This window comes from Zeugodacus cucurbitae, chromosome 4 (genome assembly GCF_028554725.1).
Source record: "Zeugodacus cucurbitae isolate PBARC_wt_2022May chromosome 4, idZeuCucr1.2, whole genome shotgun sequence".
NCBI lineage: Eukaryota > Metazoa > Arthropoda > Insecta > Diptera > Tephritidae > Zeugodacus > Zeugodacus cucurbitae.
This window is the reverse complement of record NC_071669.1, coordinates 62,160,287-62,304,465: the sequence shown is the minus strand read 5'-3', so window position 1 is coordinate 62,304,465 and position 144,179 is coordinate 62,160,287. Positions and strand designations below refer to the sequence as shown.

At 34.8% G+C, this 144,179-nt stretch overlaps 13 protein-coding genes and 1 long non-coding RNA gene across 22 annotated transcripts; 6 read left to right on the top strand and 8 right to left on the bottom strand.

The window, feature by feature from the left end:
- Positions 1 to 33,742: 33,742 nt before the first annotated feature.
- On the top strand, positions 33,743 to 36,056 carry LOC105212510 (transmembrane protein 182). Its single transcript, XM_011184518.3, has one exon. The coding sequence runs from the start codon at positions 33,848 to 33,850 to the stop codon at positions 34,598 to 34,600; it is 753 nt and encodes a 250-aa protein (XP_011182820.1). The 5' UTR covers positions 33,743 to 33,847; the 3' UTR covers positions 34,601 to 36,056.
- A 499-nt stretch (positions 36,057 to 36,555) lies between these two features.
- On the top strand, positions 36,556 to 37,941 carry LOC105212509 (vacuolar protein sorting-associated protein VTA1 homolog). The gene is made up of 3 exons (XM_011184517.3): positions 36,556 to 36,809; positions 36,888 to 37,038; positions 37,115 to 37,941. Exons 1-3 carry the CDS (start codon positions 36,638 to 36,640, stop codon positions 37,740 to 37,742), a joined length of 951 nt encoding a protein of 316 aa, XP_011182819.1. The 5' UTR covers positions 36,556 to 36,637; the 3' UTR covers positions 37,743 to 37,941.
- Positions 37,942 to 38,111: 170 nt separating this feature from the next.
- LOC105212508 (novel acetylcholine receptor chaperone) lies at positions 38,112 to 42,199 on the bottom strand. The gene is made up of 4 exons (XM_011184516.3): positions 41,348 to 42,199; positions 38,998 to 39,136; positions 38,781 to 38,932; positions 38,112 to 38,717 (listed from the first exon to the last, which is right to left on the bottom strand). The coding sequence occupies exons 1-4, from the start codon at positions 41,465 to 41,467 to the stop codon at positions 38,649 to 38,651; spliced, it is 480 nt and encodes a 159-aa protein (XP_011182818.1). The 5' UTR covers positions 41,468 to 42,199; the 3' UTR covers positions 38,112 to 38,648.
- A 395-nt stretch (positions 42,200 to 42,594) lies between these two features.
- Positions 42,595 to 44,144, top strand: LOC105212506 (uncharacterized). Its single transcript, XM_011184513.3, has one exon. The coding sequence runs from the start codon at positions 42,700 to 42,702 to the stop codon at positions 44,035 to 44,037; it is 1,338 nt and encodes a 445-aa protein (XP_011182815.1). The 5' UTR covers positions 42,595 to 42,699; the 3' UTR covers positions 44,038 to 44,144.
- Positions 44,026 to 44,682, bottom strand: LOC105212507 (transmembrane protein 60). The gene has a single exon (XM_011184515.3). The coding sequence runs from the start codon at positions 44,526 to 44,528 to the stop codon at positions 44,136 to 44,138; it is 393 nt and encodes a 130-aa protein (XP_011182817.1). The 5' UTR covers positions 44,529 to 44,682; the 3' UTR covers positions 44,026 to 44,135.
- A 173-nt stretch (positions 44,683 to 44,855) lies between these two features.
- LOC105212505 (coatomer subunit alpha) lies at positions 44,856 to 49,290 on the top strand. Its single transcript, XM_054229531.1, has 4 exons — positions 44,856 to 44,953; positions 45,023 to 46,139; positions 46,208 to 47,313; positions 47,375 to 49,290. The coding sequence occupies exons 2-4, from the start codon at positions 45,194 to 45,196 to the stop codon at positions 49,022 to 49,024; spliced, it is 3,702 nt and encodes a 1,233-aa protein (XP_054085506.1). The 5' UTR covers positions 44,856 to 44,953; positions 45,023 to 45,193; the 3' UTR covers positions 49,025 to 49,290.
- A 297-nt stretch (positions 49,291 to 49,587) lies between these two features.
- Positions 49,588 to 50,795, bottom strand: LOC105212504 (protein big brother). The gene is made up of 2 exons (XM_011184511.3): positions 50,535 to 50,795; positions 49,588 to 50,471 (listed from the first exon to the last, which is right to left on the bottom strand). Exons 1-2 carry the CDS (start codon positions 50,597 to 50,599, stop codon positions 49,895 to 49,897), a joined length of 642 nt encoding a protein of 213 aa, XP_011182813.1. The 5' UTR covers positions 50,600 to 50,795; the 3' UTR covers positions 49,588 to 49,894.
- A 259-nt stretch (positions 50,796 to 51,054) lies between these two features.
- On the top strand, positions 51,055 to 54,822 carry LOC105212503 (uncharacterized protein F23B12.7). The gene is made up of 6 exons (XM_011184510.3): positions 51,055 to 51,659; positions 51,727 to 51,841; positions 51,906 to 52,259; positions 52,319 to 53,551; positions 53,612 to 54,451; positions 54,516 to 54,822. Exons 1-6 carry the CDS (start codon positions 51,189 to 51,191, stop codon positions 54,737 to 54,739), a joined length of 3,237 nt encoding a protein of 1,078 aa, XP_011182812.1. The 5' UTR covers positions 51,055 to 51,188; the 3' UTR covers positions 54,740 to 54,822.
- Positions 54,515 to 89,796, bottom strand: LOC105212502 (chromosomal serine/threonine-protein kinase JIL-1). 4 transcript variants are annotated; one of them, XM_029040328.2, is made up of 11 exons: positions 89,476 to 89,796; positions 88,806 to 89,005; positions 86,652 to 88,151; positions 75,963 to 76,031; positions 75,264 to 75,397; positions 65,267 to 65,351; positions 64,918 to 65,190; positions 64,615 to 64,854; positions 64,191 to 64,492; positions 63,675 to 64,120; positions 54,515 to 63,576 (listed from the first exon to the last, which is right to left on the bottom strand). In XM_029040328.2, the coding sequence occupies exons 3-11, from the start codon at positions 87,607 to 87,609 to the stop codon at positions 61,413 to 61,415; spliced, it is 4,671 nt and encodes a 1,556-aa protein (XP_028896161.1). In that variant the 5' UTR covers positions 87,610 to 88,151; positions 88,806 to 89,005; positions 89,476 to 89,796; the 3' UTR covers positions 54,515 to 61,412. The 4 variants fall into 4 exon arrangements, with proteins under 4 accessions (XP_028896161.1, XP_028896160.1, XP_054085505.1 ...); XM_029040327.2 differs by having other exon boundaries at positions 89,482 to 89,796; XM_054229530.1 differs by lacking the exon at positions 88,806 to 89,005 and having other exon boundaries at positions 86,652 to 87,826; positions 89,482 to 89,796.
- A 423-nt stretch (positions 89,797 to 90,219) lies between these two features.
- LOC114803509 (iodotyrosine deiodinase) lies at positions 90,220 to 91,555 on the bottom strand. The gene is made up of 2 exons (XM_029040330.2): positions 91,078 to 91,555; positions 90,220 to 91,013 (listed from the first exon to the last, which is right to left on the bottom strand). Exons 1-2 carry the CDS (start codon positions 91,262 to 91,264, stop codon positions 90,274 to 90,276), a joined length of 927 nt encoding a protein of 308 aa, XP_028896163.1. The 5' UTR covers positions 91,265 to 91,555; the 3' UTR covers positions 90,220 to 90,273.
- Positions 91,556 to 91,671: 116 nt separating this feature from the next.
- On the bottom strand, positions 91,672 to 92,540 carry LOC105212499 (transposable element Hobo transposase). Its single transcript, XM_029040331.2, has 2 exons — positions 92,193 to 92,540; positions 91,672 to 92,129 (listed from the first exon to the last, which is right to left on the bottom strand). Exons 1-2 carry the CDS (start codon positions 92,538 to 92,540, stop codon positions 91,890 to 91,892), a joined length of 588 nt encoding a protein of 195 aa, XP_028896164.1. The 3' UTR covers positions 91,672 to 91,889.
- On the top strand, positions 92,423 to 96,364 carry LOC105212501 (uncharacterized). Of its 6 annotated transcripts, XR_008470996.1 has the most exons (4): positions 92,423 to 92,564; positions 92,635 to 93,381; positions 94,685 to 95,163; positions 95,817 to 96,364. It is a non-coding gene; the product is annotated as an uncharacterized LOC105212501 (long non-coding RNA). The 6 variants fall into 6 exon arrangements; XR_851730.3 differs by lacking the exons at positions 92,423 to 92,564; positions 92,635 to 93,381 and adding an exon at positions 93,792 to 93,927; XR_008470998.1 differs by lacking the exons at positions 92,423 to 92,564; positions 92,635 to 93,381 and adding an exon at positions 93,806 to 93,927 and having other exon boundaries at positions 94,631 to 95,163.
- On the bottom strand, positions 94,976 to 96,021 carry LOC105212500 (CCAAT/enhancer-binding protein gamma). The gene is made up of 2 exons (XM_011184507.3): positions 95,734 to 96,021; positions 94,976 to 95,664 (listed from the first exon to the last, which is right to left on the bottom strand). The coding sequence occupies exons 1-2, from the start codon at positions 96,019 to 96,021 to the stop codon at positions 95,425 to 95,427; spliced, it is 528 nt and encodes a 175-aa protein (XP_011182809.2). The 3' UTR covers positions 94,976 to 95,424.
- A 27,837-nt stretch (positions 96,365 to 124,201) lies between the features above and the next one.
- LOC105212497 (juvenile hormone esterase) lies at positions 124,202 to 126,367 on the bottom strand. The gene is made up of 6 exons (XM_011184505.3): positions 125,438 to 126,367; positions 125,166 to 125,379; positions 124,927 to 125,108; positions 124,727 to 124,865; positions 124,536 to 124,668; positions 124,202 to 124,476 (listed from the first exon to the last, which is right to left on the bottom strand). Exons 1-6 carry the CDS (start codon positions 126,320 to 126,322, stop codon positions 124,275 to 124,277), a joined length of 1,755 nt encoding a protein of 584 aa, XP_011182807.1. The 5' UTR covers positions 126,323 to 126,367; the 3' UTR covers positions 124,202 to 124,274.
- Between the last annotated feature and the right edge of the window lie 17,812 nt (positions 126,368 to 144,179).

The following is a 144,179-nucleotide window of genomic DNA, read 5'->3' as shown; positions in this document are numbered from 1 at the left end:
TAGTTTGGATATTGCGTTCAGCAGTTATAGACGTGGAAACATGGAGTTCAACGCCTCAATTCGCGTTATTTAAAAGTTTTCCATCGTTAAAGGCAAATCTGCTAGAGAAACGTTCCGTGAGATTAATGGTTTTTTGGGGGATGATACTCTATCACTTCGAACTGCGGAGGAATGGTTTCAATGATTTAAAGCTGGTGAAAACGACACCATGGATAAGCCAGCCGGCGGAAGACCTATGACGACGAATATCGATCAAATCATGGAAAACATCGAGTTAGACCGGCATATGGCATCTCATGACATCGCCTAGGAGATGGGAGTTAGTCACCAAACCATTTTAAGCCATCTGAGGAAGGCTGGATACACAGAAAAGCTTGATGTTTGGGTGCCGCATGTTTTGACGCAAAAACAACCTTTTGGACCGAATCAACGCCTGCTATATCCTGCTGAAACGGAACGAACTCGACCCATTTTTGAAGCGGATGGTGACTGGCCACAAAAAATTTATCACATACGACAATATAAAGTGAAAACGGCCGTGGTCGAAGGCCGGTGAATCGTCCCAAACAGTGGCCAAGCCGCGATTGACGGCCAGGAAAGTTTTGCTGTAGGTTTGGTGAGATTGGAAGGGAATCTACTGCGAACAACTGGACCGCTTAAAGCAGGCGATCGACAAGAAGCGTCCAGAATTGGCCAACAGGAAGGGTGAAGTGTTCCACCAGCAAAACGCCACACCACACACTTCGTTGATGACTCGTCAGAAGCTACGAGAGCTCGGATGGGAGGTTTTATCGCATCCACCATATAGCCCGGACATAGCGCCAAGTAATTACCACCTGTTTCTGTCCATGGCGAACGCCCTTGGTGTTGTAAAGTTTAACTCAAAAGAGGCTTGTTAAAAGTGCCTGTCTGAGTTCTTCGCAAAAGTTGCCTTCTAGATGGAAACATATTATCGAACGAAACGAATTTGAACTAAATCCGATCACCGTAACACTTTTTATAAAGCATTGAATAAAGAGCAAAAAAGTGGAGGGGAGATATTTGCCAAGGGAAAAAATTCACCAAAATAAAACCCACGTTTCGACATATTTAATAAACAAACACTCATTTCCCTCAATTCCAAGTAAAACAGTTCAATGTGCCGACATGTCATTCGATGTCATTGCTCGTTAAATTTCAAATTTTTCCAGACTCATTAAATGCTATCATATATTACCTAATAAAAATCGATTTCCCTGCTAACCCACACAATTCATTCGAGACAGATGCATATGGAGCCAAATAATAAATTAAGCGCACACTTTTCAATATTAACGAAAATTTAAACTTAAAGTCATTCATAAATTCGTTTAAACGATTCATTAAACCGCCAGCGGCTACACGCTTTTAAAGTCATTCAAAAGTTGTGCATAAAAAAGCAATCACCCTGCTTGCCCTCAACTGTATCGATTTTTACTACAATTGCGTTTTAATTCTCTCTTTTCCGATTTTAATCAACTTGATTGCGGGTGCAAAAAAGTTACGCAGCTTTGCACAACATTTCAAGTACTTGCTTTCGTTCCTCTCCCTTTTGTGTATGTACATTGCCATGCATTGCCTTCAACAATGCCTCACCTCGCTTTTATGACAATTTGGCTTATCATGCCTGCTGTTATTGTAATGTTTTTGTGTTGTTGGCCTCACACAATGACATTTCAAAGCGTCAGCCCAGTCAGCTTGCTTACTTTTCACTTTCAGTTGGTTTTACTTTCAATCGAAACTCATCTCGAAAATTACACAAACTGCCGCAAAAAAAAAGAGTAGGAAAAAGCTCAAGCTCGCTGAAACTTATTTAACCGCAAATTGGTGTCAAAGTGCCTAATTAAGCTGCAATTAATGAGTGTAATTTAATTATTATTTTCTTTTATTTCTTTTAACAGTATTGTAATATTAATTTTTTGTTTGTAACAACGCAATGGCAGGGCACATACATAGGTATACACACACACATTTCTAAATTTTTTTGTAATTTTCGTAATTATTTCTTTATAGGGAGCTGTCATTGAATTCATTTTTAAGGATGGGTACCATTGTTACCAATGTGCGTCTTTCAAGGGCATGCCACCAACGCAGCAGACGATTTTGGGCTTGTTTAGTGTTGTGACTTGCAGTGATAACTACATACAATATGCATACCTTGTATATTTGGCAGTCAGCTGTATGCATAACTTAAGTGAATTTTGTTGTTTTGCTAATTTTTCATTCATTTATCTAAGACAAATAAATATTTGTCTAAGTCTAATTTGGCTTATATGCATAAATCAATGTGAAGTTTTGCAAAACTTTAATAAACTATGCGATAAGAACACGAAAATACAATTTATATTTTTCGGTGCTGAAAATTAATCAACTCTTTTCCGCCTTTCACTTGGCAACACAATGCATAAATAGCTCGATACTAGCATAACTGACTGTTATAGTTTATTTAATACAAATTCAAACATATCGCCTTATGTATATATAACAATATATGTATATACAATAAGTAGAACATTCTCTATTAAATTTTGAAGTTTTCATTTTTGTTCTCACTATTAATGTCATAATTCTTCGAAACTATTTATTTTTTTCGTTTTAGATCTAGAATACAGACTACATACTACGTTCCGTACGTACGTATATGATATATATATGTACATAGACCGCCTTTCACCTGTCTCTGTTTAATTTAGTGCTGTCTTCTAATTTAAATACATATATTTTACATAACGGTGATACCACTATAAAATCTAAATGTCAGCAAACATATTCATAACATTATAGTCAAATATATGTAGTTTTTTCTATAAACTCATTTGTATTAAAATATATAAATTAAAAAGCTTTAAAGGTTATTAGAGACGAAAGAAACGATTAAGCGATACACATAGTACCAAGATGTAAGAGAAATTTGCTTAGTTTATGATTTCGTAGGGAACATGAGTATACACTGAAGAGGATCGGTACCAAATGTTAGTCTCGGTTAGGTCAAGCGGTAGATCTCCACAACGGAAGTCTCATTTAGAAAGCTTCGACTGTCCTTTGTGGCACCCAAATACTCCTAACGGATCGCCAAAACCCTCTTGATTCGACAAAACGCTTAGACTCTATTACAAAGTTCTTAAGTTCAATAATGTCGAATTCAGTCACTTCACTGAGTTCGCCGAAGGTGTGCCTACCGAGTAGGGATGCAAACGATGTATCGATGTTTTTAAAACATCGATGTTTTCGTCAAAAACCATCGATGTTAGCCATCGATGTCTCGACTCTAAAAACATCGATGCATCGATGTCACTTTCAACGATGTTTTATGTCGATGGTTTATATAAAAATTTGACTTCACACCTTCACACTTTTTCGGGTATTAACTCGAAACCCTCTATTTGGATACACTTTATTACATTGGAATTCGATTTTTTTTAAATACGGAGATTATGATTTATTTATACAATTTAATTCTGGCGTAGGCTACTGCGTTAGATCAGAGATTCAAATTACTGCATTTTAAAGATGCTATGGCTAAAAGAAATACTTTTTTTTTTGTTTCATAAAAAATTCAAAGAATCGCGCTGATACAACAGAATCTTCGGATGAGTGTGAAACAGAATACTCGTTTGATATTTGGAACCAGAATAAACATTTGGTCCACCAAAAGGTGAAATGTAAGCTGTCAAATTTATCTACAATTACAGGGACGGAAGGTTGAAGAGAAATTGTATCTCGGTTGTTACCCCTACCAATCAGAGGCCAGTAGAGTTTGGGTTGACATGATTACTGTGTTTCCGGAGTTGTATAAATAGGCTTATTAATATCTACACATTGTGGGCACTTCAGTGCTGAGTAAACGACTGTTTTCCTAGGGCAACTATCACGCAGAAGTAAAATCGAAAATAAATGACAGTGAAAAAACTTTCCATGTCGTTGTTTTGAAATTCTATTATTTATTGAGAAAAAACTTTAACAGACATATAATGCTAAGTGAAATAAAATGTATCAACTTAAGACGTACTACATTTCATTTATTTATGCTTCTGCTTCTGTATCCCTTAGCTTTTCACACTAAATTCAAAATAAGTTAAAAAAGTTCAAAAATACATCGATGTTTCGATTTATCGATGTTTTAATGGCCGATGTTTTTGATTTCGATGGGTTTTGAAGTAACATCGATACATCGAACCATCGATGTTTCATTTCACGATGTTTGCATCCCTACTACCGAGGTGTTTAACCTTAGTTTGGCGAATGCTGGACATTGAACGCTGAAGTGGATGATTCCTCTTCGACCTTCTCCAAGCAGCTTTCGGTATTAAAATCATGATATAATTATTATTTACCCAAGGATAGGTCCAAAAATCTCTGTGTTTGATTCCCTAATGGGAAGTTAAAGCATAAAGGCCTCATTGTAGAAGTTGAAGTCCTATGTACTATGAGCCCAATGAAGGAACCTCACTTAGTTTTAAAACCTATTTGCTCTCAATCGCTTCCAAACTATTTGAACAAATAAATCGAAAATGTGTTCAGAAATAACACTGACGGAGGCTTCTTATAAATCCAAAGTACATACCCATCATTACTATTTAATAGATTTATTAACAATCCTTCAAATCCGTATCTTACAAAATCGATCAATATCAACGTTTGAACAGGTTTTTCTTCTATCAACGTGAAGGTTCTTCCATGAATTCCATCAACTAAATAGAAAATTGTAATAATAATTGTAACTTGCATAGATTCCAAAAAAGTAAAGTTGAATAATTCAAATTAACCTTTATATGATTTCAATTCCATTCCAATATTTTATAAGTTTTGAAACAAGATCCCTTTAAGCAAAATAGCTCTATATTTTGAAGAAATAATCGCTAAATCTACCAAACATAATTAAAGTTATTAATAATTAATACATAATAATACATTATTTATTCTCCGCTTGGATCACAAAGTGATTCATTGAGTTTAGATATGTCTCATCCGATTGTGGTCCAAACATTTAAGATATATTATAAAATATTTTAAGATATGAATGATATCACAGCATCGTGGTTGTAACCTGTTTCGTGGAGTTGGGAGTGTAATGTAACCGAAATCGATCTAACCCTACCAGCATTAATCGAAAAGAATAAAAATAATTTATGATAACTTTCGAAATAAAATATTTATTGAGGTTATATTAGGCAATCTATTAGTGTGCTCATTTGTAAAATTGAAATATGAGCCAATGTAAATATAATATATGCGCTTAAACTTTACGCGACTTTATTCTTAATTTTTACTTTGTGGGAGTTACCCAGAGGCAGGCACGCAAATAAACGAATTGTTCTACCTTATTTTGAATTGTTTCACTCATTCGACCACCGAAGAGTCGTGACTTTATCAGCCGTTTGACATTTGACACAATGATAAATGCGAGTGAGTTATGGATTGTAACGGTTAACCTTAACGAAAACAAATTGGTAATACAATACGCTTAAGAAGATGAGCAACACTTACATACATATGCAAATAATTCATGAAATAAAATTTAAAAAATTGCAATAAAAATAAAATTTATTAAAAAAAGGGTTGTACTTTTGGTGAACGCATATTTTTCAAGCAACCAGACTCATTAATTTCATTATTTACAACTGTTATTAGCAATCAATTATAAACAAAAATGTGTGAATTTAAACAACAAAAAACAAAACACAAATTGCAAGAAAGAATTTCATTAAATATTTCCAATGAAATAATCACAAGCCAAATTTGGTGAATGACACACACAGAGAGAAGCCGCGTTGTAATGTCAATGACACAAACGCCACAGAACAAATTATAAACACATGCTGGTGCTTTTTTCACTCCAATATATATATGAGTATATATATAAAAAGATTTTTCATTAAAATGTGCACATTGAACTGACTTGCACAGTGTTGCTTCAGCATTTTTAGTTTCAAACAGAAAAAGTAAATTAAAATAAAAGTTTTTCATTTCAGTAAGCCAATAATTATGTATGTACGTATGTATAAATATCTATAAATGTCTTCAACAAAGCTGTTAGCTATTGACAGTTTTCAGATACAAGAGTTGCTCCTACCTACATTTAATCAAATATGCAGGCATAAATGGCATTTACTGCACAACTTGTCAGTGCAGCAGCTACAAAATGTCAAAGTTCTTGCTTAAAGTCAATATTTGTTGAAATCTATATGTATACTTACATCCTCTTGTGTAATGCATTCATTAAGTAAATAGCAAATATTATATTCGAAATAATTAAAAGCATTTTGTGTTATTAAGTCATGCTAAAATAGAAATTTCACAATAAAATATAATTTTGGAAAAATATTTTATATATTAAATGGAGCTAGAATTTACAAGAATTTGTTTTAGAATCAATTGACAATATTTTCCTTAACAGATTTATAAAACTTAAATTTGCGCCAAAATATATGCAATGAATAAGAATGCACTCAAATGGTTGCCTACATTTGGGGGTTCAGAATAAAAAAATTACCAGTCAAAGTAAAATGAACAAATCGGTAAATATTAAGCATGAAATATATGAGATTTTTTCAGATCTCGTTCATTCAATTGATTTTTTTTCCATTTCTCAACACTTCTCAGGAAGAATGTTTCTTTTTGGTAGAAAATTATGATTTTCTGAAATCGATTTTTCTACAAATACTGATATTAATGCCTACGTATAACAATTTGTATCTAATTCTTTTTATTTTTTAAAAGAATTATCTAAAAAAGTGTGATTTAGAATCATATGTCAATATTTTACTTAACAGATTTATTAAATTAACATTTGCGCCAAAATATATGCAATGAATAAGAATGCACTCAAACATTTGCCTACATTTTGTGGTGCAGAATAAAAAAAAAATACTAGTCAAAATAAAATGAGCAAATCAATAAATAGAAAACAGGAACAGTATGAGGTTTTCTCGGATCTCACTCATGCAATTGACTAATTTTCCATTTCTTCTCTAGACGAACGTTTCCTCAACGGTCTTTGGCTTTAAATTTTCGATTGAAAAAATATACTTTCATACAGAGAATTTTTATGAGCGCATTTATACGAAACTGAGTATGCTGGCATCATTGGATAATGAAAGAAATATCATGCCAATACATATCTAACTTTTATGGAAATATAAAGTTTAAAATTAGTTTATGGATTTAATATTTCATATGTATATAAAATATATTTATATTAGATATACATATATACAAAAACTATATATATAACCAATGAATAAGCGCGCTACTGTAGGTCAACAGTTCACAAACTTATGATTGCACAGTAGCTTGTGATCCAACTATAGAGTAATAGCCAAACACACAGCTCATCTACATATTATATTAAATTTGATGCTATAAAACAACAACTAACAGCAGCTACGCTAATATTTACTTACGCTTACAAGCGCACTTGCAAATATATATATAAAATGTACAAGTATACTTATAAAATATGCACAACAATTTATTGCATTACTTAATATTGTACGGAGCTTCTGAAATGCCAACAACTTTGCTACAATTTGTATTTGTTGTACATAAATTAAATTGACAAGCATTACTGAAATGCTGCCGGAATAGCTGAATGACGGCCTGTGTAGCCCAAGCCTGACAACATTGAACGGGCGACTTAGCTGAGTGACAGAGTGACGTGCAACATAATGCAAATGAACACACACACACGCACACACCCAAGTGGATGGGTGTAAATATGTATGGAGGTGGTTGAATGGTTGATGCCCAATTGTGCGTTAAAGCGGTTTCATCATAAGCGTAATCGGAAAATCTGAAATTTACATCTCCAACCGCGATTGTAATTTAATTTATGAAAATTCGTTGTTAGCATAAAAGCGCACTTAATACTGGATTAGAGTGTCAAAGTGTTTTGGATATTGTTTGGAGTTGTTATAGGCGGTCATTTGCATATTATTATACATTTAATAATAATCTTTAAATAAAATCGATTATAACAGGTGTGCATATTCGAGTTATTGTTATCTATTATTGTGTTATTAGCCAATAACTCACATGTCTTTATAAAATTGGCTTTAAGATGGCGCTTACACGATTACTAAATATTTGGACGCACATAAGGTCGTGTAAAAATTCGTCCATATTCATGCTATTCCACCGAAATGTGTTGGAGACTTTTCTTCGATCAAAAGTGAATAAAATATATCAGTAGCTTGCACAATCCAGCTATTATTCATATACCCGCTAGGTGATCTATATTAACCCCATTCTCTTATAAGTGGGTACGAAACGAATATTACATATTATAATTATGGTGGTGATTGACTCAATTAAGAAGCTATTTGGACCCACAAAAATATTATCATCATTATCATTTGGCTCTACAGCTCTCTGTGCGCTTTGGCCTGCTGAACGATACGCCTCCAAGCTACTCTGTCTTTTGCGGCATCTCTCCAGTTTTCCAGTCGGAGTTTCGTCCTTTCAAATATATTATAAATAAATTTTTTTCTTCAACCGTTTATTTATAAATATAATGGTTCAATTTAACTACAATAAATTTTATTTTCAAATATTATATAAGAAATAATGAACTCATACAATTAAAAATATTTAATAAAAACTCTTAAAAATTGAATGAATACTACATAGTAACTTACATTGGTATCAACGCAATTGCCTCACACAACATACAACGATCTATATATACATCTACCATCGGACCCATATGAGTCATGTTGCATTTCAATTAATTTTATCTGCGCGCAAAATCCCATTCCATTTATACTCAGTTGCATTTCAGAGAGCAAATATGTACTCAGAAAGCGATATGAAAGTGAAACGGGAATTGCCCTTGAAATTATTATATATTGCCACATGCAACACAGTACCAGCTACGTTGAGCGGCACAGTAAACTTAATCAACGTCATTTACTGATACAACATTTTCACCGCTTCGTAACACTTTTACAGATAGCTGCGTGATTCAGCATCTTCTTGGTTGTTTTTAACTTGTCGGTTTTTTTCTCGCTGTTCTTTTCGGTTTCGATGGTTTTTAGCAATTAAGCCGATGTCCTTTAGCAGTGCAATCAACTGAACATAAATCTTCCGTTGATTTCTGGCAACTTGCAGCATGCCTGGCGACTCATCACCTCTTTTGGTGAATGTGTGGAACAATTTAAATATTTTTTATTTATTTTTTTTCATATTTTGCATCACACGTAAGTGCATTCATGCGATGTTGCATTTCCGCTGCTCATTTCACAATATTGGCACTGCATGCGTTTTATACTTTGTATATGCAATTAACGCACATTGAGCTCTTAGTCGCATGCCTGCATTCAGTGGTTCATTTTGAATTCATTTACTGTTACTCTTTACATGTATTTTTTATGTTTTTATATGCGCAATCGAGTGCACTAAGCCAAAAGGTCAACCTCAATTTATGACAAAGCCATGTCAGTGGAAGAATTATTGTAACTGATAGCAAGCTAAGCCGATCAAATGGATTAAAGTCAGCACTTATTGCTTTAAAGCTTTGAGACAGTTAATAATAATAATAGATAAAAGTATATTTTTTAGAGAAGGTCCGTTCGAATTTATAGAAATTTTGATTCAATTTAGTTGGGGAGACTGTTTATTTTAGATTTTTCATGAAAATATTATCTGAAGGTACTACTTCTATGTATGTAGAGTTTTAAACGATTTCTTTTGTGTCACCTGTTGAGAGTCACGTAATAACATCCTGCTGTGTTCACATTGCCATCCACGCCCATATTATTCAATTAGATGCAATATTTATTGATTATGGCTATTCACGGAAGATGATTGATCGATTGGATCAAGTTGACCTCATCCTAAATCTATCATCCATAAATCATCGTTCAAAAAACCTTGAAGATTATTTACCTCCTCCATGAAGCTTTTTGTACTTATTAGCTTTACTAAATGAATCAATAAATAAGTAAATTGATTTGATTCATTCTTTCAAGAGGTTTTGACAATTATTCGACTATTCGAGATTTTTTGGAATTTTATAAGAATCTTTAGTTTGGCTATTGTAATAATATGAGCTCTACCTTTATCTATCCAGAAATATTTTTAAAAACTAGGAACCAGTCTTAGGACATTTGTAACCGTTATCTTTATTGGGTTATATGAGATAATATTAATATATGGGCATGATAAAGGCTCGTTTTGGCTACTTTCAACCGATGGTTAAATGAAAGTTGGAACATTTTCCTAAGAGCGGGAGGTTCCATTAAAGATCTGCAAGGCATTGTGGTCAAGTGATAAAACTAAGAATATAACCTCACCCCTACTTTCAAATATATTTCGAAATTGCTGAGACTGAGGATGAATACGTCCAATAGAGATAAGTTATAATTGCCCACGTAGATATAATGGTCTTCGGTTCGCATTTTGGCCAAAAGTGTTCTGGATACCAGGGTGATAGTAGAGTGCGTTGCCAGGAGCAAGTGGCTTCTACTAGGTGCCAGTCTATAAAGGCGTTGAAGGCAACGATATTGTGAACGAGATTGTTAAGAGTGGTGTACAACAGTCATCCGGAAACGTTACGACATTGAACATTGGCAAGCCCATTGCACTGTCTTTACGATGATCAGGACAGGAGCATGACAAAGAAAATCATAACACGTTGGAAAAATATACCTACCAATCTAACCTAACCTAACCTAATGGTCTTTATCGTTTCAGATGTTTCAGTTATTGACCAAGTGGGACTTTTAGCCCTTTACTATTTTTTTATAAAAAATGTGTGATTGCCCCAAGAGTTCAATTTCGTACCTCTGAAATACTAAACTTCTAAAAAATTGTAGAAAAATATTTTCTAGAACTCGTGGCACATTTCATACAAAAATAATTTTAAAAGCAAGTTCCTGGCAACATTCTAGTATTTTTTTTCCTAGCCAACAACTAAATGTATACATATAACGGGTGATTTTTTTGAGGTTAGGATTTTCATGCATTAGTATTTGACAGATCACGTGGGATTTCAGACATGGTGTCAAAGAGAAAGATGCTCAGTATGCTTTGACATTTCATCATGAATAGACTTACTAACGAGCAACGCTTGCAAATCATTGAATTTTATTACCAAAATCAGTGTTCGGTTCGAAATGTGTTTCGCGCTTTACGTCCGATTTATGGTCTACATAATCGACCAAGTGAGCAAACAATTAATGCGATTGTGACCAAGTTTCGCACTCAGTTTACTTTATTGGACATTAAACCAACCACACGAATGCGTACAGTGCGTACAGAAGAGAATATTGCGTCTGTTTCTGAGAGTGTGGCTGAAGACCGTGAAATGTCGATTCGTCGCCGTTCGCAGCAATTGGGTTTGTGTTATTCGACCACATGGAAGATTTTACGCAAAGATCTTGGTGTAAAACCGTATAAAATACAGCTCGTGCAAGAACTGAAGCCGAACGATCTGCCACAACGTCGAATTTTCAGTGAATGGGCCCTAGAAAAGTTGGCAGAAAATCCGCTTTTTTATCGACAAATTTTGTTCAGCGATGAGGCTCATTTCTGGTTGAATGGCTACGTAAATAAGCAAAATTGCCGCATTTGGGGTGAAGAGCAACCTGAAGCCGTTCAAGAACTGCCCATGCATCCCGAAAAATGCACTGTTTGGTGTGGTTTGTACGCTGGTGGAATCATTGGACCGTATTTTTTCAAAGATGCTGTTGGACGCAACGTTACGGTGAATGGCGATCGCTATCGTTCGATGCTAACAAACTTTTTGTTGCCAAAAATGGAAGAACTGAACTTAGTTGACATGTGGTTTCAACAAGATGGCGCTACATGCCACACAGCTCGCGATTCTATGGCCATTTTGAGGGAAAACTTCGGAGAACAATTCATCTCAAGAAATGGACCCGTAAGTTGGCCACCAAGATCATGCGATTTAACGCCTTTAGACTATTTTTTGTGGGGCTACGTCAAGTCTAAAGTCTACAGAAATAAGCCAGCAACTATTCCAGCTTTGGAAGACAACATTTCCGAAGAAATTCGGGCTATTCCGGCCGAAATGCTCGAAAAAGTTGCCCAAAATTGGACTTTCCGAATGGACCACCTAAGACGCAGCCGCGGTCAACATTTAAATGAAATTATCTTCAAAAAGTAAATGTCATGAACCAATCTAACGTTTCAAATAAAGAACCGATGAGATTTTGCAAATTTTATGCGTTTTTTTTTTTTAAAGTTAAAAAGTTATCAAGCTCTTAAAAAATCACCCTTTACATATAAAAGAATTTATAAAAAAACTCAAATGAAACAGTTTCATGTTTATTTTTAAATTAAAATTTTATTACGAAATCCTCGAATTAGTCGCGGCTATTAGTCAAAATGCGGATGAGCTTATAGAAAGTGAAATTAATTATGTCTTCAATCCATTAACTGTGCAATTATTTAAACTATCAAATGCTACTTAATATGTAAATTAATATAACCAAATCGCTACCAAAGAACAACTCACCATGTTCGATAAATAAGAAATTATTAATCAAACAAGAAAGTTGCCACCGGCACTGAACTTGATATTCGCACCTCAGAGCGTGATGGAATTTTGCATATAATTTATTAATAATAAACAACACAGTTATGGCTACAGGGTGTTTAAAAAATATTTTTATGAATTTTCTCATTATTCTTGGTTTTTTTCGCTCTCTTAAAAATATTTTACAATAATACTTAACTTTAGTCGCACCCTATAGCCTTAATATGTAAATATGTCTCAGTGATTCTAAGTCTTAATATCTCTGTGTATTTTAAATAACACATTAATTACGGTAGTAAATCAAAATGTTCTTGTACAGCTTATTTTCATATTTTGGTTCATAATCTTGGAATTTGCGTCGTTATGAGAACAATTTATAGCAAAAACAAAATTTACCCAACTTTGTGCTTTTTGATCCGCTTTAAGGCACTGTGATGTCATGAATTAAAAAAGCATTAAATTGTAGTTAAATTTTGTAATGATTACATACATAAAGCATTACAGAAAATATTAAATATTTTTTTCTTTATATTTCTTAAGCCTAAGCGTTTTTCCAATTAGCTTAACGAGAGCTAAAGTGCTTCAAATTGCTTACAAGTGTTGTGTATTACAATGTCTTTTATATAATAATTACATAGTTTTCTGTCTTAGTTTACTGTTAACTAGCAACAACACATTGCAATTCATTAAATATTTGATAAGAATTAAAAATGTAAATAATAATTGTGGGTGTGGTGCACAAAGCTTCTTAAATGTTTACGATCAGATTTACGGTTTTGTAAAATTTAATAGCTATTCGCTACCGGAAATCTAATTTTAATTTACTACGAATACATAAGCTTTATGTCTATAGTAAATTTTAATATATAAAATCCCAAAATTACCAACAGTGATTTCCAATAATAAAACAGTTTTTATTTAATGACGACTACGGCAGTACCATAGAGCCGGAATCAATTGGGTATTTCTATGCAGTAATAAAATGTTTTACTAGTATAAATAAAAATAGCTGGAATTTGCATTTTATAAGCTACTTACTAAAGTTCATATGTTCTGGCCTATGTAAAAACAAAAATAGTTGGAAAAATATTTTTTAAATAAATATTTTGATAGACAATTTTAAGCTATTAACCCTTAAAAGGGTTGCTTTGACCCTTAAGGGATTAGGGGTAGTCATAATTTTCAAGAAATCATCGACAAATCGAGTGCGCTCGGGCACTCCAACACACTAGTGTGAAACTTTAAATGCGTTTTTCTCAAAACTATGCTTTTTGAACTGGTGACAATTCAATTGTAACTCAAAAAGGCTCAGTAGATTTTAATGAAATTTCTACAGCTTTTAGAATACATAATTATACTGGGCCGGATCGAAGTTTTTTTTCAAAAATTTATATTTTTTAAAACCAATCAACTGTTACTTTACACTTTTAGAAGAAAAATATTTCCTCTGAATTAAATTAAGATAACTGAGAGATTTACCGAAATTTTCGGTGAAAAATTACCATGGGGCACTGAGTTCTTCATTTTCGATATCCGGGGAATTGAAAAGTTATAGTCCGATTTCGACCATTTTTTCACAAGTGATGCCACAGATCATATATAGTATTTGTGTAAAGTTTTATTTCGCTATCTTCATTGGTTCCTTATGTATATGTTATAAAGTGAAGGAATAAGATGAAATTCAAAAATGAGTTATATGGGAAGTTGTCGTGGTTGTGAACCGATTTCGTCCATTTCACACGTGTCATCAGGGTGTCAAGAAAATATTATATACCGAATATCATTGAAATCTGTCGAGTAGTTCCTGAGAAATGGTTTTTGACACATAAGTAGGCGATGCCACGCCCATTTACCATTTTGTAAAAAAATCTCAGTGCAGCTTCCTTCTGCTATTATTTCTGTGAAATTTAGTGTATCTGACGTTACGTTTCGTTAGTGAGTTAACCCACTTTTAGTAATTTTTAACCTAACCTATGTATGGGAGGTGGGTGTGGTTATTATCCGATTTCAACTATTTTCATGGTGTGTGGTGGGGTACGTAGAAGAACCGACTGCAGAAAGTTTGGTTTATATAGTTTTATTGGTTTTCGAGATATATACAAATAACCGGAATACGTATTCCAAGTTTCGTTAAGATATCTCAACTTTTACTCAAGTTATAGTTATAGTTATAGTTTTATGACTTACAAACAACCGTTATGTGAACAAAACTATAATACTCTCTTAGCAACTTTTGTTGCGAGAGTATAAAAAGCTTCGATCGCTCGCAGGATTATCTCTTTATAAAACTAACTTTTCTTATCCGATTGATTTTAGATGAATCTACAAAGACCTTTTTTGGAACAGGGTCAACACAAACACCTATATCTTTGGAAAAGTTTGGAATTTTTTTTTTTAATTTTCGTGACCCTTTAATTCAAGAAAGCTGTAAAATATGTTCTAAAAAATATTATTTTTATATACTTTAAATTTGATTTCCTCAGAAAAAAAAAATTCACAAAAGAAAAAATGTCATTAAAGATTAAAAACAGTGGTCTATGCGAAAGTCAATCAGAAATACTATTATAAAAGATATCAAAATTTGTAACGCTAAGGTCATAGTTCAAAACAGCGTTCTGGTCTTAAAAGTGCGTGTATTTTCAAAGGAAAATGATATGAGAAACAAAATTAAAAAAAATGTGATTTCAAAACTCGTCAAGAGACCAAATTGGAGATGACCTTTTATTTGCTGGAGAAGTTTATTTAATACTAGAACAAAAAATACGATCTACTCAATATTAGAGATCATCGTCTACTAACGTATTTTCGATTAATCTGGCTAGAAATTATAGAAACAACATATTATAATAATAAATAATCATCCATAAATTAACCCTTAGTAGCACTATACGGGATGCGTAGCTTCCTTTTAGCTTCATTGACAGTTCATTCTTTCAAATTAAGAAAAATGTCAAATCTATATGAAAAACAAGTATACGTTACATATGGCCACTTTATAAGTATAAAAAAATTTAAAAATTGCACTTCAATAAAATTCATTAAAAAACTGCTAATTGTTACCGAAATGCTTACTAAACGATCAAGTAACGACATATTTTTAAATATTTGCGAATATTCCAAAAAACATTTGCCGTAAAGCAACAATTTCATTTAGCAATAGTACGTTAAAAGCATTCATAATAATTCCACAGACTTACTCATACTAGGTTGTCATCATCTGCAAATATACAGTTAGAAAACAACAACAATAACAACAAAACATGTAAATTCTTTAATAACAAAAAAATATGAATAAATGAAGGCTTAATTACCATTGAAGACAAAATAAAAAAAGGCCGAAAACAATGCAAAACATACATATTTACATATAAGAGTAACAACAAAAATCCAATAACAAAAGACTTAAGCAACGAACTGCAATTACTCAGCCGACTTAACTTTGAGGCGCCAAATAAAGTCATACATTCATTTCATTTCGCGCTCATCGTTTACACTACAACTTCCTCACAACTGGTTGACGAGCACTAAATAAGTATGTGCGTTGAGTTGTTTGAAGAAAAATGATATTTCTAATGCTTGCTGAAGTCTTCTGTACCTACAGAATATATCACATAAATATTTAAATATTTAAGAATTGAAGACAAAAATTAACAATTTTTATAGCTGATCTTATCAAAGAACAAAAGAGTTAGCAGCTGCGCACCCCTTGCACGGCAAAGATACCGCGCCACGTCAACTGCGACGGCGGCCAACTAAGCCACAGTGACGTCAGCAGCTACATAAACTAACTAACAACAGCCGCAGAATTCTTTGAACGGGTTTGATTAGAACTCGAAGATAGTTCAAATGTTAAAATGTTTCGAAATTTTGTTCAGTTGCTATTTTATGTTAATAGTTACTGGACTGTTGCTTGCTGCTGTGCTGTGGTTTATGTGACAACCGCAGCGGCGGCAACAAGTTTTCTTCATATTTTGGGTTTTTTCTTTCGATCATAAAGTCTAGCGCTTTTGCTTTTCATCCCAATCAAATGCTATAAATGAGTTGAGCTGGCACTTTTGCTTTTTCTGCTTCAAAGTGGTGACAAGCGAAAGCAAAAGAATCATTTTTGCAAATTATGCATGAAGAGTGGTTAAATATATAGCAATCCAAAGAGGTTTATCGGCACTTAACATATCTGATTTTTTATTGCTTTGTAAAAGTCGTTAACAGTGGTTTTCTGAGCTACATAAGAAGTAGCTGGCAACAGTGTAAACATGTACAAAATTAGTCAGAATTGAATTGCAAATTTCGCTTTTATCGCCAGTTTAAGGTGAGACGTGTAGTAGGGGAAATAAAATTGAGAGTTATATAATACACGTAAGTAATAAAAAATTGATGTCAAAGTGAAACAGAGAATATCAGGTTAGTGATAACGAAGAAATGAGTTTGAAAATTCAATGTCAATGCATCATAAAACTCCTTGGGGGAAAAACCAACGACAAAAGAACAACAACACATGTAACACCCAACATTTCAGCCTGTTTTCATTGTTATATTACTAATATCCATGCAACAATGAGGTTTTCATTTCAATTAAAATTCAATTCACCTTTTGTATAAAGCTATCTCCAACGATTCCTTAGAAAGCGTGAACTATTTTCTATTCTATATAATTTCTTCATGCGTCTAAAATATAAAGTCATGTTCACACAGTTCAATTAGCTGAGGCAATTAAGATGTTAATTGTTGTAGTAACAGATTTGACCGATTTTTATAAAATTTATAGAATATGGCGGTAAGTGGATTACTTGAAAAATACTCTTCATTTAAAGAAAGATCAGCTATAACAAAAAAATTATGAAAACTTGTTACGAAAACCTATATATATTACTATTGTCCAGTTTCGATATTTTCTGTGGTTTTTGGTACATTTAGGCTGTGGTATAAATATTATTCTTTGAAGAAATTGTTATCTTGAACATACAATTACGTTTTCCAAAAAAAAAATCATTCGTCTATATTAATGTTATCATTCCCATTCCCATTCGATATTATGCACTTCACAGCGCTTCTTCCAATCGTCGAAACACTTCTCAAACTCGATTTTTTAGCTTTGGCTCTTTCAACGATCTCTGTGCTTGTAAAACGACGGCTCTTTACGGTAAAGTAACACGGAGCCATCTCTGGGGAATCTGGAGGCTGGGCATCGTTATAGTAATGTTTTTGACAATTGGACTCTCCAAATCCCGGAAATTTGAAATTGTAAAAATTCTCGTTATTTTTTAATACAGCTCGTATAATGATCGAAAAGTTTTGATAAAATGTGCTCTATCCTTTCATTAAACACACTGTATCTGGTCCCATAAATACTTTATTCTTAATTGAACACTAATTAAGCAATTAATTAACTGATATATTGTAAATGATTTATCCCAAATGACAAATATGCTTTCACAATTTTCACACCATCGGTCAAGTCATCAAACCAATCAAATTATTTTTAACATATATTGGTCGACTTAAGGGGTCACATGGGTTTCGTGGAATCAAAAAATCGATTTTTTGTTTTTGGGCTTATTAATTTCTTCAGCATCTCAAGTATTGTCCTAAAATTTCCTTTGGAAGGTGTGCGCTCGAAGTCAGGTATTATTGTTACACAAAACTTTAAACGCGTAACCGTGTTTTCAACTCGGTTTCTCGAAAACTATTCAACCAATAATGATGAAATTTGGAATAGGTGTTCGAGCTTGAATGAAGGATTTTATTAAAAAAAAAAAACAAGCAAATTTGACCGAAATTTTAATTAAAAAAAAAGGACAAAATTCCAATTTTCACTTTTTTTCAAGCACGAGATTATGGTCTTACCTAAAACACTTATTTTTGTTTTTTCATTCATCGATGATCCTGTCAGGAGTTATGCTGACACACAAAACCCATGTAACCCCTTAAGAAACCCATACTTTTCCCCGAATTTCACATAAATAAACGCCTCAAAATAAGAGAACTTTTACTATCATCTGTCAACCTTGCATTGCTATGATGAATCAGTTTGTTTGCATTTGCTGTGTGGAAAACCCACCAAAAACAAGTTCCAGATGTAATCCAAATCTACAATGTGTAAGTATACTTTCGAATACATACATAATAAGTGCATAAGTATAGTAGAAAGACGACATTCCATTTTCGAATTTGGATGGCTCATATTTCATATAATGTGATTGCTCGATTAATCGAACTAATTATGAGATAAATTTGGAAAGAACAGAAAGTGAATTTATATTAGCTAAAATTTAAAACAGAAGTATATTTATTCACGTCTTATATCTTAAATTAAGTGTATAATCTTGAGGATAGAAATCGGAGAAGAAAGTAAAGAAGTGTAAGATATAGAGAAATTTACATAAAAGGAACATTTAAGACCTTTTCCCATGTTAAGAGCTGAGTCCAGGGTTGGGAAACAAAATCACAAGTGGTTTTTATTTATATTATTTTCGTACTTAAGATACAACGTTCTCGGATTCTAAAGAAAGAATATTGGATTCTTAACATTATGTCAAAAAATTTCACAATCTCGATAATTCCTTAGACACAAAATACGATTTCAAGTCTAACTACTTTTACTGATCTCTAATAATACACCCTTTATAAAAACTACCAATCCATTCCTTAGCACCATGTATGCTTGTTCTAGACAACCTCAACACTAAATCTCAGTTTTGCCAGATTTTTTTTATTCTACTTCCACTTTTGGCTTCCGATCATTTCCGTTTGTATGACAAACCAACAAAAGGCATTAATACTAATTTCTTAATACACAGAATATAAAAAACATAGTTAGCAATAAATTAATGAAAAACACCAAATAGGTAATTTCACAAACACTCGTACATACCAACAAATACAACATGAAATACACATTTTGAGATTGACCAATTTGGAAGTAATTTTCAATGCCAAGTTTTATGTAAATAAAAATACCAATGCGATGATTCATTAGGCTTATTTCATTAAATACCTAATAACATTATTTATTATTAATATTATTTATGAGGTGAGACTATGAAACTTGTTTCCGAAAAAAGTTTGTTAAAAAAGTGTTTTTATGGCTGTGTGGTATATAAAGTTGCAATCTCCTTTTAGCATGACGCCAAAAAAGGAGACGAGTAGTCTAATGATGAGATAAAATGCATACTTATACATATTCATAAATATTAAATTAAACTGTTTTATAGAAATAAATATATAAATGTGATATTTTAAATGCTAAAATTATATTTACTTTAAAACTATTTTATTCATATTAAATGTGCTTATTATTTATAATTTCAATGCAAATATATGCAAATAAAAATTTATTATTGCAACTGTTGGTAGTAAATACCAAAGCAGCTAATTTATCAAATTTACTTAAAGTTGCATCGCATATACTATATACTATATATACATATAGACACATGCTCAATCAACGTTTCTGCACTTTGCTTAATGAAATTTTTTTTTAAACAAAAATGAATAATGTCGGTATTTAGATAGTTAAATACCCAAAATTTAATTCTTATCGGTACAGGAAATCAACCGGTCAGACTATTTATTGACCAGGTATTTAGTTGGCAAAAAGCTTTGAGAAGTTGACATTGAACAATTCTGCTGGCTAACGCATTAAAAAAGCTTAGAGAAGCGCCGGCCACTTTATTGCTTTTTTAGTGTTTTACTAATTTTTTATACCCATAAGCAATATATTGATTAGCTAACGGTAGTTTAAAATTGTTGAATGGAATACGCCTACATTGAGTTGATTAAATGATTTCTGATTTTACTTTTATGGAACCGCAAATGATGTAGGGTTTTAAGTAGTTTTCGAATCAAGCGGAGTAAAGGTTCAGGAACATACGTTTTTTTCTAATAGTTCCTCGGTCGATGAGGTTTATCCGTCGAGTATATTTAGCAGAAGAAAATGTTTTTCACCAAAAAATCTCTCATCCATTAAAAGAACATTTTATACTTCATTTCAGATTATGTATTTCAAAACACACACCACATAAGATAACAAGTTCGGGAAAACATGAACCACTCTATGAATATCTCGAGCCATTAGTGGTTTCTTAAAAAAGTGAAGCAGGAGTTCTGAAGTTCGAGAAATATCAGAAGAGAAATGGGATAGCTATAGTTCCATGAACAAAATAAAGAATCTTACAAATAAATAATTAAATTTTTTATGACATAATAATATTATCTGTTGTGTATAGGGTATATCTCGCATAATTCTCGTTTCCATTCGAACGTCAAATTTCCTTACTCATTCACTGCAAATTTACATTTTTTTTAGCTCTTCATTCTCCGATGGTGTGAAGATAAACAGACTTATTATATTCAATTCATCATTAATTAGTTTTGGGTGCCGCCAACGTTTTCATGACAAAAGCTACAAATAATTTAACGAATAATCTTCGGTAGCTACACACTTGAGCAAAATGGGCTTAAACTGGTATAGACAATGATACGGAACATTTCGCATAATATGTTTGAGATAAGCGATTGAGTATTGTATAAAATGAAAAAATTGAACATGAGCACACAACGACTTAGGCTAATAAGAATCTCTAGCATATCCTTTATCATTAATATATCATAACGTAAGATTACTTCTTCTATGTTGCCTGAGGTCGAATGCAAGGAATGGAATGAATAATTAAGAATATCCTTAATTCAATTTTTTTTTTAATTATTTCGTAAGTCCCTCTGCTACCCCCTTAGTTGGTCTTAAACATATTTTAGTAAACTTATTCCTATAACATACATAGAGCTTTCGAGTTCTTAGGAAAAATTATACTTCCTCGTTCAATGACTTAATTATAATCATTCTGTTGACCATGTCAGCTACGCGGTACAAAGAATCTCAATTTGAAATTGTGTACTATTTGTTATCTCATAATGAAGAACAACGACCCCAACTGTTAGTTAGAAAAAGCTTTGATCTGATTTGGTCAACTACATCGGTAAAGAAGTTATTGACACCCTCTTAGCTAGTAAGATGAGCTAATATTATATACAACAACATGTGCATAGATCTATACAAAATTTTTTCGTTTTTTCCTTTAATGCGAATATCGCCACGTTTCATGTATAAACTCGATGGCTATCAGCAAATATACGTTTCAAGTTTTGTACGAAATTTATCAAAACATTTTTATAGTTATATGTATATTGTTAATTATGTTTAGACACAATTTTATGTGAGCCATTTATATGCTAACACCAAATTATGTATGTGCATAATTCAATTTAATATATTAGCTACAAAGCAGTTATGCGTTAGAAACAAAAATCAAGTTTTTAGAAATTTGAATTAAATATCTAAATGGATAATATAGAAATTTTAAGTATATTTCTGCCAGTAGTCACGTTTTTTTTAATTCTTATGATTTTCAGTACTTTTATTTTTAATTTTTTATCAAAAGATAATTTTAGAGAGATACTTTCTCTCTGCTTTCCGTCTGCTCTCACTTCCCGTCGACTGACTTTTTCGAGGTTGAAAACCAGAGAAGCCTTACGAGGCTAAATTTAGACAATTTGTCATAATAGAGTCCGGTACCCATCACCATTCCTTTCAGTTCTCACAATTTTGGGCCAAGTTTGCCGACCTAGTGACTGTTTCGACTGCTACTTGGTCTCTAATGTGAGCCAGAACTGATCAGTGGCCAATGTTAGAATTGTAATGCATTTAAACTTAACGCTGGATTGCTTAGTGGGAACCCCCATTCTCAATTTCAAATTTTGACGATTTTCAATGGGCTGGTAAATGAACATAAATTATTTTTTAGGGTTGTAACTTTGAAACATTTATTTAAAGACTTATAAAAGAAAGAGTACATGTTTGGCTCTAGTATGAACTAGGATTATTAATTTCGCAGAAAAATTAACAAAATGGCGGACTTTTGAAAATTTTTGTTTGAAAATCGCATTTTTTCAGCCACAAATCAAGTTGAAAAGTAACCGATTTGATTTATCCTAGTTGATACCATAGCTATATATGAATGAAATTATGTATTAAAATTTGAAACTGATTGGATTAATAGGTTTTGAGTAACCTCATGCGCCAGTCGTAAAAACACTGTTTCGAGAAAAACGCGTTTAAAGCTTTGAGAAGCTCTTTCTGTTTCAGGCAGGTAGTAAGAAATATGCCGAAGGCGAACCCATGAAGGGACAGGGGCACTAATTTTCACTTGAAACTTTAAAGTAATATTCTTAAAGGTTCTAGGTTCGAATTAAATAAAAAAAATCGATATTATAATATTCAATAATATGATTTTAAATACTTAAATAGATAAATAGATAGTAAAAGGAAGAAACCGAAATAGATTATATAAATAAAACATGAACAAACTTTTGTGCGGATGAAAAGAGTTGAGTTTGAGTTAAAAATATGTGGGATGTTTTCAAGGATGCACTAAAAAAGAAATAGATTAATATGAACTCTACATGAGGTGACAGATTGTTTGGAACATGAATATACAATTTCCAAAACTTTTGCGGAAAAAAGTCGTATTTGTTGACAGAAGAACCCAGCAGGAAACTTGATCTACCACCATGACTTTACAGTACAAATATGTGTTCTAGAAGTAGTCTTATTCTATATATATTATAAATATATAGTACATATGTATGTGGAAGCTACTAAAAATTTCGTTTTTTATATGTGTACACATTATTTCATCGTTTTCTATTTGTGTAAATATTTAGAACGATCTCAATTTCTTTATAGCCTATTCTTAAAATTAAGTCATAGACTTCGCATTCGTAATATTGTATTAAGTTATATTATGAGGGCCTTCCGATAAGTGTGTAGCTTTACTGCTTTCAACCTATTATTTGACGATACTATCCTACTCCAGAGCTCCAGAAATAATTGAAACACTCGCAAACCTGCTCAGAAGAAAATTAAAAGTGACGCTTAGGCTGGAAAGGTGATAATCGTTTTCTGCGATTTATATATAAGGTGTAATCTACACTGACTACTTGGAAAAGGCAACGTTCCTATCATACTCACCACGACCAAATTGAATCGAGAGAAAACCCACCTCGGATTACTAGTTTACATACCTCCAGACACATTTTTTTAATGGTTTAATGAAATTGGCTTAAGTGAACTAAAAGCAGACTGAGTTGAGAAATAAAACGTCATTTATCCAAAATGTTCGTTTTTCTTTGATAGTAAGTAGCTAAGTACACATCTGTCCGCCCTCGTGTAACCATTGCTACACTTTCATTGCTTCGATGATGTGATTTTAATAGCTTTCAGTGGGAGTCGGCTTGGCGGCTTTGCGGTTTGTTTGCCATTGACTAATATTGCCGCATACCTTTTTTGAGTCGTTGTCAATCGGACTAACTTTTTATACATATGTAGCAGCGCACAACTTGTGGGTATTTTTTTCAGAAATGCTATGGTTGTTGTGTATTTATTTTCATTTTATTGTATTAAAACGAGGCGTTGATAGACAAAATGATATTTGTTGAGATTTTGTTTTATTTTTTCGTGCAGAGACCACAAATTTGTTGACAATAGAAAAAAAGGTGTTAGGTGACTATAAAAAATATAAAAATGTGAATACATATACATTTGGGTAATTTAAATCCTTTCCATGCATAAAGCACACAAAATTAAATTTTTAATGCGATAATCTGAAAGCAAAGAGTTTATTTGCATTCAAACTGAATTTAATAAGAAGTTAATAAAATAGAATAAAACGATTTGTTAAATTAAAAAAATATATATACGAGTATCTAAAAAATCTGCACCAATGAAAATGAACTCACTAAACAACAATCGGTGTTATGGCAACGAAAGTGAAGTTATTCAGCTTCAAAAGTCCAATAAATTCCTACTTTTGTGTTAAGAAATTAAGAAAAAAGCGGTTGTCTTTAGAAAAAATGTTGTTTTCTAAACTTTTAGTTTCATTTTGATGTGATGATGACAGCATCTTTCGATTTTTTTTTTTGTTCGCTAGTTTTGTTTTTTGTCTGTCAAACGTCCAATATAATTGGTTAAAATTTACAATTAGTTTAGAACAGGTTGATGAAACAAGCAGAAAAATCAATAAAAATTATAAATATACATATTTATGCATAGAATAAATGCAAAACCAATCGATGAATCCCAATAAACTGAAATAGTAGCTTTGAATTTCGCTTTGGAGATTTGTTGTACAAATTTATGCAAATGAAATCGAAGTTTTTCTTAAATTTTCTATACACAACCACTAGTTGTGCGAGCATAATTATTTTTAGTTAATGAAACATGCAAATCTGTTTTGAATAGACGACGTGAAATCTTTTTAGTTTTTTTTTTTGGCAAATATGTATGCAGCATGTCTTAACTTTTGATTACATAAACCACATCCCAACGAAGGAAATCATTAGAGACAATAAGTTCTTAATTAAATACCAATTTTTAGCGTGATTTATTATGAAAATACTCATTTAGTAGCGTATATACATGTATATATGTTTACACATTTATTCATATATTTTGATAAAGCTTGTCAAGTCTTTAACGTTAACCACTTATTTTTATCAGTTACTCAAAACACCGTTTCTAATTCTGTGTTAGAACATTTAGTTCCTGCTTAAATTGACTATTATGATACCCTGAACAGGGTATATTAAATTTGTCACGAAGTTTGTAACACCCAGAAGGAAGCGTCGGAGGCCCTATAAAGTATATATATAAATGATCAGTATGTTGAACTGAGTCGATTTAGCCATGTCCGTCTGTCTGTCCGTCTGTATATATACGAACTAGTCCTTCAGTTTTTAAGATATCGTTTTGAAATTTTGCAGATGTTATTTTCTCTTCAAGAAGCTGCTCATTTGTCGGGACCCTCGATATCGGACCACTATATCATATAGCTGCCATAGAAACTGAACGATCGAAATCAAGGGCTTGTATGGAAAACTTCCGCATATCTTCACGAAATTTGGTGTGAGTTATTGCTCATAGAAATAATTTAGTCTCCGAAAAAATTGTTCAGATCGGTTCACTATAGCATATAGCTGTCATACAAACCGAACGATTGGAATCAATGGCTTGTATAGAAAATTTTCGCATTTGACGTGGTATCTTCACGAAATTTTACATGGATTACTGCTTAAGGTAATAATATAATCTCCGAAGAAATTGTTCAGATCGGATATCTATATAACCTTAATATTTCTAGCAACCAACCCGGCTAAAAAAAATTAGTAAAATGTTTTCTTTTTTTTCTTACTTACTTTTTCTTACGTCTTTAGATTTGCTTAAACACATAGTTACTAAAAGAAATGCACTTGTGAAGGGTATATTAGCTTCGGTACAGCCGAAGTTAACGTTTTTTCTTGTTATATATTAAAGTTTTTCTCTTCAACTTCAGATTCAATACAATAATGCCTACGCTTCCAACCGATCAAACATAGTACTTCTAATACCCATCTTTTAGTATAGTTCAAAGCTTCCCTACACTCAAGATTTTCTGCTGCTCTGGAAATAGAAAAAGTCTTCTGATCGAATTTAAGCATCATGGTATATAGAAACCTGCTCTGAGTGTAAAGCTGATATTGACGTACGCCGATGATACTGATATTATTGGCCTTAATAACCGCGCCGTTAGTTCTTCTTTTTCCAGACTAGATAAGGAAGCGAAACGAATGGTTCTGGTGGTGAAAGAGGACAATACGAAATATCACCGACCTTCAAACAAACAGGCAGCGCATCCGCGTCTTGTCTCCCATGTCACTGTTGACAGTCGTAACTTTGAATGTCAATGTCAGCCTTGAAATCCAACGCAGGATCACTTTTGCCTACGGGTGCTACTTTGGAACGAGTAGGCAATTGAAAAGTAAAATCCTCCCTCGACAAACTAAAACCAAACTCTACAGGTCGCTTACTATTCCTGTCCTGGTTTATGGTGCAGAAGCGTGGAAAATGTCGACGAGAGACAGGTTTGGCGAAAGATTTATGGTTCTTGGCAACTACGAATATTACAGACGATGAAACAAAGACCTGTACGATTTATACGACGACATTGACATAGTTCAGCGAATAAAAAGACAACGGCTACACTGGTTAGATCATGTTGTTCGAATGGATGAAAGTACTCTAGTTTTGAAAGTGTTCGATGTAGACTCCACTGATGGATGCAGAAGAAGATAAAGCCTTACACTATTTTCGACTATTCTAGAGCGATACAAAGGATAACATTTTTCTCAACATTTTCTTAACATTTCTCTCATTTTAGGTTTACTTTATTGAAAAAAGAATTCAAAGGCTCTATAAACCTAATAAAGAATTTGTCTGAACGACAACATTTAGATAAGGAAATCAAACAGTTTGACCATTAAATATTTTTTTCATTCAAAGAAAGAAATTTCAGTACACAGAGACTGATCGGTTATTGATTTTATATCCGGCTTCAGACAAAAAAAAATTCTATAATTTGAGTTTGTGGAAGCTAACCAAATATATAACATAGCTAAACTTATGTGACTTTTTGCTTTTTACCACAAACCACATTTAAATAGAACCATTTATATGCACCGTAATTGAGCGGAATACATAAATTTATATTTTGGCAAAAAAACTTCATTTTTAAGCAAAACGGAAATGTATGAGAAATGTCTCACATTCATATGAGTCACCACAATGAGCTGAGAGATTGACTCTTTCGACTTCTTACCACAAAAGTATTTTTATATCTAAATACATTTTCATATACTCGTACATGACAGCGAGTATTGCCATTGCTGCTTTGCATACATACTTTGGCTTTCATTTTTTATATCTCACTTTATTTTATAACAATTTATTTTGTGGCAACGAAATGCCAAACGCTATAGATTTCACATTATGATAATTTCCTGTCTTCAATACTGTGGCACTCTCGCAGAGTAATTGGCTGGCGCAGATGAAATCAGCTGCATAACGAGCGTTCGTCCAGTCATTTGTCATTGCTTTGCTACAAATATTGTGGGTTCATGATCAGATTGAGAAATGAGCTTTACTTAGAATGTGCTACGTGGAGGATTTTTCCTGAAATTATTCTCAAATTCACATTTGCAATCGCTGATTTCATTTGGCTTTCATTTAAAAAAAATATATGAATTTTTAATCTATGACTAAATTAGAAAAAAATACTGAAACATAATTATTTCAGAATTTAATTGTAGATAATTTGCAATCATTCAAATAAAATAGGCGTGATGATATTCAAAATATTTGTAAATCTTTGTATACATAAATAATTACCATTTTCAACGCAAAAATTACAGCAATTTACTTATGCATTAAGCTTAATAGTTCGTTTGTATGTCAATAGCTTAATTAAAATGTTTAAAACTAATGAATGAACCCACAAAGACAATTTACAAGAAATATCACACTAGCAACTTGCACAAAAAGTTGCAATTATATAGACTATTAGCTGACTCATACATATACCGCGACCGTCGTACTTGTAGGTTGGGCACGAAATCGCAGCTCAATGGGTGGGCTAATTTATCCCACAAATATATACCGAAACACTAAACAACCAAAAAGTATAGTCAAAATTATACTAAAAACTCAAGGAGTGGTTTGATAAAAGACCGAAATATGTGTTGTCATCTAACAAGAGCATTGGTTCGCAAAACTCAGTCGACAGTCATAACTTCGTGATTAAACATGGTTATATATATTTTCACAATCGATTAACACCGTAGATACTCTCGCTACATACGTTCTAGCTAGAAAGGTATGCGATAAAACATCCGCTAACACACTCAATGAGTGCTTATTTTATTTTAATTTTCATTCGAAATAAAAAATAAATATATTGAAAATTGAATATTGTTTTGATAAAAGACCGAAAAACAACTTTGCTGCCGTTTTCCAATAGATGCCTCAAGGCTCAAGCACTGGTCGATTAAATCCATTAAATCGTTTTTTATCGATCTTGGACATTTATGTCAACATTAACCCTACAAAATATTTGTAGAGATCTGTTTGAAAATAATGGTCAAAAGTAGTAGCGAGCGACGGCCAATATTTTGAATAACATTTTTGTAACCGTTTTTATACAAAAAACGGCGGAAGCAAAGTTGTATATGTTCTAGTGAGAAATGTATGCGATTAAACATCCGCTAAAACAGTTCTTGAGATCTTCGAGAGAAAATCTTTGTGTATGACATAGCGACTACGGGACTACGTCGACTTGGATGTAAATAATAGCTGTTACGGTTTATGATAGCAAGGAAAACGATGGCTTCTTTGTTTTGAAAGATCTCTCCTCAAAGCACTTAAGTTCACTCAATGGTTCCAATTGATGTTAATTTTCAAACAAAGGATCATAAAGCCAATATATGCTTTTTATACTCTCGCAACAAAAGTTGCTAAAGAGAGTATTATAGTTTTGTTCACCTAACGGTTGTTTGTAACACCTAAAACTAAAAGAGTTAGATATAGAGTCATATATACCAAAGTGATCAGGATGACGAGTAGATTTGAAACCCGGATGTCTGTCCGTCCGTCCGTCTGTCCGTCTGTGCAAGCTGTAACTTGAGTAAAAATTAAGATATCTTGACCGAACTTGGCACAAATATTCCTTGGCACCATAAGAAGATCAAGTTCGAAAATGGGCAGAATCGGACCATTGGCACGCCCACAAAATGGCGAAAACCAAAAACACATAAAGTGTCATAACTAAGCCATAAATCAAGATATAAAAGTAAAATTTGGAATAAAGGATCGCACTAGGAGGGTGCATATGTGGATGTATTTTTTTTTTGGGGAAATGGGCGTGGCCCCGTCCACAAATGGGTTATTTGTATTTAACTCGCAAACTAATAAAGCTTTATAAACCAAACTTTCTGCAGTCGGTTCTCTTACATACCACACCACTAACGAGAAACGCCAGAAACACTAAATTTTGTAGAAGAAATAGCAGAAGTTAGCTGTGCTCAGATTTTTTTACAAAATGGAAAATGGACGTGGCATCGCCCACTTATGGGTCAAAAACCATATCTCAGGGACTACTCGACCGATTCGAATGAAATTCGGTATATAATATTTTCTTGACACCCTGATAACACGGACAAAATGGGCTAAATCGGTTCACAACCACTACTACTTTCCTTATAACTCAATTTTGAAATCCATCTTATTCCTTCACTTTATAATGTAAACATAAGGAACCAATGAAGATAACGGAATAAAACTTTACACAATTAGTGCATATCATCTCTGGCTTCATTTGTGAAAAAATTGTCGAAAACGGACCATAACTTTTCAAGGCCCCAGATATCGAACATGTTGAACTCAGCGCCTAAGGATAAATTTTAATCGAAAATATGGGTAAATCTCTCAGATATCTCAATTTAATTCAGAGGAAATTGTTTTCTTCTAATAGTGTGTCTCTGTTCCAAAAATTATTAAAATTGGGTCATAACATTTCCATATACCTCATTGTAGGTTTTTCAAAAGTATCTTCTCCTAGCTCCCATATACCTAATTATAGGCTTTTCAAAAATGAGCTTTATTCCGCATATACGTATTGGTTAAATTTCTTCAATAAATTGCGAGAGTATTTTATACTCGGTTGCACCCGAACTTAGCCTTTCCTTACTTGTTACTATTGAGAATATATTTTAGACATTAAATCCTTTAACTTTCAATTAGAGTTGGTTAAAGTTTTTAAAATTCTTCAGAGAATTGTCTTAAAGCAGACTACGCATGAGCTCGTCAAACGCTGGTCAACTATCAGCACTTGTGCAGTGGCGAGGTCCTTTTGGCCCTCTGTGTGAGGTCCTTTCTCTGGGCAAGGTCCATCTCAGCGTGATCATTGGTGTGCTTACTGGACATTGTCCAATGGGTACCCATGCGTTGAGGCTTGGGATCGTGGCAGATGTAAGTTGCCAAAGCTGTATGGAGGAAGGTGAGGTGGAATCAACTAAACATATAGTTCTCCATTATCCAGCTTTTGCCAGACTGAGGTTGAAACAACTCGGAAGACCATTTTTCGGCGATCCTAGCGAATTGGCTAGAATCGACATCAGCCATCTAAAGAAATTTGTAACAGATTCCAAGCGTTTTGCTGAATCTTAAGTGTCCTTGATCCACAGGGAGTTCTACTGGTATCACAATGGACCGTGCTATGCTGTCTATGTGAGATCTTCTGTTTATAACTCAAAACTATTCAACCGATTAACTTGAAAATTAAAATACAACTTCCTAAATAAATTTTTCACAGAGTGACGTGAGATTTTTTCGATTGAATAATTTTACTTTTTCATATGGTATTTTCCAAATGCGTAAAAATTTGTTTAAAAAAAAGACAACATCACTCTGTTCAAAATTTCTCACCTTTTGAGAAAAATATTTTTTTACTTTGATTTGAAATGACAATCATGTACACCATCAAGGAGTGCTCCCGAAAAACTGACTCACGCCGATCCCTGCCATTTTTAACTAAACCAATTTTTTTTGAATATTCATAAAGCTTAAGATATGTATAAAATTGGCAATAAATGGCCTCAAATAGTTTTGTTAAAAAAAAATTCATAAAAACAACCATCCGATATTCATGCGTTCAGGGTGGCGTAACCCCTTATGCTGATGATCGTAAAATTTGTTTCACAGAAAGGGCGTTACCCCTTGAAGTTGGCTGCTAAAGAAAGATTTTGCATTATAGAAATATGTTTTAAGACAAAAGTTCGAAATATTTTACTTCCAAAACACAAGTTCAACTGCTTTTGATTGTTTCTTAAATCTAAAATTTATTAGTTACATAAATCTTATAACAACAAATAATTATTTCTCGGCAATGTCATAAGAAAGGTCATTGACAACATAAAAAACTTGCGAAGGCTGCTGTTTACTACCAATATAATTAGCAAAAAGATGTTATTTTTAGTAAAATTTTGTTATAAATTTAAGGTAAATTCCAGCATAATTAATGGATAAAGCATTGATTATATTATCACCACTTTAAACCTGTTATGTTATGCTCTGCTTACATACCAAATACAAATATAAATGTAGTTCTAAGTATGTAAATTCATATTAATAGAGTAAAATGTTCAGTTTGCGCACGTACACACATATTTTCGCCGATAGGATAAAAGGAAGCACAATCAAAAATATCGAAATCTCAAGGTCAATAGAATAGCAGGTTCAACGCCCAGACGTTTAAGGGGTATTTGCAGTTCACCAATGCCACTCGACTTTGATTTGTTTGCTTTCTTTTTCTAATTTTTTGTTTGTGGTTTTAGATAACTTTTCAACTTTTTCCTTACACTTCTTTCGTGTGTTGTCTATTTTTGGTACAATTTTAGTTACCAATAAAAGTGGTCTGAAAACTTTTAAAAATTCCATTTGAATTCAAATGAAATAGAAATTTACATAGCGACAAGTTTCGAGCCTATTGATTTGCACAAGAGATGAAAGCGAATGAACAATACCAACAAACACTGACGTATGTACATATATTAATATGTATATACATATATAGAATATGGTTAGTATAGATTTAAATAAAGTAAAAATTAAAACACAAATGAATTTAATTTCGAATGCAGAAAAAAGACGTCAGATAGCGTCATAAAATTTGTCAATTTATTTGAGGTCATACGGCACACGTGTATTCGCAATTCGATTTTCGAAACTGAAAATTGAAATTTTGCATTTATCCTGTATTTTTAAAGAGACCAAAGTCCCGTACTTTTCATATAATTAAGCAATTATATTTTCTAAATAAATAAGTTTAATAAATAATTAGTATATAATAATCCACATATCCCAAAGTGTCTATGGACCGGATCCAGAAATCAAATCTCTATACATATGTATGTATGTTTAGTATAATAAAATAATTTATTGCTTCACAAAACGGACAAATTGAATCTGTGCCATTAATCAAAGTCAACTTAGTATTCTAATTGGTTGTATTTGTTGACTAATATCTGCATGAAATATTGAAAGCAACAGGTGCAAAGAACATAAATTTGAAAATTGTCTTGAGTCCGAAAAAGGTGTGTTGTACGCCCAGAATAAAGCTTAACGAATTGCAAACAAGCAAGCCACCCGCAGCAGCATCTTATTAAAACAGACAGCATGGTATTAAAGGAGCGGTAGCAGTATGAGCCAATTCAGACATATTACGTTTAGGCAGTCAGAAACAAGATCATCATCACTATAGCTGCTGCGTCAATGATCAGTATGCTAGGCATGAAACTCACTAAACACGTCAGTTTTTTTGTCTTTTCAATTTGTACATTTTAAATAATAAATAGACACAATTTGTATATTTGCCTTTGCATGTATGTATGTATGTATTTAGTAGCTCAAGGAAGTATAATAAAATCGAGCAATGAATAAACTTAGCACGCTTCACGACAAATCCATAATTAATAGATATTATTTGGCTTCAAAACCTGAAATGAAATAAGATGAATTATGAATTTGTTCAATATTTTAATTCTGTATCAACATAAATGACTTATTAGCGAGATATCCGTGTCAATTTTAACACACTAACAAGATCGAAAGCTATGGGGGCGTTCTCTACAATAACGCGATCGACATTGACGACAACTATTTTTTAAATTGTTTATATTGTTATTTTTATATACATTTACAAAGAAATTGGCTGCTCCTGTATTATTAAAGATAAAATATTACTCCCTCAGTGTGTAGCCGATACATATATTAAAAGAATTTCTTTATTAGAAAAATGCATGATTTTATACAAAAATCGGTACTCATAACCTCAATGTGTTAAGCGGAAATAGCACGCATAACCGTAAAGTGTCATACTATCCTATATATGTCTGCTATTAATAACGCTTTCACACCTGTATTAGCTTTTTATATAACTAACTTATTTTATAAAACACAAAAATCTTAAATATAATTTGATTCTTTGCTAAAAGTTTTTATATTAGCATATTATTAATCGAATTTTAAAAATGGCGCTGTTCAGCAAAGACACAAACCATTTAGACAGACAGCGTGCTAAATTATCTTAGCGTTATCATGTTTCTTATAAGAAATGTCAAAATTATTTATACATATATTTATAAAAATACATAATAGACTAGGCTAAAATAACCGTTTTTATCATTAGAAATTGTGTGTAATATATGTGAACACATACAAAATATTTAAATCAATATTTTAAATAATAAAACATTGAAAAATTATATACGTCAAAGCAACGCTGTAACTAAAGCAACCATACAAACGCGTTTTGACAGCTGTCAGTTTATAGCAACACTATCCACCACTCCCAAAAAGAAAATACCAACAGTGCATTAATCAAAACAATTTTTTAGTTTGCAAGCTAAAGCATGCAAAAATCTTCGCATATCGTACGCCAGGACTCACAAGAACAGTTACCAACCACCACCACACACTACAAAGTAGTTGTTCCATCAATGAAGCGTCGCACATTGGCAGGCACCTGTGGCGTTGGTGTGTTTGTGATTGCATTCGTTGCGATTGTTGTCTCATTCGCCACACCCAATTGGCTGGCAAGTGATGACCGGATAACGGGTGCTAAACTGAATCGCCTAGGATTATGGGTACATTGTTTCCGTTCATTGCCGGATGTGAATGATGACAGCCAACGCCGTTTCTTCGTCGGATGTCGCTGGGTGTATGATCCCTTCACAACGGGCTATGATGAGATTCGTGGATTTTTACTGCCTGCATTCATGATTGCGACACAGTTTTTCTACACACTTGCATTCATTGGAGCGCTCGTATCATGCGTGGGCGTTTTGGTATTCTTCCTCTGCGCTGGACCGGACCAAAAACACTTTGTAACTCTCATAAAGTTAATAGGGTATGTAATGTTGGGCACAGGTGTAAGTGCAGCTATTGCTGTTATTGTTTTCGCTTGTTTTGGCAACCGTAATGGCTGGATGCCGGAGCATGCTAACAATTGGTTCGGTTGGTCATTTGTGCTAGCTTGCGTTGGTACAGTATTTTCTTTGGTGACGGGAATACTCTTCCTTACCGAACAAAATGTACAGGCGAAAAAACGCAAGCAATTCAAGGAATCTCAAACACGTTTTGAGTTAGTGCAAGGTAAGGCCTAGTGGTGGAGCCATCTTTCGACAGAGGAGCTTGGACTGCTAGAGCATATGAGCAGTCGTGAAAGAAAACGTTTGCTTAGAAAAAAGCAACGAAGTACTACAAGTTTTACGTGTCGAAAAACATAAATTTAAGAACTTGAAAGACACTACTTTAAATCTCTTATTTAAAATTCTTTATCATTTAATTTCGAAATCTAAGCATGTATTAATGCATATATCTACATTCCGTCCATTTAAAGGAACAAAATCCGACCAGTTATAAGCTAAAAGTCGTATGCATAATAACTTCAACTTTTTTGAAGTGCTCGAAGCATTGAAACACGAAATAATAGTCGTAAGTTTATGCAATTCGCACAAGGTTAAATCGTATAGTTATAAACAAAGGGTTCCCATAATTCAGCACAAATGGCCAAAAACGCAGTTGGTACTTATGACATGCATTTACATACATATTAACTTGCAGTATATTTATTGTCAATTAAGACTGTCTTTAAGAAGAAAAAAAAACTTCTGCATTTGTGTCCAACAACGAATTTCAACTAGAATCTCAAGCTTGAATATGTACTTTTAAATATAAAACAAAATCGTGCGAGCCATTTGTACTGATTATGTGTATTTTTGCACAACCAAATTTCTAAATTCACCTTAGAACCAAAGTAATATGTAAACAAATATAGAGGAATCATCAATTATTGCTAGAATTTCAAATTGCTTATAGTACATTACACAGCTCTCTACTAACGTCCTCACGAATAATAAATAAATAAAAAATATGTGCCTTAAGTAAAATTTGTTAAATGTATATGTAACTAAGAACGAATCAATTAAGAAGAACTCGCGAATTAAATGCGTTTTCTGCTACAAAAATTGCATAAACTTCATACATTATTTTTTTTTTGTATTCACACCACATATTCGTAAGCATATTAGTACATATAGATATATAGTAAGTAGTACATAAATAAAGACGTTTAAATGTGCACAAATCATGATAGAAATGTTACAACACAAAAATTGTTAAAGCATTGCAGGCGCACAATGTAAAAAACTACGACATATTGAACGAATAGTGCCTTGAAAAAACAATTGTACAAATATACAAGATAATATTATATAAATATTCCAAATTTTTCAGCAAACATACCATGGCGTAAATCGTTTTGTACCTTTTTAAATCATAATTACAGTGTAAATGTATTTAAATAATTAATTAACTTTAAAGTACTTTCGTCCATTTATTATAGAAAAGTGCAGTTAAATGTTTATATTTACTGGACATTATAAAAAATATATACGTATAAATATATATCCTTAATATATATTTACATGTCATGAATCATGTTCATATCTTATAAGCTGCCGATGTCACTCAACGAATACGATATATTTACAAAGTTTTTTGTCTATTTAGATTTTTAAAATTCGCTTCTACTTGATTACTAATAAAAACAAAAGAAAACAACAACAAACAATGGTTTACTTGATTTGTATGAGAATTTCCGATGGAAAGTTTATGAACAGCGTGAGATATTAACGGTATCCACTTAGTAGGACAAACATACGTTTGGTAGGTATTTTTAATATTTTTTTTCGATAACTGGTTGTGACTTTTACAAGTACGAAATGTAAATAATATATAATTTAACATAATATATTTAACTTTGTATGTGTCATTTGTTTGTTTATAATACTTTTACTTTACTTGTCTGACATCAAACGCGATTTCATAAACAAAACTAACGCTATTATAGTAATTTTATTTGTTTTGGCTAAATTTACCTTAAGATATTGGCTCTATCAAGTTATAACATAGAAGACCGCACTCGTATATAAAATAATTTAATATTTTCGAAAAGAATGTTTTTATTGCAATAAGCCAAAAAATTTATCTAAAATAATAGGCAAACAAAGGCGGTAACATTTCCTACGTTTCACTATTCGCCTATAGGTGTCGCCACAATGACATTTGTAAAGCTGATTTCTTAGTTGCTTCATTTGTTTTGCCCAATTCGATTATTGCATTTAAGAACTACGAAAAATATGGAATTTCCACCGTGTCCATTAACTTTAAAACAAATTCAGCATTTTCTGAAGATCGCACAGGAGCATGATTCACGTGATATTGTTGTGGCGTATTGGGCGCGGCTCTACGCACTACAAATTGGCTTAAAAATCTCAACCCAACAACCAGATGAAACCAAATTACTATTGGGTATGTAAATTGTGGACAAGGGGTGTTGAGGAGTTCAAATATTGACGTAAAAGTGACTCACTTTTGTTTTGCTTTTAGGAATAATGGATTGGTTGGAAACCACAAAAAAACAACATGCGGAAAATGAAGCCATTACTAACGAGGTAGCCGCACAGGCACATTTGGAAAATTATGCTTTAAAACTATTTCTTTATGCTGATAAACAAGACCGCGAATCGAATTTCGGCAAGTGAGTACCACCAATATGAGATCAAATGATTTTTGTAAAAGAAGCATACACTCATTTTATTTATTTATGTATATAGGAATGTCGTAAAAGCATTTTACTCCAGCGGTGTCATCTACGATGTACTCCAAACATTTGGTGAACTCTCCGAGGAATCTATACACAATCGTAAATATGCCAAATGGAAGGCAGCATACATACATAATTGCCTCAAAAATGGTGAGACACCAATAGCCGGTCCAATGCCAGATGATGATGATGAGTTCTCAGCTGCCGCCGGTGCTGTAGGTGGAAATGGTGGTGATGGCTCAGCTGAAGGTGAAGGTGATCCTGAAATTACTGCTATACCACAAGATCCACCAGCCGATGAGCCAACTGGTCCAGCACCGATACCAGATCCATCACCACCGCACAGCCCTCCACCTACAGCTGATGAGGTACTCAATAATCCAAACAAATTACCAAGTCCACCAGTTGATGAAGAGAAACCTGGTGGCTTCGAGCCTTATGTACCGCAAGCACAGCCAAGTCGAATATACATACCGCCAACACCAGTTGCTGATTTGCAATTAACACCCGAACAAATAATGAAAGCACAGAAATATACGAAATTTGCTGGCACTGCTCTTAATTTTGACGATGTGAAAACAGCAATTGATAATTTACAAAAAGCTTTAAAACTGTTAACAACGGGTGAGGATAGTTAAATGCTTTCCGTAAAAGGTATTATTGCTTTACAAATCACGTATGTATGTAGTTGCGCTGTGCTTATAAGTCATATAAATATATCTAAACTCACTAAATTTGTTTATTATATATTATCCAATATATTAAGTACTAAAAAGGAATTATTGTTTGAAATAAGAGATAAATATTAAAATAAAATGCAAAGCTTCTAATGCTCAATTCTTACTTTATGCACAATTGTTGCAAGTGTCACGATTTGAAATAAATTGTTAATGTTATTAAATTCAGTTATTCAATACAGATTTGTGCAGGTAAGGTAATAACATGACATCGGGGAAAAAGAGTACTCACTTTTAGTTGAATTACTGTAAATAATTTCACATTAACAATGAAATGCTTTTCTGTTTAAACATTTTATTAAAATTGTGTGCGATTCCATATCATTTGAAAAAATAAAAGTAAAAGTTGTAATAATAAATGGAGTTCTACTACATGACATTTATGAATTGATTTATTTTAATGTTCATTATATCGTGCAGTTAAAAAATTTCCACAATATGATAATTATGTTTATGTATTTGTGTTTATCGAAATTGGTTTTGAGCACATATTATGGTAGACTTTTCGGATTTACAGTGGGTTTCAGTTAATTAATTTAAAGTACAAAATAATGAACGTTCAGTTTAAAATTTATAGATTACTTATGTATATATGGCTATGAACTTATGAGTGAGTATTAATGCTCTGTCACTTTATGTATGTGAATTGATTGATTTGATATTATGTATGCTTATCTTAAGTCTGATGTGATATCAAGTGATGTGATGTGCGAAAGGTAGTTTTTTTTATCGTAGATAATTATGTTTATATTTTATTAAAATGTGTTGAATCTGAATATCTGATTTCTAAGATTTCTCATTGACTTCTTAATCCTGTTTCACTCCGTTCGTTTGTGGTTGTGCGGCAGCTGCTAGTTCACTATCTTTCCGACTTGTCTGTAATTTCAATATACGTAATGCAGAATTTAATTCACTTGACTTAATTTGCAATTTACATACCTGATACCATACAACAAGTCGTCCACCAAGCATGAATGTAAATACAAGCGCTGGGCCAGATCGTTCGAATGGATCACTGACCATCCAATGTTGATAGACACCCAAAATCATCAGTAGCAACAAAGTTACATTGGCAGCATTTTTAACTTTATCTGTAATTTTGAATTGTTATTTAATGATGTGTCTATATGTAAGCTCGAATTCGTTTTTAACTTACGATATGGAATAAGTGCCATAGCCAGACCGCAAGTTATCTCCAGAATACCAACAGTACGACGATACCACTTTGAGGGTACTTTCAAGCCAAACAAAGTGGCCAGTGGGAAAACTTTGGCATATTTAACATATTCTGTTCGCTGTAAAATAGATATAAACAATTTCAATTCAATTCATAACGAACACTATAAACATAAAAACGAAAAAAAAAACAAAAATTGCTTATTTAAAGAAACGTTTGTCTAAAAAATAGCCAAACACATGTATACTATAGTAAAATAAATTTATAATTTATTATAACATCTAAGGATTCCGTTCCATGGACGAATGTCACAATAACAGAGGGCTTAGGAATAGCTGGTGTGCAATCTAATTTTGTAAAACATATCAAACAAAACAGACAAAATATTTATTCTATAAGTGTACATACATATATGCATATTTATGTATATAATTTTATTATGAAATTTTGTTAGCGATTTTCGCTTTCGCACTGTAAGCAACAACATTGCAAAAGACCATCAAAAATTCAAGTTCAAAACAAAATATTTTCTATTTCTTTGATTTGGGGATACACAAACATTTTTACAAATTATTGCATTTCTGTTATAAATAAATATAATGCATGTTTGTATGGTATGTAATTTTTTTGGCATATACATATCTACATTTTCAAACGTATACATGTACGAATATTGCGCTCTTTTGAAATATCTTTAAATTTATACAAGTGGGTTGTTACTAGTTCTTTAGGAAATACTTTTGTTTCAACAAGTAAAATCGGAAGTATTCATATAAAGATGTACATACATACCTATGTGTGGGTGTGTAAAACGTATGTGAAGAAATATTTTACAATACAGAGCAGACGCGTCACGACAATGATCTCGATTTTGAATCTGTGGTGAGAGCAATATTGCTATTGCTATAAGATGCTGTCATAATTTGCAATTTTTTTTTTTTGAAAACTACAGGAAAAATTATTTAAATTTAACAAAAAATATACACTTGCGTGCTTTATATGTATGTTTAAGGAAATAATTTTTTGTTTGTATTTACTATAGAATTTACTATCTAAAAAACATTACACACTCATGTGTGTATATATAAATGTTTTCTACATATGTACATATTTACGTCATGGAAAAGCGTCACAATTTAAAGCGGAAAATATCGCTGAGGCAGCTGCCAAAACTAGAAAAAGATGAGCAGTTTTCCTACACAAACACGCATACACTATCTAGAATCTTACTCGTGCACATGTCTACCCATGATATAAATAAATAAATTATAAGTAATAAATAAACTATATGCGATTTTTATATTTGAATTTTGAAATATTCATAGCCCAACATATAAACAGTAAATAAAATAATTCATGCGTACTTAATTATAAATTTGAACAGCAGTACACAATTCGATTTTCACCTTCACTATAAATTATATATAGTATGTGTATATTACCCATACGGACATTTATCTATTTGCCCCCGGAGATTTTTGGTTTGCACTCCCATTTTCGCTTGTGGCGTTTATTTTGCAAAGCAAATGTTTATTTGCTTTATTTTGTGCCACCAAGTAGAAGTGTTTCAATAAAATTTTGTTTACATGAAAATTAATTGTACAATTACGTTGAGCGCTTCATGAGTTCAATAACATAAATTATTTTCGATGTACTAAATGTTTTTCGCTACTTAGAAGTTTTCAAGTGCCTCCATTTAGGTAAATAACTACCTGAATATATTCACAGCTGGATGTTGTGTTTTATGATCAATAATATAGTTTGTGGATACGTGGAAACAAACAATATAATTCAATTAAACAGAAGAGATATCGCGACTAATGAGGTTAGAGGAACTTTCTAACGCTAACGAATACATTTATGGATATTCATTTATGCTTAGTAAAGCAAAATTATGTATATTTATAATATATGACATAATAGCTACATGCCAAATAATTTGTTTGAATCTTGTATACAAAAAAGCTATGCGCCGGGAAAAATATTTAATAGTAAAATATTATCACACATTCAATTTTGGGACTGCATTAAAAAAAAAAATGGGAAAAAATCAATAATTCCTGATACATCCTTGTGGATTGCATATGTGACATACAAATGCACATACAACTAAAGATGTAAAATGATAAACCTTCATAAATATATCTATATATGTATTTTCCAGCTATATGCCGTGTGTATATACATAATTATGTAGGCATATGTATCAACAGAATCATTGATTTTTCATTTCAGAAGAAGATAAATGGTTTCACCTATATACTAGCATAAGTATACACAAATGTAGAAAATACAATAAGTACTTAGCCAAATTTCATTAAATGCTTACCAAGTCCTTAAACAGATCCTTGCTAATAGCTGGCGTCAATTTAAGTAATCCAACAAAAATGAAGAATAATCCGAGCAGTATGGAAAGACTCTTCAAAACTATCGTATTCGATGCGGGCATTTTGAGAATTCTATATGTATTTGCTTTTTAATAATGCTATTGTTCTTTTTTTCAAATTCACATATACCTATATAATAGTGTTTTTAAAGTTTCCAATTTGGTTAACTAAATATAAGTGTCACAAATTCATTAATTTCAATTTTTTTAGCACAAATTTTGCTTATACATATGCTTTTGCAAAGATATATATGTATGTATGTGCAAACTGTTGTATTGATGTTGCTATTCCCACAAAGCACCGCACTGCAAATCCCTTAGACACGTAATAAATAGACAGGCGTTTAGTCTATTTTTAGTGTTAATCGTTCAAAAATTTTGTTCAAACAAAAATTTCATATATGCTCTTTTTACTTTATTCTTATTTTGTGTTTTAAATACATATTTTACTTATATTTGTATTGTTGTTTTTTTTTTTTTGTTTAGACAACAACCGGACCGGTGCGTTTATTTTTATTGAAACCAACGGCGCTCATGTTCGAAAATGACTGAAACGGTCGGCCAGTCGGTAGCTCGCCAAAAGTGGCAAATTGCTGGTAACGAAGCTAAGTGGTTTTTTGGCGCTACCGAAGGGCGGTGGATGGTAATATCGTCAATGCTGATGACTATATAGACAGATGCTGTTGTGGTGGTTGTTTTTTAACGAAGTCATCTTCGTGACAGTGCTGCAGCATCCTGTAAATCGATTGACATACACATACACACATATGCTTATATTATAAATTATAGCTTTTGCAGATAATAAGCAAATTAAAGAACACAAGGTATGCAATTAGGCCCTGATTGTTAAGAAATCTTAAATTATACTGAATAAATACTATCTAATTCTCAGTATATAAATTATAAAGCGGTCGCGTCACTAGTTGACAACTTCCTTTTCCGTTTGTGAACTGAAGGATGGAAGTTGTAACACAGATAATATGTAATAAAAAAGAAATACCAGACATCTTCAAATTTCAATTTTTTTTTTTTTTAAGTTAAATTTTTTTATTTATTCAAATTCTTATAACTCTTAAAAAAAAGTTTTCAATTTAATTTATTAAAATATTTAATTATACCAAGCTTTTTGTTTAATTTATTCAAATTTCACAAACGCATTTTGGAAATGCAAACCTGTGTCTATGACAAAAAACAGCTGTTCATTCTGATAAACGTTGTCGTTGTAAACAATTAATTCATAATAGTTTTGTATATTTTCTCAACATATTACGAGTTTTTTTTATTTATTCAACAACATGTCTCTAGTTGCATACGCAGCCAGCAGTGATGAGGATTTGGACTACTCCGACGAAGAAGTGTCCACCTCCAAAACTAAAACCAATGGTGGAACTGAATTGGTGAAACCAGTAGTCAATGGTAGCCTCGAGACAGGAGCAATAAGCGATGACGAAGATGATTATGCGCCAACTGAATATGCAACAATTCCAAACAGTAAAATGACACAAAGTCTCCTCTTGCCTCAACCAAAAAATGTGGTTGAAGTAAAAGCACTAGAAGAAGAATTGGAAGTAACGCCAATATTTGCAAAACTTCCATTACCCAAACACACAGTTGAAAAGAATGCAATAATCGAAGAAGAAGATGATGAATTTTTACATAAAAAAGCCGTAGTACCGGTTGAAGAAGTTAAACCTAAACCTGTGCAAGTGGCACCCAACAAAGGACCTGTAAAAATTACTATACCGTCATTGAAAGATTTCAGTGATGTCGACAAAGATATGGCTAGTAAAGTGAAAAACAAGCAAATGCCCGATGGGCAGAAAAAGTCCAGTTTATTAAGCATGCTACCACAAGCGAAGTCAGAGCAAAATTTTGCCAAAGTTACCACTAGCAACATATCAAATAATACAACACCTCAATTGCAAAAACCGTCATCGGTAACAAAAAATCCATTTATTCCGGATGCTGTCAAAACTCGACGTCCGGCATATAACACCGAAAATGTTGATGGCATAAGGAAACCAACAAAGAGAAACAAGCCCACCGAAAAAGCAAAAATCTCACTGGTCAACTGCAGTGACAGCGACGACAGTGGAGATGAACCCGGTGATTTCTTTTCCCTTAACTCCGAAGACAAACTACCAGAGGTTAGCATGAACGAAATTAATGCTATGGTCGCAGAGCGTGCTGTTAAGATGGCAAATGCTACTACTAAGTTCTTAAAAGAAATTGAAGAAAACAAGCAAACTGAAGAAGAGAATATGGAAGTAGAAAATGAGAGACGTTTGGCAGAAAAACGTACTCAACAACCAGCTTTGGATAATAGTGCTTTACAGGCACTTGCGGGCAGTAGTTCCAAACGCAGAAGAAGAGAAGACATACAAATTGTGGATATCTCAAGTGCCGAAGTACTACCAAGTAGAGAAGAATGGATGCGTACAGCTTTAGCATCATCTACTGCATACCAACCGACTGGAGTTCTAGTTGATGAAGAACCTGTAGCTGGTACCAGGCGAAAGCATCAAATCACTTATCTGGCACATAAAGCGAAAGCCAATGAAGCCGAATTACAAGCAATGTGGTCTGCGAATCGTCAAACTCGGAAAGCAACGCAAAGCAAATACGGCTTTTAGTGTGTGTTCTTTTATTCTTACCTATATTTAGTAAATACATATATAAATTTACATTTTTAAATATATAATTAAAAAAAAAAAAATAAATCTATTGTTTTTCACCAAGATTCAATTTTGTTTAGTCTCCCAAATACGTAAACAATTGATGCAGAAAGCAAAATCCATATAGGTATCATTGTTACAAATATTGATATCTCCCATTGCGGATATTCTAAACGAAGACAGATCATTAGCTGTGAAGCGATCTTCAACAGCACACCACAAATGTACCACTGGTAATAGATAAGCAACTCTTTGAGTCGTTTTAAATTTCTCCATTTGCGTATAATCTTAATAACCACGTAAATTATTAATATTCCGTCGAATACCCATAACGGAATGAAGGTAACAAACCAACTCCAATGCGTTCGTGGATCCAAGCGTAGACATAACAAGATGAGGAAGACAAGCACAATGAACCAAGTAAACAATGCACGATGTGCTAAAGTCATTATAATTCAGTAATATACTTAAACTGCCGACATAATTATTTATTTAATAGTTGGTTTGAACGTCAGATTATTGTTTACAACTTTTATATTGGCACAAATAATCCAAATATGTCGTAAAATGTTAACTTATCCGGCAGTAACAAAACAAAAAATATGTTGGAGGGTTGCCATCTCAAAATTTCATAGCGGTACAATGATTTTATATTAATTTTAATTTTCAATAAGTTTTATTCATTAAACTTTAAACAGTAATCACTAACTGACTAACTGTATTTAATAATAATAAAAAAAAACAATAAAATTAAACATTGTAAATGTTATTTTTTTTTTCTTACAGGTGGTGCTTCAAGTTTTGTAATAGATGAATACAGTTGAGTAGTAGATGTGAACAATAACTTGACGTGTCACTTTTTCAGCGAAGATAGGTATCTGCTCTTATTCTAATAATTAATTAATAGTAAAATAGGTAAAAAAGCTGTATTTCATTTAAATAGTTTCAGAAATACATAATTTAATTGTTTAATGAAGGAAATATATTAATTTAAAGTGGTTAGATTTACAAAAAAATCGAAAAAACAAGTTCGACAGCTCAGCAATTAACACAAGAATAGTGAGTTGCAACCATCTTAGTCGGGAAAAGTGCAGAACGACTGAAAAATTCCAAAATGTTGACCAACTTTGAATCTAAGTCGGCACGTGTTAAAGGTTTATCCTTTCATCCAAAACGACCATGGATTCTTGCCAGTTTGCACACTGGTGTAATCCAACTTTGGGATTACCGCATGCATACACTGCTTGAGAAATTCGACGAGCACGACGGACCAGTTCGAAGTGTTGCTTTCCATCAACAGATGCCACTTTTTGTGTCCGGTGGTGATGATTATAAGATCAAAGTGTGGAATTACAAACAACGTCGCTGCATTTTCACGCTCTTGGCTCATTTGGACTATGTTCGTACTGTGGCATTCCATCATGAATATCCATGGATTTTAAGTTCCTCTGATGATCAAACAATTCGAATTTGGAACTGGCAATCCAGAAATTGCATTTGTGTGCTTACTGGCCATAATCATTATGTTATGAGTGCACAGTTCCACCCGACGGAAGATCAAATAGTCTCCGCATCCTTGGATCAAACTGTACGAGTATGGGATATTTCCGGCCTACGTAAAAAAAATGTTGCACCTGGACCAGGTGGACTGGACGATCATTTGAAGGGTCATCCTGGTGCAACCGATCTCTTCGGGCAAGCTGACGCCGTAGTTAAGCATGTGCTGGAGGGACACGACCGTGGCGTAAATTGGGCAAGTTTCCATCCCACGCTGCCACTCATTGTGTCAGGCGCTGATGATCGTCTTGTCAAGTTGTGGCGAATGAACGAATATAAAGCCTGGGAAGTTGATACTTGCCGCGGTCACTACAACAATGTCTCTTGCGTGTTATTCCATCCTAGACAAGACTTGATACTTTCAAACGGAGAAGATCGCAGCATTCGTGTTTGGGATATGACGAAACGCCAATGCTTGTATACTTTCCGACGTGACGGTGAACGTTTTTGGATACTTACTGCGCATCCCACATTAAATTTGTTTGCTGCGGGACATGATGGCGGTTAGTATACTAAATATAACAATTTTCTTTTATGCAGATTGGCTTAATCTTATTTTTTATCTTATTAGGTATGATTGTTTTTAAGTTGGAGCGTGAACGTCCAGCCTACGCCGTTCATGGTAACTTACTTTATTATGTAAAGGATCGCTTCCTGCGTAAACTCGACTTCACAACCACTAAAGACACTGTTGTCATGCAACTACGTGGAGGTGGCAAATCGCCAGTTCACAGTATGTCTTATAACCCAGCATTGAACGCCGTGCTCATTTGCACACGCACTAACAATCTTGAAAATAGCACCTACGATTTATATCAGATACCTAAAGATTCTGAATCTCAAAATGAGACTGAGTCGAAACGTTCATCTGGTATCACCGCCATCTGGGTAGCGCGCAACCGTTTCGCCGTGCTCGATCGTAATCAACAATTAGTAATTAAGAACTTCAAAAATGAAGTCACCAAAAAAATTCCAACATTCTGCGAAGAGATATTTTATGCTGGAACCGGTATGTTGTTGATACGCGACCCAGAATATGTGACACTCTATGAGGTACAGCGTTTGGTATCCGTTGGCTGCATTAAATTGGCTAAGTGCCGTTATGTTGTTTGGTCTGCTGACATGTCATTGGTCGCGTTGCTCTGCAAACACTCGGTGACTATCTGTGACCGTCGTTTACAATATTTGTGCACAATTCAGGAGAATTGCCGCGTGAAGTCTGGCGCTTGGGATGATTCCGGTGTATTTATATATACTACCAGTAATCACATCAAATACGCTATTACCAACGGTGATCATGGTATTATACGTACACTTGACTTGCCCATTTATTTGACACGTGTTAAAGGCAATCAAGTGTTTTGTCTGGATCGTGAGTGCCGCACACGCGTGCTGCACATTGACTCGACGGAATACAAATTCAAGTTGGCGCTCATCAATCGTAAATACGATGAAGTATTACATATGGTACGAAATGCACGGCTGGTGGGTCAGAGTATCATCGCCTATCTGCAACAAAAGGGTTATCCCGAAGTAGCGCTGCACTTCGTTAAAGATGAGAAGACACGTTTCGGGTTGGCTTTGGAGTGTGGTAATATTGAAATCGCTTTGGAAGCTGCCAAAGCACTCGACGACAAAGACTGCTGGGATCGTCTAGGACAAGCTGCATTGCTGCAGGTAAGAATAAAACTAACAAAAATATATTTAGAAATAATGAAAATAATATCTATTTTTTTAGGGAAATCATCAAGTGGTCGAAATGTGCTACCAACGCACAAAGAACTTCGATAAGCTCAGCTTCCTCTACCTAATCACCGGTAACCTGGAGAAGCTTAAGAAAATGAATAAAATCGCCGAAATCCGCAAAGATGTGTCAGCTCAATACCAGGGTGCTCTACTTTTGGGCGATGTCAAGGAACGCGTAAGCATACTTAAAAACTGTGGACAGCTATCGTTGGCTTACCTCACCGCAGCAACTCATGGTTTGCAAGAACAAGCGGAGCAGTTGGAGAACGTCATCACACAGGAAGGCAACGAGTTGCCTGTTGTCAATCCAAATGCAACATTATTACAGCCACCAGTCCCTATACAACAAGTAGAAAGCAACTGGCCGTTGTTGACCGTATCGAAGGGCTTCTTTGAGGGTGCCATGATAACGCGTGCTGGTACCAGCGCCACAGCGCGACAAGCGCTGAACGCCAATGCCGATGCAGCTGTGCTGGATGATGTCGGTGCCGGTGATGGCTGGGGCGCTGACGCTGATTTGGGTCTCGGCGACGATGGAGATGATGAAATGCACGATGCTTTAGATGAACCTGGCGCTGAGGGCGTAGGTGAAGAGGGCGCCGGCTGGGATGTTGGCGATGATGATTTGGTCGTGCCCGAAGAACTCGCATCGAAAATTAAAGCCTCTGCTTTGGATAATGGTTTCTACGCTGCACCAAATAAAGGACTTTCTGCCGCACAACATTGGGCCAACCATTCACCGCTTGTATTGGACCATGTGAAGTCTGGTTCCTTTGAATCGGCATTCCGCTTATTCAACGACCAATTGGGTGTTATTAACTTCAAGCCATTCAAAACACTATTCCTGCAGAATTACACATGTGCGCGCACCAGCTTCACAGCTATGCCAAATTTGCAATCATTAACCGCTTACCCGCTGCGTAACAGCGGTGAAACCAATCCAAAGAATCAGCGTCCGGCTTTGGGTATAAAATTAAATGATTTGGTGCAACGCCTGCAGGCCGGTTACCAATTAACTACAGGCGGCAAATTTACTGAAGCGATCGAGAAATTCCATTCCATACTATTGCACATACCACTGTTGGTGGTGGAAACGAAGCAAGACATTGCTGAAACTCAACAATTGCTGAAAATATGCTCCGAGTACATACTCGGCTTAAAGATGGAGACCGAACGTAAGGGTATGCCAAAATCGACATTAGAGGAGCAGAAACGGCTCTGCGAAATGGCTGCTTACTTCACACACTGCAAACTGCAGCCGGTCCACCAGATTCTTACGTTGCGCACCGCATTAAATATGTTCTTCAAACTCAAGAACTATAAGACCGCGGCATCTTTCGCACGACGCCTCCTTGAGTTGGGACCGCGTCCAGAGGTGGCGCAACAAGTGCGTAAAATATTGCAGGCTTGTGAGGTCAATCCCGTCGATGAGCACCAATTGCATTATGAAGAATTCAATCCATTTAATATCTGTGGCATAAGCTATAAGCCACTGTATCGTGGCAAGCCAGAAGTGACGTGTCCATTCTGTAGCGCTTCCTTCGATCCACAATACAAGGGCAATCTTTGCACCGTCTGTGAAGTGAGTGAAATCGGTAAAGATACTATTGGTCTGCGCATTTCGAATTTGCAATTTCGTTAAATGTTGTTAGCAAAAGCGAGTTACATGGCGTTATTTGTCGATAGGTTGCCTCTAAGCGAGATGTCAGTTGCAGGCAATCAATTCAATAATTTTAGTTGATAATTTTACACAAACCTTAGAGTTACGTACGAATATGTGTTTGTCGATTATATTATATTATACATATATATATATATATATCTCATGTTATCCCAAACATGTCATTAAAATGGAATTAACCATAAAAAAATGTTTCAATAAAATCAAATTACGATTATATAAATATATAGCTTGTTTTTCACTAATGAGCGTCATTTCTACGCAGACACAAATCTACCGTTATCATTGTTTCTATGTTCAACCGCAGAACCACATTTGACCACACGTGAGAAAATTTTAAAATAAGTAATAAACCGCGACCTTGTTGGTTGAATAGTTCCTACAACCAGTGCTTCTTTCAGTTATGAGGCTACTTCGAAATAGAAGCAAACATTTCTCGATACGTTCTTGGCAATTTTTAAAAAATCACCGTCAATGGAAATTCGACAACCTTATTCGTTATCAGGTTAAATAAACACATGAAGTATATTAATACATTTTTGCCAGATGGAAATTTAATTAGTATAAAATAAATATACATGAATGAATAGTAATGGGTGTAATACATATTTTGCACCAAATAATACTTGATATTGAAAAAGCTGCCATTATTTATGCTTAAAAATAAAATAATAAACTTATTGATGCGTTTCTAGTGAATAGAAATGTTTATCTCAACATTTGAAAGGTATTCGAGTATATTGTTTGGCTTAAATTAAGTAATTAAGTCGATACCATTGAACAGTACAGCATTGTGTCAATGGCAATAGCACACTCTCTCTCTCTCCAGACTTAACGTCGCCACATACTGGCACCAACACCAATGCCACCTGAGGGTACACCACGACGTACAGCTTCCATGTCGACTTCTGGTCGGCTATCACGATATGCACGTTTGGAATCCTCGAATTCGCGCAGCCTCAAATTATAACGTTCGATTTGTTCACGCAATATCTGATCTTCATGCATTGCACGTCGTTCATCGAACTCGAGACAACCCGAACCATCTAAACGTTCCAAATCGAGCCAACCGCGAAAACGCACGCACACACCGTTCATTATGAAGTACGATTTTATATATACTTTACCATGTTCCTTATCAAAATCGCACTCTTTATCATGCAAATATGGGTTTTGTGTGGCATTAAAAACCAGTTGTAGATTGGTGCCCGATGCCACAAATGATATTTCAGTGTGACCCTCACGACAACCGTTATGGAAACGCATTTGTCGTTCCTCCTGAGCACGCTCGCGATAGCCAGTATAACGGATTTCACTTTCCCGGCTTAGACGACGAAATAGTTCATCACTTTCGAATTTAGCCTTTTGGTCGGGTACCACACGCGGCATTTTGAATATGAAGCGCGGCCTTTAAGGATAGCATTATTATCAAAAAAACTATTATATTATTTTAATTAATATGAAAACTTACCTGGGCTGCTCATAGATGCCTATGGGGTCGTTGTAAATCATGCTGGCCAATGCTGCTTCATTCATTTTTTACAATGGTTGTTTAACTCTCTAGATTTAATTCTAAACCACTACTGCTTGCTGCTTTTAGTTTATAGTTCAATATTTGCTAAATGATTATTTAAAACTTCTTAAATGCAGTAAATTTATTAACATTCATCAGAAACCAAAAATATAACTGCAAATAGTTGTTTTTCCACTTTTCTGTTGTTATACTAACATTTTTGCGGTTTCATAGGGTTGCATTTGTGTGTACTTTCACATATAAACTTTTAATACACTTTCGTTGTCAATTTTTACAGTTTGACATAATTGTTTACGAATTTTAGTTGAATTGCGATTTATTTACTAAATTTTAAAATATGTTAAGCGAAATATATTTATCGTTAAAATTTTATCTCAGTAGTAAACCTAAATCTCAGCTTATTCAATATGCAATTAATAGAATGTCAAAAAATCCGTCTTTTCGAAATGAAATAACACACTGTCAATGTTTGACGTTTAACTTCACCACTTCACCGCACGTGTATTATTTTATGTTTTGTATTATTAGCGTGAATAGTGAATAATATTTTAAAGAGTTTTTAATTAAAATATTATAATAAATATTCAAGAAATGGCGCCGAACACAGCTCCTGCAATTAGTGTAACGTCGCAACCAAAAAATAAAAAAATCGTGTTCGACGATGAAGGAGAAGTCCTGGATGAGGCAATCGTTAAAAAATCAAATGCTGGGAAAAAGGAAAAGAAGAAAACGCTGCAAGCAGATGATTCGGACCAAAGTATAAATACAGCAACTGCAGTTAGTATAACAACGCAACCAAAAAATAAGAAAATCGTATTCGGCGATGAAGGAGAAGTCTTGGATGAGGCAGCTCTTAAAAAATTAAATGCAAAAAAGGAAAAGAAGAGGAAGAAGTCTAAAGTAAATGATACGGAACAGGATATAAAATCTGAAGATGATGCGCAAGAATCCCATGAAGCGGAGGATGACGAAAATGATTACTTTGCCAAACGTGAAAAACAACGTCAAAAGCAGAAAGAAGAAAACGACGAAGCGGATACCAATAGAAAGTGGTTCAATGTGGTAAATTTTAAATGATCAATTGCAAAAGTCAATATATATTTTAATTTCCAGTTGTTTTATTTTGTAGTATACTGATTATCCTTCAACGGAGGAGGTGCTAGACATGAAAGACTCGGAGCAGATGGAATTATACAATATATGCAAAAATGCTTTCGACGCTGAAATGCCAACTTTCTTGAAACGTACGTAAATAGTCTTACTTCATTAGCAAAATATATATAATAAAAATATTTATTCCCTCAACAGATAATGCTTCAGATGCGCGTTGGTTACAAACTGCACTACGAAAGGGCACAGCTAAAGATCGTGCTAATGCCGGTGCATTATTAGTCACAAGTAATCCCTTAGGAAATTTGGAAGCGCTCAGCACTTTGATTGGTTTTACCAAAATATCGAATAAAGCATCCAACGATGTGGTGACTATATTGGTAGATTTGTGGAAAAAAGTTTTGCTGCCACCACATCGCAAACTTTTATCACTACAAATGCGTGGCGCTGATTGGAAGTTGGTGCGCAAAAATACGGCATTAACTAATGATAAACAACGGCGTATATATGCTTACTGGCATTTCGAGAATGAATTGAAAGAACACTACTTTGGTGAGTTGAAAATAAAATTGATTCATTTATTTTTTTTTATATAACTTTATACTTTTTAGAATTTCTAAAAAATCTACAACAAGCGCTACAAACGGGTCAAGAACATAATAAGAATTCCGCCATAGTAGCTGCATCGCAATTGCTATCTTACGCACCTGAGAAAGAACAAATGTTACTAACATTACTAATCAACAAACTTGGTGATCCTACGCCTAAAGTCGCCTCAAAAGCATTGCATCACCTTACAGAGGTTGCGCATCGTCATCCCAATATGTGTGGTGTTATTGTTGCTGAATCCGAGAAGTTACTTTTCCGTAACAACATCTCAGATCGCGCACAACATTTTGCGCTATGCTTTCTATCCAGTATAGCACCGGCGGGACGCCCTGAAGTTTGTACGAAATTGGTAAACGTATGCTTCGCTCTCTTCAAAGTGCTTGTACAGAAGGGCGCAGTGAATAATCGTACAATGCAAGCAATTCTACGTTGTTTACAAAAGGCCATTGTAGAGGCAAAACCGGGTGAAGGCTCCACGGAAATTCTCACCAAAGACATGCAGGACACCATTTATCGTCTAGTGCATTTGGCAGATATACATGTTTCAGTGCAGACATTGGGTTTACTCTTACAATTGCTGACTGTGAAAACCGAAAAGTCGGACCGCTTCTACAATGCACTCTATAAGAAGATGAATGACTTGGAAGTGGTGAATATTGGTGTTAAAACCGCTGCGCAACTACTGAATATCATTCATCGTGCCATACATATCGATACAAATGTGCCGCGTGCGCAAGCGTTCATCAAACGTTTGCTACAATGTGCGCTCTATATGCCCTCCAACACGGCCGCTGGTTGTCTGATTGTCGTGCATAAATTGTTGCGTAGCCGCAAAGAGTTGGCCGGCGGCATCAGTCATTTTGGTAATGGTGAAAAATCTAACGGTGAATTGCCAGCTGCTCTACAAGTGCAAGCTACCGATGCGGAATTGTCCAAGTTTGACAGTGACGGTGAGGAAAAATACGAGGATATCAAGGATGAAGACGAAGGTGCCGAGGAAGTTAAAAGCGACGAAGCTGCGGAAAATCCCACGACGGCTTCTTCATGGCATCACGCAAAGGTAGCATCAACAGCTACGGAGGAAAAAGTACGTGAAATGGCGCCAAGCAAATACGATCCGTATCATCGAGCGCCTTCTTTTGCTGGCGCTGAGTTTGCATTGCGTGATGAATTACTGCTGCTGCGCGAACATTACCACCCCACAATTCAGGTGTTTGCCGAGAAAATATTGAATCGTAAGTGTACATTTTACATAAGAAAAAATTTGTATTAATTTTACTTGATATTTCATATAGAAAACAAAATAGATTATTATGGTGATCCGCTGCGTGACTTCGGTCTGCCACATTTTCTGGAGCGCTTTGCCTTCAAAAACCCCAAAAAGTTAGATAGCCAAAAGGATGAGGCGCCTGTAATATCGCATAAGCGCTATGTGGCGTTCGGCACGCGCGGCAAGCCAATCAAAAATTTGACTAAGACCAACTGCACCGAGGACGAGATGTTTATTTTCAATTTCCTTGAACAGAAACGCGCGCAAGCAGCATCGAGCAAAGTAAAGAAGCAGCCTGAAGCTGAGAATGAGGAAGATGAAATGCTAAAGGACGGCGAAATAGGCGATGATGAATTTGAGGAATACCTTGGCAGTTACTTTGGCAAGAAAGCTAAAGCGGCGGCTGATGCTGAGGAAGATGAAGAGCTGGATTTCTTAAAAGAATTGGGTGGCGAATTGAAGTCGGAAGCCAAAACGAAGAAGAAGAAGAAGGGTGCAGACGAAGATGATGATGACGATGGTATGGCAGACGTTGATGCAGATTGGGGTGACGATGATATCGACGAGGCTGATTTCGCCGGTGGTAGTGATGCATCTGACGATGAGGAAGGTTCCATTAATGAAAATTATGATGACGACGATGATGATGGCTCAATATCACTAGACGAGGAGGATGCACCAGCTGATTTGAGTGACGATGAAGCAGATGGCAGCATGTCGGAGGGTATGAGTGGTGCCGAAGACGACGATGATGATGATGATGATGAGGATAGCGGTTTGGCAACTTCGAAGGGTAAAAAATCACAAAAACGTTCACTAGCCATGAATGGGAAGAGTTTCGCAAAGAAACTTAAGCATAGCGATGGTAAGTAAAAAATGCATAAAAGTAGTGACAACTTTTCATTGAATGCCTCGTCTTTCCTTTGCAGATATGAGTTCACTGTTCGCCGCCGCAGACGATTTTGCTGAACTTTTGGAGGAAACGGGTAAAACAAAGGGACAGGGTACTTCAAAGGCAATTTTCAATAAGGACAAATCTTCAGCGAAACAAATGAAATGGGAAGAGAAACGACACTCCAACTCAAAATCATACACCAAGCGTTCGAAAAAAGCTGGTGTGAGTAAAAAGAATATTGGTAAAAAAAGAAAATAAATCAAAATAGACACTAATTTGAATTTGTTAAATTTTATAAGAAATAAATAAAACAATATAGTAATAAATATAAAAAATTGTAATCGGAATGTATTTTTATTGCAAAAAGCTACCGCGTACCCCCAAGAGAAAAAACTATTCACTTCCCCAACATTTATTAAAAATAAAAGTAATTTTTTACCAGTTATTTTTTTTTCTCTGTGTTAATTTGTTATTATTTATAATTTTTTCTACATGCAATATACACACTTACAGTTAATTTTATAACAACTTCAATTTGCATTTATTGTATATAATTTATATGTATTTCTTATTTTCAAATAATTTACTTTTATAACTAATTTATATTAGACTCAATTGCTTACTAGAAAAATGTTTTTATCAATACTTTGCACTACTTTTATATTTAATACTAAATATATTTTATTTGTTTTATATCTCCATTTGATCTTAACCAATTTCATGAAATATAGTCATGGTTGGTTACTTATCCTACTGTGGGTCTATAGTATATTTTGTTTACCCACATATACTACATATACATATATATATGTATATACACACAAATAGCTAACTCTACGTGTACAAGCTCTTCATATTCCATCATTTTTTTCGCTCTCCCTCTCTGTCGCTCTTTTCGAAACACAATGTTTGCTCAAACAATTTAAAAGTTTTATGTTTTTGCAACTAGTTGCCTTGCCTTTTTCTTGCATGTTTTCTGCATCATTCTTTGTATAATTTTCTTTTGAGCTTAATCATATTTATTTGATTTAAATTTTTTTTATTTTTAAGGCAAAGGAAATTTTTTCATACTTACGTTATTGAATGGAATCTTAAAATAAAATATAAAATAGAAATATACACTAGCACATGTGATGCAAAATTAAAAAATAAAAATATTTTTCGGCTACTTCCAAAATTATTTTTTTTTTAATTTTAGCAAAATATGATTTTAGTATGAACAAACAATATTGATAAGCTTCTGAATTGTATGATGAGGTAAAATAAAAGGTTGCAAAAATTATAATGATAGTACTATTTAGAAATAATGTTTGTCAATATATTTGTTTTTTTTTTTTTTTTGGTCAGGTTTAAGGCAGTAGTCTGCTTTACAGGCTTCAAAAAATCGATTTTTTTGTTTTGTTTTAAATCTCTTCCAAAACTATCCAAGAATATGTCTTTAAAATTCCAGAGGCCAATTCGACATATTTTCGAAGCTAGAGCAGTTTTAGTGGCCGAGCGTCGAGCAGGTGCGAATGCTTAAAGCGCGTTTTCTCGAGTTTTCATTGTAACAAGTGTTAGATAACGGTGCCGGCTATAGCAAAAAGAATATATGTCCGATCGAAAAAAACCAAAGTGATCTAGCTTCAGTATTAAAATATCTTTTATTTGAACTAAAAAAGTTGGACAAAAGTATTATTTAAACTACTTAATTTGCAACTTAAAGTCAATTTTTTTTTCAAACTTCGAAAAAATTTGGAATTGTATAGCTTCTTCGGTATTTTTTTAGTACTTAAGGATAAGAAACTTATAAAAATTAAAAAAAAATTTGGTTCGACTTTGCATCGCACGACCTCCGTCACCGGCACCGATTTACAAGTGCAGACTCCAGGCGGTCAATACTACAACTTTGAAAAAATTTCAATATTTTTTAATAATAAATACTGTTTTTTAAGCCTTAAATATAGTACACTATCTTAAAATTCCGTTCACCGCAATCATTTCCTTCTCTTTCAAAAAAAAAAATTGCTGAAAAAACGCTTTTTTTAGACTACTGCCTTAAGGATATCTGAAGCGACATTCCTTTTATATATATGTGTCAAATATATTTGTGTCTGTAATATTGAAATTATGTCTGTATTTATAGCTAAACAAATATTCCACATTTATTACCATTTAAATTAATTCCTCATTTAAAATAATTCTGAAAATCTTGTAAATGATTTTCCATAATATTTCATCAATGTGGGCTTTCATTACATGTATAATTTATTATTATTTATTTTTTGATAATTGTATCAAAAAAGTTTGCGCAAACGCTGCACTGTGGCAACATTTGTTTATTTTGGTTTTGTTTTTGTTTTTATTTTCATTTTCAATTTATTTTGTCTCTGATATAAGGCAACTTTAATTTAAAGGCATCATTAATTATAAATGTTTTGCTTTACCTTATCTTTGTTTACTTAAATACATACATAATATACATATATTTATGTATGTGTGAACAAATATTTACTTTTACAAGTGATATTATTTTTCTTTAATTATTAGACTTTTTTCGAAGTTGCATTTGTTGCTTAGGTTATGTTTCATATTTTAACTCCGATATGCATTTTTATATTCTTAAAAAAACTGTGTTTTAGTAATTCGGCTATACAAACGGGTACATGAATATCTAAAGCGCTCGGTACACCTTTTCCTACTCATACATACATAAAAAATGGAAACCTTAAGGGGAATTCAAGTATTCAGGAATTAATAATTGTTTGCAGGATTTACACACAAATATGTATGTCTGTGTGTGTGCATTTATACTATATTATTTGTTGGTTATTTATGTATTTACTGTATTTCTTTACTAATTAAAAAAATATATGGTATGGTATGGTATGGTTGGTTTATACAGATTTTGATTGCTGTCCTGTTTTTTTAATCAATGTTCATATTTTACTTAATTTTACTGTTATTCCACTATTATTTTATGATTTATGCTTATATTATATAGCATATTATTGATATATAATCACTGTTATTTTTTTTGTTTATTTATGCAAATTAGAATTGTAAGCTTATACATAAATATATTTTATTTATATACAATTTCCCTATAGTGGCTGCGTAGCCTATTTTGGCAACAATTTAGATAACTCAAAAGTTTTAAATTTTATATTTTTGTTTTTTAAATTTATTTAATATACATTTAGGCGTTTTTTGGAAACAAAACTTTTTTCAGTGTTTTTGATATTTTTCTAAAATCATAAAGAAAAAGTGGTCACGTTGCAAAAATTAAAAAGTGGAAAATTAAATTTTAAAAATTACCGTTATGTGCATAAAAAGTTATCTAAAATGTCAGTTTCGGTGTTTCATGACATAAGTAGATTTTTAGACCAAGAACACTCCCCAACAAACTCTCAGTGCTCTACTTCCAAAACTGTGTAGAGCAATGAAATGTAGCATATTTAAATCATTAAATAAAAAAACAATAAAAATACTGCAAATAATGAAATAAACACAAGTTTAAAATTTTTCAAAACAAAATTTATTTTTAAGTAATGCGTTGTAGTTTTTTTTCGCGCTTGCAAGTAATTTAAAGTAAAGTAAAACAAAATATATAACTTTTATCATTATTCTTGTATTACATGTATATATATGTATGTATATATTTTGTAGTTGAGTAAGATAATTGGCGTTAAAAGTATTTGTTTTTTCTTTTTAATTAATTAAATTGTGTTAAATGTAATGCGAACATACTTAAATAGAAGAAAATATTACAATCAAATTTATATTAAAGCTAAAAACGAACAAATGTAGCTAAATTCAACTTATTTGCATATAAACAAAATTCGGTTAACTGAAAAAAATTTATAATAATAATATTAATAATAAGTAAATTGTAAATTGAAACAAAAGATAAACATTGTATTACGCTTGGGTAAATTGTTGTAATTCAGTAGTAGTTATATGCGTGCATATTTTGGTAATTTCTTTTAATATTTTACTAGAATTTATACTTAATTATATAATATAAACAAAAACAAAAAAAATTAACTAGACTAAATAAATTTACGTGATTTGAGCTAGGAAATTATTTTATGTATGTTTTTTCTCCGACCATTGGACGCAAACACACTGGCTTTGTTAATATATTTAGTTAGTTGATACTTTGTATATATATTTTTTATTTTTATTTTTTTCAAATTTCAATTGCGAAACTCAATTTTTTAGACTTCACTCAATATTAAAGAATTCAATAATATTTGTGTTAAAAATTATAATTTTTTTCTGTGATTGACTTATTTATAAATAGTATTAGAACTAGGCATCATATATGTGGATATACATACATACATATGTACAAAGCTTCATAAAATAGTGTAACTGTTTTTTTTAATTGCTGAAGTAAAACTTAGTAGTTTTTTGTGTAAAATGCAGTCAGGTGAACATTACCGATTAAGACTCAACCCACACCGGACTAGTCAAAACGTCTTTTCTTGTCTGATATGACAACATCCCATAGCTTCATATGTGACAACCCACACCGAACAAGACGAGACAAAAGCGCATGCTCGTTTGGTTTGGGCTAGAGCAAAATACATTTTTGTTTCTTATTAGTCAAAGACGTTTTTGACTAATCCAGTGTGCGTGGAGCCTAAGACATTGAAAAATTTCCGTGAGAAACTGATGCACCCAAAAATGGCTCAATGTCGTCAGCTGTTGGTAGATTTGTGGGCATTTAAAGAAACATGGCTTGAAGTGTGTGTTGCGAAAACGATATTAGCAATATTTAATTCATAGGAAAAAAGAAAAAAAAAAATTAAAAGCGAACAAATTTAATATGAAGTACAGAAATATACTATGAAGATTGGTATATATAATTATTTAACAGTCAGCATTTCTTTAAAATGATTTTGAAAATTTAGTAAAATGTTGGAATTTCAATTTTCGTACAAATTTCTAAGTTAAGCTCATTTTACGCTTTTACATGACAATACATACATATGTTTCGACTAAGTTCTTAATTAAGAAAATGTTAATATATTTATTAACAAAATCAAAAAAAAAAAAAATAAAATGTGTACTACTAAATGTGTATTCATTCAAAACACGCATTGGTTATAACAAACTGAGCTAGTATTTTAAATTCGCAGCATTCTCTATGGTGTAAACTAAACATAGTTTTACTTTTAACCTCATTTGCTTAAGGTTGCTTTAAAAAATAACGATTATTTAAGATTTCATAAGCAAGTGTTGCATTTACGCTACAAATATGCACTAGTATAATAGCATTTACATTTTGTAATTCAATTAACGCCATTACATTATGCATTTGAAAACAATTTGAAAAGTACACTTCACTTCATTTCACTTAGACTTAGTACATACGTATCTGTTTAGTGGCCATGATTTAAATAACTTTATAATCGTTTGCTAAATATATTCAATTTTGACTTTTTATTAATTTTTTTTTTGTTAATGCATTTAATAATGAATATTCATTTCTTAAATTACAAACTAAAATTATGTACTATGTATGTTGTTGTCTATTCCGTTTGCTGTTTAGTGTATTTTTTTTTTTTTGTGTTGTAGACACGTAAAACTGTTTTGGTTTAGCTAAAATATTATTATTATTATTTTTTTTTTAATTTTTATGTCTATGTTTCATATATGTATGTATGTATTATACCTCGTATGTCACTAAAATTAAGCGCAAATTGTATACATTTGCTTTTGCATTAAACATTAATGGAAATTATAGTAAACACATCGGTTTTTGTTTTTGTTTGTTGGCTATAATGGCGCCATTCATATTATTTTGGCGCATATTCTCCACTTCAGCTGTGTTGCTTTTGCTTTCGCTTTTGCTTATACATATATGCATATTTATAACTTCATTTTGTTTTTGTTTTTGGTTTCGTGCAAATATTTTCATTGAGTTAAAAATGTATATATACTCGTATTCATCTCAATTAACTATTACTAAAAAAATATGCATTTGTTCCTTATTTATTTAATAGCAGTCATCATCATCATCATCATAACTTTTGTTTTCACGTTTCTTCGGTATATTAATTTATGTTATTATTATTATTTAAATTTTATATATTTATTGCTCACATCTTTAAATATCGTTTAAATTGAACTATAGGTACAATAAGCTTTTCAACGCTGTATTCATTACATTATATACTAATTACCGTTTTAGTACTTGCAATAAAATATGACAATTAGTGTTGCTACATACAGAAAAAAATAAAAAAACACTTCGCATGTAACAAGAAGAGTAATTAAATGCGTTGTCAAGTAAAACAGATTTTAGTAATATTCATAAAAAAACAACAACAAAAAAATTGAAATTATAGTAAACGAATTTCTAATTGCGATTTGTGCAGTGTTTTTATGGTTTTATATTTATACCTGAGCTTTTTCCTTCGATCACTGCACCCAGTTTAAATAATTTACCACAGTTGAAGTAATACAACAACAACGTACTAAACCAAACAGTATTAAATCGCCTCAGCTGTGTTTCAATGTAGAAAATCCATTATATACAATAATGTAAAATCAAAAATATAAAGATTCCATTTAACTGTAAAAAGATTTTCACAATTTAGTTAGTTAGACTTGAAAATAGCAACTAAATTATTTCATTCTTACTAGATACTAGATAGAATCAAAAAGTAATCATATGCCACTGGTTAAAATCATTTAAAATGTGATTTGCATAATACTAAAGTTTAAAGAATTTAAAGTTTTCAACGCATTTAAAATGTACTCTTCTCTGTTACAGGCAAAGCCAATAATCGCCATATTATTCCCGCTGGCTTTAAATTAGAACATAATTGAATTTACAAAAATAACTTATAAAGATGTGAAAAGTAAATATGTAATATTGACCATATCTATAGCCCACTATGAATTCTAGATCCACCATAATGCGCAATAGATGCGCCAATCATTTGTATACGTGACGTTGACGCAACGTGCGAAGCGTGCCAACCGGCACTAAATGTACAGCTGTCGAAGGTACAACATCCTTAATGTTACTCTCATGCTTGGCAATCTCATTTCGACTTTGGCCGCGATTGTAACGTGTTTCTTTTTCCAATTTCGGCATGGTCTTGAAGGTCGATTTCGATATGGGTGTAATGAGTTCGCCATTTTTTTGCTTTTGCAGCGTTTCCTTACTGTCGTCACTGCTGCTGGCTTGCCTATCACTTTGTACGCTTGCAGTATTTTCCCTTTTTATGTCATCTACATCTTCTGTATTATTGGTATTTGCATTGTCCTCTTCCTGAGTTTCACTCGTCTGTGGTGTTTGATATTCATAGTAGCGGCGTTCGATTTTGAAATGACGCAATGCATTTTGTGTGCTAAATAGCAAAAGCGTGAAGAGGCGATAGCGTGTTTTGAAACGTTGCGCATGTTTCGCACGCATTTGCGTTGTTACACCCAGCCAGTTGTTTTCATCATCGTACGTGGGTAAGCGCAAACTGCGTCGATTGCGGCGAGATCGTATGATTTTGGATTCGGCTGCCAATGACAGCTCAGGTTTGCTGCTGCTGCTACTACAACTGTCTTTTTCAATGCGTATTTCGTCTTCTTTTACATCAGTGCTAGGCATTAAAGCGCTCTCCTCCTGTGCGTCCACCACTGCTTCTTTTCTTCTAGCACCAGTCTTTGTTTTCTTAGCCGCCAATTGCTTGTTCGAGCGCAATTGTTTTACATTTCGTTGCTTTGTGTTTCTCGTGCGCGGTTCTTGCGCTTGTTCATTTGCCTCCAACGGTTTTGCCATTTTATTATTCGTCTTATTGGTTTCGTTATTCATATCATTAGTTTTCAGTTCGTTCAACGCTTGCTTGGCTTTAAGACCAGCGTTTTTCTTAATTGCACTTATATTTCCATTTGTCTTTTCAACGACTGGTTCAGTCTTCATTGGCGCTGCCACATTTTCTATTTCATCTTCTTCGTCAATATCAACTGTAGCAGTCTTATTCTGCTCAATCTGTGCTAGTAGTATATCAATATAGTTCACTTTACGCTCTATAATTTCGTCCTCATCGAAACCAGCAAATCCACACACTTCCATGCATCCCTCTAACATGCTGTCGTTCAGTTCGTCGGCGCTTACAGTCTTTTCGCTAGTGACACACTCAAGTTCAATGAGTTCACCGCACTCAATTGGTTCTCCACTCGCTTCCAGTCCATTCAAACTAGTTACACTCAATGTCTGCCGTTCGATCAGTGTGTGATCGGAGGATTTACTACGGCCTAGACCGCTCGTTTGGTCACCCTCTGACTCGAGACGGTTGTGTGTCGATTGCGTGTCGGATTCGTGTGACGAGCTGGCTTGTTGTTGCGCCTGTACTTGCTGCCATTCCCTACAATTGTCCAGTTCATCTGTTGCTTCCAGCACTGCTGGTTGCAGTTCTTCTATTTCTTCAGCTATTTCCTCTGTACCGACCACTTCATTTTGTTCAACACTGTCACTTTCCACATCTTCGTACAAAGCATTTGCATCAGCACCCTCCACACTCATATTATCGCCTATGAGTTCATCCACATTCATCACAGTAGCGCACTCTTCCGTCGTTAAGGCTACCGCTACATTCTCATCCTCATCCCGTTCAGTGGCAACCGCTTCTTCATCATCCTCATCCTCATTGTCGTCGTCATCATCAACATCAGAGGTTTCAATTTCTTCAGTTTGTTGACGATTCAAACGACGCAGCACCTTTTGCAATGCATCGAATTTGGCGAACAGGAATTGATGTCCCAGCAATCCTTCGATGGACGCACGCTTCGCGGACTCCCGTTGCAAACAGAAGTCTACAATTAGTTGCCTCAATGCAGGTTTGGCACTCTTCCAACGCTGCGATTTGGTTTGCACTTCGCCATCAATTATACGTTGTCGCACGACACGTTCAGGAATTTGCTCACTCTGACTGCGTCTGAACGGCGGATGACCCATGTACATGGCGTAAAGTGTGGCGCCGAGACTCCACACGTCATAGGCTTTGGAGTACGTGGTGCAGTGTGGATCTACCAGACTTTCAGGTGGCGCATAGTCGAGTGTATAACGGGGCACATCTTGCCAATTTTCAGCTTTTGAGTTGTAGCTGAGTAGAATAAAAATCATTAGTTAGTTAACAACAATAAATTTTTTTAAGAAGAAGAAGATTTCCAAAAATCATTAACAATATATTCGTAAACTCACCTGGCCGAGCCGAAGTCCACCAATTTGATACGTTTCATTTGCGTATCGGTAAATAATATATTTTCCGGTTTTAGATCGCCATGTATGAAATTCTTCGCGTGCAAATATTGCACAGCATCACAAATTTGTAGGAAAATATCACAGCATTGTGACTCAGAGAGACCACCAGACGCATGCACCAACTGTTGCAACTCACCGCCAGCCACATGCTCCATCACAATCCAAAAGCTCAAGCCATTACGATAGGTATCGATATATTTACAGATATTCCGATGTTTACACGATCTCAGAGCATCAACTTCGGCAGGGCGATATAATTTTTCCGACACCACTTTAACCACGTGATTGCAGTGTTTTTCGGTGTCTGTGAGTTTGTAACAGCTGCCGAAGCTGCCATTGCTCAAAACGCTACCCAATTGCAGCGTGGGCGGACTATTTGTTGGATTCTACAAAAAAGTATCGGTGCATAATGAGTAAATTTGATAGAAAATTTTTGAAAAGCATTTTGCTTCTTACCATCACGGGGTCTTTGCAATACTCAATGTCATAGGCATTTTGCAGCGCTTTGCGCGGTTTCAAGTGTTGCGGCGCCACATACGAGTAGCCGCGGAACAATCTATGCGTATTAACAGGAACCGGAGCGGGTGAATCAATCACTGGTTGTTTGGTAAATTCCTCGCTAAAGTTTTGCGTGTCATCTTCGCTATCTAGGTTGGGTTTGAAGGGCGCTTTTCGCCTTTTGCTCTTCAACTCATCCCAGTCGATACCTTTGAAGAAGGGATGCTTTTTGATTTCGGCAGCATTTTTGCTATTACCACCTGAAAATAATATACAAATATCAGATTAGTTAACGGTAATAAAGTTTTTCAATTCCAGATATTAAGTTGTTTACTTTTTCAGATAAAATTGAAATTTCAATTTTTTTTCCACCCAAACTCACCTAAACGCTTTTTGGGATCCTTATGCAGCATTTTCAATATAAAGTCTTTGACTGTATCATTCAATGTGGATGGCAGCACTGGGTCGACTTTTTGTATGCGACGTGAAATGTCGACTTGAGAGTTTTGTTGTTCGACAACGGTAAAAGGCGAGGCGCCAGTGAGCAATTCATATGTGAGCACGCCCACAGACCACCAATCGGCAGCGAGATCATGTCCAGTAGCACCAGCGCGTATGATTTCTAAAACGAAAACAATGAAATATAAGCATAAGCTAATTAAAAATAATGGATATGTGCATTCACCTGGTGCCATATATTCTAATGTACCGCAGAAGCTGTGCGCACGATGATCCGAATCGGGTTCGAATATCTTTGATAAACCAAAATCGGCCAACACTATGTGTCCCTGTCCGTCTAGTAAAATGTTTTCGAGTTTTATATCACGGTATATAATACCCAATTTGTGCAGGTGCTCCAAGGCGAGCACCACTTCGGCAATGTAAATGCGTACGGTTGCCACCGAGAAATGTTCGGCTGTATAGAGATGCGTAAAGAGTTCACCGCCACTGACGTAATCTAAAAAGAGTAAATATAATTCATATATTAGACAATGAGCTTACAAAACGAGGACGAAGTTGTCAAAATAGCTTACCCAAAATTAAATATAATTTCGAATCTGTTTGGAATGCATAATGCATGCCAACTAGGAATGGACTTTGTTGTATAGCCTCGAGAACCTGCAAATTGTGAAAAGAGAGTGGAAATTTATTATTATTTTTTTTTTCAAATGACATGGAAGAAATGAAATTTCGTATGGAATATAAATACAGAACCCTAAAACTGTAGTCACTAAGGGGTTAGGTTTGAAATTTATGTATATCTGGTGATAGTTTTCTATAACTATGCTTAGGGTTATATACTCGACAGTGGAATCTTCGTAACCGGAATGGATCCTGATTTTTATCCGACCAAGGACGGTCAAATGGAAAAAAATATGTAGATTATAATATAAATTATGTAATATTACAGCATTCAAAGAGATCAGATTTCAGAAAGAGAGAAATTATAAATTTTTACACCAGATCTTGTGCAAACTAGTTACGGTTCCAAATAAAATAGTACACTGATTAGCCACCTGTGGATTTCTGTGAATGATAGACATACATATCTACATATGGACATACTTTTTTAATTGTATTTGCGACGTGCTTTTGACTGTTCAATATCACGTTGCATGATTTTATATTGATATAAATAAAAATACATGAAAGTGTGTAATATAGACATATGTATGTACACACGCACTGGTGCCTCTCAGCTGTTAATAAACCACAAAAATATTGAGACGAATATTCCGTATTAGTATTGAGACCCAATAATGCACTGCATCGGCTGCAATTCTAAATACCATATTCTATTTACGCACGTTCATTCTTGCTTTATGTGCACAAAAGCATATATAAGTTATGTATATTATGTGTACGTTTTTTGTGTATTCACTCTATATATATTTCGGATCTGTGTACGTGCATTTTGTTGTGAATGATGAACGATGCCAAACGTAGGCATAACAAAAGCAAAACAACAATAACACGTCTGTTGTTGAAATTTACAAACAACGCACAGCACAGTGGGCCCACATGCGTTTGGAAAATAAACTAAATTTCGAAATTGAATATAAGATTTTCAAACTTCACATTTTACGCGCCAGAAAAAGCTAGACTTGATTATAATTCTGGAAGCACTTGTACAACTAAAAAAACTCAAGTTAATGAGAATCTAAAGTAACTGAATACTCTTCCCTGCTTATATAGGACTTCATATGGTTAGCCAATAATTTCAAGCCCTACATTTAATATACATACATAAACCAGGTCCAAATCGCACGGAGCTTTGACTTGGCAAATTAAAAAAAAAATGCCTCTTATGAATAGTACAAAGCTCAATGACTCAAAAATTGATAACCGCACACCCTATGTAGTTTTAAAGTCTGTAGAACAAGGGTTTTGCTGCATGCATTATAAAATGATATGAAATGAAATTAATTGTTGTACAGTAGCCAGAGTTCGATATCTCAGTTGGTTTGTATGATTGTATAGAAAAATTTACACATATGCACTTGACTTGCATGCAATTAAATATACAAATGTACACTCATAAATATACACAGTGAGTATGTTAATATAGCTTTAGTAGCAAGCAATAAAATGGAGAAAGATGTGGTATTTTGAATTCGTTCTGCTTTCCATTTTGCTATATTCACTTTACATTACTTTCACTTCCATCTTTTCTTGCCTACTTATACAGGCTTTTCTATACGAAATTTTAATTTAAAATTCAGCTTTCTTATCTCGTGCGCAGAGAAGTCGCTTGAATTGACAGAATAGTAAGCACATATGATTGTATTGTATATGAATATGAATTCGGGTTTATAGTATACTATATATGTATTCGAGGTATGTTTACAGCTTTTTATTGAACACGTTTAAATTGTTTTGTCGATTAAAAGACGTGCTTTCCTTATGCATATATGCTGATCCTAGATTATAATAGACAGTTGTTGACATATAATTAGAACAGTTGGAAGGTAACATATGTATAACTGTATGAGATCTTATGAACTTAAAAGCCAACGACTTATGTATACACGAAAATGCTGAACAAATAAAAGACCGAAAAATATAAATTCAGATTTTTAGAAATTTTTAAAATATTCACATAAAAATTATATGCAATTGAAAGCTACTGTTATTGATTATACATACATTTTATAAAAAAAAGTGCAAATAACAAAAATTTTTACACAAATGACCCTAATCATATGTCCACAACTGTACATTTACACCAAAAAAATTTTTTTAGAATATTATGAAATTTCTAACTTCTTGGCTTTTTCCATTAACATTTCACAAATCACATTAATTTATTTTTAAAACATTCATCACGTGCATGCATATGTCTGTATGTTTGTATGTCTCATTGCGCTCAACGATTCCCGAGTGAGAAGAGTTAACAATATGATTGCTGCCAGAGATAAAGAGATGTACAACTCTCATATCACTGGAAGTGAGAGCGCAATTGTAAACGTCAAAACCACCTAAACTTTGACAGTTTGTCGAGATGAGGAGGTTTTGACGTTTCGCAATTGGGAAACTGGAAAGGCCAGATTGAAATGTTGCCAAAAAAATAATGCGATGGAGACATTTTTAGCCGCCTTGCAAGATCAGTAATAAGAACTTTAAACAATAAATATCAATGAAAACGCGTAATTTATAAGTGGTTTAAGAATATTTTTGTGAATTGCAGCATCGAGCAACTAATTTTTCATGGAAAATTATAAAAGAAATTGATTTATTTTCAGTTGACATTTAATAATTGACCATATTTATTACTGAAACTTCGAAAACCGGCTATTTTAATATACCATTTTATCGCTAAATGAAATTGAAATAAGTTATTTTATATCAAACATTCAGTATATAATAATTTTTAACCTTAATAAATGTTAGGTATTTTTATTTAAATGCCCAAAAATTAGTATTTTGTCTGATCTGGTAATAATGCAAAATGTTATAAAAAACGCAAATTTTGAGGCGCTCTCACACTGGAATAAGTTGGACATCCCTTTATCCCTGATTGCTGCAGTGAATAGCTATTGAGCTACCGATGACATGGCTAAACGATTTATCACAACAGGTCGTTATTTCAAACAAAAAAAAAAAAAAATGCTGCATACATATGAATGTATCTACATATGTATGTATATAAGAGTGTGTCTACATGCATTTCTCTCTATATCTAATTGTTGTTATTTATCCCGAATGACATTAACTCTGTCGTATTTTTATATACATATACTATATCTGCTATATGCTAAACGTTGTTACTTCAGTATCGGCTGACTTTGCATTTGTTCTAGCAGCTACTACTATTGTGGCTGATATTTCAGCGTTGTTATTGCTGTTTGCATACTTGGATTATTTTTAGCTTCAATGTGAATTCAACATTTACAAGGACTTTTTCGCAGTTCTCGAAAAACAAAAACAAAAAATAAAAGCAATGTCAGCAAAGCTTATATGTATACATTTGTATATGTTTATAGATGTTAATAATACAAAAAAAAATATCTAAACTGCAAAAGTTTTATGTATAAACATTCGATAATATTATTATTATTTCCAACGGAAAGCATGCATGGGAAATTTGAGAACTTAATTATCGAGCAATTATTTATAAAGTTGGGAATCCCCTTTTGTCATGTACTCGTTTATGTATGTATGTTGCACACATAAATATGTCTTTTGTTATAGGCAATACATATAAATAAATGTCTGAAGTGACGGATAACGGACATGAGAAGTTATTGTTGTTGTTTTTCGAATTTCTTACAACTAAAAATTTTACCAGCGATGTGGGGAGCTCCTTTCAATGAAATCGCATTACTTTTCCCCACGAAGATCTCCAATTACACATCAAGTAACCGATTTTGGCATAATGAGAAAGATCCACAGACAATATCAACAAAATTCATTTTCGAATGAAAGCTCGAGAGATAGGGAATGGTGTCTTCAAGCAAAAAGGCTAAAATAAAGTTCGAATACTTAAACCGTAGTCAACTGATAATTTTCGAAACAATCTCTTATATTTACTCAACCCATATTTCCGAAAATTATAAAAATCTGCATTTACATTTTATAATATCTATTAATTTCATAATTCCCAACGCTGGACTTTTCCAAAAGTAGCGCAAAATTAAAAAAAAATCGCAATAAATACATACACACGCATAACAATAGACCAATTTATGCATACGTAAGACCACATAGACTTCAATACAGCACACTTGAATATGCAGTAACGATTTCGATATCTTCGCAACATCTATGTATCTACATACATACAAATACATTATGCTTTCAGATAAATGAAAAAAAAATTGAAAACAAATCTTTGAAACAAAATTTCTGAAAAAGCGCAACTCATTGAGGGAGTTGGTTGGGGTATGTGTGTCACTTGTTTAGCCAGCCAGCAACAAGCACAACTCTAAGCAACCAAAGTGCCGAACAAAATAACCCGTTGCTAACGAAAACTATTTACATACATACATACAAATTTATATACATGCTATCTATCCAACTCAAGCGCAACCTGGTAATACGAGGACTTCGAAGGTAAAGCATCAAACGAAGTGAAAGTGAAGTATTTTATGTTTGTATGAATAACAGTATCTAGCCACAAATGCTAAGCTTTCTTTGCATTTCTAACTCTCCGCAGTTTCATTTATGGTTGCGCGGTTTCCATTTCACTTTTACTTGGACTTGGTGATGCGTGTATGGTACATGAGTGTACATCAATGCAGTGCAATACTCATAACCTCGTCGGTGCTTTCAAGAGATTTCTATGAAAATCCAAGAAATTATAGGAGCTGTGGTTATTGCAAATAAGCTTTTTGTGTGTTTTCAAGGGAAATCATGAATAACCAAAAGGAACCTATGCGTAAAAGCGATTCGTGTAAAAAACTAATGAAATTGCTGGCATATTTGTGAAATATTACCAATTCATGAGTATTTGACGATTTCACTGCAATGCTGAGTGGGACACGAATGTCAAAAGAACAGCCATTTGTTATATTATCAGTTCCGTAAGGGGAAAATTTCATTCTAACGACATTTGGGTCTACAAACTGAAGTTTTATTTGATCCAAGGACTACAAAAACAAAATCCAGCAACGGTATTCTCAAAATGCTATCTATACTATACATATTATAACTTTTAAGACTTCATATGTAAATCCATTTTTCTTTTCTGAGCTCTCAACAACAGCCAGTACTCATACGCTCCGATACTCATTAAAAATAATACATTTTTATCGAAGTGTACACTTATATAGTATACTTATATATGCATCTATAATTATTGCATGAATTATCGTCTGCGGAACGGTGGAATAAAAAAACACAGACAAATACAAACATATGTACATACATATTCACAAATGTACAAGCATACAGTAGCAACTGAATTGCGAAAATAAAATCGAAGTCGAGATACTCTGCTCGCTTTATCGGTTGTAGTAAGGAAAATATGTACGCTTATACTCATGGTGTATTTACATAATATACTACGTATGTACATACAAACATATGTATGCTCTATATGTTGGCGCAAGTATTCACAAGTGGTTAAAAGCAGTGCGGGAGGTTGTTATGGCAAACCATCGGTAAATATTTGCCGCCAAGTTGTAGTGTTGCAGCGCATTGGTATTAAAGAAATTCCCGGCAAATTGCCGGTGTGCCAGCCAACAGTAGTGTACTACGAAATCTAGGTTACTATGTAAGTGGAACGCGCGACAATCGGAAAAAGAACAAATCATATGATATTGAAGTAAATGCGGTGATACATATGCTTATTTATTATAAATAACTAAATTAAAAAATAAATAAATTTTTAACATGTATATTAAAACAGAAAATATTTTAAATAAATATATGAAAAAAAAAAATTTGTTGTGACTAAAAAACGTGTTGAAATAATCAGCAATATTTCAAGCGCAAATATAAATAGAAAATCGCAGTTTTTTTTACATATATATTTATATACTCGCATATGTATGTATGTATGCAATTATTATATACTATACTACTGTCGTTGTATTTATTTTATTTAGTTTTTTTTTGCTTGCATTTGTGGCTTGGCGTGTGTTCACCTTCGCATGGCTGTTGATTTAATTTATAATCAAAATGCTCAGAGTAGAAATATCTCATAAAAACTAAAATGCTTGCATACACTGTTATCTGAGTATGATCTAACTCTCTCTCTTCGTATTCACTTATCAACGTTTTGTGGTAATTTTCGTATGCGAAATCTATGTGTGTATGGTATGAATATACGAGAGCAAATAAAAGCGTATTTAATTTAGAAAGAAATGTAAATTTGAATTTTCTATATTGTATTTAGAGTAACTTTAATGAAATATTAAAGGAAATGGACCGAGGAGCGACTGAAGCGATTGTATTCATTTGAAATTGTATTTAGAACCTTAGCATTTAAAAGTAGTGATGGTATTCTTTGAGTCACATGAAACCAACAAAACTAAATTTTAACAAACATGCAAAACTTCAGCGAAATATGTATATTAACTGAGCTTATCAATCTTGTCTATTATAGATATGAACCACCGATGCCGTTAATCTGAATAGATATATTTATCTCTAAACCGCACTGTGTTTTGACAGTATGAAGCTGAGACTCATACTATTATTACAACCGCGCTTCTCAGCACAACTCCGAACATTTGAACTGAAGTTGAGCTTGGATTTTCTAACCGCAGCTAAACCCCCCTGACTCATTTCATAGACTCAGTTCTTTCAGAATAAATAGAAGAAAGTAAAAATCGAAACAGTAAGGCATAGAATTAATGTAAAATAATTACGACTACAAAAGCCGTGCTGCACGTATAGTTAAGTGTATATAGATATTACAAAATTTTCCCTATTTACTGTTGCTACGAGCGACAGGTGCATCTAAGATTATATGTACGTACATATGTGCTACAAATTAGTTAGATACTAGCTACGAAGTTAGCACATTACGGTAAACATTAGTTGCAAAATAGGTGAAATACTGACAACAGCGTCGTTTTATTTTCCCCTAGTACTAGACACTAAGCCACACTCGAGCAGGCGCCAACTCAACGACAAGCTTAATCAACACAAATACGCTTTAATCAAAAAAATTGCCAGCAAAAGTTTTGGGAAAATAACGCTCTCAGAGATCGCACCAACACAAACAGCGCTCATAACGGCAATGTGAACAACAAGTTACTTCATCATTTTTATTTCAACTTTTGCTTAGCGTTCATTTGCAGTTTACAATCTCCGCTTTGGACTCAATTCGTAGCTTAAACGTGCTAACTGTTTGTTTGTTAACTTGATTGGTTGCTTACTGTTCTCTCTCATCTATTTATTTTATATAAAGGCGATGGCACAGCTACTATGTACATACATATATACGTGTATATGTGTCTATAATAAACGCACAATTTTTATTTTCTAGATTACATTTACTTCTCTTCAAGCTTTCCACCACAAAATCATACTTTTACTTCATACATATGTACATGCAATCAAATGTTTTTTGTTGTAACTGCCTGTTGTTAGTGCCGGTATTCAAAGCATTGCATGTGTTGGTTATAATTGGGCATGTACACAAATATGTACGTAAGTGTAAACGCCGCCAGCGTTAAAACTCAACAAAATGTGGGTCAACTTGGAGTAATGCCTATCAAAACTTCGTTCCAATGCTTTAACATATGTGTGTATTTAAATATGGATGTATATATAAAAGCAAACAAGTGTTTGTAACTTGTTAACCTTTAAAGCGACAGAACTCAATATCACAGATTTTCAGAATCAAGTTAATAGCTCATATTTATCAACAAGTGCATTTGGTATGTGCACATACATATGTACGTATGTATGCACATACTATACATTTATAGATAAGAGTAAAAAACCAAATAATGTGGTTAAGTAAAATGGCACATGAACGTTAAGTATCTGATTATGCTAACAAGTTTAGCTATAATTATACATTTATCACTTTATGTTCTCGAAGATGTTTTCTTTTAAGATTTATACATTATAGTTGGAGTTACGCTAAAGTGTTAATTTATAATTTTATAACTTATTGACTTCAATTCTATTATAAAATTTTCAATGTAAAGGTTAATACTTCTCTCTACTAAGTACCAAAGGGAATATTCGATACTAACATGATTCAAGAACCCGCAGGAGAATCTTGAAAAACAATTTATTTTTAAATTTTGGGAAAATGGTGTCCGATGTCGTCAAAATAGAAAAAAAATTAGAGAGCAAAGTGACATTTCAATGCAAGGCAGTCTCAGAGTCACTTCAGTTGATTTATGGTCCGCTATTAGCAAATGGGGGCAAATTTACTGTTAGTTATCATCTTATAATTTTTTTTTTTGGCATGAGAGAGTATTTTCGTTTCGCTCTTTTTAGATAAATAATGGTTATGGTTAATATTTTTATCGAACACAATTAATGAGGAACATCAGACATTACTGCTGACTCTTAGAAGCTAACACTCTCTTCTTTCTAACTATAGAGAGACTAGGTATTCACCAGACTTTAACTTCTGAAACGATATCTTGTTATCTAAACTAAAGAGATCCCTAAAAATATGGGAGTTTACCAGAACCGAAAATGAGTATACTGGACTAGATTAAAACTGTAGCAAATGCAATATGAATGTAAATATAGTGTTTCATGAAATAGAAAAATAAATGATTTAATTTATAGCTTAATTGAAAAATATATAGTTTCATAATAGGTACTGATAAATAAAGAAATAAATCTGAAAGGCAAAAAAGCCCAGCCAACTTCTTAGACACGCACCGCCTCAAACAAGTATTTTCCAAAAGTAGTCACTCTCCACAATAACGGAGCTACAGTGAAAATTATTACAACATGATGAGAAGGCGCACTTGCCGCACTTAGTACACATGTAGTACATATACTACCATATTGCTTGGTAACACTTTAAGCCAGTTTTTATGTGTTCACTTGACTGAAAACGAAGACCATAAGAACCGGCATGTTACCACACAAATACACACACACAGATACAACAACAAGTTGTGTACCCGTACGCTGACGTATGTTGGAGCAGTGAGGCACACTTTTACGTTCAATTATCATAAATACCGGTAAAAGGTAACGGGACTCAATATAACTCAACCGGAATCCAAAGACAACACAAAAATGCGTAAAAAAACGTACAAAATCAAAGTAGTGAAAAGCCAAAGTATGGCAAACAGGCAAAGCGAAATCACATTAAACCAGCCAAGAAGAGACGGTGAAGTAAGCAAAGCTCAAGAATACCCCAGAGAAATGAAGATCGTGTAACTGAAATGGGGGAAAAAGTCTTGTTGGCATAACTGGAATTGCCACAGCAAAAGGCAGTTAAAACATGACAGTGCATATATGAAATATATTTAAAAAAACAACCGAAAAGACATGGTTAAAAGAGCAGCACAGCACACAGAATTCGACACAAAATTTTGTGGTACAAAGTACTGTTATAATTTACAATACTATGTGTGGGTAAAATATGAAATATGAATGTACGTAATAAAAGAAAAAGTTGGAAGAAAATACTTAATTATTTATATATACAGGCATTTGGTAATTAAACGCTTATACATTGTTGGTTTTAATAAAGTTGAAGCATTTTAAGGTTATGTTTGCTCTAACCGTTTTAGAAAAACAAATAAATGTTTTCGAATATTAAAAACACGTTCGTTGATCATTCGTGCGCATCGTATATATAGATATGATGTTAGATGCTAATTACAAAATTAACTTCGATTATTGTCTAAAAAGTTATGCGTTTATACAAGTATATCTAGTTTTTATATTAATTATTTAAATGAATTTAAAGCTGAGCCCATAAAACGGTCTATAAAACATTTGTTTTGCTTCACACTTTTGTCAATAGAGATACACACAAATATTTAACTGTTGATGATAGAAGCACATTCTTTGTAAAATCATTTGTTTTTATAATTTTTTTGTTTTGCTATAAATATTCATATATATGTATGTATATAGGTACAATACACTCACTTGTCGTTCGGTTGTGGTATGTTCGGCTGTCTTCTTCTTTTGCACCACCGTATCCTTCTTTAACACCTTCATGGCATACAATGTCATATCATCATGACCACCAATCTTACGCACCAGAAACACTTTACCGTAAGCTGGAAGGAAGAAAATTATGCAAAATATCAACAAAGTGCATTTGTAGGGCATGTTTCTAATAGTATTATTTAATATATTATTTAAGTATTACACACCGGAAACGTGGGTAATTCGCCTGAATATGTATATACCACATAAATTTACAGTGATGGACAACTAAATAGACCTAGTGACGACTTTATCAGTTTTTGGAGGGCATTTTTAATAATTTCCTCATATTTTCGACTTCTGTTCCACTAAATTTTAAATATACTCAAAAATGAGCCATTAATTACGAAAATAATTCAATGAAATTTTATGTAAACACCAAAAAATATTTTCGGAGACGTTTAAAATTAATATTAATTAAAAAAAAAAAATAATGACTCTAACATTTTTGAAACTAAAAAAAGCAAAAAATTTAATCATAACTATTTAATTATCCTCCACTGTATTTAACCTCTACTATTTCCTTGTCCATCTTTATATACCTATGTGATATACATACTGTACTTACTATAATTTACACGCCATCAAAATGTATGTATATATGTACATATATAAATTTTATGGCGCACAACTTACCCCCAGTTCCAAGTACGCGTATCAGTTTGAAATGTGACAAATTCACTTTTTCCTCTTCCGTTGCTGTACCTATGGAAAGATAGAAAAAAAGTAATGTATTTTAATAAAGGAGTTACAACAAACAATATGCAAGTCAACTGTGAAAAAAGGGGGAAGATATTAACAAAAAAAATTGCATTATAATTTAAGTGTGGTAAATAATTGTATTAAAGTGCGTTGAGTTTGCGTTGTAATCGATAAATTCGATTTAGTTCTCTAGTGTGTACAGCTAGAGAGCGGAATTGATTATATATAATATATGTAATTTTAATTAGACCTGGGCACAAAGCAATGATAATAAGAGTATTTTTTAAACTCATTTCTGGAGTTTTAGGAGCAGCACGCTTCTGAGCACGTCAACTTTTAATTTGAGCGGGCCGTTGAATGTTTTTAGATCGCAATTTCATTGGAATCTCCTTATTACAGATTTATTTCAGGAGTACAAATAGTTTAGAAGATCAAATTTCGCTGTACAAATAAATATGTAGAAATAAAATCTCGAAAGTTCAAGTATTTATATGCAAGGACTCTCCCAGCGTGATCATTGGTGTGCTTACTGGACATTGTCCAATGGGTACCCATGCGTTGAGACTTGGGATCGTGGCAGATGCAAGTTGCCAAAGCTGTATGGAGGAAGGGGAGATGGAATCATCTAAGCATTTCCTTCTCCATTATCCTTCTCTTTTGCCAGACTGAGGCACCTGGGAAGGCCCTTTTTCGGCGATCCCTGCGAATTGGCTGGAATCGACATTAGCCATCTAAAGAAATTCGTAACAGATTCCAAACGTTTTGCTGAATCTTAAGGTTTTTTGATCCAAAGTTAGTTTTACTGGTATCAGAATGGACTCTAAGCTGTCTAAGTGAGATCTTCTGTTTTTTTGCAGAGATCTGCCTACAAACATAACCTAACCTAAGTATTGATATACTCAAGAACTATGATCATAAAAATGGTGCTATATTTTGTAAAAGAACCGTTTGATGCACTATTTTCTTATAATGTAGTTTAAATATAAAATTTAACATAAATCTACAACCAATCTTTACTTTTTTAGTTTTATCAATTTTTTACTACTATGATTCTACCCAACTTAAACACAGAATAGACACAGCCATTACAAAGTGAGCCTGCAACTACAAGTGGCTGCTGTTTTTTCAATGTTAACATGAGTATAGATACGAGTAGATATGCAGCGATTAAAAATAAAAATTTATTTTTAGCAATAAATGCATTAAAGCACACACCATACCCACGCCAAAGAAAGAAATGTCAAGCAGCTTGGTTGTTTGCGTGTGGGTAGAAATGAACAAATTTTGCGTATAAAAATAACATCGACAAGTAGCAAGGTGTGTAGTTACGAGCGTATATGACTGTAAGCGCCTACATACCGCCAAGTCCTTTGGGCACACATACACACAACTAAACACTGATAGATGGGCCAATCACAAACGACAACTAGGTACATACTCGTATGCACATGCGTTTATTTATTTATTTATGATTGTCGTCTGCATCGTTAAAGGTCAAATCAAGGCAACTTATTTTCGAAGTAAAGTGGGCGAAGAATGTAGGTACAATAGGTGTAAGCTCTGCACAATATGACATATACACATGCACACCCATGTATATATATATTTTGTTTCCAACTATTGTGTTGTTATCATGAAAATTCGGTGGGTTTGCGGTTTATCAATTGACATAAATGTGCGCGGCAATGGCTCAAGGACACTGCCTGCGAGTGGCATTCAACTTGTGAGAGAAAACACAGTAAGCTCCATATTTTCTACTGCGCGGAGAGACAGAAATACATATACATATGCAAAAACTTTTTAACACATTCGTATATCTATCTGTGTGTATGATTTCGATTGTTACTTTCTCAGCTTACCAAGTAAAATGTGACTTCAGCGTACTTGCACATTTGCACTTTCAGTGTACTCATTTTCTATTTTTCAACTTTGAAAGCTTACGAGCTGACTTAGGCACACGCACACACATACATATACAAATTTAGTGCTAAAATTTCGCACAGTAAAACTCATGGTCATCGGTTGATTGACTGCCGAAGAAACGGCCGAAGTACAGCAACAGACTTGGCGTGCTGTGAACGGTAAAATGTGTAAAGGACGAGTATACAATCGCGTGCTCACAAACATCTGGCTCATGGCAGGGTCATTAACACGATACCGCAGAAAAGTCAATGTGCTACAGATATTATAATTGCTTGCGTCCCATTTGTTTTAAGCCAGTGTGTAGCCTATAAGTAAGCTGAATGAAAATTGCAAGTTTAACAAAACAAGATATGTTGTCTGCGAGAGCATATAAAATACATAAATCTGTGATCTGTGGAATATTTATAACCGAGTTTCATATGAAAACAGGGTTCTAGCTTTTGCTTCGATGATGCTGTACAAAAACTACAATCAAAATAGCAATTTGATACACTAAAATTTTACGATCTACAGTTGTTACCAAGAATACTTGGTCAAATCAAAGAGATACTTTCGAAACAATATGGACAAACTTTCCAGAAAAGGTTGAGCTATTGGGAGATGTTTTAACTCTTACGAAGCACTCAATTTGTTAAAAAAAAAAAAAACAAATCTACAAAATGAACGGAGTTTCTAGTTTTCGTTTGCTTTATACTAAGGTTTCTGGGTCCTTAACTTAATATACTTCCAAGAGTTTAAAATTGACTTCTTTTATAGAAATCTCAATTTCAGACCTCGAAAGGGATCTAAAAAAGTGTAAAATGTAAAAAATGTCACTGTTAAATGAATTGAGTTTACCGCTGAACGTGCGATTTCCACGCAATCCAAACACGCAACAAAAGTGGAACCAAATAATTAAGCCATTACTTGGTACTCACTTCGCGAGCATCTACACCGTAATAAAGGACATTGACCTATGTGCAATATAAGAGAAAGGAAAAAAAAAAAACAAAATAAAAGGAAATTTATGAGAAATATGAGTACTTTGGAGCACAATGCAGGACATGTTTGTTGAAGCTGAAATTAGAGCAACCAAACACACACTGGTGTTCTCCAACTGGTTTTAATTACAATTTTTAAAAAGAATATGCATAATGTGTACATAAAAGCCACTGGAATACCACCTGTCGTGGAAGAGCGGCAGGTCAACAGGCAAATCACTTTGATGAAAGAAATGTTTAAGAAGCCAACTGTCATAAAATGACATAAGAAAAGAAGGAAGATAATAATAAAGGAAAAAAATTGCTGTTTGGAGAAGAATAAAAAGACAAAACACTCGAATACAGACTCCACATGTTTGTTGCTTATCTGCACACAAAACGCCACAAAGGATTTGATAGACGAGAGATACTTTGTTTGGCGAAAAACTATGACACTATGGCACTAGGTAATCACATACGTATATGAGTACATTTATGTAAACATTTGGAAGGACTGACTAATGTTCGATAGAGCTTATTTTATCTTAAGTATATTGAATTAAGTTAATTTATTAACTAATAAATACTTCATACAAAAATTATTAAATATTAACCATTATCAACTTTAATTTAAATAATCGTTCGCAATGATTTTTTACCTGCTGATATAGTGACTTGTTACGTAAAATATCCAAATACAAAACAAATTATCGCGAACAGTAGTTGCTTGACTTCTCGTGACTTTATTTATAGTTAGGTATGTGTAAATATATTGTTGAATGTCTGCTGATTTTGCAACATGTGTGCAAACAAATGACTTTGAGTTTTAGGCAAACAAACATGCACATTTATTATAAAAACAAACAACAACAATAATAACAAGTGAGTATCTTTTCAGACACAATTCACGTTGTCTTCTTAGTAGGATGCAGCAATGAAATTCAGTGGCTGTGTTTTAGTAGACAAAAGAGAAGAGTATTTTATGAATTGTTCTTATTCTCTTGCCTGAGATACCATGGAACCTAATGAGTATTTTATTTTTAGTTTAATCTTATAAATATTGCAAATATAATAGCCTTTTCACACAGGAGCTAATTGATCAATTAATTTGGCTGTGTGAAAAGGCTATAAGGCATTTAAGGAGGTCTTCCAGAAAATAGTCTAATATCTTTTAAATTAAACATATTTAGACGCTAGAGTTGCCACATATTAAAAAAGTGAAACGATTAAACTTAATATTGCTTTCAAATCGAGTCAATCCAAAAGATTTTTTTTATTAAAATAAAAAAATATATATAAAAAAATGATTAACACATTTGTAATAGAAATTTACTTCAAATGTTTATTTCTTTCCGGAGTGTGAAGAAATATTTTGAAACAATCAAAAATTGGAAGTGTTTTGTTATTTTAAGCATTACTTTGTATGTGTTATAACAAAACCTGTTTCACAACAAAAAAATTTAAAAATTCTAAAAACAAAATAGTACAAAATAATAAATTTCAACCAATACATATTTGCATTTATGTTTACGCAAATGCTAAAATGTTGAAATAAATTAAAAAAAAAAAAAATTAACACCCAAACGTTTGTTTGTATGTCTACAAAATAAAAAAATATTCCACTTTTAAGTATGGAGAAAAATGTCATCTAACCTCCGCCATCTAAAATGATATGAAATAAAAATTATTTTACTGCGACAACACCGGCGCTCTCACCTCTCTACTAAAAACGATGATTGCGGTGAATTAAAATGCGCATTTGTAGCGTCCGCACTGACAGTGATGGTGGCTAACTAAAACGATTGCCTGCGGTTGTTGAACCGCATACATTTTTCTAAATATTGTTTATTGTCTCTGATATGTATACAATGTCGAAGAACTGGATCGTACACAATAGCAAACCCCATAGGAAACGACAACAGAAACGACTTTTTTTTGCGTATAGAAATTATAAATTTAAAGATTTTATATTTTTTAGCTTTAACTCAATATTAAAGTGCTTTTAGGCATCTTATTAAAATCACATGTAATATATTAATTTAAATAAAGCCCTCTCAGTACAAGTGATTCAGTGCCCGCTTTCTGAATTTGCGAATTTCCATAAATGCATTACACTCCTTTTAATCACCGACACACGTCGTTGCTTATTTAAATTGACAATTATTTACACTTTTTTGGAAAAAAATTGTCAAAGAAATTTATTAATCAAATTCATTTGCGGTGGCCTTGTCGAAGTTCATGCACTCAATCGTTTGCTCGTTTGACTACTCTCCTTCTCTATACATATTGTTTTGCCACACTCAAAACACATTTCGAAGCTCTCTCTGTGTCATTGATACCGATTCATTTAAATATTTATTTTTGTGTGGCTCATCCACGCGGCTATATTCTAAATTTGTTCATATGGAGGCGTGTGCTATTGTGTGTATATGTGAATACATTTAAGTATTTAAAGAGATTATTCGAAAATCGTGTACTCTCACATATAGTCCATGAATCTGTATTTCACGGATAATGTCTTAATTTATTGTACTATTGTGGCAACCATGAAAACAAAGTTTTTTAACTGAAACTAACAAAATGTTTATAATAAAATAGAGACACGCCCCCTTTTTAATGGCTATATATTGAAATTAGTATGAACACACACAATTGCGTATAATAATTATATAAACAACACAAGTAGGTTATTGTGAACACTCTTGTTGAGCCTTTAATTGTATTCGTCGGATAATGTCCAATATTTGAATAAATTTAAAGTTCTCATAAAATGGTTATCAATGATTTAAAGAAAACGTTTGACTACAAGAGTAACAATTTGCAGGTTATTATTTACATACAACACCAAACTCGATTCTTTACTCACTTCACCTTCAAATTCGTGCAATTACACAGATTTTGTTTGGTTTAGGATATATCACCACCATTTTAGAACATAGAAACATAGATTCATACTTCTACGAAGTTGATATTTCGAAAAATCTATAGAACATTGCTTTGGCTGTTATTGTTTGATGATTTTCAAATCATTTAATATACGATATGGATTGGTCCGAGTATCGAATCTCTTAAATTATACATATATTTTTTAAATTTAAAGTATATAATTGTTTGGTGTTAACTCATGAGATCCTGTACTAGATTACTTCAATATTTTCAACCTTCTGAGTTTTTCACTACCCTCAATGTTTATACACGTTTTCATTCATCATATCAACATATTATCACGTGAATCATTTTGTTAGTCACATGTATTCATTGTCTGGAAGCAATATTTTTTTTATTTTTTTATAGTACAATGACATTGAGTACGGTTGTACGATAAGGTACGAACTTTATTTGAGGAATATACAAACTTATTTGCTATCAACTGTTAATAACTTTCAGAACAACATTTGCTGGAGTTTTATACCACTCAAGGTGATCCTCGGGCGTTAACCCGAAACTTTGAAATTTCTAAAAAAAATGTGTGTCACAACATAATAATGTAATGACAACTGTTATAGACTTGTTAAAAGAATTATGCTCAAGCTAGAGTAATTAGTTAAAATTGTTAATGAATAATAACTGTATAACTACCAAAATATCAATTTGCATTAAAGGCAAGTTTGCTAGAAAGGTGTTATCTCGGAGGCAAGGAACGACTTATCAGATTATTATTTCAAGGTTCAAAAAGAATAAAACAACAATAACAAATTCCATTTTAGGGTCGGTAACGAGTAGCTAAGTATTGTTTGTATATTTTCTAAGATCAAAATATATACACAAACTATATACATACATACATACATATGTCTGTAAATACAGAACATTTATATTTATGCAAATGTTTATCTACAAAAGTTACCACAAAATAAAAAAATACAAATAGTTGGATTGATAAGAGCAGCAGCAGCACCCATATGTTCAACTGCAAAAATGTACATACATATGTATGTATGTATTTACATGTGAATTTAAAGCTGCCGTAGAAACAGTGCAACTTGTAAACACTTAAATAAAATAGAAATACCGAAATAGTTAAAAATAGATGGAAATAAAAGAGGAATGCACAAATAAATATATCGTACGTATGTTTGTACATATATGTACATATGAATTGCGTGTATACATATGTATTGTATGTATGTATGTTGATGCATTCGTGGCTTCTAATGCAAACACAGGTATTTTTAAACTTATGTATGTATGTACTCATCAAAGCATGTGGAGAAAAAGCAGTGCATAAGTATGCTTAAAATACCATAAGATAATGCAATAAGGAGTCGTATATAAAGCTAAGTGTATAGAAAATAAAAAAATAGATGTATTTTTGTATGAAGAAAAGAAAATGCATAAACAATATCAACTGCAGAGAGATGAACGTACTAAAGTGTATCTACTAATTGCTGTCTAAAGGTATGGAACAATAACATTACTGTATGATAAACGAAACCTTCACAAGATATTAATCGAATACAACAATTTTTGAATGAGAATTGCCACATATCAGCATATTTCAAAAACAATTTGGGCCATGCAGCAAGCTTAAATTAAACAAAAAAAATCCGTTTTTAACACACTTCTGTTAATTTAAGGAATATTCATATTTCAGTATACGAGTATGTTCGAAAAATTCGAAATATTGCATATTATTTCAAATTCAGATAAAGCTGCAATATTTTTTCCACTTTAGTTCCCCACGATCCTAAGTGATTATCACAGACAAGCGTTAAAATCATAACTCTCAGAAAAGTATCCCTTAATGAGCGAGTTAAGAGATTTTACAAACACACCTGGTTGGTACCTCTGTAAGTGTGAACATATTTGAGAGTGGTTGACAACAATTTGGTATGTGGACATCTACAATGCATTTAAATTTGTATATATTCAACAAATTTTCGTTTTTTCGAAGTGACGAAATCTATTTTAGAATTATGAATGACGAGAATGAGGAGCACACAATACACATACATAAATATATACAGAGAGAAATAGGTTGGCAAAGGAGATGCGTTAATGAGTTTTTCTGAACTGTTCTAATTTGGCTGCAGCGCTTTGTGTGGTTATTTTTGTTAGAAGACACTAGTTTCGAAAATAAAAATGCTATATAATAGTATAATCCTTTCGAAACATACATACTTGTGCTTATATAAAATTAGCATATATTTTTATATCTGTATATACCAATATATTATAGTACATACCTAAAGTATAACTCTTAATATTTAAGCTTTATATGTACAAAAGAAGGTTATATTTATTCATTTTACTTTCAACACGTGTAAAAAAAATTGCTGAATAATCATAAAAAAAATAAATGTTATGCATACGTAAACCAAAATTTTGCATTTTTTTCTTTTTATATAAAAAGAGAAAGTTTCATTTATACAATTCAAAAAAATATGTTTCTACACAGACACAGAGAGATATTTGCTCATTCAACAACAGTCAAAATATTAGTTCGATAGCTTTAAACATAAAATAGGTCACGACACAAATTGCAGACCGTAACTTGTGTACCAAATACGACAGTTTATATCTACATACACAGATAATTTTGTGTATGCTTCCGAGCACATAGTGCATACATACTTACATACATACGTGTCTACATGAACGTGAGCAAATAAATAACAGAAATAGTACTCTCGTGCATACAATATACATAGATAAATTGTTAAGTACATACATACATACATACACATGTACATAATATGTTTGTAAGTACATTGAGAGGTGTATGGGAGATTAGGTTAAGCACGTGGCAACGGCGAGAGTCGGAATCACATAGTAAAAATGAAAAGAAATGCCACAGAATATGCAAAAATAATATTTGTATTGGCTGGCAGGTGTGGCATTCGTGTGTTGGTGTGACGTCTACTGTGGCAAACGGTGACGTATTCATTATTTTGCTATTACGACACACTTATCTTATGACGCACCTAACTCTGTAATACACATTCGAGTGCTTATAGTATTAATTGAATGTGCCAATAATAATTATGTACATTATTAATTTATGCGTCAACAGTGTAGTGTGAATCATGTTATTCAACTAAAAAATAATTTTGTGTATAAATGAGAGGATTTTTTTTTTTAAATTTATATGTTCCTTAAGTTGCGGTTGAAATTTGCATATTTTAAGCAAAATTAATTTATAACATTAGAATATATAATTAATTCTCTGAAGTACGGAAGAAATTCCATAAAACAAAAGTATCTCAAAGGTTTACTTAAAAAAGAAAATGGTTCAGAGAAAGCGTTTCATATTTATTAAATATCATTAGTCAATGACAAAATAGTTAGAAGTCAAGCTTTTGACTAACGCATGTTTCGCACATATATACTTAGATATACATATGGATTACTACAATTACATATGTATATATAAGAATAGGTGTTGCACTTCCACTTATGTATTATTGAAATGCCCCTTGAAATATGTTTTGTCAAACGACATTGGCATACTCGTGCAACTAACATCCGAACTGCAATGCAAAAATTGCATTAAATGTGTCAAGGTTACAAGCATATGCTCCGCTTTTAAAACATATAGCCTATAAATACCAAAAACAACAACACCGCCCACCTACATACATACGTACATATAAGTAAACAATAGCCAAAAGCAGTCAACATTAAAACGGCCAACGCACGTACAAACCTAATATATAGTGTAATGCAAGCATAAAATTCTACTACATAGTTTACATTTGTTGAACATAGCACATGAATATGTATACATATATGTAGCTTACGAGACATTCATAAGTATGCACATACACCAAACGAGTCCAAATTAGTCAGATAAACAACAACACAAATTTGCAATCAAAAAAATTTTGTCAATCGTAAAACCTGTGCGAAATAGAATATATTTCTAGCGTCATTATTAGGGATTATCACAAGATTATCTTTTCGAAAATTGTAATATGGATTGTAGGATCGCACTAGCTGGTAGTGCTTATCTACTATTTACTATAACTCGTTAAATCCGAGTCGACTTTCCAGCAGGGATATTATTTTACATACATAAGTATTTTCCAATGCCAATAAGCCACACACGCATCGATAAGAAATCTTTTAGAACGCTCCATATACTTATGTACACATTAATATGTACAAATACCACACGTGACATTGCTTGAATAAACATTCTAAAGAGAAAATTACATGAAAACAATAAATTTCATAAACAAAAAAAAGGTAGCCAAATAAATTATATTATTGGCCAGAAAAGCTTTTCTCGCTTTATTTATAACAGACAGACACTTTTTGTAATTATATAAAACAAAATAATTTATTTTTCGGAAATAGGTTTCGTTTTTTAAAAACATGGACCCTAAACTATCCATGATTAATTTCACCAAAAACACACGTTGGGATAAGGGAAGTCAAAATTACTACTCCAAATTTTGTAAGTATACGATCTGTGTGTATATAAGTTTTTTCTTTGTATTTGTTGCGTTGCCGCTTTTAATTATCTGACAGACATGATGACATTAAAATCGCCTTGTACCACTTTAATACATCAGTCGCTCGATGCGGACTGCCTAAGCGCTTAATTCGCAGAAAATCAAGTGCAAACGTATACGAAAAGAAAAAAACCAAAAAATTGTTATAAAAATTGTTATAAAAATGCAAAATGCACTAATTATTGTTCAACTTTAGCAATAAGATCTCTTTACCACTTTAGTGATCTGAAGTTAGTCAATACCAAGTTATTTATATGAAAAATAAAAGAATTAAATGTACTTACATTTGGAATGAACTTGTGTAACTTCTTCGATTTCACGTTGCAAACGTTCTAATTCCACATTGTTGTTACCGTTGGAGAGTTCAGCTTTGCGATTGCTTTCCCTATTTTTACTCGACGCTTGACCACTGCTACTTGCACCATTAACGCTCATTTGTTGTTGTTGCTGCTGTTGGTGGTGATGTTGTTGCTCATACTTGTATTTGTTCTGTGGGTGCTGGTGTTGTGAATGGGAGGCAACCAATTGACTATTACTATTGCTGTTACTGCTACTACTGCCGCTAACAATGAGTGTTGGCATTCCACTACTAACACCTCCGCCATTAGCCACACGATCCTTATGAACTCCTTCCGCTTTTCTATTAGCTTTGTCATCATTATCACTGTCACTGCTGTCCGGCACTTCGATGGTCTCTGCCACTGGTAATGCATTCATTTTTGCAGTAAGTTGCACATAATAATTGTTTTTATTGTTATTTATATTATTGTTATTATTGTTGCTAGCAGTTGTCTTTTTATTTGACGTAGAGCTACTGACTTGTTGATGTTGCGATTGTTGTTGAGGCATCTGAGGTTGTGCATAACGTTTGCTCCCATTGTTATTGTTATTGATATAGTATTGATTGCGTTGATCTTGCTTGCTATTAGTTGCCATTGCACCCTGTCTTGAGTACTTACTTTGGCTTTGTACACCCATATGAGCACCAATTGGCTGCGTTGTGCCCATATTTACCTTCTGACGCTTGCTTCGCCCCCCATTCATATGCTGCTCAGCAGAAGATTGGCGGGTACGCTTCCCACCACCACCAGTAAAATGTGTATCATCCGCACTCTGTTCATAGAACCCGCTTTCGTGGTCAGCTTGTCGTCGGGTGCCCATCTTTTTGACAGTGGCACTGGCGGTCAAATTCAGGGCTTTGGTACTGCTACCGCCCGTATTGTTGGTATAGTAACGGCTCATTGTGTCAAGATGTTTATAAAATGTGCCGTTGTAATGTATTTGTTTACTTGTAAATTGGTAAGATTTTCAGTTTATAAGTTTCGTGTTAATTTTTTTTTTTTTTGAATTAATGGTTTAAGAAAAAGTTTTTATGAATTTTATATTTTCAATTGTGACATTTATTCGTGTACAACTTTTGACAATCGATGGTTATATTCCGAATGGCAAGCTAGTCGCACTAAAATAGTAGCACTAAATACATGTACATAAAATCGGCCTCGATTGTTTAACTTCACAAGGGATTATAAATGTTGGGATAATAAGGAGAATATTGTTGTAGCTTATGATGGAAAAAGATATTTCATAATTTTCAAAAGAAGCACAAAACACGGTGGGAGGGATATTGCGCTAGCGCGTCGAAATATTGTTTATAAAAGTTGCGGTCAACTTGTCGCGTATTTTTGTGAGGCTACTTCTGTATTAGCTGCCACTGATTTTATACAAGTTTTTGTAGTTGTCAACACATTTGCGGTTGTGCCCATTTTTTCAAAACTGTGTGTTATCTGCAAAGAGAAAATATTTTAAATTTTAATAAAATATATTCTTCATAAATACTGCGATATTTAACAAGTTGAAGATTGTTTAAAAAGTTTATTTTAAAAATTTTGTTAAACTATCCAATTTTTTTAACGGAATAGTAATAGATATTTTGCAAATAAATATGTATTAATAAAATATACTTTTAAACTTGCGTGTTTGTATTATATTGTTGTTATTGCTTTTGACTAAAACAATATAATCGCGTCGGCACGAATAGAAATGATTTGGAATGCATAATTCGGATAAAAATGGTAATGCCAGTTTGTTTCAGTAGGATTTTATATTATTATTTTTTTTTTAATAAAATAATTAATTAATTCTACAATATTATTTAGAAAAATCATTTTGTTAGATAGACGACAATTATGGATAAATTATTAAAGACGTTTAAAAGAATTGTTTTCAAAGAAATTTAATCAGAAAAGTTTGTAAATAGTGATGCATTCCAATTGGGGAATACGTGTCACTTTCTTGTCATTACAAGCTCTCTTCAATACTTCTTTCGACCTTTTATCAACATAGAAAACACATTCAAACACATAATCGTAGATATATATAAATACAACTGACAACTCCACCCACAGATTGATTCTCCAGCTGCTGTTATTAAAACTCACCTTTAATTATTTGAGTAGTTAATCCATACGTTGATAAGTATATCCACAGATTTATATATTCTCATGGAGGATTATTAATTTTTAAAGTTAATAATTCATTTTTTAGATTATGTAGTTAATCGCTGTATCAATATTTACAATATCGCACAGATTTTTCACTTTTTTGAACCATTTTATCCATTGACTATATACCAGCAGCACTACTTTTACACAAATTAAATGCAAAAAAAATATATAATATTTAGTTTCGCCAGTGGTACATTATCGCTTTTAATTATCTCAATAACTTTAATTCCAAGCTACACGCGCCTATTTTTCGCTTTGTCGCTTCGTCAGATGGCAGCCGTTTGTAAACGAATTCACCACCTTACCACATACAAAGAAATCAACACCACGCCATTCCAACACACATGCAATACTTTCAAAAGCATGGAAGAGTTGTCAAAATGATGATGACAGCGCAAAGGAGAATTAAAATAGCAAAAAATAATTAAAAAATGAAAATTTCACTTTATATATTTTTCACTTCAAAACTGCACTTCAATTTCAGACTGTATTAGCCCAAGGACTTTTACTGCTTTAACTTTAAGTATTTTTTTGTATTCAATCAAAATCCTTTCAAAGAATTTTACAGCTTGAATTTTACCCAAGCCTCCTTTTATTTTCTTACACTCACTTGCATTATCTATGCACCAAACACGATTTCACCGAACTCGAGATACGACCTTTGCTCAGCAACAATTTTGGCAAACCTTGTTTACGCATTCGCATTTGAACGTTTTCGTTAAACGATATTAAATTAATATATTTGCTTAGAATTTTTCACGATTTTCTTTAAAATTCACACTACGAAGATGCACGAACTAGACGACGTGACATCCACTCCGACACACTGCGTAGTTATTTTTAAAATGCCTTTTCACCTTACACACTTCTTCGTTGCACACAAACTTCGAATGTCAGCCGATGCAATGTCATCACGTATTCCGTTTTGTTGACATTTGTCATTTCTTTCTATATTGTGCTTCCGGTTAAATAGTAGGTCAGCTGATTTTGACAAAGGAAAACTACAGTAGACACTAAAAAATATAACTTTTTGTTTTAAAAATGTATTAATATATATGATAAAAATAACAAAAAAATTTTTTTTTTTCAAGAGGAAGCATTTTAAAAGTGAGATAAAATTTTTAAATTTACATTACAAATGATATTTTGTTTTTTTTTTTATTAAAACGTACGTATGTATATGAAAAAAGTTTTCCTAAAATTATAAACTTCATTTTATATATAAGACAAATAAATAAGTTTACAAAATTAGCAGCTCAATCAACAAAAACATTCTTCTATCACCAATAATAGTAAAAATAAAATAAATAATTTTGTATTAGATATAATCATTTTAATAAACGCAACCTTTAATTATTTTTTATTCTATTACTTTATCAACATTAACAGAGTTATACAAATGTTAATATAGATGCATTATTTCTTCCAGATTTTTCCTCTTCAGATCAGGTACAACACAGTCATCAGCAGCATAGCCAACCGGTAATAGCAATAGCAGTTTTTCATTTTCCGGCCGATCGAGTAACATACGTAATGCAAGTCCACAATTCAAGGGTGTAGTAACCAATGTATTTAAACCAGCCGACTGAAATGCACTTAGTAAAATCCCTGTGGCAATTGCTACCGATATCTCATTGTAGTAATGTTGTTTACGATCGCCATTTGGCAAATAACCATAAACTTGCTTAAAAATCAAAATTAAGTATGGTGCATCCGTAAGATAAGGTTTGATGTGATTTGTACGCAATGGAGTCAAATCAGCCGTCCATTGACGGTGCATACGTTGTGCATAATTCATTTCCTCCTCTGTTTCGATTATCGCACGAATTTGTTGCTTCATATTTTGATCACTGACCACACAAAATATCCATGGTTCGGTGTGTGCTCCACTCGGAGCTGTACCAGCAGCGCGCACACATTGTTCGATTACTTCAAGTGGCGGAACTCTGGTGGAACTATAAGAGCGTACACTTCGACGATTATTTACTAATTCATAGAACTGTTTAGCACCACCGGGAAGCGTCACTGTTGCACCAAGAAAAGGCACATGATTATCTACTTTTAATGCAGGAACATATCTGATGTTAGTAGTGTCATCAGTTGGCTGCTTATTCTTTTTAATCTCATTGCTATTAAAATCAGCTTCTTTATTTTAAAATTAATGTTTATAGAATGATTTTTTATTTTATTATGTCAATATACTAACCACCCACATATTCTTCGCCATCCAACAATGTTTCTCTATCTCCACTATGTTTAACTGTTTTTCTATATCTGTACCATTTACCTACATAGTGGATAAAATTGGCCAATGCTATTACTAGCACCGCAGTCAATGTAATTTTCCAATTTTTCACCAACCACGAATTTAAAAACAAAGAGCTCATTACCATTTTGTCTGTTGCACACTTCTCCAGTTAACTTTGATATCTATTTCAATCAGTACTGTAACAATATATATCAACCTTACTATAAACCATTTTCAGAATCAACAAAACTTTTTTGCAAGTAGATTACTTGCTGACCTAAATACTAGTGTGATGGAGAAGCGTATATTCTATATAATTCCTATACATGTATACGTTTATACACATTTTGATAAGATTTATCTAGAGTGATTAAGAGTTAAATGATTTAAAAATCAGTACACGATTATCTTTATAGTTTAAAAGTGAAGCATTGAGTAGAAAAACTATTTAATAGATAAGTTAAAGTTATTACAAGTTCAGTACATTTAATTGTTGTGTTAAAAATCGCTCGCTATAGTCATTTTGGTTTTTAAACATACACATGTAATATATAAGTTTTACAAAGTATTATGTATTAAAAAGCATATACATAATCTAAATGAAAATTTCTCTGGGATTTATAGATATCTGCGAACGTAAATTTTATGACGTAAAATATAAACTTATTCTAGTAATATTGTAAATACTAAATTATTATGATTATTGTTATTTTCTTTAAGATGTACATTGATCTTTTCGATCTTTAATGTAACATCACAGCTGTCTTCATTTATTTGAAGTTATTCGTTAACTTTTTTCTGTGTACTTCACGTAACACATCCAATATTTTCCATTTAGCTTCAAAGAAAATTTCATCGGAGACATCTTGCAGATCAACTTTTATCATGTCACATAGATTATCCAACTGCTTGGCGTGTATCAATGACCTTTTAGGTGTTGCCTGATTTTGATTTACTGTGATGTCTGCATTTGTATCGCTGTTACAAAGTGATAGTTCATGTGAAGAGGCCTTTAATAAAAATATTAACTAATTTAAATGATCAAAAATTTACATATGAGTATAAGTATATACCTCGCCGATTTGTAGTTCGCTGCGTCTAAAATTGGAAAAAAACTCCTCACATTCTTTAACATCCTCATCGAGATCATTTTCATTTTTTACATCGTCATTATTACTAACGGCCTCTTCTTGCGCCGCCAATTTAGCGCACTTATGACGATTCAAGTTCGACGTCTGATTGCCATTCAATTTATATAAACGCGAACATCTACAACAGCATACATAACCATCTAAAATGGTGCCATCATCTTTTCTGATCTGTGCGTAAGTATTCCATATTCTGCTTTTCGAATTTTCTTTCCTTGTCAGCTCATAAACACCATCCTTGACTTTTTGTAAAATACTCTCATGACTTTCCATTGAAATGCGTATCGAGTTAACTCTGTAAATACAAGTGTATATTATACTTATTATACTTAGACTAAACTCAAAAAACAACTGAATATACTTACAGTTTAATTAGTAACACAATTTTCTAATAATTCAATGTTTATATTCAACTTTGAATCAAGTATAGATACAGAGTACAAGTACTTGAAATACTACTACTCGCTATCATCTGTTGTTATGTCTCGTACTCAATAATCATGATTCATATCGTTTTAAATAAGTGCGGTTTATCGGTTAAAATGACATGGCACACTAATCATTAATCGAAGACTACTGGCTAAATTTGATTTTGGTAATTTGTTTTTATGAAATGAACTTATGAAATATTGCTAAATTTGACATTACATTTTTGAGAAAGCTTTGGAAATTACAAATAATCATAGCAATATTATATTACTTATGGCAATGAAACTCTCGATTAAAATTCAGCGATGAGCGTTTCTTATCAAAATACGATAAATTTTTCTAAATATCTGTTAAAATGAATTATTATTATTTGATGAATCGTCCTCTTTTTCTGGAAATAATAGGTTTTTTACAGCATTTAAAATAAATAAAATAAAATCTAATTTTGAAAAAAAATTTGCAATCGGGCATTATCTTTCCATCTGTTTTTATGCAGAAAAAATGCAACTAGTATATATTTATGTATGTCAATGCAATTATTATAAGGTAAGTTATGCAAACAGTGGCACCCGGAAATTGATTTTCACAGGCATACTGCTAACATCCAGAGATATTACTTTATAATAAAAATCAAACATAGTGGAATGAATAATAAAAAAATAGATATATAAAATGAAAAATAAATGTAAGTATTCGACTATTGTTGTCAATGAACCTGTAATTTTTATTTATAAAATGCACTCTTTGTATAAACAAATGTACACACATATGCACATATACATATAAGCAAGTCAAATCTATAGAACGGAAACTTTGCAAACTACTAATAAAGAATACAAAAAAAGTGTAGGTGGGAAGGGGAATGGGTCGGGATTACTGTAGCATGTCCTATTGTTTTCAACGCCGTTGTCAACGAGTACAAAAAAACATTTTTGTTGTTGTGGCTATTGACGTTGCCCGCGCTACTGTTTGTGCATTTATTAATTGTGAAATTGTGAAGCATATTTACATACATATGCGGTTGCATGCACAGTTGTACAAAGCATTGTATGTAATGTGTACTAGCCACATACACACGTACATATGTTTTGGCATAGACAAACGGTTAGTGATCCAATGAGTGCGTTCTTGTCGATTTTCGTTTTCCATTCTTTTTAGTGTTTTGTGGGGACAAATACAGTTCATTTCTAGCTTCTGAAGGAATTAAATTAAAGAAAAAATCGTGTAAATGGTAGTATATAAAAATTACTCGAATATTCAAGGTTCTTTATAGTGAAAATCAATGTCAAGTGTGTCGGCAGCCAAATGTTGCAATATGCACCAATAAATGTTTGTGTGTGACTTTGTACCAGCTAAATGCATAATTTGTTATACTATTGATAAAATTATTTCCCTGGTACAACGTATCGACCGGATATTGAAAACGTTAACCTAAATACGATTGAATACTTTTAATAATTAATTTCGTCATGTACCAATAAATGACGGTGTTATAAAAACAACACATTTGCTAAATTGCAACAACACATAAAAAAGTGCATTCATTTTGATAGGATTATAAAGTCAGTTTATAGTTTTCATTTATCGTAAAGTTACGCGTTTACACATCTACCACTCATCCAAAAATGTTATGAGCTAAAAAAAAACAACAAAATTATTATATTAGCACAATTAGCAGTCAGTGGATTCGAGCAATTCAAACTCATAAAATTAGCGGAAGCATTTGATTAAACTCACGAAGACGGCATATACAAACATGTTGATAAAAGCAACAAATGTGCTATAAATAATTATCACCATGTAAATGTATATGTACAGATACACAAAGCTGAAAACTACTCAACAAATTGGTATCATTTTAAAATAAACATCTACGCAAAATTTTATTTATAATTCAATAACTTACATTTCCAACTCCAAAATGAAAATTACAGGTGTACTTCATAAAAATATTAATTGTATTAATAAATTAACGTGTATTCCAATAGCTTGAAATTAAAAAGAAATTTCGCCATAGCAGAAATATATATGTTTAGACGTCATTCGCCGTTTATCCGATGAAACGTTCAAGTTTATAGAAGAAGAATCTAACCGCAAAGCAATAATTGTAACAAATCAATTGAGCACAGTGAGACGGCTGGAGTCATTGATATGAACATATGATCAGAAGGCAAGGAAGTGATATGAAAGTGTGTTAAATGTATATTCATAGCGCTAATGCTGCCAAAATATTGGATAGCTTCTATTAATTCAGTATTATTATGCACTCATTACGTTGAACATGTGTGTCTTAGTTATTCGTTCGTTATCAGTGCGATATCTATAATAGTCAGCTCGAACCGATAACACTTGGCGCTATAAACTGCTGGAGATTATACTACGCTGTCTCACTGATCAAATATCAACATATGAAATAAGATGGACGAAGTATTTTCATTACATTTAGGAAAACTCGACATTTTTGATGGTAAGTTTTATATATTTAATACATACATTGTTTACATATGGTGCTTAATACTATTATTTTTATTAACAAATACCTTATGGTGTACAATAGTGGTACACGAACATTTTACATATTTTGTATATACCAAGGAAAGTGTTAGGCAAATTTATAACCAATTGTTAACATACCCAAAGCGGCTTTAATTAGCACTCTAATATATTCTTATTAACATACTTTTAAAAATTATTAATCAAGCCTTGTTGTTTTATGATAATTTTGATTTCATGTGCCATCCTTACTGTCATCCTCGTCGTCTGTAGGTTCAGCAAGTATTTTTTGTAGAAATGCTTCATGTTCCTCTTTCTTTACATTGCCCAATAATAAACTTTTAAGTGTTTCTACATTTTCCTTTACTTGTTTAATAGAAGCTTCCAATTTGATATTATCGTTTTTGAGTCGTTCTACATTGCGCTTACGTTCTGTTGCAGTCTCTTTAGACTTTTGGCGCGTTTTCTTCACTGCCTGTAATTTACAAATTATTTTGCAGATGTATATTGTATATTGGAATGGCTAATTATATTTAATAATCACATCATTGTTTCTTTGTCTCTTTTCTCGGTATGCATCATCACCATACTTGGACGCGTCTGATGTGTTTCCACCACCACCACTAGTCTTCTTTCTTGCTGGCATTTTATCTTTGGTTATACTATTTTCAATTTGAAATCGAATGGAGACCGTATGAATATGGATTAAAATATAAATAATTATTTTGATTACACGCGTATAAATACTGCGACGAAAATACACAATTGTGAAATTCCTGACGTTTTCATGTGAAAACAAAAAAATAAAAATGAAGAAAACGTCAAATAACATTACAGGGTTGCCAGCAGTATTTTTAAAGAAATGTTAATGATTACGAGAGAGAATAATGCCCTAGAAAATAAATATGCTAAATATATAAATTATTGTTTTTTTGAAACTGTTTCATCAATTATGACGAACATTTAACAAATCTTATTAAATTTAAAAATATTATTTTATTAATCGATTAGTTCCAGAAGTTGTAGCATTATATTGTTTTAATCTTAATTATGTCGTTTTAAATAAAAATTAGAGAAGAAAAAATATATGTTTGATACGTTTATGCGAAAGTGTAGCTTTATGGGTAGTATGAGCAAAATAAACGAAATAAATATGGATTAAAAATAAAAATGCATTTCATCTTAGTTCTCATATACATATACATACATACAAATATATATATATATAATATATATAGTTTTTTATTACAAAAGTATTTTCAATTCCAACCATGGTCAGTTTAAAAATCCTGCATAATAAATAACAGACGTGCATTGCTCTGCAGTTTATGAAGATTCTTCATCAGAGGATATTGTTGCATCATACAAATCGCATTCAATTTGCATAATACAGCAGTCTTTTTCTAAATTTGCGATCTGTTCTTTGAGGTTGTCATTTTCAATTGGCAATCTCTCAAGATTAATTTTGCGTTGTTCACGTTCTTTAGCTTTGTTTAATCTGAATTTCTTCACAGCCTATAAAATAAATGGGAGAACAAATGTAAAGAGATATGTTCAAACAAAATTTGTCTAAATTTCATATTTATAATATCATCATATCCACGGATGAGAAAGAATTATCACCATAAATCTATCATTCTTTCTTTTAAAAATCTCGATAGAACTTTCAAAGTGTGATGTGGTCATAATGAATAGGGGTTTTTCATTGGGTAATTTTTATCGTGTTCACATGGAAAAATTGTGCATGGCAACTCGATTAGGGGTATTTTACCTTTCTCTTTCATATAATATTCTCTTTTTATAGGAGAGAATGTGAAATATAAACAAAAACATTATCTGCATATTGGCACCTTCATTTTTTTGTGAAGAGGCTCATGATTGCTTTCATGTCTATGATTCATACAGTGTGTAATTGAAAATTCTCCGAAAAAGTATTATATGGAGTAAACTATGCTACTTATATATTAGTATATATGCATATGGATGAATATGTTGAAATAGAATCAATAATGACAGAAATTAGAAATAGGATAGGAATAGAATTCGAAATCGAGACGCCATCAATGGCGGAAAGGAAGTGCATTTTTTCACCTCTGCTATGAAAGTTCTATCGTTTTTTCTTTAAAATCCGTTAATTTTTATGATGATATGAGAACCTTTATGCGAATTGCAGCTTTTCGCTGTGAAATTAATTTCTTCGTTTTCGGCATTTTTACAGACTTTTATGTTCAACACTATTTTTCTTAATAAATTTAGCGAGGAGCTGGAGGCCCATCCAATTAGAATTTCACAAAACAATAAGCTCTAGTTGTGTGTAAAAAGTATTCCAGTGTAATTTTTGTTTGACAATTGCCAAAGAACGTAAAATATAAACGAATATTATACGTTCTCGGCAATCGCCAGTGTGGCGGGACTGATTGCATTTCAACTATGTATATAAAAAAATTCATTAAAAAAAAATATTTTATTATATGGAAATTTTTAAATTTTTTTTAATAAATTAACTTCATTTCAACAATATTTTTTTCTAAAAAAAAATTGATTTTTCTAACCTTTGAACATTTCAAAACAATTTGTAACCATGTGGTATTATTTGCTTAATCAATACGACTATTATACGATAGGTGGCGCACTGTTGGCGCGCAATATATTATGCATGCATACATATATACCATATAAATAAATTTCCAGTGAGCTTTATACCGTAGATATATGAACGGATAATCCTGGATATTGGTTTACGAATTATTCTACCCCGTTATACTATATATAAAATGATTTCCGTTATTTACTGGCTTTTATGCCGAATATGGATCGAATTGTGTGGTATCTTAATAAAAGTTGGTGGAAACAGGTTCTTGAGCATGTGATGAAATTGATCTAATCTTTGGTCTAGTCCCCATACAACTTTTACAATACAGTTTTACCAATACCAGAAAATATTTCCGGTTAACATCGAACTTAGTCCTTCCTCGTTCCTTACTTGTTTCATATATTTTACTTTGGAGTGGATATATGTAAGTACACCTTAGCAAGATAAATATGTATATGTCTATCTTAAGGTGTTAGTGGAAGTCAGGATTCTCAAAAAAATATTTTTTTTTTGTTTTTTTTTTGCATTTTCGTTAAGTGTATTATCTTAAAAAATTTAAGTAGATCCGACAATTACTTTTCGAGTTACACTCTAAAATGCTAGTGTAAAACTTTATGCGTTTTTCTCAAAAATTCAATTTTTTTAAGACCAAGTTGAATCTTTCCCCAAAAGCTAGAAAAAAAATTTCTCGATCAGCCCCAGGATTATCTATTTATAAAACTATTTTTTTCTTATCCGATTGATTTTGAACTGGGTCAAACAGCTATGACTTTGCAAATTATACATTTTTTTTCAAATCTTCGTGACTTCAAGTCAACACATTGTACAATACGCCATATTTTTAATTTTGTAAAATAATGTGATTTAAAAGCAAAAACAAACTGAAAATTCTAATTTTTTCGTGACTCTGACTACCCCTAACCCCTTAAAAACAACAAAAAAAGAAGCAACAACGGATTATATATTAGGATCAGTTCAAAGTGGGGCGTGGTGGCACCCATTTATGGTAGAAATCTTATTGGTTATACTAACTAATGGCAGTGTAAGTTCTTCATTTGTTTCTTTTTTATACTTTAGCAACAAATGTTGCTAAAGAGAGTATTATAGTTTTGTTCACATAACGGTTGTATGTAACACCCAAAACTAAAAGAGTTAGATATAGGGTTTTATATACCAAAGTGATCAGGGTGAAGAGTGGAGTTCAAATCCGAATGTCTGTCTGTCCGTCCGTCCGTCTGTGCAAGCTGTAACTTGAGTAAAAATTAAGATATCTTGATGAAACTTGGCACACTTATTTCTTGGCACCATAGGAAAGTTGCTTTCGAAAATGAGCAAAATCGGACCACTGCCACGGCCACAAAATGGCGAAAACCGAAAACACATAAAGTGCCATAACTAAGCCATAAATGAAGATATAAAAGTAAAATTTGGAAAGAAATCGAATAATAACCACGCCCACCTCCCATACAAAGGTTAAGTTGAAAATTACTAAAAGTGGGTTAACTCACTAACGAAAAACGTCAGAAACACTAAATTTCACATAAGAAATGGCAGATGGAAACTCTTCTTCTTGACTGGCGTAGACACCGCTTACGCGGTTATAGCCGAGTCCAAAACATCGCGCCACGCATCTCTTCTTCTGGCAGTTTGGCGCCAATTGGTTATTCCAAGCGAAGCCAGGTCCCTCTCCACCTGGTCCTTCCATCGGAGTGGAGGTCTCCCTCTTCCTCTGCTTCCACCAGCGGCTACTGCACCGAATACTTTCAGAGCTGCAGCACCTTCATCCATTCGAACAACATGTCCTAGCCAGCGTAGCCGCTGTTTTTTTATTCGCTGGACTATGTCTATGTCGTCGAATAACACATACAGCTCATCGTTCCATCGTCTGCGGTATTCGCCGTTGCCAATTCTTAAGGGACCATAAATCTTCCGCAAAACCTTTCTCTCGAAAACTCCTAGTGCCGTCTCATCGGATGTTGACATCGTCCACGCTTCTGCACCGTAAAGTAGGACGGGAATGATGAGAGACTTGTAGAGTTTGGTTTTTGTTCGTCGAGAGAGGACTTTACTTTTCAATTGCCTACTTAGTCCATAGTAGCACCTGTTGGCAAGAGTGATTCTGCGTTGGATTTCCAGGCTGACATTGTTATTGCTGTTAATGCTGGTTCCCAGGTAGACGAAATTATCTACAACTTCAAAGTTATGACTGTCAACAGTGACGTGGGAGCCAAGACGCGAATGCGCTGACTGTTTGTTTGACGACAGGAGATATTTCGTCTTGTCCTCGTTAACCACCAGACCCTTACGTTTCGCTTCCTTATCCAGTCTGGAGAAAGCAGAACTAACGGCGCGGGTGTTATTTCCAATGATATCGATATCATCGGCGTACGCCAGTAGCTGTACACTCTTATAGAAGATTGTACCTTCTCTGTTTAGCTCTGCAGCTCGTATTATTTTCTCCAGCATCAGGTTAAAGAAATCACACGAGAGTGAGTCACCTTGTCTGAAACCTCGTCTGGTATCGAACGGCTCGGAGAGGTCCTTCCCGATCCTGACGGAGCTTTTGGTGTTGCTCAACGTCAGCTTACACAGCCGTATTAGTTTTGCGGGGATACCAAATTCAGACATCGTGGCATAAAGGCAGCTCCTTTTCGTGCTGTCGAAAGCAGCTTTAAAGTCGACAAAGAGATGGTGTGTGTCGATCCTATTTTCACGGGTCTTCTCCAAAATTTGGCGCATGGTGAATATCTGGTCCGTTGTTGATTTTCCAGGTCTAAAGCCACACTGATAAGGTCCAATCAGTTTGTTGACTGTGGGCTTTAGTCTTTCACACAATACGCTCGACAGAACCTTATACGCGATGTTGAGGAGGCTTATCCCACGGTAATTGGCGCAAATTGTGGGGTCTCCCTTTTTGTGTATTGGGCAGAGTACACTGAGATTCCAATCGTCAGGTATGCTTTCTTCCGACCATATTCTGCAAAGAAGCTGATGCAAGCACCTTATCAGCTCTTCGCCGCCGTATTTGAATAGTTTGGCCGGTAATCCATCGGCACCCGCCGCCTTATTGTTCTTCAAGCGGGTAATTGCTATTCGAATTTCTTCACGGTCGGGCAATGGAACATCTGCTCCATCGTCGTCGATTGGGGAATCGGGTTCCCCATCTCCTGGTGTTGTACTTTCACTGCCATTCAGCAGGCTGGAGAAGTGTTCCCTCCACAAACTCAGTATACTCTGGTCATCAATAACTAGATCACCTCTGGGGGTCCTACAGGAGTGCGCTCCGGTCTTGAAACCTTCAGTTAGTCGCCGGATCTTTTCGTAAAATTTTCGAGCATTACCCCTGTCGGCCAGCTTGTCAAGCTCTTCATACTCACGCATTTCGGCCTCTTTCTTTTTTTGTCTGCAAATGCGTCTCGCTTCCCTCTTCAGCTCTCGGTATCTTTCCCATTCCGCTCGTGTTGCGGTCGATCGCAACATTGCGAGGTAGGCAGTCTGTTTTCTCTCCACTGCGAGACGACAATCCTCATCATACCAGCTGTTTTTTTGACTTTTCCGAAAACCAATGGTTTCGGTTGCAGCTGTACGTAAGGAGTTTGATATGCCGTCCCACAGCTCCCTTATACCGAGATGCTGATGAGTGCTCTCAGAGAGCAGGAGTGCAAGTCGAGTAGAAAATCGTTCGGCTGTCGGTTGTGATTGCAGCTTCTCGATGTCGAACCTTCCTTGTGTTTGTTGACGTGTACGCTTTTCTACACAGAGGCGGGTGCGTATCTTAGCTGCTACAAGATAGTGGTCCGAGTCGATGTTGGGACCACGAAGCGTACGCACATCAAAAACACTGGAGACATGTCGTCCATCTATCACAACATGATCGATCTGGTTGCGAGTGATTCGATCCGGGGACAGCCAAGTAGCTTGATGGATTTTCTTATGCTGGAATCTAGTACTACAGACGACCATATTTCGGGCCCCGGCGAAGTCGATCAGCCTCAGACCGTTTGGTGATGTTTCGTCATGGAGGCTGAATTTTCCGACTGTTGTGCCAAAGACACCTTCTTTACCCACCCTAGCGTTGAAATCGCCAAGCACGATTTTGACATCGTGGCGGGGGCAGCGCTCATAGGTACGTTCTAGGCGCTCATAGAAGGTATCTTTGATCACTTCGTCCTTCTCTTCCGTCGGGGCGTGGGCGCAAATCAGCGATATGTTGAAGAACCTCGCTTTGATGCGGATTGTGGCTAGACGTTCATCCACCGGAGTGAATGCCAGGACTCGACGACGGAGTCTCTCTCCCACCACGAACCGCACACCGAATTTGCGCTCCTTTATATGGCCGCTGTAGTAGATGTCATAAGGACCCACCTTCTTCCGTCCTTGTCCCGTCCATCGCATTTCTTGGATTGCGGTGATGTCAGCCTTTACTCTTACGAGAACATCAACCAGCTGGGCAGAGGCACCTTCCCAATTAAGGGTCCGGACATTCCAGGTGCATGCCCTTATTTCGTAGTCCTTTAAACGTTTACAGTGGTCGTCATCAAAATTGGGGTCTCTCATCCGAGGCTGTTTTTTCTTTTTCATTGGGGGGTGTTTTTATGTGGTGGGTCCCAAACCCTACGCACAACCGCATAGGCGGGTTTCGCCTTCTCACTTTAGCTCGCCTCCAAACGGATGTCTGTTGGCTACCCAGAGGATACTTGGTCTAAGACCGGAAGTCGTGAGCTGCTTGAGCCACATGTAAAAGAATCGTTCCTGGCCACTCCCAAGTGAATGACAGTCAGAAACTTTCCTCACTTACGTGAACTTCTACATATGACTCCATCCTCCTGGAAACTGCACTCAGATTTTTTTACAAAATGAAAAATGGGCGTGGCATCGCCCACTTATATGTTGTGAAAATAGGCCAAATCACTTCACAACCACGCCTACTTCCTATATACCAGAACTTTGAAGACGATCTGAATCGTTTACATTAAAATATATAAAGTAAGCACTAGTGAAGATATCGGTGCAGAACTTTGCACAAATACTATGTTTATAGTGTGGCAGCCCCATTCTAAAAATCTCCGAAATCGGACCATAGGTTTTTAAGGCCCCATATATCGAACACGAGGACCTCGGTGCTTCTAACCTAATATTATGGTTTCAATGGACTTTATACAATATATATGACGAATATGTGGGTCAAATTGTGTATTATATAATATTAATTAAGTTAAATAAATAAATTGCGAGAGTATAAAATGTTCGGTTACACCCGAACTTAGCCCTTCCTTACTTGTTTATCCAATCGCATTGAGCGAATATAAACGATATATATAAACTATAGAATAAACTTTGAATTTATATAGTCATTATATACTCTCATCGGCTCACACTTAACACAAGTAATTAAATCACGAGTATGAGCCTATGAACATAATACATACATACCTACACATATGTAATATGTAGATTTATTTGCAGCTGCCAGGAAGAGGGTTGGTGAAATTACTACAATCAGCAAATTCTAAAAGCAAAACAGGTGCACATCGGCAATTCATTTGGGTTTACATGTTAGACTGCGTAAAAGGGAGCTGAAGCTGGCGCATCTTTACCACCGGATGCAGCAGTAAATATTAATTATTTCCAGCTGGCAACCCCACATTGAGCACTGTCCACCAACTGCCAACCGCCAACCGCCAACCGCCTGCCTGCCTATTTGCTTTGTGTATGCCCAAAACTCGCTTTGTCTACTACTCTAACTTTTCATAATCACATTTGTCAATCCGGTCGTGATAGTGGCGCTGATCTCATTCACTGCTGCTGCCGCTCTGATCATATTATCTCCGGTGACTTTGGAAAAGTTCCACAAACACTGCACATCTCAGCGGTTGCTGCTGTTGTTGTTGTGTTGTTATTGTTTTAGTCGGTTTGTGTAAAGCGTCCCCTCCCCACTTAAGTGCGAATTATGAACCTGACAGTTCCGCCAGGTGCGAGCGGTTATTTGTCTTCGATTTGCCTTGAAAATCTGGTTGTAGTATTAACTTGGTTGGTTGTAGCTCCCGGTGTTGCGCTGCCACCGTTTGAGCCGTTGTTATGGCCCCCGGATTTATTTTGTAATCATAAACTTAATTTTCATTGCCTCCCTTCGGTGATAAAATGCGTATGTGAATGCGCGCTTTTATTGGGCTTAGCTGACCAACGAATGCGTCAACTCGATTTTACTGGCCCTCACTTGTTGTGAGACTTGTACGCCATGCATGAGTGTGAGTATACCCTGCAAGGAAAAATTTAGTTGAAACACAGTGGATCACTGGACCGGATGTCTACTCATATAATTTAAATAGCAGGTAGGACTATTCTGTAGTTGTTGGAAAATTAGTCGGCGGTTTAACATTGTTTGTCATAGGCGATCTACATATTATAAATATTACACACGAAGTGTGTTCAAAAAATAACGGGAATTTTTGTTTTCTAAAAAAAAAATATTTATTGTTCTATCTTAATTTTGTCGCGCTTAATATAGTCCCCATTCGATATAACACACTTCTGTCAGTGCTTCTTCCAATCGTCGAAACATTTCCCAAACTCGATTTTTGGGCTAACCTTTAGATCTTTCAGCGATTTATCGTAAGCTTGTAAAACGAGAGCCCTTTAGGGTTCTCTTTATATTTGGAATTCTACCACCACAAATTAATCAAATTTAATATCTAATATCTTTCCGAATATCCCTACAGGGATTTATTTTCTACATTCTAGCCGAACTAGTCCTTCATCGGTGTAGGCTTAAGCACCTACCTATGTGCTTACAAAGTCGTATTTAAACACGTAGAGACACAAACGTACACATAAGTGCTCGTATGGTATGCAAGTAGACCAACCAACTTGCCACCAACCAGTCTTCCAATCGTTGTTTGTCATGCCATTGCCGACGCCACTTTAGTGCTGAGCACATCAAGTTATCATCATCACCATTTTCCGCCTCGAGTTACAACTATTAATTACCTCTTTGCTTTGTAGAGTTGTTAATAAGCAAGTTTGTCGGTTATTTGCAATTTCTCAGATTGTTGCAGCAGATTACAGCGCATTTCGGTTGCGGCACGTTTTTGTGGCAGCAAGAAAAGACAACCGATTTGCTGACTTTTATTTAATGTAATTAAGTTTTATATTCACATTAATATGAACATAAATACGTAGACGCATCTATTTGAGATTTTTTATGCGAATGACACCTGTTCCATGTAGTGTTTAACATATTCAGAAAATGATAAGAGATTTTTTCTAGTAATTTCTCATGAAGAATTACTGTAACTCCCTCGCAGCGATTATCAAACTTTTCAAAATCGAATGCCATTTCCAATTGAAATAATGAAATTATCACCTTCCACCTTTAACGAACTCGAATCTAAGCTAAGCACCATTTCCGTTTTCCAAAGTCCCTTATAAGCTTATATTTTTTGTTGTTGCAATTGCTTATTAGAAAACGGAAATTTATGCACTGAACATACTCTCAAGTAATCTCACTCACTCTCTCACTACACTCTCACATATTCGACAATTCATGAACATATTCTAAAGTCACTGGAAATATTCAAATTTGGTGGAATTTAATAGCAAAATTTATATTAAAAAAATCCTAGAAAACTTTAAAAAACCTCTCTGAAACATCACTTCAGCACTCACACACAGTTTGCTTACTGCATTTTTCCCGATTTCTGACATTTCAATTCTCTCAATTTTTAATCTAGAAAGCTTTACTCTCTCCCACTCAAAGCTCATTTACGTTATTATATAATGTATTACCTTATTTCCCATTCTGAAAAAAGAGAACAGACCGAAAAAGGCGCTAAACTCTATGATAATGAAAACAAATTAGACAAGAGATAAATTCTTAGAAAGATAAAGCGTTCGGGAATGTACCGTCGATAATTTCCGATTCTCAATTTTTGGCCATTGCCGATTCCGTTTAATCGGCCAGTATGCAAAGAATCGGTCGATGGTAATGGCGATTCTTTAATCCATTCAAACCTCATACGGCTAAACTTAATTCGAACCTGAACGGTCAACAAAGGGACTATCTAAAGGAAGAAATTGACCAGCAGCGTTCAGCCAATAGGAGAAGGATTGTGTTCCCAGGACAACGACAGGTCCCACATATTGATATTGACTAAATAAAAGCTTCGGGAACTTGTTTGTATACACCTTCTTGTTCCGACCAGGCATCTTATATTTTTTTACCTGTTCCTGTCTATGTCGAATGACGTTGCTTCTGACAAATGCGGCTCAAGAGAAACTTTTAAATATCGACTGCCGGAAGTATCTATGATATATGTGTTTCATTATACAATATACTTTTTATAAAGGGGTTTTCAATAAGAGCGCTACATAAGTTTTGTAAATCATAAACGGTTTGGGACATCAATGAAATTCTTTATATCTGTGAAAGTGCATTCGATGATATTATGTATGGAACTCGATTTCTTTTGTATGGCCACCACGGGCACGCTTGGAGAAGTCCAGACACAATTCGACGGTTTTCAAGCATAAATCGGCTGATAGTGCTGCAATTTTACCTTCGATATTCGTACGAAGTTCATCAATCGTCGCTGGTTTGTTGACACAGACCATAGACTTGACGTAGCCCCACAGGAAATTTTCTAACGGCATCAAATTGCACGACCCAGGCGGCCAATTCGTCTGGGCTATTTCGTGAGATAACACGTTAACTAAACTTGGTTTTCAATAAATCGATTGTGTCATTTGCTGTGTGGCTTGTGGCGCCGTTCTGTTGGAACCACATATTGTCCACGTCCATATCATCCAATTCGGGCGAAAAATAGTCGGTTATCATTGAGCGGTACCGATTCTCATTCACAGTAACGTCCCGGTCTTGATCAGCACGGAAGAAGTACGGTCCAATGATGCCGCCGGCCCATGAATCGTACCAAACTGTAATTATTTCGGGATGCAATGGTGCCTCATAGAGTACGGAGAAATCAGAAATGAGCTAACTATAAATTGGCCACTGACTACGAATTTCGGTAGCAAATTTTAATAATTTCGATTCGCTGTTGGATCGTATATCTTTCCATAATGAAATGGCTCACTGAAGAGGAATGTCAAAAGAGCGGGGGAAAATATTGCGTCGTTTGCTGCCCCTATCGGTCTACTTTTGTAGCGTCTCTATTGAAAAACCCTTTAGAATCATTTCCATAAATTGATTTTTCGAGCTTCGAAGTAAATGGTAACAAACTTTTGAAGAAATTTCAACAGAAAATAATTTAGTTTCCGTTGATTTTTTGTGAAAGCAAACATAATTCCTTTAATAACATAATAAGACAAAATTACATTATTTACTGTGCTCACTTTCGCTCGAACAAACGATTTCTCTGATTTTGTTTTATTATTATTATTTTCTTTATCGATGGCACCGATTTTTGTGTGTTTTGAGGAAATTCAATAGCAATCAGAATTTAATATAGCTGCGTGCTACTGTTGAAAGTGATGTCATTACTGAGTTATTTGAACTGAACAACACGACAACTAATAAAGGGCCTTAGGATCTCATTGTATCAGGCTAAAACAGTAGTCGAAGCTAAATTACAGCATTATCGCCAAATTAGTGTGTGTAGGAAATACAAAACTTTTTGGCAAAATTAATTGAGCTGCAAGCTCAAATTTTGTATAAACGAAATACACAAGTGCACCTGCCACCGAAATTTTAAAAATTTAACTTGCAAGGCACAGGGCAAAAATGGTGGCATGTTGAGATTGAGATCGTGCTAATTTGTTTCGCAAAAAAAAAAAAAATCATTGCAATTTGATATTTTTGCAATCGTTTGATGTCTCAATTTTCGACAGCTGTGGTGAAGCGTAAAGAAAGAAAGCTTTCGCCAAGTGTTCTATTCCGACTCAAGTTACTTGGCAGGCAGCACTTATGACTTGTGCGCATGCATTGAAGGCAACTGATTATATAGAAAGGAGTCCAATAAACGCTTAGTGTTATTTTAAAATTTCAATTTAATTGGCTACACTTTAAACGACGAATGAGCACAGATTAAAAACTCATTAGGAGCGACAAGTGATTAACAGGCCCCCAAAAAAAGGGGCATACAAAAAAAAAAAACATAAAAAAATGTGTTGGCATTAAAATCAAGTTAAAGTGCATTAAAATACCTCGCGGTCAAATTGCAGGTTTCACATAACGGCAGAGACACTTGAAAAATTGCCAAAGGACCCCGGCAGCGGTTAATGTGTAATGCTGCAATGTCGGGCTGCCTGAGCTCCAATGTGATTTTACTGATTGCAAGTGCCTGCCATCAAAGTGGAATTTAAATTTCTTTATTCCGGATTTTTCTTTTCATCTTGCGGCACTCTTCCTTGGAAAGGTGACCGCTTTAACGTTTAATTCTCAAATGTGCTCAATTTAAATTAACGAGCAGCATAAATACTCATCGTTTAACACGACTTGATGTTATGGAGAAAATTAACGAAATCGGCTGCTTATGAAATTTGTTCCACTTGGATATCTTATCCAATTAGTTAGTTATATATTCTTTGTAGTTAATGAATAAGTAATCTGAATGAATGAGGTTTGTCTTAATTAATTTTAGGCTTTCGGACAGCCGGATACTCGATTAACGATCAGCTTTTATACATAAATTTTAATTTGCTCTTCATAAGAAGTTGGTAAGTTTCAATAGCTGATTGCTAATTTATTAAGGGGCACACCTAGTGTAATGGCCTAAATAAAAGGTGATTTTTGGGCGCGAAAAAAGAAAGGTCCTTCACTGCTGCAGTGATTCCGGCCTTCTCCGTTGATAAAATCTAAAAAAATAAAATTCTCCATAAACTAGATAATATTGTCTGTACAATGACCTACGATAAAAAAGAAAAATCAAAAATTGACAATATAGCGTTTTTTTTTTAAATAGTCGAATTTTACCCAAAATTTTGGTCGTTTTTGGCCTGCCAAAATTCGATTTTTTTATCAGATCAAAAATCGATAGGTCATTGTACGGAGAACTATATAGAACAAGTAAAAAAAAAAACGATAGTGATCGGATCATTTGTTTTTGAGTAATCAGTAATGCAGCAAATTCGGAAAATGCTGTTTCGAGAAAAACGCGTTTAAAAGACAAAATGATCGTTTTCACTGTTGCCGAGCGGCTGCTCTTTAAATTGATATAACTCAAACCGAAATATGAAACAAACAAAAAATTGATTTTTTTGAAATTTCACACTAGGTGTGCCCCTTAATAATCACAATCACAACTGCCAACAGCCACTTTCATCATGATTTGTATTCGATTAAAAATCTAAGAATTTCCTTTGTATGCTAAATCGATCTAAATCAGCGCTTTAATCGAGCAATTGACGGATAATTGTTGAATTAACGCCTGTGTGAAAAGGCTATAAAGCTTAACTTGTATAGAGACATCTTTAAGTTGTATTTAGACACCTCTTTGAGCTACATGATTATATTAAGAAACTTCCGGTTAACATCTTTAACTATTGATTATTACTTGAATGACTTGTTGGATTGGAAAAAATACTCTATGATTCTTAAGATTATTAAGATTCGTTGCTTGAACAAATCAAACTGCTTGAGGAGTGCAAGTCGAAAGTATTCTAAATATAGAAAATATCTAAAATATTCTTACTAAAGAAGTTAAAAGTTCTTTATGGGAGGAAAACTAGTTAGAAGATCTATCTGTATATTACAAATCAAAATTGCATAGTCGTATATATACTAATATGTCTCTCCAATAGTCAAAATATGTTAGTCCGGAAAAATGCTGATCAGATCTAGGTTGTATATAGAAGAGTCTGAGAGTAGTCAGTGAGGTTCTAGGTAACTTAGGGGGAACTAATAAGTATCTACAGTAGTTAAATTATATTAAAGAGAACATTTAACCGCCTTATAGCTTAGATAGACGGATTAACGCCACCGTCTGTCAGGAGTATTAGTCGAGCATCTTTATAGTTAGGTGAGGTGCACAGTAGGTAGTTTTCTTTTGAGTATCTAATGATTATCGTATATCAGTCTCCGTTAAAATAACCTTATCTCGTTGAAGTAAATATTTATATAATTCCATAACTATACTTTATCATTAGCAGTGATGGCGAAGGTGGTATTTTTACCTCAAAAAACATACATATAAATATTAAAAAATGAAAAGAATAAAGTAAAATAAGTATAAGCACGAGCATCAAGCGTCTGAGTAGCCGAACGACCCCAACAATTTGCAATACATGGCGAACAAAAGATACTTGCAGCTAGCGAAGCGTAAAAATAGATGTGATCATCTCGCGCATATCCGATAACAATAACGAACACCAAAAAAAAAAAACAAGGAGAATACGTGCCGAGTTAATCCGTTGATCCGTTGCGAAGGTGTCTCCGTCCTTTACATTGCTGCGCCGTTTTTAGTCTCTTTCGTTTAAAGTAATTTTTGAAAGCCTTGCTTCATTTCATTTACTTTGTTATTTTGCAGCACTCTTCTTCTACGTATTGCTGTTTTGCTGCAGCGCCCATGGCCTTTGTTGGCATAAGACAAGTGCGTGGGCCTTGATTATGTGGCAAATTTTGTACGCGCACAACTACGCGAGCACTTAGCCGAAGTTATAGGCAGACAATCAGCCAGCAGCTGCAAACGCCGTGTACTTTCATGAACAACAGCAACAACAACAACGATAACAACATATAGTGAATCGCTGAACAATTGTTGTAACAAGGCTTAGCAATTTCGCAGCATTGAAATGATTGTGCTTTACTTGTTCGCCATGTTGTTTACCAGCAATTCTTTAAATTTGCAATGTGCAACTTGCAACTTACAACATTGCGCTGAAATTAACGAACCACAAAATGCGGCGACATCTGCGCGCGGCAATCAGCATCGTTGAATGCATCGCCCATTCGCTGTTTTGGGCTGCCACAACGGCAGCGGCGGCGGCAGCTTCTGGGGAGCCACCTTCTATGAATTCTACATTATTATTATTGTAACTATTGTTGTTGTTGTCGTTGTTGTTGTTGGTGGTGTTCTTTGGAGATGTTGCAGCTGCAAGCTGCAAATGCTTTCCGTCCAACAATGCCGACACAACATGCTTTGTCTATAAATGTAGAATTCTTCAATGTTCTCTTGCTATTATTGCTGTTGTTATTATTGTCGTTGTTGTAGTCGTTATTGCTTACATCACACAGTTTGGTAGCTTATGGCGTTGCACTGAAATTGTTGTCATTTCCGGAGGCGTAGAAGGTGGCCGCGCCAAACTTACATAGTCCTGAGTCTATTCCTGTGTTTGCCTGCCTGGCTCTTCGGTCTTTCGATTGGTGAGAATATGCTTTAAGCATGGCTTGCGGCATTGCGTTTGCACTGTAGGCACTGAAGCTTTTAACGCGGCAGCTGCGTTGTTCTTATGTTTTTTTTTTTGTTTTTTGTATCAGTCTCACACTGCACAATTACTTGTTGGTTGTGAAAAATAATCACGCATTGCCATTTGCGGAGGCTGCAACAATGCGCTTTGGTACTGCACCGCTTTGGACAAATGTTCGGCGCGGCTCGTCATCGGCGCCAGGCGATTGTAGTGTGTGGGCCGCCATGCCAGTTTGCGCAGGTGTTCTACAGACTGAAAGGCGCCATAACCTATACAATTACAACAGAGTTGCTTTAACTTTATCAGATAGTATACGTACTTAAGATTATAATTAATATGAGTCAACATCGATTTTCGTGCCTGTTAAGTGCTTGCAAGCAAATGCCATAATACCAATGTTAAGTAGTTTCAAGTGCAATTAGATTTCTTTAGAGAAATGTAACAATTATATTAGAGTATCTGAGAGGATTCCAATTTCAAGGAATACATTAACAGAAATGGTACGGACGGGTCTAAGAGAGCTGGTATAGGAGCCGAGTTAAGGCGACCACAACTCAGATATCTGTGAGATCATACTAGACAGAAAATACTACGGCGAACGCATTATTGATAGTCAAACGGCAAAATTAAAAAGTGATTATCAAACTAAATTCAGGACTGGTTCTGGATTGTATCGAGAAGTTCAACAGGGTTGGTAGCAACAGCTTTATAACGGGTCTAAGTCTTTGGACACAAAGGTAAACAAGGAAACGAACTTGCCGAACAACTGGCAAAAAAGGTTTAGGTCATAAGGCTACCATAGTCTCCATATCTTAATATAATCTAATCAAATACCCAAACTTAGACTTATAATTTTTCTATTGCGAAAATATTTCGATTGAATGTTTGAAATTTGAAGTCTCCTTCAACAAATACGGTCAAAAATAGTCATGTAAACTATAGTTCATTACATCGACAGTCTCGTATCAAACGATCCCAATCTCTGGCGAATAGAACGTTGAGTAAGGGGAGGCCAAAAACAATGCTCAGTAAATTGACAACTTCGAGTTTCTGAAGAAACTAAAACAATTCCGGTTCGGGCGTGTATCGAATAAAGCTCACTGGATTTATTAACATTTCTACGTTTATTCCATCCGTGTTGCATAATTTATCCTAGCTTAAAAAAGTGAAATCCGTGGGAGAACTCCCGTCTCAAATCTCAGAAGGCTAGTCATTCCCAAAGTTACATCATCAATTATAAGGAAATCTCAGTCCCCATAATAACCTACTTTATATCGGTAGTGTTCCAAGATCTCAGATGTTCCATTGATTCAAGCACTCTTCGAAGAAGTTGAATAAGATTGGGGACATGACTATGTGAGCTATAGTAATGCACTGCAGAACTTATGCAATATTTAAGTTTTTATGAGGTTAGACTTAGATTTCAGCGAGTGTTTACTATTCAAGTCTTTTGAAATATTCAGGAGCAATGCAATTGAGAAACATCTCCTGTCGTCAAACAAACAGTCAGCGCATTCGCGTCTTGGCTCCCACGTCACTGTTGACAGTCATAACTTTGAAGTTGTAGATAATTTCGTCTACCTGGGAACCAGCATTAACAGCAATAACAATGTCAGCCTAGAAATCCAGCGCAGAATCACTCTTGCCAACAGGTGCTACTATGGACTAAATAGGCAATTGAAAAGTAAAGTCCTCTCTCGACAAACAAAAACCAAACTCTACAAGTCTCTCATCATTCCCGTTCTAATTTACGGTGCAGAAGCGTGGACGATGCCAACATCCGATGAGACGGCACTACGAGTTTTCGAGAGAAAGGTTATGCGAAAGATTTATAGTCCCTTAAACATTGGCAACGGCGAATACCGCAGACGATGGAACGATGAGCTGTATGTGTTATTCGACGACATAGACATAGTCCAGCGAATAGAAAAACAGCGGCTACGCTGGCAAGGTCATGTTGTTCGAATGGATGAAAGTGCTCAAGCTCTGAAAGTATTTGATGCAGTACCCGCTGGTGGAAGCCGAGGAAGAGGGAGACCTCCACACCGATGGAAGGACCAGGTGGACAGGGACCTGGCTTCGCTTGGTATAACCAATTGGCGCCAAATTGCCAGAAGGAGGGAGACGTGGCGCGCTGTTTTGTACTCGGCTATAACCGCGCAAGCGGTGTCTACGCCAGTCAAGAAGGAGAAGAATGCAATTGAGAGTCGTTTAATACCACGAAAAGAGTGCGCAGAGTGGTACTTTAAGAAATATCCGTAGCGTAGGTTTATTGAAGAATCCGGCAAATTAACTATAATCATCACGTTTGTGACACTTTATGTTGGAGGCCATCGCATAAATATTAATAACACAGCGACTAAGCAATTTGGAAAGTTGACACCGACAAATTACAAACTAAAGAAGCGTCAGTTGAAAAACGTAAAAACGTTAAGTGGTGATTATCGAATATGGTAAAGGTATACGTAATTGTGAAACAATTAAAAGCCGTAAAGTTGCATCTTCACTGAAAACGCCATAAAAACAGTAACTCACGCTGCCAACAAGCCAAATACTCAGGGTCAGAGGTTAAAACGTGAGAGCCGGCCAAGCTGTTAATTTAAATATGTGGCATAAGTGGCAAGTCAAAAGGCTAAATGCTTTGGTAAAATGTGAATGCCTGCTTTAATTGGAATTTTATAATTTTGCAGTCACAGAAAAAAAACCACAACATGATAATTGCTAAAAAAAAGATGTATGAAGTATGTACGCATGACATGAGGAAGATGACAAAAAAACATTTTTTTTTTTTATTTTTTAAGGCTTAAATGCCTTCAACACCGCATTGTGCCAATAAATTTGCAAGCGAACACCTTTCGGCTGATTATGAGGCTTCTTGAGTGTTGTGGATTTTTGAGGATTTGCAAAGAAATAAAAAAATTGAAAAAAAAATCAAAAAACAATTTTAATGAGTTCAAAATTCTAAAAAAAAATATCAGAGAGATAGAATAAAGAGGAAAGACTTAAGAAAGGCTGTATAAATAAATGCAGGCGAATGCCACAAAAGATGTCCAATTGCGCCTGCGCCTATGCTAATGGGTTGTTATAATTTTTTTTTTTGGCAACAAAAATCAATTTTTTAGTAATTTTTTATGAGTATTTTATCTGAAATATTTTTTAACAGCAACGCATTGCCGAAATAGCACCTGCAGGCAGGCAAATGCAGAAATAAATGGCAAGTCAAACGCCAGGTATGCATGTGTGTGTGTGTGTGTGATTGTTTGTTGCCGCTGCAGACATGCATTTGCACTCTCATCATAAAAATCCGCAAAACCCTTTTTGGCGCATTTTTAATTTCAGCCTGCTTTTTTCAATCAATTTCGCGTTTTTTTTTCTGGTTGCCAAAAAATAGTCGTGTTCTCCAGCCAGAAATGCTGCCGGCAGCTGAACGCTCAAGGCAGCCTCATATGCCTTCTATGTATATATGTATGTGCGATGCTTATTTGCCATTCAAAGCGCCTTAATTAAGCGGAGGCTGTGTTGGCGTTGGCTGCGAAGAGGATCCGCCTGAGATATTGGCAATTTATGCCGACAGCCCACGCAGCTACTTTACCTTCATTTGCTTTGCACTTTGCATACTTGCTTAGCGGCTGCGGCTGCGGCTTTATGCTACCTCCGCTGCGGTTGAGTAATAATCTTATTTATTTGTTTGATTTTTATTTTTATGAAATTTTTGGTGCGTTCAATTTCAGCCAACTTTAGTGGCCTTACAGCATCCTTCGGCGGCTTTAACTGTCGAATAATGAAAATTAATAAAATTGTTATTTGCTTGCTTGCAGCCATGCAACCTGTAGCGCTTTGCATAAATATGCATACATAAATACATATATACATATATTTGTATGCTTTGTATGCCTAAAAACAATGCAACACTGCGTTTCGCCGCATTGAGCCGCTTTCGACATGCCAACTTAATTTGATCATACGCCGCGGGGGCTAAGCTCAAATTATGCACTAATACATATGTATTATCTTCACTCATTTGTTGCGAAAATATAGGCAAATATCTGTTTTTGTTGCTCATATTAAAACCAATAATAAATAAGTGCGTTTGCTTATTGTGTTGATGGGCAGTTTTGATCCCTTGGCAAAGGTGCGGATTTTACGAGTTTCGGTTAATAATGCACATTTGGACGTGTTCAGGTTTTATGTGGGATTTTCTTTTTTTATTCAATTTTAACGATTTCGTATAAAAATGCAACGTCAATTAGTAGGATAAAGGATTAAGGAGTATACTTCCATACTATATATTTCTTTGGAATTATTTTTTATATAGCCACTAATGACTCTAGAACATTTTAAAAATAAATTTAGTGCTGAAAATTAACTTTTAGGCATTCCTTTGCCTTGATTATTAAATTCACTGCTGCTTAAGCATCGCCGAGATGACCAAGAGTGCACAGATAACCGACTAAGTAAAACTGTAGTCTCGCTCTAGGAGTCGTTGGCATGTAATAGGAAATAGTCTAACGTTGTCAAATCGCACGACCGAGGCGGCCAATTGACTGGGCCATTTCGTAAGATAACACGTTCACCAAACTTGATTTTCAATAAAACGATTGTGACATTCGCTGTGTGGCTTGCGACGCCGTCCTGTTGGAACCAAATATTGTCTATGCCCATATCATCCAATTAGGGCGAAAAATATTCGGTTTTCATTGAGCGGTAGCGATTCTCATTCACAGTAACGTGCCAGTCTTGATCAGCACGGTAAAAGTACGGCCCAATGACGTCGCCAGCCCATAAATCGCATCAAACCGTAATTTTTTCGGGATGCAAAAGTGACCCATGGAGTACATGTGGGTTGCTGTCTGACCAATAACGCATATTTTGCTTATTGACGAAGTCATTCAGCTAGAAATGAACCTCATCGCTGAAGATGATTTCCGGATCATTTTCAAGTTGTTGCTCAGCCCAATTCACGAACATACGACGATTCTGGTGGGCAAGCTGTTTCAGTTTTTGCGTCAATTTGATCTTGTAAGAATGTAGGCCAAGATCTTTTGGTAAAATGCGCCACAATGACGTCACAGAGATGCCCAACGCTTGAGAACGGCGTGTGAGAGACTGATTTGGGACTTCCTCAATTGATGCGGTAGCAGCAGCAATATTATCGACACTACGGGCATTTTGTACTGTGCCTGTGGATTTAAATTTTTTCCACTAGACGCTCAATTGTTGATCTGAAAGGACGATTATGACGACGTAGCGCTCTTAAAGTTGAGGCCACTGTATCCGAATTTCGGTAGAAATTTTAATAATTTCGACTCGTTGTTGGATCGTATATCTTTCATTATAAAATGGCAAGCCTTACTGAAGTGAAATATCAAAAGCGCGGGGAAAAATATGGGTCGTTTGCTGTCCTTATAGGTCTACTTTTGTAGCGTCCTATTGAAAACCTCTTTATGTACAACAACAAATATTCATTTCCTATTGAGTTTCCTTGTAGCAAAAAAAATATATAAACTTCATTTTTTTTTAAGATACGCGTACAACCTTAATTACGCACAATTTTGAAAGTTGTTTCAGTTGTTCAATTGCGGGAAATTCACTTGTGCTACAAAAGACTTAAGAAACGAACTTGGCATGGCTATTTTCTATTGCTCGAAAAAGCTCTTAAAAGAGAACTGATAATCTAATTTTATTTTTCTTTAACATGATTAGGAAATAAGATCTGTGTATGTTCAATAATATATTAATTCGTATACTTAACCTAAATGAAAAAAATAGGAAAATAAGCCCACAATTTAATGGATGTGCGCTATATCCGCTTACATGATTTTTTAATAAAATCCCTTATATGGGTTACACGGCTTAAAAAAATTGATTTTGTCTTATTAAATTCTACAACTTAATCTATATCTTCAGATTGTCGTAAAATTTCAGGTTGATTGGTACTCCGAACTTTAAATATGTTTTCCTTTAAATTATGTATGTTTTTAAAGCTGGTTGTCCAAATTTCTCGCGATGTATTTAACCGATGTTGCTGAAATTTTGGATAGATTGAAGAAAATTTTATTACAATTACAACTATTTATGAAAATTGGAAAAGTTTAACCATTTTTTTGAAGAAATTTAAAGGTTTTTCTTCGTCTAAGTTCTACGAGGGCTGCTATATATATTTCTGGCCTAATAATGAAAATAGGAATATTTATCAACGAAAATGGTTTTATTGTTTTTCAAAATATTCTCCATCAAGATTTATACACTTTTGCATGCGCTCAAACCAATTTTCGAAGCACTTTTTTTGAGCCTTTGAGCGATTGTCAAATTGTGCGAGATCCAACGAGAACAAACCTTTTTTACGGCCAGGTGTTCATGCAATATCGAATGTATGCTGGTGGGAGAAATGCATAGGCATGCCTCTATCTGAAGGTATGTTTCATGACGGTCTTGCATTATCAGTTCACGTACGGCATCGATGTTTTCTGGCACAACGGCTGTTTTTGGACGAACTTCACGGAATTTGTCTTTGAGCGAGCGTCGGCCACGATTGAATTCGTTGTACCAGTTTTTCACAGTGCTATAGGATGGTGCTTCATAGCCATACAAAGATTTTAGATCATCGAAGCACTCTTGTCGCGATAATCCACGTCGAAAGTTGTGAAAAATGATTGCACGAAAATGTTCACGAGTTAATTCCATTTTTTGGCCGAGATGAATTTTTTAATTCCCTGTAAATAAAACAATTCACGATTAAATGACAAAACGTGATGTTATGCTAGAGAATGTCAAACTTTCCAATGGAAATGTCAGATTGCACCTGGCAACACTTAGTGTTGCCTAGGCCAGAAATATATATAGCAACCCTCGTAGTTTAAAGCTTAACCTAAAAACGCATTTTTTATTTTCACTTTAGATGTTTTTGATAACACGACGAAAATTTTTCTAGAGAGCTCGCTGAAAATTAATTCACAACGACAGAATGTTTCATAGTTTAAGTATTTAAAAAACGTTTCCTCGCTTTGTCGCAAATTTTCTCCTCGATACTTCGAACTTGGTAGAGATATTCTACTTCCTTCGCTAACAGAGATAACATACAGCTTATTGACCATCTTATGCCATATTGTACTTCGACGACTCGTAAACGAAATCTTCTGCTCGAACACTGCAAGCATCTTCTTAATAAGTTTACTGATAAAATTGCATATAAAATACAAATATTTTGGAACGATTATGTTATTTTTACAAAAAACAATAAAATAAAAATTCCAACCTTAAAGCATTCTCATTCATTATTCTCTAATTCACATAAAATAAAAATTAAATTTAACGGTCACGTTTCACTCAAAAAAAATAAAACAAGTAAAGCATATAAATATGTACACATGCATATGTGTGCTATGAATTCCGTCAACAACATTTCCAAAACAAAAGCGCGCCCACAACACCAAAAATCGCCAAGACTTAAATGCAACATTTACACGGTATTAAACGCTGGTATTTACAAGCCACACTTTGACTTGATGTATGCATTTGTATACAAATTGTTGCAGCAACATTCTCACATTGCCTGCAACTGTCGCATAATAGAGTAGACTTAGAGTACCAGCTGATGACTAGTTTAGTAACAATGCCACATTACAACAATTAAATGCGCTGTCAATGCTCAATAATTTGCCAAAGAATGAAAAAATGCAAAACCCTATTCAGTTGTCAAATATCGAAAGCGCTTTGAAAAAATAGCAACAACCAACAAAGCGTCAATGGCGAATGCCGACAATAAACAGTTGCAAAGCTGCACACATACACACTCGCATGTCAATGAAATATGTGTGTGATATATAGTTGTAGGCACAAAGGCACAATCAGAGCGCAATTATCTTGACAAGAGCGGCAGCAAGCAACAACAACCAACCGGCAACCGGCTGCTGGTGTAGTGATGGTGGTGGTGGCAGCAAGTTCGTGAGCAGTGCAGGCAATTGTTGCTGACAGCTAAGTGCTGTGCGCACACTAATATGGCACCGTAAATGCAATTAAACAAGCAAACAACAATAGCAACAAACACAATGGGTATCGCAACGATGGTCAAAGGAACAACAATGACGGCGGCAACAAGTCATTTGGCAAATGTTCAGAGCGAAAATATGCCGCCACCGTGGAGCAACAGAGCGGTGTGAGTTAGTAAATATTGTTGTTGTTGTTGTTGTTACGGTGAATGTTGTTGTTTTCATGTTGCTGTCGTCACATTGCCATTGCAAAGTCACCAAAAGCGGGCAACAAACGAAAAATATTGCGTTGCCGCCTAGGCGGCAATTTGGCAGTGCATAACAACAACAACAAATACAAAAACAGTGAACAGAAAAAAGTTTAAAATAGCGAGAGCGGCAGAAACAAGATAAGCGCTGCTATGCAACAACTATTATGCATATGCGTGTAAGTATGCAACAACGCGCGTCTTGTATGCCACAACACATGCTTGCGGCATGCCACCAACGACAATCACTTTGGCATTGTCAATAGCGCACGTTCGGAAGGAAGGAATTAATTAATCGTGAGTGACGTCACACGGCGGTCATACATAGTCTTGCAAAGATGGCAGATTGCGTGCGGCATATTTTGTATTTTGGTGGTTAAGGTAAAGAAGTCATTGCCTGACCGAATTGATGGATAGACGAATGATCGATTGGTTCTTTGCATAGCTTTTGAAAAAAGTTTTCTTTCTTTAAAAATTTTTGGTAAGGCCATTCATAATCCAAGATTATCGAATTAACACCCAAAGTCCACCGGGTATTTGAAAATCCGTATATGAGATGTATGGGGGCTAGATGAAATATTAACCTGATTTTGTTAATTTTTGACATAGAGGAATGTTAGAAGGAACACATCTCCTTTCAATTGCTTTAGAATATATGAGAGATTTACCGATGCACTTAGATCCTCTTGTTAGCTGTCTGGGGTCTTGAAAAGTTATAGTCCGATTTCAGTGATTTTTATTTTAAAAGTTTTGTTCCGATATCTTCACTGGTGCTTAATTTATACGTATATTGCAAAGTGAATGAATTAGATGGACTTAAAAATTGTGGTATAAGAAAAGTAGGCGTGGTTGTGAAATGATTTCACCCAATTTCAAGATATAACATTGTGATGACAAAGAGATGTCATGGACCCAATTTCTTTGAAATTGGTAGAGTAGTATGCATGATCTTTGATTCACGGTGGCACGCCCATTTTCCATTTTTTATATAAATTAGAGTGCAGCTCTTGTGCGACATCTTTACCATGATTTTTAAGGTTTCTAGTTTTTCATTACTGCATTTCCTTAAAGCATTTTTAGTCGTTTTCAACATAACCTTTGTATGGGAGGTAGGCGGGGTTATAATCCAATTTCATCCGTTTTCATGCTATGTAATTAAGTACCTAAAGGAAATGACTCCAGAAAGTTTGGTTGGTATGGCTTTAGTAGTTTATGAGATGTATAAAAAATCTTAATAGGAGGCGAGACCACACCCACTTTCTAAAAAAAATAACACAGACACACAAAAAAACAATTTTTGTCATGACCTGGGGGTCTTACTATGTGTGCCTTATGTTTTTGGGGTCGCTGAATCCAAATCCGAGGTCCATTTAACCCCATCAGATCACAGTTGTGAGATAACCCCATCGGCTAACATTCATCGGAATCGCTTGAAACTCGCTACTCAGGGTTCTAGGGGTCGCTGATTACAAATCTGGTGTCGGTTTTTCATAATTCAATACACAGAGACGACAAATAGACATCCGAAATTCCATTTGTCTCGTCATCCTGATTCTTTATATACATACATATGTATATATAACTCCATATCTATTGATTTGGTTTTAAGCCGCTTCCATCGCGGTCGCTATTAATCGTTCAACAGATACAAATATGAATTTGCATATCAAAGTGATAAGAATCACGAGACCAATTAATTTATTCTATATATAACGTCTTACCGTCCCTGCAAAATTTGCTCGATATAAATATCGCTGTAATTTATGTTCCAAATTAACCTTTTAATTACTTTCAATTCCTACAGTGGCACCAATAAATAACGAGGCACCTTGGCTCACCTTTTCAACACCGCATATTAAGCTTACAAACATTTTGTTGTAATACCACTAATTAATAGATCGTTTGAATGCCGCATTACGTTAGCTAATTACTTGTCAACTTCATTTTACGGCATATTCCATAACTTGGCTGCCATTTTGCCGCGGGCAATGCACCGTTATCATAACTAATGAGTTGGCATTTAATCATACACTTGTGGGCCACGCTATGAACGCAATACTGGCGTCAGTAATAAGGTATTAGAGATGCAGTAAGGCGCGGCTTAGATTGTATTATAATTCTCTTCAACCGATTTTGGCGCCTTGCCACAAGGGTGCCATAAGGCTTATGTAAATATTCTGAGTACAACATTTGGCACGGGTGGGTGTGTTTATTTGTTTGTCACGTTGGCATGTGCCATTAACAAGTGTGAACACTATAAAGAATATATAACTGTACATTGTATATATGTATGCATGTATGTATGTAAACTTGTGTTTATGTAAATTTAGACTATTTGCTTGAAGTAATTTGCATTTTTATTCACCACTTGGCGTTCACAATTAATTTATGCTTGTCACTTGTGAAAAATTAGTGAATATTACCGTTATTCGTGGCTTCTCACATTTTAATTGGCACATAGTTTATTGTCGCCGTGCGTTGACGGTTTTAATGTTATTGCTGAGTTTGCCACAGCGCTGAACCCAGAGATTAAACTAGCGTTATTCAACACCTTGCAAAATTTATGGTTGATTGTTGTAAAATATTGTCGCGTTATTTGCATACCCAACAATGTAGCGTTATGTTACACATACAATACAATATAGAAGTATGCTGGTTCGTATACTGTGCGCGCTTAATAAGCCATTTAAAAACATGTACACGTTCCTATTACTCTATGGATAGTTATTTGATATCATTGACACTTGCTTGACTATAAAATAAGAGTTTAATTAAATGCAATTTAACGGTGCTTGTTTGCGATGTAAATTAATTGTGCGAGAGACGGCAATTAATTTACGTTTTATATGCAGTTGTTATTGTATAAGCAGCCTTTGATACATTACGTGTTAGAGAGTGGCGAATCGAACAAGCTATTTAAACAATTCAACTGGCTGCTGTTAATGCGACCTCGCGTTGGCATACGATCTAATACATATGTAGCATATCCGTTACGATCCTCTCTTCGCTGAGGAATTTCTTATTTTATAATAACATTTATTGATCTCTTAGCTTCGAGGGGCTTTTTATGTCTTTTCTAAAATAATTGTTTTATATTGCACGCCTTAAGTTATTAAAATATTTATAAGTTATTAAATCCTTCGTGGGGTGTTGAAGGAAACACCTAGCAAGTTGGAGCAACCATAGTATTATAACCTAAAAATTGCAGTCCATAAGTTGACTGGGATCCGAAGCCTTTGTATACACTTCCTTTCTCAGAATCCATCACTATTTAGACCCTTTCAGAATAGCATCTGAACCTAATATCATCTGATCTGTTTCCAAATCCGAAATTACTAAAGAAGAATCGAGTAATCTAAAAGAATTACCGTTTTTGTCGGTCTAATGTGATCTTTTTTGGCAAAACTTGTCTAGAACTCGCACAACATCTTATTGAACTCAATTTCCACATTATTTCGCTCAATTTTTTCTCCTATATGTTGGCTTAAACATCGGTCGAAACTTTTTAACATGTAAAAGTTTATGTGACTAATTAATGGTGAGAGATGGTGTTCTGATGATTTATGTTCCATGTAAAGCGAATACTAAAATAACAAGTAAGGAAGGGTGTCACCGAAACATTTTATACTCTCGCAATTTATTTATTTACATTTATTAGTGTAACCCACAATTTGACTTACATATTCGTCGTATATATGGTAGTTTGAAAACCCTAATATTAGGTATATGGAAGTTAGGTGAAGTTATGACCCGATTGCACTCATAGTTGGCACTTGGATATATTATTAGAGGAAACATATTCCCTCAAAATTTCTTTAAAATATCTGAGAGACTTAACTATAATTTCGGTAAAAATTTGTTAGAAGTACTGAGGTCCTCATATCCGATATATAGGGTCTTGAAAACTTATGGACCGATTTGGACGATTTTTATAACATATCATTTGGAAGTTAGGAAGATATTATGTACCGAATTTCATTGAAATTGGTCGAGTAGTTTCGGAGATATGGTTTTTGACCCATAAGGTGGCGGAACCACGTCCATTTAAAATTTTGTATACTGTTTTCAGTGGAGCACTTCTGTACCATTTTTATAATGAAATTTAAGGTATCTAGCGTTTTCCCTTACTGAATTAAAGCATTTTTAGTAGTTTTCAACATAACCTTTGTATGGGAGGTGGGCATGGTTATAATCCTGAGGCAGTACCTAAAAGAAACAACTTAAGAAAGTTTCCTTGATATAGCTTTAGTAGTTTACGAGATACGTACAAAAAACTTAGTAGGGGGAGGGACCACGCCCACTTCCTCAAAAATTACATCCACGTATGCCCCCTCATAGTGCAATCCTTCATACTAAAGTTTACATCAATAGCTAAATGTATGGTTTAGTTATAGCTTTTTAAGTGTTTTCGGTTATTACCATTTTGTGGGCGTGGCAGTGGTCCAATTACGCCAATTTTCGAACTTAACATTCTTATGATTTAGAAATACGACTTACAAGTTTCATCAAGATATCTCAATTTTTACTCAAGTTACAGCTTGCACGGATGGACGGACAAACAGACATCCGGATTTGAACTTTACTCGTCACCCTGATCATTTTGATATATATAACCCTATATCTAACTCGTTTAGTTTTAGGACTTACAACCAACCGTTATGTGGACTCTCTCGTAGCAACTTTGTTGTCAGCAAATTAGTTGCGAGAGTATAAAACCGTATGAGTACGGATCATTGTAGCTTCAGGAACCATAAAAATTGCATAGAGATTTTAAAAAATATCTTGTTTATACTTCCTTCTATAACAATTCGAAATCATAACACCTTTATGTACATTCAAATTAAATTTATTACAGAGTCAGTGTAATTTTAACTCCATTTCAGTAATAAGAAACCCATTATTCATAATCCAATAGATCATGTTTGCTCTGGCGCTTCCAGTTCAATGGAAATAGACGCTTCCACACTTCATAGCGACGCGTATTCAGACCTTCGCGTAACACAATTTCATCACCTATATCCAGATAGTGCTGACGCTTGAAGCTGAAAGCGCGCCAACGTATATCGCGCAACTTGTCGTCACTTTGCTTGTTGGGATCGCTAACATAAAGAAATAATTATTTTTGAAAATATCCTTAAAAAGAAACATATTTACACACCCTTTATAAGCGAATGCTGTGAACATTCTCGTTAACTTGTCGACGATCTGGTATTCCCGATCGTCTTCGGTGAACATGCGGCTAACAGATGGCTCCACAAATAAATACATCAGATCATCGTGATGCACAACACCTAAAAAGATGACGAATATTGCTCTAATTCTATATTTCTTCATTTCTTATTTGCATACCATACGGTTTGTTAGTTGGGTAGTAAATATGACTGCGTTGTCCCTGAAAACTGAAGCGATAGTAGTAGACTTTGGTCGAACGCGCCGCCAAATGTACAAAGCGATGCACACCAAAACCCGTTAAGGCATCAGAGAAAAGCTGCAAAGTATTATTTTATGAGTAGAAAAAAAATATTTCACATAACCTCAATTGAACACACCTCCACCATTGGTTGTAATGTACCGGCATACTCCAAGGACTCTCTGCCAAAATAAGCATTCTTCAATTCCATGCTGATATTTTGCGAACGTGGCCCCACCGTGGTATATAGAAAACATATCGGTGCAATTTGTTCGAAATTGTGCGCTAGCGTCTTCAAGAGGCGCGGGCTCTCAAGTATTGCTAAGAAATATATTGAAATAAATATAACGTTATTTCTTTGAAAAAAAAAATACGCACATATTGCCTGTCCAGCAAATTCATCCTTTGTCATGCCCGTTATGATGGGTATTTTCATGAAATTGCCATTCTGATAGGATCTTACGGGATCCTCTGTAAGAAATCGTTCCTGTCCATAATCCGGTTCGATAACAGGTTTCCATAATATCAACGGATTGTTGCGTCCGAATTCGAACATGTGCGGCAAGGTGTTGGCATACTCCAGATAATGTTTCTATAAATTTAACATTTTCTTAATGTTTTAAAGAGAAAATGAAAGAAAGAAATGTTACCGAATTCAAGCAGCTCATCATATCCGTTAAATTCTCAGTAGTACAATGCAGCAAAGTCGCTTGACGCACAGCCAAGTTCACTTGTTCGGTCGGTAAAGGCCATTGTCCCGTGACCGAACCACTCATAACGATTGCTTTGTGAAAAAGATTCTTCGACATTGGCGAAACCATATGCAGTGTAATACTCATAGCGCCAGCACCATAGCCCAGTAAGGTCACAGAGTTGGAATCACCACCGAAACGTGATATATGTAATTTAACCCAACGCAACAGCATCACCTGATCCTTTAGCCCCATATTGCCTAAGGCCTCTTCAGTGCCGGTGCTCATGAAGCCCAACGAACCCAGTCGATAGTTGAATGTAACTAATAAAATATTACGATCCATGAAATATTGTGGTCCGGCGAAGTTTTTGCTTTGACCAGAGAGCGCATAAAAACCGCCCGGATGTATAAATACAATAACCGGCTTCTTCACATTCGGTTCTTTTTCGGTGGGCAAATCACGTGTGTAGATGTTGACACGCAGACAATCCTCCGCCACATCGTCGCTGTAAAGTCCAGGCTGTGGACAACGCGGTCCGTCGAAAGTCGCATCGAAGATGTCAAACCACTGATCCACCGGTTCGGGTGGTTTGAAGCGCAATGCACCCACGGGCGGCTTGGCGTATGGTATGCCACGGAATGCATAGAAATTCCGACCGGCTTGCGAGGGCAACAGTGTGCCACGTATTTTACCCAACGCTGTGGTCAACACCATATCCGATAGCTCTCGGTCGAGTCCCTCTGCTGTGCTGTTATCCTCACCATGGACGCCAGTTGCACGCGCCAGCAGTGCGAGCAAACAGAACGCGGTCACACTGCGCATGCAAAATAAAATCCACATTGCAACGCTGTGGAAAGTTCCACAAAACTGTGGCCAATCCCTGGCTGCATGCGCCTTTTATAGGTGCCACGCCGCCAGTGGGCATTTGATTTCGTTGCACTTTGCAAATTGATTATCATTGCCAACTGCGTGGGTGAAATTTTACAAATGATCTGCGCCATCCAGGGAATGTCCGTTGACCACACGCATGCATTCGTCGAGTTTGGGAGTGTTCTAATGGCTCAGCGCACTCTCTGTTGCAAATGTGGCAGGTAAGTTCTTGTTAATGTGCATTGCCGAAGTGGCAGACGCATCACGTACGTGTGTTGTGAAATTAATGAAATCACCATTAACCGGGTCAACTGTGAACATTCGCAATTTCAATTCGTGACAGTGTAAAGTACTACAGTCTAAGTTGATAAGGAAGAAGAAGGAGAATTTTTAGTTTTTTCTTTTAATATTGCAAAATGTAGAATATAAAATTGAAACAATATTGAATTAATTTTGCCAATTAAAGATACAACCCTTTTGGTATTCTTCTCTGAGGTGAGATTTTCTGAAAATTTTATCAATTAATGAAAATCCAGGAAGTCTTAAGTTAACTTCTTCACGTTAAGGAGTTTTGAAATCCTCTTGTTCATCCAAAAATTTGAAGATCTTCCTGACTATAAGAGAACCTCATGAATCCATTGACATAACAATATAGCAGTTTGTATGTATGTAATTGGCGTTGAACCGTTTAGCCGGTTATAGCCGAATCGATGAGAGCGCGCCACTCCTCTCTTTCCATCGCTGTTTGGCGCCAGTTGGAGATTCCAAGTGTAACCAGGTCCTTCCCAATCATGACGGAGCTTTTGGTGTTTCTCAACGTCAACTACGCTTTGTTGTTCTTCAGGTAATTGCTATTCGAATTTCGGGTAATGGAACATCTGTTCCATCGTCATCGATTGGGGAATCGGGTTCACCATCTCCTGGTGTTGTACTTTCACTGCCATTCAGCAGGTCGGAGAAGTGTTCCCTCCATAATCCCAGTATGCCTTGGACATCGGTTACCAGATTACCACCTTGGTCTCTACATGCGGATGCTCCGGTCTTGAAACCTTCGTTAAGTCGCTTCATTTTTTCATAAAATTTTCGAGCATTACCTCTGTCTGCCAGCTTTCGTACTCACGCATTTCGGCCTCTCTCTTTTTTGTCTGCAGATGCGTCTCGCTTCCCTCTTCAGCTCTCGGTATCTATCCCATCCCGCACGTGTTGTGGTCGTTTTCAACGTTGTGAGGTAAGCAGTCTGTTGTCTCTCCGCTGGGAGAAGGCAATCCTCATCGTACCAGTTTGTTTTAATATAGCAGTTTAGTGTAGCAAAATTTCAGTCCTTATAAATACACTTATAGCGTTTTCTTTTCTCAAAAAAATGTAACATGTATTCTGCTCTGTATTCGGATTTTCAAATTGTGGATGAGAGTTGACTAGCATAATAGGAAGACATTTCTCTGTTCTTTTATCACGTAAAGAATGGAAAACATTCAAAAAGGTAGTACAGCATTTGTATAATATTAAAATATAAAAAGGCAGCATTTTCATCAAGAAAAGAAAACGCTATTAGTTAAACCCCTCTATGGTCGGTTTTCTTAGAGAAGTGAAGATTTCTGCCTTTCATAACCGATCGGCCTTAAATACCTTCTTTTAACCCTGGAAGGTCATCGCTATTTTTAAAAAGTTGAGGTCATCCTCGTCGATTCGACGACGGCATTACTCAAAGTCCTTAATATTTTATCCTACCTATCAAAACCTACTAAAATCAATATATTCACATTACCTGGTTTATATATCTTCTAAATAAAACAATATCAAACAGTTTTTCTTAAATCTTTTATTAAATAAATAAAATTTTCACAGCCCTGATTCATTCGGCTTTTGTACAAAATAAACACTCGCGTCGTCGAAACGACGAGGCATGACTTTCCAGAGTTAATAAGAGTTATTCTTTCATTGACTCATTATAGACATATTCATAATTAGATGGATTAAAACTTTAAGTCATAATTAAGGTGGTGCTATATAAAAAAAAAAAAAAACAAATCCTTCCTGGAACTCCAAAACCACACTTATTTAGTCTTATCATCAGTGTATATATCTAATGAGTTGAATGCAACACAATGAAGAGTGCATGAAAGTGTCGGAATTCAACTTAAATATCCACCCTTTTGATGTTCTTTTACTTCTTCTTTTTTATTTTTTTCTTTTTTTTGTGCTTTTTAACGAAACTCAAGAGGCGGCATTATCTGTTTAATCAAAAGAACAACCGAACTACGCTGCTTAAATCTTAAATATACACCAATTTAGTGTGAAATCCGACAAATCAACTCAGGTAAATTATGCGTCAATTGTTTGCAACCAAAGGCAGAAGAATACGCATAAGAATATTAGGGCTATAAGCAGCTAAGAAAAGAAAAAAACTTTTGTGTTTGGCGCATGAAAGATTGAGTGTAGTTCTTTTCTGAATAAAAATAAAAATACAAGTGACAACCAGAAGGTAAGCATATAAAAAGCCACTCAGGTGGACTCAGCATAAACTGATGTTTTCAACATTCATATAATTCAACAATAGAATGGGCTCCAATTGTAGGCAGCTTTGCTCCTTTACGTGTTAAGAAGGTTTAAGTGTTTGAAAGGAAGTTTAACACATTGGTTCCAAGAAACAATATATGTGTTTGCCTAATTATTAGCTTGTGTAATTTTTGTTTTGGACCAGAGCAAAGCTTGAACCCTGTGTCACAGTGGGGTACTTTTTCGAGTATTTGCAAAAAGCGTATATTCTTTGATTTATAGTAACAGTGGTGTTGTGGGGAAGCAGGTTTTCATATATATTATAGATTCGATTTCAGAACATACAGAAATTATAATAAAAATTCTTTTTACCAAAGACACTAAAAGCGAGTCAGATCGAGACCTGACATTTGTCATTTTTATTAAGCACATTTTTGTAGAGCTAGCTTTCAATGGCTAACTTGAGTTCTAGAGAAGTGCTTATATGAAACCGGGCCAGAAAAGTACTTACTCTACAAGAAAAGAGCAAAAAAAAGCGGTTTAATTTTGATTATAGTCTCTTTTTTGATCCCTTCACTTCATCTTTTGATGTTCTAACTGCAGTAACACGTCTAAACTATAAATTTTCTGGAGGTTACGGTGTCGGGTTTAATCTCCTCATTATACTGGCTCGAAATTTTTTACAATAGTCCTCTACTAATTAGAGTATATTACTCTTACGGTGGGGTAATCATCTTGTCGGAACGCCCTCGTAGGTTAGGTTATGTTGTATGCGGTAGTTCGAAAATGTGAGATCCGAAATCTTTGTCTTGAGTTCGTAAAGGCAGAAAATTCCAGAAGAAAATGATGAGATGATTCCACCTCGTCCTCCTCCAGGCAGCTGTTATAGCTCGCAACCGGTAAGATTTTTAACCTAACAGCGAGGATCCCAATTAGAACTCCTACAACTAAGGAGATGTAAACTTTAACTTTAAAGACGGCTAAGAGCTCGATAGACTTCTTGCGATTCAATTGAGGCCTGAAGGGTCTGACAACTACGCAAGTGCTAGGGACTAACCAGTGCTTGACCAGCTCAGCTGATAACGGTGCTCCTACATGTTACCATGTTACTATGAATGAAACTGACATATCTGGTCTTGCAAGTTCATTAGCCTTACAATTTCCCACGATTTCGTTGTGGCCATGAACTATGCCACTGATAGTGATCAAAAGCATTCCTTAACCAGCCTTGAGCGCATAGTGTATAGCCGCTCTTCTATAAGAGTGAATTGTCACCTCTCTAAAGCTAGGTCATGTAGTAATTATAAATTCACGCTTTTCGCCTCAGTGCGTCTCGGTAAACACCTCCACTAAATAACAGTAGTAATTCAAGGCAGTAAACCATCGATCCACCAGTAGCGTCACACTGTACCCTTTAAGTGTTGGCATTTTGTAGTGCAAACAAGACAAACGACCAGCGATATTTATATGTTCAAAGGAAATGATGACGATGATTATTAATGCGCGCTTTGAGCCCCATAATTTACAAAAGCACAACAATTCTTCATGCGCGCGCAGATGAATAAGGATAATTGTAGGACTGAGAAGGTGTGACGGAAGGTTAGCCGCGCATTGAATGTGGTATGTAACTGTGAATGCGATTGTGTGATAATCCTGTGCGGCACAGAACGCGGCATAAGTGTACGATGTGGCTGCCAGTAGACTGTAGACTGTAGGCGTTCTGGCTGCCATATGTTGCGGCGTGTAAATTGCCGACATAAAACATGAAAAATAATGAAACTGCTGCTGAAGGCAGCACGAGCATTGCGAATCTGAGGATAATCATTAAATATTTGACAAATTGCTTGTCGTTTCGCGCTGCCTCGCTGCTGCTGCGGCGCAACAGCCAAATTGGCATAACAATGTGAAAAATTTAATCATTTATTGTATTTAATTCGCATTGTTTTTGTTTCTATTTTTGTTTCGGCTGCACGCATGCGCTGTGTATGTAATTACTGTCAAGGCAGGTGTTGCCGCTGCAATTACAACAATAACAAGCAACCGTGGCACTCGGTTGAGTGCTAGCACGAGAGACAGCGGACAGCGACAGCGACAGCAATGCGGTCACACATTTTCAACATTTCCGATTCATATCGAAGCGCTTAATTGAATCATGCAACAAGCGGGCAATGCCAACAATAACAACAACAACTATATTTGCCGAGTAATTGAGTAGAAAAACACAAAGTACACACACACAGAGACTGATCGGCAATCGAATGCGCGTTAGCAACAGTCATCAAGCTGAGCAACTGGGCAGTGACAAGCGTTCTGACACACCTCCCAATAGAATTTTACACCGCAATCAGCTGACGTTGCCAACAACAACAACAAAATGTTGTAACAACAGCAACAACAATTGTGATTGCTGCAACATATATATTTACCGTTGCGATTGCTGATAGTTGAGCTTGAGTTTGCGCAAACAAATCGCACGATTGACGGCAAATATGCTATTAAAGCGCCAGCGAATGGACGGACAGACGAATGGACTGACTGTCAGTCCGTGCTGTGATTCATATCGTTGCAATAAAGGCGTGGCAAGTAAATACCAACAATTGCCGCACAAACAATAACCGTAAATGCTTAGCTACACTGACAGCAATAACGAAAACAAAAACAACAACCACAACATTAATACAATAACAACACTGAGCACAGCATATCGCACCAACAATTTTTGGTGGACAAAAGTGCATTTAAATCACTGTCAAACGGTTGCAAATGTTTTCAACAATTGCCAAACTGAGCAACACATTTGCTATGCCTTCAAGCGCTGGTTGTTGTTGCTGTTTATTTTTTTTTTCGGTACGCACACATATGCATATGCAGTGGCATGCATGTACTTCTGATTGCATTGCATATGCCTTCGCCTGTCCCACATTGTGACTTGCCACAATTACGTGTCTCACCGAATTTGTTTAGATGCCCATTGGCAATTTTATGAGCCGATGAATTATTGTAACGACTCTGAGCCACTCAAATTGGTGCGCCTTTAGCATAGTGCCATGCGCTTCGCATATGTGTATGCATGTGTGTGTTAACAGAAAGAGATAGTTGGCGGCGTTTTTATGCACATTCGTCACATAAATTTTGTTTTTGTTATTCACAAACGAAACACTCGTACTGATTGTTATTTATAGCAGCGCTGACCTTAAAATTTTCTATGTGTGAAATTTAATAGCCTATCTACCTTTTTATTACAGAAAATTCGTAAATAATGTGGAAAGTTGTGCGTTTGCTATGAAATTTCTCTTACATCAATATTTATCGCAGAGTTAATACAAGTGTTTTAAGGGCAGTGCAGCATATAAAAGACTTAAGACACGAACTTGCTCAATCAATAATGCATTGAAGTTTATATTGAAACAAAAATGTTGCCGGGTGAAACATGTTTGGACAAAAGCTAGTTACTATATATATTATATGATATATTATTTAATTAAATGAAAAAATAATAATTTTGGATCTAAAAAATAGTAAATGAGCGGAACTGGTTTTTCTATATTGGTATTGATATTCCATTGAAATTTGAGCCAGAAATTTTAATCCAAAATAGTGTTGTTGACATTAGAAGGACAGCATATGATTTTAAGATCTCTAATAAATCGACTCAACATGATTTGGTTGACAACTTCAACATAAGCTGCTTTACAAATTGAAATATAGTAGAATTTGAGCAAAAAGATTCCAATGAATGCAGTTGGAGACTGCAGAGTTTATCGAAACTGCTATAGAATATAGAGAATGAAAATATATTAAAATTTGTTTTGAAACAAAAAAATTAAATTAATTTCAAGTTAACCCGCTGCTCAATGCTCTCTACGTCACTTTGAAAAGGTCCAATAAGATACCATTTATCAATGCCAAATGGGCTATGAGGAATACAACTATGCCTTTTTAAGGCTTTCACGTACAACAATTTGACAAAAGAGTTAATTTTTGTGATTACAAAACTAATGAATTTGTTAGACTTTTTGCAACACGGAACATGAGTCAGCACTCATGCTTCTTATTAGTCAGATTTGATGTTAAATTCTGGTTCCTAAAACTCAAATATCTGTTTCAAGGAAGGCTTCAAATTTCAAGTGAGGCTACAAAAAAGAATTTGGTTGAGAAACTAAAGGTAATTGAGCTAATTTGCAGAAGAGTAGAAATATGATTTTTTTTTAATTCTAGAGGGTGTTATTTAAATCGACAGACTATACTTCAACATATTGAATGCCGCGAAAAATGTCGATAAAAAATTAATAATTTCTGATTTTAATGTCTGATTATTATTAATTATTGTTTATAATGAAATTTACCAAATTTTTGTCTCTTCAACGTACAACTCACCAACAGATGGCGTTCTAACAGTGTTGCATGAAGAAATCTCGTTTAGATAAAATTGCAATTTACACCTTAAGTGGTTAAGAGTACTCAGAGACACGAGAAAACTACATAAGAAACTATATGGCATTATTAAACAATGTTTTGACTTGTAGTCACAAAAATAAAAAAAAGAGAGGAAGGGCTAAGTTCAGGTGTAACCGAACATTTTATACTCTCGCAATTTATTTATTTAACTTAATTAATATTATATAATACAAAATTTGACCCACATATTCGTCATATATATTGTCCATTGAAAGTTGGAAACCATAATATTAGGTTAGAAGCACCGGGGTCCTCGTGTTCGATATATAGGGCCTTAAAAACCTATGATCCGATTTCGGGGATTTTTAGAATGGGGCTGCCACACTATAAACATAGTATTTGTGCAAAGTTCTGCATCGATATCTTCACCAGTGCTTACTTTATATATTGTAAAGTAAAAGATTCAGATCGTCCTCAAAGTTCTGGTATATAGGAAGTAGGCGTGGATGTGAAGCAATTTGGCCTATTTTCACAACATATCACTGGGATGTAGGAAACTATTACAAACCAAGTTTCATTGAAATCGGTCGAGTAGTTCCTGAGATATAGTTTTTGACCCATAAGTGGGCGACGCCACGCCCATTTTCCATTTTGTAAAAAAATCTGAGTGTAGATTCCATGTGCCATTTCTTATGTGAAATTTAATGTTTCTGACGTTTTTCGTTAGTGAGTTAACCCACTTTTAGTAATTTTCAACCTAACCTTTGTATGGGAGGTGGGTGTGGTTATTACCCAATTTCTTTCATTTTTGGACTGTATTAAGAAGTGGCTAAAAAAAAACAAATGCAGAAAGTTTGGTTTATGTAGCTCTATTGGTTTGCGAGATATGTACAAAAAACCTATTCGGGGGGCGGGGCCACGCCCACTTCTCCTTGCGATGACCATCAAAAGTCCTTGTAGATTCATCAAAAATCAATCGGATAAGAAAAATTATTTTTATTATACAAATAGATAATCCTAGGTCGGATCGAAGCTTTTTTCTGTTTTTCAAAAATTGACAAAATGGCAGCCTCAAGAATTTTTTTTGCATTTTCGGGAAAAAATCGACAGTTAATTGATCTTACAAAATCGATATTAAAAAAAAATGTTTTGATTCGGCCCAGGATAATTATGTATTCTAAAAACTGTAGAAATTTCATTAAAACCTACTGAACGGTTTTCGAGTTACAGTTGGAGTCCCCGAGCACTCTTTGTTATTTGTCGAATGACTCGAAAAGTAAATATCGGATCAACTTCAAATTTTCAGAGAATATTTTTAAGACTTAACGAAAATGCAAAAAAAATATTGATTTTTTGAAAATCCTGACTACCCCTAACCCCTTAAGCGATAAGAAAACGGGAAGGCCATAAGGCAGTACTGCAAAATGCAAAGCAAAAAAAGCAAAAATTTAAAATTTCTGATTTTTATTTATTTTATGTCACAAATGCACTCGCATTTTAAATTTAGTGCTCAATTCATTTGCAACCAACTTGACTTATAACACCTTCAAATGTTCACTAAATGGCTATTAAAATGTACTTACATTTAAATAATTAATTAAACCATGCATAGTAATTTCACACAGCACAGAGAACAGCAGCATAGCATAGCTGCAACGAACACCATCTGCATCTGCAGAGGTGTGCAAGTGGGATTGCGTGCTAGCAGCGAGTTAACTTTAATGGCACTTAAAACAGCCACTAAATTCTGCTTGTGGCACGTAAATCAAATGTGCGAAATTTCACATTCCAAAGCGATTCGAATCGGCGACGATGCCATTTGCAGTGCAACTGTCTGCCTACCTACCTCCTACCTACCTATCCAAGTAAGTTCGAGTTTGGCAGTGGTGCGCGACAGTGTCATTAATGGAATTCGTTCACGCTTGCTAACCGCGCACTCGCTGCTGCGCCGATTATTTGCACCAATGACTTCAAAATTTACAACTGATTTGCAAGTAAAAGATTTATGGCGATTTGTATAATTACTACAGCACCAATACATGGAAGCTTAAATATGAGTATGTGTGTGTGTGTGTGTGTGTTGTGAGTGCGGTGGCACATACGGCGGCAACAACTTGCAACAGTTTACACAATTTTGTAATTTATTGAGTTGCAACTGAAATCGAAATGAATATCATTAAAAAAATCGACGTGTGAGCTAAAAAAATATTAAAAATAAAAATTAAATAAAAATTAATTTTTTTGGTATTTAAAATATAAATAAAATAAAATATACTAAAACAAGTAAGGAAAGGCTAAGTTCGGGTGCAACCGAACATTTTATACTCTCGCAATTTATTGATGTAATTTTAGAAAGATAACACAATTCGACCCATATATAAAGTTCAATAGAATATCGAAAGTCATCATAAATAGTATATGGGGACTGAGGTAATTCCTAAACCGATTTGACTCGTTTTCACCACCAAGATATAATATATCGAAGACTATACGCTTACTTAATTTTATATTACCTATAATTAGGTATATGGGATCTGGGGGAAGTTATTATCCGATTTTAACCATTTTTGGTACAGAGATAAACTGTTATTAGAAAAATATTCAGAGGGAACGAATTACATTAAAATATCTGAGAGATTTACCTATATTTTCGGTGAAAAATTATTCTTAGGCACCAAGTTCTTCATGTTCGATATCAGGGGCCCTGAAAAGTCATCTGTCCAGTCAGTCCGATTTTGACAATTTTTCCCACTAGTTATGTCACAGCTCAAATACAGCATTTGTGTAAAGTTTTATTCCCATATCTTTATTGGTTCTTAATGTATATATATTATAAAGTGGACGAATAAGAAGAATTCAAATTTGAGTTATTTGGGAAGTAGGCGTAGTTGTGAACCGATTTCGCCCGTGTCATCAGGATATCAAGATAGTGTTATATACCGAATTTCATTGAAATCGGTCGAGTAGTTCTTGAGATATGGTTTTTGACCCATAAGTGGGCGATGCCACGCCCATTTTTCATTTTGTAAAAAATCTGAGTGCAGCTTCTTTCCGATATTTCTTCTTCTTCTATTTAGTGTTTCTGACGTTTTTCGTTAGTGAGTTAACCCACTTTTAGTAATTTTCAACCGAACCTTTGTATGGGAGGTGGGCGTTGTTATTATCCGATTTCTTTCATTTTTTGGACTGTATAAGGAAATGGCTTAAAGAAACGACTGCAGAAAATTTGGTTTATATAGATTTATTGGTTAGCGAGTTATATACAAAAAACCTATTCGGGGGCGGGGTCACGCCCACTTAAAAAAAAAAAATTACATCCAAATGTAAAAATAATTTTTTTGGCTTTCTAAAATATTCTTTTAAATTGTTGTTGTTGTTGTTGCGCTTGCGTGTTGCTGCTGATAAGCATCACAGGGCTGCGTTCTTCACCCCACTGTTACTCTCATAACATAGTTGTTAGTTTAGAAGCTTGTGACCATGTTCAGCAGCTACAACAACAACTATAAATATATTAAAATTTTTTGGAATTTCAATTTGTTGCTAAAATGCATTCTGCTGCCTTTGCTTCATTTTATAAGAGAATTAGCGAATTCCAAACTAATCCAATAAAAAATCTGTTGCTGACGTAAATTTGTATAATTCCAAACAACATATATACATACAGATATATATTTGTTGTTATTGTTGTTAATATGCATGTGAGCCATTTCGTTGTTCGCACATTTGGTCTTATCTAACGGCACACATCAGCAATATATGCATTCTATACACACATACATATACTCAAACATAGTTGTTGTTACTGTTGTGCGCCTGCAATTCATCTTCGGCTCGTTATTCCATTTAAATTTTTTTCGTTTTTTTTTCTTTTTTCGTCTTCGAATGAGTTAAATCATTGATTTGCCGGCGCGATTTCAATTCCACTTCGACGCCAACTTTGCATAATTAATTTCATTTGCACATGCAACGAACACAGAGCGCCTCCAAACTGCTGCAAATGGTGAAGTGTTAATAATGCAGCTGCGCATGCGCAATGCGAGTACGCCTCACCAAGCGCTTTGCTCACCCACCAAAGGCTGGCGCATTGATTGTTGTTGTTGTTTTCGACTGCCAAACACTCGAGCAACACTTGCCCGTTGTTGGTTGCTCGTTCTTTGTTGTTGTTGTTGTTGTTGTTGTTGTCATTTCAAGATGTCGTGCTCGTGATTTGTTTTGAGAAATGTTGGCAATTTTTCTCTTTCGACTCACTTCAAATTTAAATAAATTAAACAAATTTGTGTTTTGATTAATTCGTTGTTGCTGTTGTGATTCATTGATCGAGTGTTCAGGTGCGTGCGATTTGTTCGCATATCGTATGGCATAAGGCATTCGCACGACTGTTGGTGCTGATGTGAAGTGATTTTTCAAAGCACATAAGTGCATTTTGTTAGAGTTTGATTAAAGGTTGGTGCGAAAATTTGTTGAGAAAAATATAGTTGAGGATTTTGAAATTTAGAAGATTATAAAGTTAGAAGAGCAAATATGATAGCTAATAAGGGCTTATATTCTTGATAGACTTAACAATTTTGGTCTAAATTGTCGATATAAATTTCTTTGCTCTGGCCACCTTGATCGAGATACACAAATAAAAGAGATTAGATGTACGTAATATCATTATATTTATTCGAACCAGTGTTTGATCCCTCTGACCAGCATAAAAATTTATATCCAGTACGGGTAGCTCCAGTTGAATTTCTAGTATAAGAAAAATGCCCTTTTATCGATTTACAGCCTTTGGAATTCTTCTTTTGTAGCACAATACTAAGTAGCACACCGCAAATAAGAGGATAAGCCCGGTGCTCGACACTTGGAGCAGATTCTTAAGAACCGATTATATTATATACAATAAGTAGTGTACGGGACTCGTATGGGACCAATTGATTGATTATTTCAGGCAATTTTTTATAAGAAAGAATGATATATGAATAAAAAGTGTTTGAAGACACTTTTAGTCGCTTTGGAACAGTTTTCTAAATTTGTTTCAACTTTCAATGAACTCCGAACAGACTTTTTTAAATTTTTCAGATGCAATGATGCTGAAGTATATTGAGAAACACCCAACATTGCTTTAGATTGCGAAGGAACATGTTGTCCTTACATTGATATGGTATAGATATTCGAGTTATTTAGCGTATAGGTTAGGTTAGGTTAGGTTAGGTTGAAATGGTGACCTTCGCAATAAGACTTACTTGAAAAGCTGTAGGCATCGGTTCATTATGATGTAAAACGGCTCCTAGCTATAGATCGTGAAATGAAAGTGTGTATGTAATTGGCGTATGAGTATATATCGTAAAATACCCTTATATTATTGCCCGAGCTCTTTGAGCCTGTCATACATTTGCTAAGGTGAATAATATTTATTCCAGTCAATGCGTTAGGTTTGCCGAAGGAATGAGTATGGGGATCTTTCAGGCTTGCGAAAATTAGACAGTATAGCGGAAATTGATCCTATGTTTCCACATCGCTTTCCTCTATTGCTTTTTCATCCAACAGGAGTCCCAACCTTCCCGCATCTATTGCATAATGTCACAGCGGCAAGGTTAATCATTCTAAGAACAAGTAGTTCAGTGAACCTCCTGCGATCTGCTCAAGGCCAAAAGGGCATCGTTAGTCGAGCTCGCGAGAGGTCCTTTGATCCAGCGCTAGAACACAAGACGACAACTGGACACTACCCCGTTCACAGCCTGATGAAATGGGGCCATGGGTGCCGTTTCTTGCAACTCATCCGCTCTGCAGTTCCCAGGGGTTTCGTTGAATGTGTTATCGTACAATACAATTTGAGTATGTGCCCCCACGATGCCTCAAACATAGAACCCACTAGACGGCGATTTAACACGAGCTTACGACGACCGCCTTCCATAACCATTCTTTCTTATCACAACAACTCTCTGCTCCATTTAATAAAGTGATTTAAGGCTAAATAAGCTTTACACAGAAAATAATAATTTTCACCTTACTTTAAGCAAGCATCATGAATCAATTGTAATAATTTATTTAAATGGCGTCATTTAACAAATTCATTTGCCATTTGCAAACCAACAATTTGCATCAACAAGCAACATGTTTTATAGGCCAATAAAGGCCGCTCGGATTTCAAGTCAAACACTGCGCGACTGTCTAAGCTGCCAGTGAGGCGAGAGCACGCCAGGCGCCGTCACATGGGCACGAGTAAATGCTACCATGCCACCACCGAACACCACCGAAAGCTTTCAAATGGGCCGCGCTAATACATAAATTAGTGGCAAAAGCAGCAAATGTGATTAAAAACCAATTGGCGGCGCATAAAATCAGAGCAGGCAGCGGCAGCAAGAAGCCACAGTACCACGGCCAAAGAAAAAGTGCGAATAACTATGTATGCAGGTCTAAGAGCGTATAGATTGGATTGGCTGCGTCGTGCAATTGCTGCAGGAAGACAAGTAAGCTAACAGACGAGTATGCGCGTATGTTTGTATATGCTCCCGGGTCTCTGGGTGCACACGAGTTGTTAGGCTGCCAGTTTGTTGGTGCGCATGCGCGCTCACTGGAAAGATTTGTGGCCTGACAGGTGAAAATAATAGACCGACGCTTTAAATTATCGTGCTGCAGTGTGTAAGGCAATGGAGTGTTAGAGCTAGAGCGGGAAGCTGGCTGGCTGATTGCGAGCAAAAAATAGAGAGGAGATCGAGAGGCGGGGATTACAGCATTTGTGTGCGGATTAGTGAAGAGCTAAAGGTGAGCGGGATTGGGTGGGTAGTTGGGTAGTTGGGTAGGGATCTGGGTTATAGACCGAACAGAGGGGCGGCAAGTCAAGCTACTGTGCAGCAAACAGCTGCGGGAGCTTCTAAGTTGGTAAAAGCCGAGAGTCTAGTATTATGTGCAGATGTCTCTTGCCAATCCGACTGTTTGTCTGTTTGTCATGGAGAAATAAATGGATTTACATTTGCGGAAATTATAAAACGATTTGTTTCAATACCATTTGAAAAGCCAAACAAGCAACAACAACAACAGCAAAGTGTGAAGTGCAGCAGCTGCAAATACATTTACGACCCGCCTCGGCATATCGGCCGCGTCCGCCGCTGATGTATGTGATTTTCGAACGCTTATTTGTGGCAAGTATGTACTTACATAGACGGATACTTAGCACATGCATTTAGCACACACTGATTTCGCCGACGCCGTTCCGCAACTTAACGCCACATTCCACGACGCTCGTCGGCCTACCGCATACCGTCGCGTTCGTCTGCAACATGTTAAGTAATCAATTGCCATGAATTCCAGCATTTGGCAGTCAATATTTGTTGCCGCCATGCAAGTGGCAAAGCAAATGCTTGCCGGTGTGGCAATGGCCGTAACAATGCCGGTAACACTTGCAACAACGATGATGAGGACGACAACAACAACGAGGCTGATGACACGTCAGAGACGCCATCAACGCCGACGGCAATGTTTTATTGCTGCATTGCCAATATGGTTTTGTTGTTGCTTTATTTGTTTGCATTCGCTGTGGCTTCGGTGCCACTTGTGGCAGAGTCATCTGTCTCCTATCACGCGGCCGCTGTGTGTGTTTGCGCACACGTGTGCTCAACAGCGCTTTTATTGTTGTTGTAGTCGGTCTTAATATGCTTCTTGGCACTTTTGTTTGTTGTTTTCGGTACGTGCACTTCCTTTAGTCACCGAGCAATTGCTGTGTGAGTTTATTTCGTTTAATTTGTGCTGCTTGCAACTTTTTCCGCGCAACTGCACGTGTAACATTTCTTCGGTCTACAGTTTGCAACTTTTTTCCGCTCGGCTCCTGTCATTATTGTTTCGGCATCGTCGTCGTCGTAGTCGCTGCGTTGCAAGTGTCCCGCAGCATAATGCGCTTAATAAACCATGAATCACTGTCCGTTGTCGGGACATGCCAGCGCACTGATGTCGGAATTCAGTTACGGTGGACTGAAGTTCGCATTCCCATGAACTAATTTTTTTGTAAATATCCCAATTTTAATTCCTGCCTAAAGTTGAGCGGACTCTGAAGAAGCCTTGATAATCATTTCTTATATCCATTACTTTATCCAACATGGTCCCGAAAGTCGGACTCGTGGTGAGTCAGTTTAGTTTTATATCTACTAGCCTGATGCGAATTCTCAGATTGCAACCTAGAACAACGCTTTCGCTTTAAAAAAATCACCCTCCTACGAAGGGTCTAATCAAAATACATCGCATCTTGTGGTAATAATCCGAATTTGAAATCGTTGAGAAGTATGGATCATCAGAGATTCTGAAATTTATTAATCCTGTCTGAAAAATAATTTCGGAAGATCTGCAATAGCTTACTAATGCACTTTCAACCAAATTGACAGTGGATTATCCTTTCTCGTGGTGGAAGAGAGATCCGATGCTAAATCGGCTGAATAATTCCCCACAATCGAGCTCTGTGACCGTTTTGGCTTTGAATCACAGAAACTAAAAGAATTCATCTTCTTTGGAGCCAGTTCGAGAGGCGAAGTCCAACGGTTCGACTGTTTCTTTCTATCCTGTGTGCTATCATGTTAATGTTGATCCATGATTAATTGACCGTTGTTGAATGATGAAGAAACGATTTTAGAACGTGGACTTCTATAGAAACGGGGTATCTGGGCATGGCTTATCAGAAAGGCGATCACGTTGAAATTCGTTAAACAAATTTTTGCCGTTCGTCGGAGGGAAAAGAAATGTCATTGAATGGACGCCCCAACGCTATTTGATTCCACTGCGCCATTTCCCCACCAAAAACAAAAACGAATCATCGGAGAAGGTCTTGAAATAAATATAATGGTGGTTGGTTGGTTGGTTGGTTGAAAACGAAGGCGAAGTGAGCCTGACCGCAAGCGGCCGCACTTAGGCCATCATTAGACCCATTGTGCTGCCCGAAGGAACCCTGAAAAGTAACACCTGAACAACTCGGTAAATTTAACGAAGCTTCTGAGAGTTTTCCATCCCAGCTGCCCAGAATTCTCTTAGGTTAGAGTATTGGGACCCATGGAAGATATCTCTTCTTAACCGACAGAAGGCTGGACATTCGCAAAGATAATGCTTTAGTGTCTCGTCATCGTCATTAGTTAATCGAACTCGATGTCATTGAGCTATACTTCAAAACACCAGCTCCAAGAAAGTAAAAAAAAATTAATGTAAATAGTTGCCTCGTATTAACTTCAATTTTCGTCACACTGCGACACTGTCAAAGTCGACAACCCGGATTTATGGTCTTAACCCGACGCGACAAAAGCTTCAAGCAACATTGATTTTGTCACGACCGGTAATAAGCTGAAACACGTGGAACGCAATTGCAACAATGATGCCAACACATACATAACCTAAAATGCACCGATTCACAAATCGACGAATCTTGGAGTTGGGTCCTGCGTTGCACGGACACTATCGCTCTTCGTTACACGTTACACACGCTCACTGCCTTCGCGTGTTCGGCTCACCTTTGGCCCTAAACGTCTGCCACATTTTGCCCTTTGCGAGGTCTGATTTCATGGTGCGCGTGTACTGAAATTATACATCTCCGTAATAATTACTGTAAACGTTCGCTGTTGTTGTATTTGCGTGTAATCGGCAACAACAACAATGCGCCCAATTTAATGCCGCGCATCGTAATGCAATACGAGTACATACGAGTATTGAATGGAGTCAAATCGAGTCAAGTCCAGTCAAGTGAAGTGAAGTCGTGGACGTGGTGATGCGCCCATGTTGCAAGTGTACATGCAGCTATGTGTGTTTGTTCACATTTATTCCCAAGTGCTAAAGAACCCTTTTTTAGTTTCTGCCGCTGCGCGCTATCTTTGTTGGCATTGCTGCTTCCAGCGTTGTCCAAACAAAATGTTCGCCACATTGCCACAACGTCGACGCCGTCGTTTATGTTGTTGTTGCTGGTACATGTTATTGTTGTGACTCCTCTTACCGACTTCTAGCTCAGCTATAGTCTGGCCCTGCAACAGTCGTTGTTGTTGTTGCAATATTGTCAATATTGTGGTTGTTGTCGACGCGGTTGGCTGTTTGGTACGTGAGGCTATCAACATTCTCAGGTGCGCCAAGTGTTTTTTAACCCTGTTGCCCCATAATTCTGAGGTAAAAGGCAGCGCCCGAGCTCCATCTCCAAGCATTTACACACATTAGTATATTTGCTTTACTCCTTTTATTTACCTGCACTTTTGTTTTTGTTTTGCTTCCCGCCAATTGGTATGACCGTTGTTGCGCTGCCAAGTCAATATCGCTAACGTCATCGACAACGGCAACGTTTGGTTTATTACCGCCACAGCGCAACACGGCTCGGCTCAGCTCAGCTTGGTTAGTTGGACTGGACTTGGTTCGGCGTGGCTTGGCAGCGCGCGTCTTGAATTGACTTGACTCTTTCGCCCATTTGTGGTCTTTGTCAAGGGCAAAGCCACAGCCACTTGAAACTGCTTGCGTCGCAACAATGCCAACAACACGGCCGCTGACAATATCAATACCTTCATTTGGCATCAAGAGCAGAGCTTCGCTGTCAAGTGTTGACCATAGAAAAAATAAATTTCTCACGATCCATGCAGGGACACATAATAAATAAAATAAGTACGCGTCGCGCCAATGGTTTCTGTGTGGTTACGTGATTATTCCAAACATGTGTACTTTCCTCCTTTTTCTTCAAATCAATTTCAGTAAATTGCGCAGTAGTTGAGTTCCTTTATTTTATTATATTTTATTACAATAAATAATCTGCTTTATACTAGTACAGCTAGACATTGGTTTTAAAAAATGATTAATGTGGAAAAATGGTTTACACTTTCACTTGACTTTAATCTGTATTTTGTATAAAGGTATTGCCAAGTACTTTGAAAATGTTGATCTATTCTAATGAGCATCTGAAACTAATTATGGGCTAACTAAAATTACGTTTGCAGGCTTTTAG

Excerpts from the sequence above, each read along its gene's own strand:
- LOC105212510 (XM_011184518.3), top strand. The coding sequence starts at position 33,848 with ATGCAAAAATCTTCGCATATCGTACGCCAGGACTCACAAGAACAGTTA.
- LOC105212509 (XM_011184517.3), top strand. The coding sequence starts at position 36,638 with ATGGAATTTCCACCGTGTCCATTAACTTTAAAACAAATTCAGCATTTT. Across the intron at positions 36,810-36,887 it reads TGAAACCAAATTACTATTGG|GAATAATGGATTGGTTGGAA; the intron begins GTATGTAAATTG and ends TTTTGCTTTTAG. Across the intron at positions 37,039-37,114 it reads CGCGAATCGAATTTCGGCAA|GAATGTCGTAAAAGCATTTT; the intron begins GTGAGTACCACC and ends TTATGTATATAG.
- LOC105212508 (XM_011184516.3), bottom strand. The coding sequence starts at position 41,467 with ATGCCCGCATCGAATACGATAGTTTTGAAGAGTCTTTCCATACTGCTC. Across the intron at positions 39,137-41,347 it reads AGGATCTGTTTAAGGACTTG|CGAACAGAATATGTTAAATA; the intron begins GTAAGCATTTAA and ends TCTATTTTACAG. Across the intron at positions 38,933-38,997 it reads TATGGCACTTATTCCATATC|ATAAAGTTAAAAATGCTGCC; the intron begins GTAAGTTAAAAA and ends TCAAAATTACAG.
- LOC105212506 (XM_011184513.3), top strand. The coding sequence starts at position 42,700 with ATGTCTCTAGTTGCATACGCAGCCAGCAGTGATGAGGATTTGGACTAC.
- LOC105212507 (XM_011184515.3), bottom strand. The coding sequence starts at position 44,528 with ATGACTTTAGCACATCGTGCATTGTTTACTTGGTTCATTGTGCTTGTC.
- LOC105212505 (XM_054229531.1), top strand. The coding sequence starts at position 45,194 with ATGTTGACCAACTTTGAATCTAAGTCGGCACGTGTTAAAGGTTTATCC. Across the intron at positions 46,140-46,207 it reads TGCTGCGGGACATGATGGCG|GTATGATTGTTTTTAAGTTG; the intron begins GTTAGTATACTA and ends TTATCTTATTAG. Across the intron at positions 47,314-47,374 it reads GACAAGCTGCATTGCTGCAG|GGAAATCATCAAGTGGTCGA; the intron begins GTAAGAATAAAA and ends CTATTTTTTTAG.
- LOC105212504 (XM_011184511.3), bottom strand. The coding sequence starts at position 50,599 with ATGAATGAAGCAGCATTGGCCAGCATGATTTACAACGACCCCATAGGC. Across the intron at positions 50,472-50,534 it reads GGCATCTATGAGCAGCCCAG|GCCGCGCTTCATATTCAAAA; the intron begins GTAAGTTTTCAT and ends CTATCCTTAAAG.
- LOC105212503 (XM_011184510.3), top strand. The coding sequence starts at position 51,189 with ATGGCGCCGAACACAGCTCCTGCAATTAGTGTAACGTCGCAACCAAAA. Across the intron at positions 51,660-51,726 it reads ATAGAAAGTGGTTCAATGTG|TATACTGATTATCCTTCAAC; the intron begins GTAAATTTTAAA and ends TTTATTTTGTAG. Across the intron at positions 53,552-53,611 it reads TGCCGAGAAAATATTGAATC|AAAACAAAATAGATTATTAT; the intron begins GTAAGTGTACAT and ends TATTTCATATAG.
- LOC105212502 (XM_029040328.2), bottom strand. The coding sequence starts at position 87,609 with ATGAGCCGTTACTATACCAACAATACGGGCGGTAGCAGTACCAAAGCC. Across the intron at positions 75,398-75,962 it reads ACGCGTACTTGGAACTGGGG|CTTACGGTAAAGTGTTTCTG; the intron begins GTAAGTTGTGCG and ends TCTTCCTTCCAG. Across the intron at positions 64,121-64,190 it reads ATTGCAAAGACCCCGTGATG|AATCCAACAAATAGTCCGCC; the intron begins GTAAGAAGCAAA and ends ACTTTTTTGTAG.
- LOC114803509 (XM_029040330.2), bottom strand. The coding sequence starts at position 91,264 with ATGGTAATGAGCTCTTTGTTTTTAAATTCGTGGTTGGTGAAAAATTGG. Across the intron at positions 91,014-91,077 it reads TGGCGAAGAATATGTGGGTG|CTGATTTTAATAGCAATGAG; the intron begins GTTAGTATATTG and ends AAAATAAAGAAG.
- LOC105212499 (XM_029040331.2), bottom strand. The coding sequence starts at position 92,540 with ATGGAAAGTCATGAGAGTATTTTACAAAAAGTCAAGGATGGTGTTTAT. Across the intron at positions 92,130-92,192 it reads GCGAACTACAAATCGGCGAG|GCCTCTTCACATGAACTATC; the intron begins GTATATACTTAT and ends TTTTTATTAAAG.
- LOC105212500 (XM_011184507.3), bottom strand. The coding sequence starts at position 96,021 with ATGTTATTTGACGTTTTCTTCATTTTTATTTTTTTGTTTTCACATGAA. Across the intron at positions 95,665-95,733 it reads AGAGACAAAGAAACAATGAT|GCAGTGAAGAAAACGCGCCA; the intron begins GTGATTATTAAA and ends TGTAAATTACAG.
- LOC105212497 (XM_011184505.3), bottom strand. The coding sequence starts at position 126,322 with ATGTGGATTTTATTTTGCATGCGCAGTGTGACCGCGTTCTGTTTGCTC. Across the intron at positions 125,380-125,437 it reads TGATGAGCTGCTTGAATTCG|AAACATTATCTGGAGTATGC; the intron begins GTAACATTTCTT and ends TTAAATTTATAG. Across the intron at positions 124,477-124,535 it reads ACAGCATTCGCTTATAAAGG|CGATCCCAACAAGCAAAGTG; the intron begins GTGTGTAAATAT and ends TCTTTATGTTAG.